The following is a 135,850-nucleotide window of genomic DNA, read 5'->3' on the forward strand; positions in this document are numbered from 1 at the left end:
TGGGTCTGCTTCAACACACAGATACATGGACCCTTGAAGTCTGACTTCTGACATTAAGGATATCCACAATAATTCTCATCAAGCAAGAGTTTTTAAATGAATCTTACCAAATGCTATTTGTAGCCATTGTTTAAAAAAAAGCAGTAAAGGGCCAGAAATGTCTTAAAGCATTCTAACCTTGGGGATCCCTGGGTGGCTCAGCAGTTTAGCACCTGCCTTTGGCCCAGAACACGATCCTGGAGTCCCGGGATCGAGTCCTGTGTCGGGCTCCCTGCATGGAGCCTGCTTCTTCTTTTGCCTGTGTCTCTGCCTCTCTCTCTCTATGTTTATCATGAATGAATAAATAAAATGTTTTGAAAAAATTAAAAAAAAACATTCTAATCTCCCCAAAATTTAATGAATTGGGTAGACTATTGTAGAGTGGTTAGCAATGAGCCTTTAAAATGAAGATTTGAGTTTTCTTTTTTTTTTTTTAAGGTTTTATTTATTCATGAGAGATACAGAGAGAGAGGCAGAGACATAGGAAGAGGGAGAAGCAGGCTCCCTCGGGGGAGCCCAATGTAGGACTTGATCCTGGACCCCAGAATTGTGCCCTGAGCTGAAGACAGACGCTCAACTGCTGAGCCACCCAGGTGTCCCAACAGTTTGGGTTTTCAAAGAGATTCTTAATGTTCTGCTCACTGACAATAATAAGATGTCCATTAAGACAACTTCTAGTTATTGAAAATAAAGCCATGTCATCAAGTGTATGGGATAATGCTCTCTATTCCATTTTCCACAACCAAAAACATATGCCAGGTAAATTGAGGAAAATGCCAGACTGAAATGTGAGAAGAAACCAGCTAAAAGGAAAAGCTGTTGAGGGCATCCCTTTTTACATAGGCTGACCACAAGCCAGGGGTCAAGCCCTGTGAGAAGCTTTAGGGATGCAAAATGAATAAAGACCAATTCCCACTCTGGAGAAACTTGAAGCCTCTTGGAGAACATGGATCTAGAAGGCAATTATTATTATGTAATATGTAATAATACATACCAGAACAGAGATGGGAGTAGACAGGGTACAAAGGACTGACCAGTTTGGCCTGGAGCATCAAAAAAGGCACCATTACACCAAATCTTGAAGAATAAGTGGATTTTTTCAGGAAAAGAAAGAGGTAGAAGGAACAAGGGGAACATTTAAAGAAATAGGAATTGAGAATTATGATCACCTTCTTGAGGGAAGAAACTCCTTGGCAAAAAGTGGGGGACATACAACCAGTGGGCAACATCATGGCTGACACCCACACATGGTTTCCCTTGACTTCAGTTGGGCTCTCCTTAAAATGTCTGAAAACTAAGGATGGCCTTTTGTAACCTAAACAGAACAAAAGATTTGGGGGGAAAAGAATGATACAGGAGCTTGTGCCTAAAGGAAATTTTTTTTTCAGGGGGTGAGAAAGATGTGAAAAGAAGCCCGTGAATTCAAATGGCATACCACAGAAACTCACCGCAGGCGAAGTCGGAAGCTTCCTGTTCAGCCTTTACAAGACTGTGCATGTAGGCTAATGACCCTGTCCAAGGGCATTGAAGTACAAACCAATGCAAAGGGTGTTTTCCCCCACTATGACTGTTTGCACAGGGTCCATGATGTGGGGGCCTTCTAAAGACACTCACGGCAGCCTCTGAGGCAGGTTTTCTGGATCATCAGATGCCAGAGCCAAGGCCAGCCTTCTGATCTCATGACCTGTGCAGACCAGTGGGCACCTACACTTAGAAGAGCCCCTCCCTCGCTTTGTTTCATACTCAACTGTCACATTCTTAAAATTCTTTTTTTTTTTTTAAGATTTTATTTGTTTATTTGACAGAGAGAAGAGAGAGAGCACAAGCAGGGGGAGGCGGTGGGGGAAGGAAAGGGAGAAGCAGGCTGCCCACTGAGCAGAGAGCCCACTGCAGGGCTCCATCCCAGGACCCTGGGATCACAACCTGAGCTGAAGGCAGACATTTAACCGATTGAGCCACCCAGATGCCCCAACCTTCTTGAAATTCTAAATAATTTGGTTTTTGAACTTGTGCTTTGAAAATGAAGTCTAAAAAACAACAGAGCCTAGAGTAAACCAAGGAGACACACGCGATAAATGTCTGTCATGCCCTGACATCCCCTTCACATGGGGCATCCACCCTGTGCCATGACCACAGGTTCTCATTCCCATGCACCCACTGAGAGTTCAGTGAGACTCAAAGCCAGGACACGGGAAATGTGCTCCATCTGTGACTGACAGCTCTGAGAATCATGCTTTCCATTTGGACTAGAACCTTCTTCCAACCCAAAGAAAACAATGATGTTCTAAGAAAAACAGAAGACCATATTCCTTCTTACTCCTGTTCTATTGTATGAGCCAACCAACTTTGCTGGATTAATGGACCTAGAAGGAAAAGGAAAGATATGGCTGATTGTCAGGGAGGAAGAAATATTCTTCTGTCCAAGATTATTCTGGTTGGACTAAGAATTTAACTGACATAAGACAGATCAACAGAAGAAAAAAAAAAAGTTGATTACATGCACACCAAGGCCCAGGAATGAAATGGAGATGAAAGAAGTGGCCCCGACAGTTTTTATACTTTTTAGGCAGAGACAATAAATCTGTAAAGAATTGACAGGACAAAGGAAACAACTTTTAGAGCTTCAGGTGGTAAAGAATTCTCAGCAGAATTCAGGCTGGACTTAGCAATTAATAGAAGTTACAAGAGTATAGGTGGCCTTCTGGGCACTAACTTCCCCATCTCTAGTGACAGGATGTCTCTCCCTCCTGCTCCAGGGAAGGCACCTCTCACATGGGAGACTTACTTCCTGCTGTCAGGAGGACAGGAGGGTCTGAATGTCCTCCCACTAGCAGTCTCTCATGTATTTGTATTTAAAATAATCTCTATGACCCAGTGGCTTCTCTAGGGGCGGTCTGACAGGGCTCCCCCATAATTTATAACTCCTTTCCTAACGTCCCTCCTTACCCATCAGTGAGCCTGAGCTGAGCAATGTTGGTAGAACATGTGCATATCAAGAAGGGAAATAAGTTAAGTCAGTTTCATGAGGTGTTCCAGTTGTTCTGGTAAAACAAAATATGTGTGCCTGTACAAAATATGTATTATTCTAGGTGATTCCACATACAAATTAAAGGCTTTTATATTTTCACTGAAAACTGGCATTGCACAATACAAAGATGAATAGTAAAGTTCATGCTAATAATTTAAACTTTTAATTATCCCTTTCCTGGAGTGACATTAAATAGCAAATTAAAAAATCATAATGAGTTGAGAAAGACTGGAAAATGGGAAAAAGCTTCATATTTCAATACCTTAAATAGCACTTTTTTCTGTTTTTTGAATAAGAGACATCACATTTTCCTTTTGTAATGGGACCCACAAATTATGTAATCAGCTCTGATGTGAACTCAGCTTTCAGTATATACAGATACAGAAAAAATTGTAGATGTAATTGTCTGATAAATATGTAGGTATTTTCATATATGTGTGTGTTCATGTGTTTATCTATGTGTGTGCACATATATATGGGTGTGTATACAGGAGTTTATTGTGTGTTTATCTATGTGTGTATGTATGCGTATGTGTATTTATGTGTGTACACCTATGTGCATGTATGTGTGTACCCATGTGTATCTGTGTGTATATGTGCATCTACATGTGTATCGATATGTGTATATATGTCTGCATGTGTGTGTGTGTACACATACATGGATATTCATATATTTCTTAGAACTCTGCTCAACAAAAGACCTAGGAGCAAGAATGCTCCAAAAACAATGAACTCATCTAGCTCCTAGATCTGGTTTCTAAATACCATTTTCCACTAAAAGAACCCAGAACTCGGGCAGCCTGGGTGGCTCAGCGGTTTAGCACCACCTTCGACTCAGGTCGTGATCCTGGGGTCCAGGAATGAGTCCCACATCGGGCTCCCTGCGTGGAGCCTGCTTCTCCCTCTGCCTGTGTCTCTGCCTCTCTCTCTCTCTGTCTCTCATGAATAAATAAATAAAATCTTTAAAAAAAAAAAAAAAAAAGAACCCAGAACTCTTAAAGAAATGGCAGATGAGAGAGCAAGGAAAGTACAATGAACTTTGCACGTGTTGTGCCAAAAATTAATGATGGAGTATGTCAAAAGGGTGTAGAAGAAAGACACCTCAAAGAGGCTCTCACTGACTAAATCTCAAACAGCCCACTGAATAAAACTGCAATTCATCAGTCCATTCTGGTATGAATAAATGAGTAATTCAAAAATTTGATGATAGACATGCTATTCGCATATTCTCCAAAGTATCTCTTCATTAAGATTAGTCTTATTAGTTACAAAGAGAGTAGGATGTCTGTATGATGGACCTGGCTGCCAGGCACCATGGCAACCAAGTGGTCAGAGTAGCAGCAGCTCACCAGCCACAGAACAAACTGGAAGCCTGTGCCATCTGATAGGATCTAGTGAAAAGAACACTTCTGTGATAATCCTGCCAAAGATGCACAAGCTGAATCTCATAGAAGGACACAGATACACCGAGGGACATTCTACAAAATCACACCCATAATCTCAAAAGTATCAAGGTTATGAACACAAGGGAAGACTGTGGAACATCCTCAGCTTGAAGGATATTAGGAGATACGATGACTACAGTGGTGATTCTGGACTGGGTCTCTGTGCTCTAAAGAGCATAATGGGGACAAGGGGTGAAATTTAGATGGTATTTGAGAATCACAGAATGGTAACTCACGGTTGTTGATTCCCTGACTTAGAAGGCTCTCTAGTGGCGATGTAGAAGAATGTCCTTGTTTGCAGGAACTATGGGTAAAAGGACTTTGTGGTGATGGGACATCACGTTGGCAACTTACTTTCAGAAGATTCTCTAAAAAACAAGGTTCTTGAATTATCATTGCAATTGATATTTTATGCAATTGATATCATTGCAATTGAAATTTTATGTAAATTTGAGATTGTTTCAAAAGAAAAATGAAAACGAGGTAAAAGATTATCTGTTCTCAAATGAACAAAACTAAAAAAGTCTTGTGCCTTTGGAGGCCTCCTCTAATACTATCTCAACACCCTGAACCCACTCTGCTTTTACATAAATCCTGTGTTAAGGAGAGTACGTAGGAAAGAGAAAAGTGTGGGAATACTGCCACCTACTGGCGTAGGGCAAATATATTTAGGGTAATGGGGATGCCAGAGAGGAGACAATCCTGAGGTGTCCTCTGCGCTGGGAGGAATAGAGCTTTTAATGGGGATTGACCTTTAGAGCTGTCAGAGAGCAGGGAAAACTGGTCATTTAACATGAGGCTTGCCCAAGAATTCTTTTTTTTTTTAATTTTTTTATTTATTTATGATAGTCACAGAGAGAGAGAGAGAGAGAGAGAGAAAGGCAGAGACACAGGCAGAGGGAGAAGCAGGCTCCACGCATCGGGAGCCCGACGTGGGACTCCATCCAGCGTCTCCAGGATCGCGCCCTGGGCCAAAGGCAGGCGCCAAACCGCTGCGCCACCCAGGGATCCCCTTGCCCAAGAATTCAATCAAACACTCGGAGCTGGTGGAGATGGCTGTTTGGGCTTCAGATGAGCCCAGAGCATACTCTAGAATGAGGAGTTTAAGAGAAAGGGATACATTTACGGGGTACGAAAAAACACAAAATTTTTCCATCCCCAACCCCATCCCCAGCAGCCTTGGAGAAGACAAACTCCCTGGGAAAGAGAAGAAATGACAGTACTGGCCCAGGGACGTGTGGGTGGTTCAGCGGTTTAGCGCCTGCCTTTCACCCAGGGTGTGATCCTGGGGTCCCAGGATCAAGTCCCACATCGGGCTCCCTGCATGGAGCCTGCTTCTCCCTCTGCCTGTGTCTCTGCCTCTCTGTCTCTGTGTCTCTCATGAATAAATAAATGAATAAATAAATAAATAAATAAATAAATAAATAAATAAATAAATAAGATTTTTTTTTTAATTAAAAGAGAGAGAGAGAGAGAGAGAGAGTACTGGCTCAGACAAGGTGTCAGGCCAGGACCCAAGGAGAGAGAAAACAGCTAGCAAGATCTAAGCCAGCTCACAGAGCAGCCTTGTGGGAGTTGAGAGGTTCAGCTTCACACCAGGGCAGGAGAAGGCTGGATCTCAGCCCACACTCCTCCTGGCCCAATCCTTGCAGGGCATACACAGCTTACCTATCTTACACAGAGGCCCTGGCCACTGGTAAATCTCCCTGCACAGTGGAGTGAACATTTAATCACCTAAAAATTATTTGTTAGTTTTTTGAAATTCCATTTCTACAAAACTAAACATAGTATCACTATATGATCTGGCAACCACTTTCCTTGATATTTACCCAAATGGGTTGAAAACTTATACTCACACAAAAACCTATTATAGCAACTTTGTTCATGACTGCCAAAATCTACAAGCAACCAAGATAAATTGTGGTCTATCCACACAATGTAATATTATTCAGCACTTAGAAAGAAATGATCATTCAAGACTTGAAAAGACATGGAGGAACCTTAAATGCATATTACTAAATGAAAGAAGCCAATGGGAAAAGGTTACATTCTGTATGATGCCAAGCATATGATATTCTGGGAAAGGAAAAACTATGGAGACAGTGAAAAAAAATCAGCAGTTGCCAAAGGCTTGTGGGGATGGAAATATGACAAGTGGAGCATGGAGGACTCTCAAACCAATGAATCTATTTTGTATGATATGATAATGGTGTATGCACGTCATCATATATTTATCAAAACCCAGGTGATTATGATTTGTCAATATAAGTTCATTGAATATAACAAATGTATCTTTCTGGTGAGGAATGTTAGTAGTGAGGGAGGCTATATAAGGCCCGGGGGCGGGATCCCTGGGTGGCGCAGCGGTTTGGCGCCAGCCTTTGGCCCAGGGCGCGATCCTGGAGACTCGGGATCGAATCCCACGTCGGGCTCCCGGTACATGGAGCCTGCTTCTCCCTCTGCCTATGTCTCTGCCTCTCTCTCTCTCTCTCTCTCTCTCTGTGACTATGATAAACAAATTAAAAAAAAAAAAAAGGCCCGGGGGCAAATGGGAAATCTCTGTACTTTCTGCTCTGTTTTGCTATTAATCTAAAACTGCTCCAAAACATAAAGCTTAGGGGCACCTGTGTGGCTCAGTTGGTTAAGCATCCAACTTTTGTTCTCAGTTCATGTCTTAATCTCAGGGTCATGAGTTCAAGCCCTGAGTCCAAGCCCCTGTCCAGCATGGAGCCTTCCTTAAAAAAAAAAAAAAAAAAAAAAAAAAAAGATGAGGTATATGTATACAGTGGAATATTACTCAGCCATAAAAAAGAATGAGATCTTGCCATTTACAGCAATGTGGATGGAACTAGAGAGTATAACACTAAGTGAAGTAAGTCAGAGAAAGACAAATACCATATGGTTTCACTCACATGTGGAGTTTCAGAAACAAAACAAATGAACAAAGGAAAAAAAGAGAGACAAACTAAGAAACAGACTGTTAACTATAGAGAACACATTGATGGTTATCAGAGGGGAGGTGTGGGGGAGGGATGGGTGAACTATGTGAAGGGGGAATTAAGAGGACATTTATCCTGATAAGCAGTGAATAATGTATAGAATTGTTGAATCGCTGTATTATACCCCTGAAGCTCATATAACACTGTATGTGAAGCATATGAACCATACTGGAATTAAAAATTAAAATAATTAAAGTAATTAATTAAAAAAATACACACTATGGCTAAGCCAGAACTTGACCAAAATATACCACTTTTTTCTGAAAAAATTTCAACATCCCCCTCCAAAAAAAATATATCAATTTGTTTACAAGGACATGTAAGGAATCTTACGCCTTTACTATTTGATGGCTAAGTCTAAGACAGAAAGAAAAGAAAGGAAGGGAGGAGCAGGGTGAAGGGGGAGAGATTAAAGCCTTTCCCATCTGCTGTCTTTGCAGTGATAGGTATATTCACTTTTGCTTATTCCAGGCCTTCTCACAGAAAGGCTTAGCCAAATAAAAATATGTTTTTAAGGGAAAAAAGGCTTTGTCATCTTCCTTCAGCTCAGATCATGATCTAGGGTCCTGGGATTGAGCCCCGTGTCATGTCGGGTTCCCTGCTCAGCGGGGAGTCTGCTTGCTGCCTCCCCTGCCCATCCCTGCCTCCGCTTGTGTTCACACACTCTCTATCGCTCAAATAAAAAATTATTTTTTAATGCTTTGTAAACAATTACAGATTTTGGTGCAGGTGAGGAAATGAACATAATCCTTGAAACATGCATACAGAAAAGTAAATCAAACACATCAGCAGAATTACTTTATTAAATCGGGAGATGAGAGTTTTTTCCTAAATGAAGCAGCTCTGTTCCCCTGACTTAGAAGGTACATGTAAAAGGCATCCTTTCAGAATACCATGCAGTTCTATGGAATGAACACAAAAGCTAGCACAGGTTCCCAGAGCTGGCAGTTGAGCCGGGCCGGGGATTTCTGTCTCTGTCCGAGTCTGCATCCTCCGTGCCTTGGCTGACGTGGCTGAGTCAGGCCACGGGGAAATTGGGAAGCCACGTTGAACTGTATTGCATGTCACACACCAGACACTGTTCTAAGAACCTCACATGTATTAAGGAATCTGAAATTCATAACATCCCATTATCAACAGCTGAGGACACTGGGACACAGAAAGGTCAAATAAACCTGGTCACAGCAGCAGAGCTAAACTGTATGTCCCAGCCTGCCTCCCAGGGAGGGACGGGGCAGTCACCAATGAAACAGGAGCAGGAGCATATGCACCATCACCAGGCCTGGCCCATTAAAACCTCAAACTCACCATTGTCGTGCTTGCTGACACCACCAGCTCAATGGAGATGACAAGAACTACCTTGCATGACACTTACTGAGATGGCAAAGCCGTAAGACCTAAAGAGCCTGGATCTTGGAAGCTCTTCTTGGAGGAAAGCCCCTGCTAACCAGAAACCTTCATTGTGGACTTTGCATGAGTAAAAAAAGTCTATTGTCCTTGAGCCATTGCATATTAAGGGTTTGTTATCAAAGCAGGAATTTGTTACCCAAGTTAAGTCAAAAATTCAGACCTATTAGTGGGTACTGCCCCAGCCAAAAAAAAAAAAAAAAAAAGCTATGTGAAAGTAGGTAACACATTGTCTTAGTGAGTGGTAAGAAAATGGGAATCAGAAGCTGAGGAGATGGAAAGCCATGTAACACAGTGGCAAATCATGCAGCAAAGCCATTTCCTGCAGTAACATGGAGGGCAAGGCCATGGTAGCTCTAGATATGTTTGCAAAGAACCAAACTGATGCTGCAATGTTGGCTCTTATCTTCCCCTTTTGCAAGGTATTGCTGGTGCGCTCAGGAAAGAACTGGTCTATCTGCAAGCAGAAATGAAAGGGGGGAAAAAAGAAATGAAGAGGATGTAGTTTGGAAATTTGGGACTTCAAAGTCTGGAAAGCTGGGGTTTTCTTCTTCTTTTTAAAGATTTATTTATTTATTCATGAGACACAGAGAGAGAGAGAGAAGCAGAGACATAGGCAGAGGGAGAAGCAGCAGGATCCCTGCCAGGAGCTTGAGCAGGACTTGATCCCGGATCCTGGGATCACACCCTGAGCTGAAGGCAGAAGCTCAACTGCTGAGCCACCCAGGCATCCCAAGCTATTTCTAAATCTCAAACAGTAAGACACATAAGACTGGAAAAGGCTCTGAGCAACGAAGGCTCCAGACTCAACCCCAAAGCAAAGATGAAGGATATGGGCTTTCCATGTGAGCCTGTTGTTTTAACTGACTCAATGTAGCTGCTATTAGGGCATCTGGGTGGCTCAGTTAAGCATCTGCCTTCAGCTCAGGTCATGATCCTGGGGTCCTGGGTCAAGTACCATGTCCGGCTCCCCACTCAGTGGGAAGACTGCTTCTCCCTCTCACACTGCTGCTTCCCCTGTGTGTGCTCTCGGTCTCTCTTTTAAAATATTAAAAAAAAAAAAAGTAGCACTATTACATTGATGGGGTGAAGAAGCAAGGATATAAATCAATCTTCAGAGGTCTGTCTAGTAAAAAATTGTAGAAGTGGGTCCTGGCACATGAATTGGCAACAAGTAGAAACGAAGTGTTTAAGGGGATCGTATCGCCAAGGAAACAATAGAGTCAAACTAAAAAGTCAGCATTTGAGTTTTAAAATAACTTTCAGACCTCCCAAACTTGCATGGACAGAAACCAGGCCAGGAAAGCTATACGTCCTCTGAGTAGAAGGAATTGCCCATCACCTACCCCCAATGAATCATGGAGGATGCACAACTGAGAACCTCCAGAGGGTAGAACCAGTTGTCAGAATACCGCACAGGGAGCAAACCCAGGTCTAATCCGGAAACTGCTCTCACCCATCACAATGCTACCATGGACCAGTGGGTGCTGAGTTATCTTCCCCCCCCCTTCTCAACAAGACTTGTTACTGTCATTTTCTGTGCATGCACCTCCATGTACATCAGGTTGGGATGGGACAGTCGGGCAGACACCGTGACTTTTTGGTTCATAGGTCACCAGACCATGAGGGGCCACAAACAAACCTAGTGGACAGGACTGTGTATCTCTTGGAGTTGGGACTTTGGGGATAGATGTTCTGACAATGAGAAACACTGACTGAGAAAGGTGACCCATAGACAAGATCGCACCAGTGTCCCTTACCGTTTGGAACATGACTCAATTCTAGCCAGTGAAATGTAAGCAGAAGTGATGTGTGCCAGACCATACAAGCTCCCCAGGAGCAAATCCCCCATGCTCTCTCCACTTCTGCTAGCTCAATGCCAACAAGAACAGGAACCCTGGATGCCACATATCGAAGGTGGTGGGGCATGGTGGAAGCATGGGTATGTCAAACACTAATAGGAGAGTGATCGCCTAGAGGAAGCACCTGGAGCCTTATATAGAATAGAAATAAACATTTATAGCTTATTCAAGCAGGGGTTCTCAGTACAGCAACCAGAAAAACAGTGATGTAGCCAGACTGTAAACTCAGGCAACCTAGTTCCACAATCTGTGCTATGCTACTCCCTGTGAAGAAACAGGAGATATTATTACGAGCCATTTTCTTTTTCTTTTTTCTCTAATAAAAAAATTGTAATGTCTAATCTGTAGTAGTCTCTAAATCTAGTGGGTGCCAGGGTTTATTGTATCTTACTTTCCGTAAGGGTTATTTCCCCCCAGATCTCTCCTCTGTTTTCAAGACTCTTTGCCAGAAATTTAACAGTTCACTGAGAATTTCACAAGTCAATGGCATGCAAGATGTCTCTGAAAAGGCAATAAAGAAATAACATACTCCAAATCAATAACAGATTAGTCACACAATTACTCCAGGCCAAAGGAGATAAAAGGAATAAAGTCCGAATTTAGTTAAGGTGTAATTTAATACAAGTTGGTACTCAGGAGACAGCTTAGCCAACTGAACACTCCTTTTTGATATTGCTTAAATGCTGGTGGGGATAAGAAACTAAAAGACTCGTTTGTTTTTTTTCTTCCTGGCATCCTTCTCAAGCCCCAGTGAAAGATGGAGTCACTATGAGCAACACCAGCAAGTCTTCTATTGGAATACTTAATAATAAGCTGGACGGTTGCCTTTTGTAAGTGACATGACCATTTCGTATAATCAGTATTCATTTATCCACCACAATTTTAGTCAATACACAGATAAATCCATAAAATGCTGGGAGTTGGCAGGTAAGATGCTCTCTCCAAATCTATCCTTCTAAATTAAAGGGATGGGACCTGAAACATGCATGCTGACCATATCACACAGCTGCTGAGTGAAAGCACCAGGACCAGAACCCAGCCCTGCCAGTGTGGAATTCATGGTTTCTTCCTGTGACGGGTACAAATGCCGGCAGCAGGGAGAGTAGCAAGCATGAGGGCTTCAGTCACAGCATCTCTGTGGGTTTTGGGAGGTGAACTGAACCTTGCAAACATGTATTTACAATGAAGATTGAATTAATGACACCATTTAATATAAATATTTGAGTATGGGCCTAGAACAGTGTACTCAGTCCCAAAGACACAAATGAACAAGCTTTTGTCCCGGGCCTTCCCAGAGCTCGTGTTTGAGTGGGGACTGACACAAACACAGATTTGCCTCTGTGTTGAGAGGCACCAAACGTGACAATGGCACACTGAACATAAAAGACTAGCAGAAAGCAGGGATTCAGAGGCACTCCTTTGCCTTCCTTTTCACAATTTAAATTGAGAGGTCTTATTTTTTTGTAAAATGTTCCGGAAGAATCTTGAGAATAGCACCCATTACCATTTTTTCAAGATTTTAAGGATTTTATTTATTCATGAGACAGAGGCAGAGATGCAAACAGAGGGAGAAGCAGGCTCCCTGCGGGGACCCTGATGCAGGACTCGATCCCAGGACCCCGGGTTCATGACCTGAGCCAAAGGCAGACACTCAACCACTGAGCCACCCAGGTGCCTCAGCACCCATTACCATTATAAGCATGAGTGGAAGAGCATGCAGCATGACTTCACCAAACACGGGTGCACCTTACTTCCCTTTCTAAAACTGTTATATGTATAGTCCAGGGGAAGATGTATGAGGTGAGCTCATACTTCTGAGTGGATAAAGTATCACCAGCCCAGAACTTTTTGGAAAAAAAGAAGTAAACAGCCTTTTATCACAAGATGTGCTACCTATAGTTAAGGCAATTTTCTTTATATATATATATATATATATATATATATTTATTTATATTTTATTCATTTATTTGAGAGAGAGAGCACACACACAGGGGGAGGGGCCAAGGGAGAAGGAGTGAGAATCTCAAGCAGACTCCCCACTGAGCATGGAGCCCAGCATGGCCCTCAAACCTACAACTCCAACATCATGACCTGAGCCGAAACCAAGAGTTGGACACCTAACCAACCAAGCCACCCAGGCACTCAAAGGCAATAGTTTACATCTGGTTAGTGTTTGAAGATGTTATAACGGGCAGCCCCAGTGGCGCAGCGGTTTGGCGTCGCCTGCAGCCCAGGGTGTGATCCTGGAGACCCTCGATCGAGTCCCACGTCAGGCTCTCTGTATGATGCCTGCTTCTCCCTCTGCCTGTGTCTCTGCCTCTCTCTCTGCCTCTATGAATGAATAAATAAAATCTTTAAAAAAAAAAAAAGATGTTATAACTTTATAATTTAGTACATAAAATACTATGCTATTACATTATCAGATGTTACTACAGATATGAAGAGGCTTCATATGCCTTCTGAGTTTTAATAGTAAAATAATTTCAACTACCTATTTATTATCCCTTTCCAATAGAAAAGCAGTAAAAATGACAAAGCATTACAGGAATATTAATGTTTGCACACACATGCATAATACAAGACCTCTTTTGATAGTTGATTCTTTTATTAACAATCAAAAAACTTCACACTTAAAATAGGAAAATAAATGTTTCTCTAATGGATAATTAAATGAAAACTATCCAGGACCTTATAGGATTTTTACTGTATCCCAGGTTTGATGTGTACCTTGGAAGACAGGACATCAGCTTGCCCAGTCATTAAATATGACTGAAAATGAGAAACAGTGATTTATAAAACATTTCCCCAATAGCTTTCCCAAATAGTAGCTCCCCTGAAATTAAAACAGGAAATAAAAGTTGTATTTAGATGTAGTTTTAGATATGAGTAACACCACACATCAATCCTAATTTTATCATTTTAATGTTACTTTTTCAGAAACTCCAATCTCATTTTAGTATCATGTATTTGAGGAGTACAATAAAACTGTAATTTCTCAACATCAAAGTTTAATTATTACACAACAGTTCAAGCAGCAGATTCTATTTTGGACAGTATTTGTCCTGGGTCTTGTTTTCAGCACTAATCACGCTATGGTGTTTGAAGCAAAGCTAACAAAGAGCAGGCACTGCTGATTCAGTCACAAAAACCCCTCTTGGATGAACAGTGCTTGGTTCATTTCAGAAGAAATGGCTTTTATTTTTTCTCTTTCTTTTCTATTATGAAAAACCGGGCTAAACAAAACCTTGAAGTCTCATTCTCCACTCGTTGATTAAAATCTTTATCTGTAAATTATCTTAGTCTCTTAAAATCTATCCAATGGGGAGGAAAAAACAAAACCTTAGGGAAGAACAGTGTGTTTTCCCTTGTTCCCTCAACATAAAATCAAAGCAAAAATAGAGCCCCATAGAAATTTCAACATTGATTTTTTTTTTAAATCGTAAAGCTTAATAAAAGTCAAAGAGCTTTATATGAATCTGTAATCTACGTACGTGCTAGTTCAATACAAACCATGATCTAGCAGATTACTTGTATTCAAAAGCCCGCCTTTCAAAAACGTTCTACTTTGGTAAGTGGTCTGTTTAAACAGAGTTCTCTACCATGTTTATACATATATATCTGCATACATACGAACATATGTGCCCGTGTGTGTATATATATACATATGTATATATACAACAGATATCTGTGTGTATATATGTAAGCAGTAATCACATGACCCTCATTTGCCCTCCATGAAAGTCACTTTACCGTGGTATAGGTAAGGATGGCAATCCTAGTCTCCAAAGTGTCTTCAATCCACAAGCACACACACAGTTATCACTAATATCATCAACACTACTGACAATTCAGAAAGCCTAAATACTTTCTAATTGAATTTTGAAAGAAAAGTGCCTTAAATTTAATTTTTTTTAAACTTCAGTCTTCAATATTGAAACTGCTAAGTTACTCCATTTTCCTGTGCAAAAAAAAAAAAAAAATAGAATAAACTTGGGAGAAAAATAATATACTAACTTGGGAAAACATCTTGTTACTAAATAGGTTTAAGAGGAAACCTATATAGAAAAATTATTTTAATAGAAATTAAAATCTAGGCAGCCCAAGTGGCTTAGCGGTTTGGCACCACCTTCAGCCCCGGACGTGATCCTAGAGACCCGGGATTGAGACCCATGTCGGGCTCCCTGCATGGAGCCTCCTTCTCCCTCTGCCTGTGTCTCTGCCTTTCTCTCTCAATCTCTCTCTCTCTCTCTGTCTCTCATGAATAAATAAAATATTTTTTAAAATTAAAAAAAAATAAGGTAAAATCTATGTAGGTTGCTCACCACAGCATTATTTGAATAACAATTAGAAACCAATGAAATATTCAATAACAGAACTGTAAAATAAATTAGGAAGTGTCCAATTGATAAATTATACAGCCACCAAAAATAAGGAAAATGATGAAACATGGAACATGTGACAATGTTAAGCCAAATTAGAAAAGGATCCTGCGGGGATCCCTGGGTGGCTCAGTGGTTTGGCGCCTGCCTTTGGCCCAGGGCACGATCCTGGAGACCCAGGATCGAGTCCTGTGTCGGGCTCCCGTTGTGGAGCCTGCTTCTCCCTCTGCCTGTGTCTCTGCCTCTCTCTCTCTGTGTCTATCATAAATAAATAAATAAATCTTTAAAAAGAAAAGAAAAGAAAAGGATCCTGCTAGAGTTAAACAATTCCAACTGCAAACACAAAACAGCAACACAATCTGACATGCTGCATCACTGGATTATGGGTATTGTTTTCCTCTATTTAAAGGACTATACAGTATAAAGCTACTATCATGACTGCACATTTTTTAAAAGAAAACAAGATCAATAATGATAGAATAATTCAAAGACAAGTGTTTGAAAAGCGGTGTTCCCGGACAATTCCTCCCCATTTTGCCACTCTGGAAAGGCAGCACCCCACCCAGGCTGCTGCTGTGCAGAGTGGTACTCGTGAACAGGGCAGGGAAGGGGGCAGGTGCCTGGCCAGAATGGTCTCTGGCCTCATTCCCAACGTTCATTTTATCAATAAGGCCCAGATTTGTCCGCCTTAAGCCTATACCCAACACACACATCTATGTTTGATGACAAAATTTCACATGAAAGTCTTTTTATTTCTCCCAACAGAAACATTCAAAGGCAGAACCATTTCCTTTTCATAATAAAGCAATTCTCAATTAGCAATCAAGTTATATTTTTTTTAAGCCAAAATGGTGTTAACCCTATGGAAAATGTGACCAAAAATAATTAAAGGCCCATGGGTGATATCTACAAGTACTACTACTAGACAGAAGACTACTTACAAAAAGAGCAATTTTCATTAGAAAAACTGAACATTTCCCTTGGGAAACAAATTTAATCTTTTATCGTTAAACAAGTGGGGCAAAGGACCAGATTTTCTACAAGTGCAATAGAACTGAGGCAAAAGGCTTCCCTGGAGGCCTGAAGAGGACAAGGATGAGATCTTTTTGATGGTTTTATGATGGCAATTATAACCTGCTAGCTATCTGAACTCTATGAAAAAGATGTTCAATGAAAAGACTATATCACACAAACCACTTACTTTTTTCAGTTGCCCAACAACAAAATTTGAAAACAAGAAATCCATAGCATTGAATCATGTTCATAAAACGCTTGAACAAGCTACATTAAGAAATGCTACAATAGAGCAGCTTACTGGTTTACTATGGTACTCTGCACTACTACAAAAATAGTTGTGAAAACCTTATTTTGCTCAATGTAATGATAATGTTTTACTTTTTGCAAGCCATGTATCTCTCGGTTACATTCTCCCAGTTGATTACATTCCAAATAGCTTTTAGATAATCCGGTCTGACATTTTTATACTGAAGGTAATAAGCATGCTCCCACACATCGATCCCCAGTAGTGGAATAAGACCTATTGGAGAGAAGGGGGGAAAAAAGCAAAACCTGTGAATTTCAATCTAAAACCTGACTGCATATTCTCAATTTAAACTTTATCCTATGCACACAAAATTACCCTTCACAACCTTGCCATCCATTTTCTGTTTCTTTTACAAATAGGAAGTTTGCCTAAGAACAAATACCCTATAAAAAACTTTCAAACTTTACTCTTTGGAAGAAAATATGATAAATAGTAAGAAGTCTAAAATAGACTTCGGAAAATTATGTACGGTATTTTAACGGCTGTTCTTAAAATACCAACAAGTCCATCCACAAGCCAATTCTTGGGGAGATCAGTAAGGTTACCATGTTTATGGGGGTGGTTGAGGAACTTCTGAAGCTGTCAAGAGGGTTTTAGGAGAACCACTCTGCTCCCAAGGCTAATATTGTTAGTCTCAAAGAATACAGAGCATTTATGAGACACTAAGAATGAATAAGTTAACAAGGAAAACTGAAAAGGAAAAAAAAAAAAGAGACACTGTTCTCAGAAATTAAATACTGCGAAGAAAGAATTACTTATACAACACTCATTTTCAAAAACTCTCAAACTAAATGATAGCTCTCCTGTCCAACAAGTCCCAACCAGTAGGTCATCAGTGGGGAGCTAGTCACTAATCATGTATTATAAATAATTAAGGTAACAAACTTCATAAATGATTTTTCCCCTAAATAAACTGCCATGACTTTTTCACTGATTTTCATTCCAATGGGCTTTCCTCAAGTGGAAGAGAAACAGGTGTGGCCAGGGTTTACCTGGAAATCACAGCCTTTTCTGTCACGCCTTAAAAGATAGACCTGACTATAGCATTCTCTAGTATCTCACTTTCCCCAAAAGAGCCATTTAGATTCTGGCTAAATCTGAACATATCCAGGGAAGTGAAGCATGTAAGAAAGTCTGCTGACATGTATGAAAAATGTTGGAAAATGTAGCTGAGGGACTCCTGGGTGGCTCAGCAGTTGAGTATCTATCTGTCTTTGGCTCAGCATGTGACCCCAGGGTCCTGAGATCAAGTCCCACATCGGCTCCCTGTGAGGCACCTGCTTCTCCCTCTCCCTGTATCTCTGCCTTCTCTGTCTCTCATGAATAAATAAATAACATCTTTAGAAAAGAAAAGAAAAGAAAAGAAAAGAAAAGAAAAGAGAGGAGAGGAGAGGAGAGGAGAGGAGAGGAGAGGAGAGGAGAGGAGAGGAGAGGAGAGGAGAGGAGAGGAGAGGAGAAGAGAGAGAAGAGAGGAGAGGAGAGGAGAGGAGAGGAGAGGAGAGGAGAGGAGAGGAGAGGAGAGGAGAGGAGAGGAGAAGAGAAGAGAAGAGAAGAGAAGAGAAGAGAAGAGAAGAGAAGAGAAGAGAAGAGAAGAGAAGAGAAGAGAAGAGAAGAGAGGAGAGGAGAGAAAAGGTGGCTGAGAACTGGTGACTGAGGTTGAGACGTCACCACAGGTCTATTACACTGCAGATCAAAGTTCTAACTAACTGCTGGCTGCCTTATGACTATCTCCTAAAGACATTCTAATTCAACCTGGCTCAACATGGAAAAGGGTTTGGTGAACCCAGCCTGCAGCTTCTAATCCAAATATTTTCCTATACCAAAACCAAAACCCCCAAAAAGCAAGTCTGGAAATCTGAGCTCCAGTGCCAAGTTTGACCACAGGGAGTCGCCAGACGGGCTGAGAGTCCAAGGTCTAGGTCAGACTCAGCTTACAGGTCTTTTCCTCCTTTGTGGTGTTTATCTAATTTCAGTGCATGTAATTATGTAAGCTGATAGGAATTCTCTGTTAAATGAAGTAGAGTTTATGTTCAAAACATTTTTTGTTAACGTAGCTGTAAAATTACATGTACTAATTTTACAAAATATCAAGGGCTTTTAAAGCATTTTTGCTTGACTCAGTATTATCAGCTTATTATCAGCTGTTAAGACTTACTCACATGAGTACGTGTTCTTAATAGCTTCAATCATTGCTAGCATTCCTTATTTCAAGGTAAATGCTTTACAGTGAACCACCTCCCACTAACCAAATGTGAAACCATTTTCAAATCTAACCTGTTGTTCCTTGCAGGGGATCCTGGTTAAAACAAGCAGCAATCTGCAAGCGTCCCTGCTCCTTATTGAAACCAAGCCAACCCCAACCTGAGCCTTGGACACCGACGGATACAGTGGTCAACTTCTCCTTAAATTTGTCGAAGGAACCAAAATCACGTTTGATGGCTTCCAGCAATTCCCCTATTTAGAAGAATCCAAAAACACCCACAAATGAACAGATTGCAACAACTGCAATAAAAAAAAGTCATTACATATTTAAAATAAGCTTGTCATATGGCACAAGATACAACTAGGCAACATATGAAGACATAACCTAACCCTGTGAGCCCAGATAGCACCAAGTTGCTCTTGCCCTGACACCAGCGTCATAAGGTCTCATTTTAATACATGTGTTTGTTACTGAATCACGTTAGAGAGATTTCTTCCCTCACTGTGCTATTTCCATCAGAAAAGAAATAATATTTTCCATTAGCTTTCTTTTTTCCCTTCAACAGAAAATTTTACTTTGACTTCTACCCTACCTGTTACTCTGTCTCAATCTAGGAATAAAATTTTATGGTTGATATTTGGTTCTTCCCCAAGGTGGCCTAGATCTTTTCTTTCACAATTACATAATTTTAAAAAGAATGATTTTGTCTTTTATTACTGAACAAAGGGTACACTATAAGAGCTAGTCCTTTTATTCTGTAGCAATGTAGAATATAATTCTAGATTGACTACATCAACCAAATCAAATGGGCCAAAAATATCACTTCTCTGATTCCAATGGTTTCAAAGTAGTTATCTATTTTAAGCACAAATAGAATAAAGTGGTACAGGGGATCCCTGGGTGGCTCAGCGGTTCGGCGCCTGCCTTTGGCCCGGGGTGCGATCCTGGAGTCCCGGGATTGAGTTCCGCGTCGGGCTCCTGGCATGGAGCCTGCTTCTCCCTCTGCCTGTGTCTCTGCCTCTCTCTCTCTCTCTGTCTATCATGAATAAATAAATAAAATCTTAAAAAAAAAAAAAAAAAGAATAAAGTGGTACAGATAACCCAAAGTGTCAGAGTACCAAGATCTTTGGCTGAATATGGGCACATCTGACATTCTACTAACTGTCAAAAGTACTAAGTCACCATCTGCAGACCTAATGCATAAAAAGACATGTCCAGCTTCCCATAGTTACTCTCCCGTTCATCTTTACTTACAAATGAAATTGCTTATTGCAAGTACCAAAGATGCCTTCCACAAAACAAAAACAAACTCACCCACAGAAACTGAAGTTGCCCAGAGACAGGGAGAGCTCTACTTATGCCCCATACCTTCCCTGGAGTGAGGAAGAGAATTCAAGTTGTCTGGGCCTCCACACGTCGCACAAGAGATCAAGTAAACGAACCGCAGTGAACAAGACCATTGGCTCTGTAGTCCCCTCATTAATCTGCAGGTGTCCTGCAAAACCTCATTTTCTCGGACAACTGACTTTTTATCAGGAAGAGTAATAATAGCAAAAGGCACTATTCTAAGCATTTTAACGCTTGATAACTTATGTAATTTTCAAAACAGCTCTATTATTATGCCCGTATCATAGAGATGAAGAAAGTATGTACAGAAGGATTAAGTATCTTACCCACTCCTGGGTTCCTCAATTCTTCTAAAAACTGTTTACCAGTCTTATTCTAACGTAAACACAGTACATTTCAACCAGAAGTTGATACCATATCTGACACCGTGTGTGTGTATTAAGGTGATGACATAACTCCCTGAACACACTCTCCATTCCTACACATGTCCCTTTCCAAGTTACAATTTCATTGTACTCCTTGCTATGAAAAATATGCCACTATGATACCTCAGAATTAACATAAGAAAAGCACCAGTCATTCCTATTGTGCACAACATTTAGCTAAGACTACATCAATATCTACCAACCTTTTGGTTCTCCACCACCCTTAGGGCTCAGGTTTGTCCAGAAGATGGAATGATTGATATGACCTCCTCCATTGAACTTGAGCCCAGGCTGAAGAGCTATCTGAGCTGTAATGTCACCTGTAAAGAGGTAAACAGACTTTTTATAATTCTTACTTTTCAATCCTTCTATACACCATTTTTTTTTCTGTAAAATGTCATATAATAGGACTAGCTTATCTACAACATTCCTATAGGTCCTAAAATTCCACAATTCTGGGATTCTACAAAAAAAAATTTTTTTTCCTTAAAATTCTTTGTCCTGGGATGCCTGGGTGGCTCAGTGGTTAAGCATCTGCCTTCGGCTCAGGGTGTGAACCTGAAGTTCCAGGATCGAGTCCCACATCAGGCTCCCTGCATGGAGCCTGCTTCTCCTTCTGCCTGTGTGTCTCTGCCTCTCTCTTTCTGTGTCTCTCGTGAATAAATAAATAAAATCCTTAAAAAAAAAATTATTTGTCCCAGTGGATTTTCAGTTCAATTAATAACACGCTGAACAACTAATGAGAGGCCCAGTAGGGGGTACAAAGCATGCAGAAAATTCTTTCCTGAGCTTCAAAGAACTCAAAGTTTTCTACAATATTAAAGATTTCAGCAACAGGGATGACTGGGTGGCTCAGTGGTTGAGCATCTGCCTTTGGCTCAGGGCATGATCCCGGGTTTAGGGATTGAGTCCCACATCAGGCTCCCTGCAAGGAGCTTGCTGCTCTTTCTATGTCTCTGCCCCTCTCTCTCTCTCTCTCTCTCTCTCTCTCTCTCATGAATAAATAAATAAACCTTTAACAAAAAACAAAAAAAAGGAAGATTTCAGCAACGATGAGAACAGACACAAAACAGTGACACACTGACATGTGTGGTTCCATAAACAGACTAAATGATAAATTTTCAGGGGTGCTTGTGTGGCTCAGTCAGTAGAGCATGAGACTCTTGGTCTCCAGGTGCTGAGTCCGAGCCCCATAAGGGAGGTGGAGTTTACTAAAAATAAATAAAAGTTTTTAAAAATAGATTTTCAGCTCTCATTTTCTACAATTCATCAGAAAATAGTTCAACATTACAATAACCAAAAAATTCATCATATTCAAAACTGAAACTCTAGATTTTCAAACCCAAACTTACTCTCCAAATGGCCTTCCCCATCCCACGAAGTGCCAGCTGTTTTCTCAGGACATTTCTGATAACTTAGTCATTTCTTACTCCTTTTCTCTCACACACCACATTCAATCCAACATACCCACCGGCAAAGCCAGCTCTACCTTCAAAAAAGACTCAGCACCTGATCCCATCTTCCTACCTCTGGTGCAGACCAGCAACATTACCTACCTGCATCCATGCCACCATCCCACACTGGTCTCCTGCTTCCACATGTGCCCCTTACACTGTTCTCAACACAGTGACCAGAGGGCTCCTCTAGACCCCAAAGTGACTATGGCATTCCTCTAGTCAAACCCCTCCAAAGGCTGCTCCTCTCACTCAGAGTGATCCCCTACAATCGGCTTCAAAGATGCACGTCATCTGGTCATCTGACCCTCTGCAGGGCCTCGCTGCCCCAGCTCCAGGCACAATGGCCTCCCTTGCACTTACAAGACAGCAGCTCAGTCTGCTCCCAGTTTAGTTTCCACTGACTGTTGTTGCCTGTACTAGGATACTCTTCCTGCAGATAGCCTCATGACTCGTTCCCACATTTCTCCGTCAAGTCTCCACTGACATGTCAACTTCGTCAGCGAAGCCTTCTCAAACCACAATATACAATGGGCTATTCCCCGCCACTTCCCCTATTCCTTTTTCTTGATAGGACTTAAAACCCCTGGCATACTATTTACTTGTTCATCTGTCTCCCCACTAGAACCAAAGTTCCAATTATAACAAGGACTTCTGGGCATTCTGAGTTCCAAGGGCCAATATACTGCCTCTGACATATCAGGCACTCGACAATGTTTGCTAGCTAGATAAATGAATATATTAAGTGTAATTTTTATGGAAAAAAATTCTGACAGCTATACACAAAGTCACATTTGAAGACTTTTTTTTTTTCTATCTTGTAGGCAAAATATTCTTTTCCAAGTCTTCAAGAAACTAACCTTAACTATTAACAAAAATGGCAATTCCCTTGTTCAATCAAGTCCCAAATGTTCATTATTCACAAAATACTAAGGGGCAAAGTGAAAGACACAAAGTACCACTGAGAGCTCAGTGCTTAGGGAGTTTACATAATAGAAGTTCTCTAATCTGCTCTTAGGGCATACCTCAGAGAAGTGAGGGCCAAGTGATCTCAGAATACACAGACCCTCTGTGAGAGCGGTTTTAAGATGCCACCTTCTTGTTATGTTTACAAAACAATTTTCTTGGGCAGTCCCAGTGGCTCAGTGGTTTAGCCTGATCCTGGAGACCCTGGATTGTGTCCTACGTGGGGCTCCCTGCATGGAGCCTGCTTCTCCCTCTGCCTGTGTCTCTGCCTCTCTCTCTATGTCTCTCATGAATAAATAAATAAAATCTTTAAAAAAAAAAAAAATTTTCTTGCTGACCACTGTCTCTCTTAGTAATTATTCTAAGGAAGTCACTCTAAAAGTTTCATATTGGTTTTTAATAAGTCAACAGTAATTAATACTTCCCAATTGTAAAGAAACATGCTTATTGAAAATTGCTTAATGATCTCAATCTCTTAAAGTTTACTTCGTCATTTTTAAATTTTAATATAAAATTGAGGGGGCACCTGGCTGGTTCAGTTGGTACAGCATATGACTCTTGATCTCGGGTTGTAAGTTTGAGCCCCACAACAGATGTACAGCTTATATTTCAAAAAAATAATATTAATAATAAGAGAAATTTGGGCAGGGCCTTACTATTTGCTTTTAAAAATATTTTTCTTGGGACTCCTGGGTGGCTCAGAGGTTGACCATCTGTCTTTGGCTCAGGGTGGGATCTAGTCCTGCATCAGGCTCCCCACAGGGAGCTTACTTCTCCCTTGGCCTAGGTCTCTGTCTCTGTGTCTCTCATGAATAAATAAAATCTTTAAAAAATAATAAAAACTTTTCTTAAGTTCAACATTTTCTTTGGTTTCAATTTTTTTCCTGTTAAATACAATAAAAGTTAAATACTTTTGTGTGAAACTTATTTATATACTTGTCATGAGATTGATGACGTTATTTCACTTAATACTTTTGCCCCAAATTTTCAAACATGAAAATCTAATTCTTCAATAGTCTTTAAAATATATATATATTTTTAAATAAAAGAAAACTCTGCAGGTACTCATGATAGTCAACAAAACACAACATAATGCAAAGTTGTTTTTTTTTTTTTGTCAGCAGCTTTCATGAAACAAGTAAAGGTATGATTGCACAATGGCTGAAATGAAGTTGTTTTTAAAATATTGAAGAGAATGGCTTGCCTTGTCAGATGTTGTCATCCAGGAAACAATTTCACAACTGGGATATTCCCACCTTGTCATCATTACCACATCTTTACCAAATTTGTTATTCTCTAAAACCCTTTTCCCGTTCAAATCACCCCACCTTTTTCCCAGTACTCAAGGTTTCTGTCACAAATCTTCCAGAATGTGGCAACTTCCTTTTGTTTTTGTTTAGCCAATTACCACATACAATCAGGCTGAAATACTGCATTTTCCCACTAGATGCCCCCAGTCAACAAGATGTCACCGTCTGAAATTTACTCAACAAATTTCAGGGGCTCTAAAGTCAATAAAAAGAAAGGGAAAGCACTTTTTAAAAAAAAACTATGCAGCTTATTAAGCAATACGTAGAGTGAATTATTTTTCTAGTACTTTCTGATTTCTCAGTGCACTGATTTTTTTCAATGCCACTGATTAACAGGCTGAGAAGTGTAACACGGTTCTGTATGGAGACATGAAAACACAGATTCTGGAACACACGCCCGCAGGCACACAAAAGTCCACACGTTACTGTTCTGTCACCTGAGCTCTTTAGGGGAAACAAACAAAAAAAAGTGTAAGTGTCTATTATATGGTAATACTGAATTCTACGTATTAGTAGATAGGCACAGGCCTGTTCCAATTTCCCACAAAGTGAGTGCTGTCCTCGTGAGTGCTGGCGCCAGGTCAACCCGGGGGCAGGCGACGCGGCCCCGCCGACCCGCCCGCCCGCCCGCCCGCGGCCCGGCACCCACCCTTCTCCAGCGCCTCCAGATACTTCTCCTCGATGGTGTTCAGGTTGTTCACGTAGGCGGCGTGGTGCTTGCTGTGGTGCAGCTGCATGATCTGGGCGTTGATGTGAGGCTCCAGGGCGCCATAATCGTACGGCAGGTCGGGGAGGCTGTGCTTCTGCCGGGACCCCAGACACCCCAGCGCCGGCACCAGCGTCCTGCTCGTGCTGGAACCGGAGCAGACACACACCGATTCGTTCACGCGTCCACGCAGACCCAGCGCCGCCGGGGCCTTTCCCCCGCCCGCGAGCCCGCCCGCCCGCGCGCCCTCCCGGTTCCCTGAGGCGTGACACCTGCCCCTCAGGCAGCGCCGCCGCCGCGTCCCCGCGACGCCGGGACCCCGCAGGGGCACTGGAGCCGGGGCTCGCAGGGAGCGGGCCGGATGGAGGCGGCCGCCCGTGCCCCTCGCCCTCGGAGCCCTGACCCGTGTGCGCGGCGCCGCGCGGCCCCGACGCCTCACCTGAGCGCCGCCCGGGACAACATGGTGAGCGCGCCTGCCAGTCCGCGTTCGGAGACGGAGGGTCGCGCCGACCGCCCGGCGTCCACTGACGCACGTCTCCGGCGGCGCCGCAAGGACACCGCCGTCCTCCACGGGCTCCGCCCCCTGCTCCCGCCGCTCCCACGCCGGGGGGTGCACGGCCCCGGGGTCCGCCCTGCCAGAGCCAGCCCGCGCCCTTGGCCCAGGGAACCCGACAAGGGGGGACTTGAGGTACCTGCCCCAGGGGGTCCGGGGACCGGCGGCGCCCACCCGCCCGTTTCTGGGCGTGTAACCATAGGGAAGGCCGCGCTCTACCCCCCACCCTGGTGGAAGATGGTACGGCCCGCGGCCCCGCCCCCCCGGGGCCTGTGGCCCCGCCCCTCCGCCGGCACGGCCCCGCCCCTTGGCTCTCGCTGCCGCAGGGCAGCCGCGGAGTCGGGCGACCTCCCACGAGCGGAGGCTGCGGCTTCGCGGAGCCGCTGGGGTGCGCCCTAGCGGGCTGCTGAGGTCTCTCCGGAACCTGGGTTCCTCAGGGTGCCAGTGAGGTGCCTCAGGCTCCTGGGCATGAGTAAGGTGTAAGAGCCAGTGCCTCTCCAACCGCTGCGCGGAGTGACCTTTCTTTCCGAGTGAATTTGACCTTGGGACAGGAGCCAGGCCCGCGGCGGCCTGATGATAGTGTTACTGGACGCCTACAGTGCTGTGCCAGGGACTACGCTGCAGGGCTTAGATGCATTTATCTCTACGTCGCTCCTAGGGTAGGTACCGTTGATTCCAGACCACACGAATGAGCTCACTGAAGTTAAAGCAGGTTGCCTTGGTCACACCGTTAATAAGTAAAAGACTGGACTAGAAATGAAAGTTCCTACTTTCTTGATCACTAAGCCTTACCAGTCAGGACCTAGTGTTTGTTCTGAGTGACTTCCATAAACCAAAAGCTCGGGAGAATATTTAAAAGTACAACTGAGGATTCTTTGCTACTCTGTCTTATGAGTAGCATCTAATGAGCTGCATCTAATGCTTTCCCAACAATTAGAAGAACAATCCTGAACTGTGTGAATCCTCCCTGTATAGAAGTTAGGAGAGCCTTGCACTATTATTGGCAGAGTTGGGTCCTTATTGATTAGAATAATTTAAGAGGAAGTAGAGAGTAGGTGCTGAATAGTTTCAGCTACTCTCTTCCACGCCCATCTCCACCCCCTTCCCTCCCCAGGGATGACTAGGATTTGGGTTGGGGAATAGCTAAGGGGAACCACTGAGCTGGCTTCTCGGCCAGAGGGCTGGGGCTTGCTGACAGTTGGGAAACTAACCAAGAATGTATGACTGGGTAAAGGAGGAAAATCAGGTTGAGGAAAGGTCAGACATGTGCCTCAAAAGGTTGGTTACAGGAAATCAAGCATTTTAGCAGAACTGAGTGAGACAAGGTAGTTTTTCAGTCAAGGTACTCTGTCATTGATATGGTGAAGGGCAAGCTAGTTAGAAAGCTGTTGTGTGAATCCTAGCTGAGGTCCTAAGAACCAGTTTTAGGGTATTATATATGAGAACTGGAAAAAAAAAAAAAAAAGGAGGACATTTTAAAGGATGAAATGACAGAATTCGGGGATCCCTGGGTGGCGCAGCGGTTTTGCGCCTGCCTTTGGCCCAGGACGCGATCCTGGAGACCCTGGATCGAATCCCACGTCGGGCTCCCGGTACATGGAGCCTGCTTCTCCCTCTGCCTGTGTCTCTGCATCTCTCTCTCTCTCTCTGTGTGACTATCATAAATAAATAAAAATTAAAAAAAAAAAAAAAAAAAGAAATGACAGAATTCAGCAGCAGATCAGTCACTGATAAAAAGGCTTATTCTAGTGAGAACAAAATATCACTGTAAGGAGATTGAGCCCAGTTAGGCGGCATGGGATGTACTCCTAGTTTGTACAGATGATGATATTTTAATACTTAAATTGACTCCCTCAGGAGACACCCTTTTGAACAAGCAACAATTGCGAGTTAGTGACAGTAACAGTCTGGTAGAAGTGTCTCTAACATCATATCTGTAACAGCTACATCCCTCCAGAAGACAACCCCGACTGTGAGAGTATCTGGATTGAGACCAAGGATTTGGGGAATGCTGGAGTTAAGGAGATTTTTTTTTTTTTTTTTTTTTTTGGAGATTTTTTACCTTCTTTGTTGGCCACACCCAATGAACAGGTCTCTTTTTCTTTTTTGCTAGCCACTATATGAAGTACTCATTCAGTATTGGCCCAAGAGTTAAATGCAGTTGACTGGGGTCTGTCCCAAAGTCTTCCAGCCAGCTCAGGGTCTCATCTGCGACATCTGGCATCATAATTGTGCATTTCCCTTGCATAAACTTCCCAAGGCCACTTCACAGCCATCTTCAGACCTAACACAGTTAAACCAACATATTGGCTGGAGGAGGCAAAATATGGGTTGGGATGAAATCCTTTTGAGCCAGTTATTAATTGCATTCATGTTCTAGTGACTGAGTGTCTCAAACACAGAAGAGCATATTCATTCCCTCACATAAAAGCGATCTGAAGTAGGTAGTCCAAGGCTGGGATGACAGTGCCATGAAATTATCAAGGACCCAGGCTCCTCTGTCCTCAGAGTTTCTTCATGATCCACAATAGCTTCTAGAGCACCAGCCATCTCACCTCCTTCCCATGAAGAGGGGAGGACAAAAAGTTAGGCCCCAGTTGTCTCCCTTTTAAGGATTCTTTGTGGTGGATTCACTCAGCAGATTCCACTCAGAAATGAGGCACACTCAAAGAACACATTAAATACCAGAAAAGGAAAGAGGGAACTTGGTTCATAATGAAAGTGTTTTATTGAACAAGACATATAGGGAGTTAATTGTATCTATAAAGGAAGAAGGGAACCAGTGTTACTGAGCAGCCCCTCATATGTGCTAGGTACTAGCTCAAATGCTCTATATCACCTCTTAATTTTACACATCTCTCTGCAGTGGCTTATCATTCTTCCTTTGCATGAAGACAGTAGACTTGCCCATGGTCACACACACAGCTTGTAGGTAGTAGAGCTGAGCTTTGAATGTAGGGTGCTTCCTCTGTTAACACTGACGTAACCCTGTGCTTTTAAACAGCTGCCACTCCCTCTCCCACATTCCTTGCACCAATAAAATTGAGCTCAATCTTATCTTGTTTGTGTATAGCTCAAGTATTGAAACTCCCCCATGTTTCTTTTTTTTTAAGAGTTTATTTTTGTTTAATTGACAGAGAAAAAGCACAAGCAGGGGAGCAGCAGGCAGAGGGAGACAGAGAAGCAGGCAACCCACTGAGTAGGGAGATGCCACCTGAGCTGAAGGCAGATGCTTAACCAATTGAGCCACCCAGGCAACCCTCCCCTCCCATGTCTCTTCCTGACATGTTCCTATCTTCTCAGCTCCTGACTGATCTCCAGACTCATCCTTTGCATATGATTCAAGTCATAATTCTTGGACCTGAAACTTGATATTGCTCCTCTGTTTTCATGCTGGGTTGTGTCTTCAATCACATTAGCTTCTTAGCCTCAGTGAAAACCCAGCTTCCTAGAGCTGCCTTTGGCACTGGGTCGCCTGACTCTTCCCAGCCTTGTGGGCCATAAACCTGAGACTCCAGAATGGAGGAGGGTAAAAAGAAAGATCACTCTATATTTAGAGTCCAACAGATCCCTCCATAAAGGCTATGCAATATCTATCCTTTAAGGGGAATGGATAACCCACCATCATAACTACTCCCATGTGTATTAGAGTTGCCCCGAGAAACAGAATTGATATGATTTGTATATATGGAGAAAAAGAGATGTATTAAGAAACAGAATTGAGGGACAACTGCATGGTTCAGTTGGTTAAGTGCCCGACTCTTGATTTCTGCTCAGGTCATGCATAATCTCAGGGTCATGAGATTGAGCCTGGCATTGGGATCCATGCTCAGCACAGAGCCTGCTTGGGATTCTCTCTCTCCCTCTCCCTGTCCCCCCCCCACCACCATGTGCTCTCGCTCTCTCTCCAACATAAATAAATAAATCTTAAAAGAAAAAGAAACAGAATCGATATTTGTATATACACAGATAAAGAGATGTATTTATTAAAGGAAATGACTCATGGATTATGGAGGCTGGCAAGTCCAAAATCTACAGTGTAAACTGACAGGCTAGAGACTCAGGACAGCCAATGGTATGAATCCAGTGCAAAGGCAATCTAAGGGAGACTTCCTCCTGCTTGAGGAGGTCAGTTTTTGCTCAGCTGATTGAATGAGACCCACCCACATTATGGAAGGCAATCTGCTTTACCACAAATTCACCAATTTAAATGTTAATTTCATTCAAAAACACCCTCCAAACTGACACATAAAATTAACCATCACCTAGGTGAAAAAAAAAAAAAAAAAAAACCAGCATGGCCAATGCATTCTGTGTGAGAAGTGGCTTGGTCTATTAATACCCCAAGATTATTGTGGAGTAAAATTGAATTCATGGGCACAGTTCTAAGAATGATTCTCAAGAGCTATTCAAGATGAATACACTCACATCCCTGAGAGCAATGACCTCAGGCTGGTTACATCTCCTGGCCAGCGTGTGCCAGGGGTTACACCCCACACCAAGGAACCAGAGTAGGTGTGCAGGAGGCTTGGCCTCATACACCACAGAGAGGTTCATGCCAGGACTTGATCCACTGGGAATAGTATGAACTTTGGATCCATCTCAGGCATGTCCCAGAACACTAGCCATCCTGGTCTACATTCCCCTGTTCTGGTGCTAGCTTATATCTTCACTGGCCCATTTGTGGAGAAATAGAATGAAATCATGTGAAATAAGCCTAGAAGTGCTTTCACCCTAAGAATATTAATTTAGTTTAAGGAACTAGTCAGCTATATATTGGTACAAGATATTCTGGTTGACTAGCTGATCAATCACTCTTTTATGGGGTTTGAAGAGTATCCTCTCAGCAATGTATAAACCAGAACTCTCTAATCTCAACATTGACCCTGAACATTCAACTCTTCCTTGAGCAGACATCTCTTAGTTTTGTCCCAGACCAGCCTAGTACTTAATCCAGTTGTTACGGACTATATTGTGTTCCCACAAACTTGTATGTTGAAGGCCTAACCCCTAGTACCTTAGAATGTACCTGTATTTGGAGATAAGGCCTTTAAAAGGTGTTTAAATTAAAATGACAGTTTCACACCAGTGTGTCAGGTGTCCTTATAAGAAGAGATAAAGTCACACACAGGCTGAGAGGTGACCTTCTGCAAACCAAGGAGAGAGACTTGAGGAGACATCAAGCCTGCTGACAGCTTGATCTCAGACTTCCAGTCTCCAGAACTGTAAGAATATAGATTTCTGTTGCATAAGCCACACAGTCTATGGTATTTTGCTTTACAACTCAAGCAAACTAATACAGCAGTTCACAGCTTTCCGTAATCCAATCTGGTTATTAAACTGTCAGCCACTGTTGAGTTTATAATCACAATCACTGGAGCTTCTTCTGGCCTGGGACTCCCCCACTACACTCTGCTCCACTCTCCTCCTTGCTCTCTTTCTTTAGAGGGCTTGCTGGCACTCACCTGCAGGAAGGGAAAGGAGACTTTGTATCCTGGAGGGATGGCCTTTGTGAACTGGCTCTTGCTTTGGTGTCATCTGACCCCATGTGTCAGTTCCAGCCAGTCAGGGGCTGAGAGAGAAGAGGTGTGTTCTATCTTGGTCTGGTTCAACTTCATTTTAATGGCCACAATATGTCCAAGCATTTTTGTACAGGTGACATATCTGGCTCAGCTTCACCCCCACCTGGCTCTCTGTCAGGTAGACCCCCTGCCCTGCCCAGGTGCGGCCATGCCTCTGTTTGGCTCCCCTGTCACTTTTCCGGGTGAATGTTCCTTTGATCAACATGTAGCCACCAGGGCAGCCTGGTACATGCTTCCTTGCCATACTCCCTTTAAGACTGGTTGGTGCCTTCCACCTTCAGAAATATCCTGACAAAAAGTGGGTACCAGTGTCCAAGTTCACCCCCGATGTTCAGGGTGCATAGGTTACATGACCCCCTTTCTCCTAGGGCATACGTGGAGAGCAAAATCGGAAAGGATCAAGCCCAACACTCGGTTAAAACCCAGAACAGCTCTTCCTTTCAATCACCCTTCTGTATTTCCCAGTGGAAAAAGCTGCCAAACCTGCACAGCCTGTCCACAACATAAGCTTTTCCACCTCTGATCCAGGCTTTAGGGAATTCATAATCCTGCTTTTGATAGCAGCTGACTCCATTACTTGGAGTTGGAGAGTGCATGGGAAAGAATTTCAACTGGTGCTTTAACCTTCTTCTGTTATTATTTAAACAATAATATACCTACTATTGTCTGGATGCTAAGTTTGTTAGGAGTTGTGTATAGAACCAGCCATGGTCCTTATCCCCAGGAGCTTTGTCCCAGACCTGGGGAGCCTGTCACTCAGAAAGGATAGTGGCATCTGAGAGTGTTGATGGAAGGCCATCCAAACACTGGAGTCTGGGGTTGAGGCCAGAACTCAGAGAGCAGGGTCTCTCAACCCGGCACTGTTGACATTTTGGACCAATGACTTTGTTACGGGAGTTGCCCTGAGTATTATAGGATATTTATCCACCCCCCTGCCACCACCCATTAGATGCCAGTAGCACTCACCCACCTCCAGTTTTGACAACCAAAAATGTCTCAAACTTTGTCAAATGTCCCCTGGGGGCCAAATCATCTCCAATTGAGGACCACTGTCGTAGAGCTAAAACTATTACAAAAATGTCAAACCAAGTGAGTTAGTCAACAAAGGATGCCAGACCATGGAAGGCTAGTCGAGAAGCCCATGCTTTTCTATCATACCATGCTGTTTCAGGCAGAATAAATATAGTAGAAGCTTTTATACATAGCCACCTCAACAGCTTTCCAGATTAACAGTCATATTTCCATTTCTTTGTAGGGCATGGTGACAGATGCCCATAGTGCCTGAATGCTCAGAGCCAGACCACTCACTCTGGCCCCAACAGCTGAGGTGGATGCCTACCAAGAGTTTGTATATGTTCCCCAAACAGATTTATGCCTAGTTTTATTTATTGACCAGTTATTGAAATTATGTGATTTAATCAAGTACTATGTAAATTGATAAGATGTGAGAAAGGAAGTTATTTTAATGAATACTTTCTAAGGTTTCGATAAAGGTGAGCCACTAAAAATAATCACTGTTTGATTAGATGTGCTTAAAGCAAATAATAGAAGATTGGGAAGATCACTGAACAGTGAAAAGATCAGGTTACTTTGCAGGTGTCTTCAAGTTCCCATTCCACTCTGGAGAACTGCAAACATAGACAATGCATTATTAGTGTGGTCATGGGAAGCTTCAACAATTTTCTGGTTCTTCATCTGAAAAGTATTGAATGGATATGCATTTGCATGTTTTAAGTTACAATGCAGTGCTTAAGATTAAGTACGTGACATTTTTTTCTGACTCCAACTTTTTTGACCACATGGAATAAGATGTCTCTTAATGCTAAATAAAGAACAAATATCCCTTGGTTCGCACTTTGGAAGTTGTGTTTAAATAACTGGTCTTTGGACATAACATCTATTTTTGTTAAAATTTGACTTTCTGCTGGCCTACTTTTCTTTCAGGTTCAGTATAAAGCAGAGATTTTTTTTTTCTTATGCTTCCCTGGAACACAATGCAGTCTCTTAGCTTTTTGACTAAGTTCAGGCCGAGAAATCCTCAGTGACAGGTGGTCTCCAAAACCACAACAGTCAGTATCAAAATAGCCAGACAAGACAATAGTAGTCAAGGAAGATTCCCCCACAAGCCCCTCCCTCCCCACACCACTAACATGAACCATAACCCCACACCTCCTCTCTCTTGCAGCTCAATCCCTGGAAAGTTGGAAAACAAGGTTAGCATGCTAAGAAAGGAGGAGCAGAACTAGGCAGGAAGGCCCAAAACTGGAAGAGCCAACAAGTTACTGCCTCCTTCTCCCACTGCAGGCTGCTGGCTAGAAGCCTGCACTAAAGGACAAGTCTCAACTTTTAGTCCACGTCAGAGATTTCTACATAGGACCAGGCATTTAAGACTGAGCTTGTGTTTCAACTTAAAGTGATTATATGATTTTTTAAATCACCTACATTTTTTTAAAAAAAAGGTCCTGGAACCAGCATTTTGGTCCAAGAGCAAAGAAAAAACCGAGTTCAGCTTCCAATGTAATGACACAGTGGAGTCATTATACCATCACCTCCCACAGGTCATTGCTACCCAATGTGACAGTGACACATCAAGACTACGTCTACTAGAGGGGCATCTGGGTGGTTCAGTTAGCTAAGCGTTCAACTCTTGGTTTCTGCCCAGATCATGATCTCAGGGTCCTGGGATCGAGCCCTGTGTGGGGAGTCCACTTGAGGATTCTCTCTCTCCCTCTACCTCAGGCCCTCCCCACTACTCTCTCAATTAAAAAAGAAAAGAAAAAAAGACTATATTTACCAGAAATTGTCTCAGATTTCTCATCTTTGAGTAGCACTTCAGATTTCATGAGTTTATCCCATGGGTTCTTTCAGTAGATTTTAGAGGCGAGCCTATTCCCATACCACCACCTTGTCCAGGGGCACCCACCTCTAATCAGAAATATGACTTTAAATCTAGAAAATAGTGTGAAAAGTTACAACTTAGTTTCCTCAAGACATGTTATGGCATTCTGAATTGTTTTCAAATGTTTCTTGAAATTCTTTTAGAAAAGTTGAGGTGCCTAGTTGCTCAATTAAGTGCCTGACTCTGGATTTCAGCTCAGGTCATGATCTCAGTGTTGTGAGAGATCAAGCCTGGGCAGCCTCAGTGACACAGCGGTTTAGCGCCGCCTGCAGCCCAGGGCGTGATCCTGGAGACCCTGGATCGTCCCACGTTGGGCTCTCTGCATGGAGCCTGCTTCTCTCTCTATTTCTCTCTCTTTGCATCTCTATGAATAAATAAATAAAAATCTTATTAAAAAAAAAAAAGAGAGATCAAGCCTGGACTAAGGTGGCAGGGGAGGGGGGCCTCCATGCTCAGTGGGGAGTCTACTTGAGATTCTGTCCCTCTGCCCCTCCTATTGCCCCTCCCCTTCCCTCTCTAAAAAAATAAAAAATAAAAAATAAAATATTTAGCAGTAGTTTGAATTTAACCAATTTTCTATTTTTATTTTTTTTAAGATTTTATTTATTTATTAAAGACAGAGAGAGAGGGATCCCTGGGTGGCGCAGCGGTTTGGCGCCTGCCTTTGGCCCAGGGCACAATCCTGGAGACCCAGGATCGAATCCCACATCGGGCTCCCGGTTCATGGAGCCTGCTTCTCCCTCTGCCTGTGTCTCTGCCTCTCTCTCTCTGTCCGTGACTATCATAAAAAAAAAAAAAAAAAAAAAAATTAAAAAAAAAAAAAGATAGAGAGAGAGAGAGGACACAAGCAAGGGGGGAGTGGCAGAAGGAGAGGGAGAGGCAAGCTTCCCACTGAGCAGGGAGCCCAATGCAGAGTTTGATCCTAGGACCCCAGGATCATGACCTGAGCTGAAGGCAGACGTTAGACACCCAGGCACCCCTAATTTTTTCTATTTTAATTTTCTTCTATGCACTATTCAGTGTTCATCATAGTAAGTGTACTTTTAATTTCTTCTCTTACCCATGCCCCACCTCAGCTGTGGTAATTTCTTCTCTGGCATCAAAGGAAAATACAACAGTATTTAACTTAATTTTAAATATTTGATATAACAATTTCTTAGTATGTCAACTGCTATATTACTTCTGAGGTTACTGCTGTGCCTCCTAATAACTGTCATTGTCAGTGAATGTATATGTGTGTCCTTATTATTGCAAGTGTCAAATCTTGTAATACTTGATGGTATTGGGTATTGGGAAGGTTCATTTTAATAATGAATTTTATGTATAAAAGTCATTTTTTAACAATTTTATTTATCTGAGAGAGAGAGAGCATGACCAGGGATGGGCAGAGGGAGAGGGAGAAGAAGACTCCCCACCCAGCATGGTGTCCTACATGGTGCTCCATCCCAGGACCCTCAGATCATGAACAAAGGTCATGAGCCAAAGTCAAACACTTAACCGACTGAACCACCCAAGCACCCCTGTGCAAAAGTAATTATTAAGAACACCTTAAAAAAAAACCTAAAAAGCTAAATACATTTGAAGATAGTTTAAAGTTAATGAGAATGTTAAATATTATGTAGATAACTTTAGGAAGACCATGATATTCTTTTGAGTCAATAAATACTTATAAGGATTTGAATGATATTAAGCAGAAAAGATGTATTCAGCTCTTTTAAAGTTTTTGTGAGGGCACCTGGGTGGCTCAGTGGTTGAGCATTTACCTTTGGTTCAGGTCATGATTCCGGGGTCCTGGGATTGAATCCCATATCAGGGTCCCCACGGGGAGTCTGCTTCTCCTTCTGCCTTTGTCTCTGCCTCTCTCTCTGTCTCTCATGAATAAATGAATAAAATCTTAAAATTTGTAAAAAAGTTTTTGTGTAATGAATATACATTTATGCAACTGATAGAATTTCAGTGAACACAAAATCCAAGAAGATGTTTACTACATGCTATATTTATCTATTGAAAATCATCTGAACAGTGCGCCTTGATCCCATGAGTGATGTTGTCGCCCCAGTTGAATATGACAGTAACTGAAGCTGTTACACAATCTCTTGTCTAGCACAAGGCTAGGGATGGTCTAAATGACAACTAAGTGAGCACTTGTTTCCAGCTTTCCAAAGGCCAAGGCTGAAGCCACATATACAGGGGGTTTGGGAAAAATACCTAGGCCAAAGCCACACCACGGTTTATGCTTTAAAAATCTATTAAATAAGAGTGTCTGGGCAGCTTAGTCAGTTAAGTGTCTGGCTTTGATTCAGGTCATGATCTCAGGGTCCTGGGATCAAGCCCTGAGTTGGGCTCCCTGCTCAGTAGGGAGCCTGTTTCTCCCTCTTGCTCTGTTCTCTCTCTCTCAAGTAATTAAATAAAATCTTTAAAAACTTATTAAATATTTATTATCTTTATAATGCCTTATAGTAAGATTCCTATACAAAACAAGAACATTTATCTGCTGTGATTTATTCTGTATATTTTACTCATTCCCCATTTTCAATGTCTGAGGCCCACGAACATGTCCTGGCCCTTGCCAGTCCCTTCTTCTAGGGCCTGGATCCCCGTCTCTGCATCTGGGCTCCTGCTTGGGCTCCCACTTGGATTATAATGAGCAGTGCTGCTACAGCTCTAAGATCACCTTCTACCCGTAGGACCCTCACTGCTGAGCCCTGCTCAGAGAATGGACCTCTGGAAACATTTGTCTGCCTAAACACACCTATGTTTTCCGTGCCTTCTGGATATGGCCTTATACAGCTTGGTTGTCCTTTTTAAGAAAGACCCTGTGGCCACTGCAGCTGCTTTCAGACTGCCTCCTACCCAAATCTGCCCTCATTATCATCTGGCTGTTCCTCTCTCTGGGGCAGAAGCACTACTCAGACTTATTGGACAGTTTGGCTATATTAGGCACTTATTTTCTAAGGAATGAGAACCAAATCCCCTCCACTGTGCCTAAACTTTCTCCTAATGACAGGGGTCTTGTTCTTCAGCTCAAGGGTCTACAGGCATAAAAAAGGATGTCCCAAAGAGGGACCCTTACTTTTATAATATCAGGCTGAGGAGAGTAAACATAGTTTAAAGTCACATTCTCTGCAGTAGTTGTACCTTTACTTTGCCAAAGGTTTCTCTTTTGGCATATATTCCTGAGGGAAGCCTGTTGTGTATGTTTAAGGGAGTAATCAGCTTAACTTTATCTAAGTTGAGGCGCTCTCTCTCTCTCTCTCTCTCTCTCTCTCTCTCTCTCCTTTTTTAAAGATTTTATTTACTTATTTATTTGAGAGAGAGAGAGAGAGAGAGAGAGGGAGGGAGGGAGGGAGGGAGAGCGAGCAGGGAGGAGTAGTAGAAGGAGGAGAAGCAGGCTCCCCACTGAGCAGCAGGGAGCCAGACGTGGGGCTCTATCCCAGGAACCTGGGACCATGATTTGAGCCAAAGTTAGGTGCTTCACCGACTGAGCCACCCAGGTGCCCTAGGCTTTAGCTCTTCTTATCGGTACTGTTACTGAACCTCTCTGGGCCTCAGCCGTCTGCCAAAGGGGACTAATACAGGATCTCACTTCCCTGGAAGTCCGCTTGTGAGAACTAATGACACAATGTATGTAAAACATTCAGCTAAGTGCATCATTTTCCTTCTCCCTTTCTTTCTATAACTTTCCCAATATGCCTTTTCCTGTCCAGAAACCCAGGACCTCAGATACCCTGAATCCCTCAGGGTGTGACACATGTCATATAGAATTTTCCCTCCTCTGGAGGGATGAGCCCAGCTTTGTTCTGGAACATTGGGCTTCTCCAGACTGTGCACCACCTGCTGGGGAGTCAGCCTCTAAGAGTCTACGTTGACTTGGATTTGATCAAGGGCTTAGAGGCACAGCCTTTAGATTGTTTCCTTTTATTTCATCACAAGGTGGTGCTCTTTCCCAGACTACTATAAAGCACTTCCTGTGTTGCCATTTGTTGAAAAGGGTAACAAATAACTCTGGAGTGCCTGGGTTGTGAGATGCTCCTGGCCAGGTGTTGTCTCCCCAATGAACCACATCCTGGCTCACCCATGCTTTTGATCAGTAACCCGTGGGGTAGGGGTGGAGATGTTGGCTGGAGAGAGTGGTCACTGTCCCAAGATTTTCTCTCTTGCTGGGCTGCCTCTTCCCTGGTCCTTTGGTTATAGGGAGCAGGCTTTTTTGGGGGGAGAGAGGGCATGTTTTGTCTGTGCCTGTTGGTATTTCCAGATTGCTTGCTTCTGAGGTATAAGAAGCAAAAAGAAAGCCCACGGAATGCGGGGCAACCTTTGTGTTGTCCTCTGGTCCTTATGCCCCTAGGCAGTGTGCTTTTCTCGTGTTTGTTTTCATAGGTTAACGTGCAGGATTTTGTGTTGTGCTTCGTGAGAGAAACATGGAGTGGTATGTCTGCTCCATTATCCCAACAGTGGAAATCTCCCAGAATTGCTGTGTGGAAGATGGTTTTGATGAGTGGCAGAGGAGGCTGTTGGAGTTTTCCATGAGAAAAGATAAAGATCTGGCTGTGGCCAGTAGCCCTAAACACAGATGAGTGAGACAGAGAAAAGAGGTTAAAAAAGGCAGGAAAGAGCAATGAAAATAAATTATGTTGTTGCTAACAGATGTCTGTAGCAGGTGGTCAGCATGGTGACTGGGACAACCGCTTTTCTCTGGCAGAAGTACAGATTTTCAATGATCAGGAGTGAGTCAGGCACATGGTTTTTGGATGGACTGTCTCCTGTTCTTTAACTTGTGGGGAATAGAAGGCTGTCCTTTTTAAAAATTAGAAGAGGTGGGGCACCTGGGTGGCTCAGTGTTTGTGCGTCTGCCTTCAACCCAGAGTCCTGGGATCGAAGTTCTGCATCAGGCTCCCTATGGGAGCCTTAATCTTAAAAAATAATAATTTAAAAAAGAAGAGGTTTCATTTATTTAAGAGAGACACAGAGAGAGGCAGAGACAGGCAGAGGAAGAAGCAGGCTCCCTGCAGGGAGCCCCATGTGGGACTCATCCAGGAACTCTGGGACTCAACACTGAGCCACCCAGGTGTCCCTCTTCCCATTTTCTTTCTTTTCTTTTCTTTTCTTTTCTTTTCTTTTCTTTTCTTTTCTTTTCTTTTCTTTTTTTAAGATTTTGTTTATTTATTCATGAGAGACACACACAGAGAGAGGCCGAGACATAGACCGAAGGAGAGGCAGGCTCCTCGCTGGGGGCCCGATGTGGGACTCAATCCCGGAACTCCAGGATCACGCCCTGAGCCAAAGGCAGACACTCAGCTGCTGAGCCACCCAGGCGTCCCTCTTCCCATTTTCTTTAACTTGTTTATCATGTAAATACTCTCTTTCCTTAACCAGGTAAGTCAGAACGTGTTTGGTGATGTTTTAACAGGCACCCTGATGGACAGTGATTTAAAATATAAGTACAGGGCAGCCCCGGTGGCGTAGCAGTTTGGTGCCACATGCAGCCTGGGGTGTGATCCTGGAGACTTGGGATCAAGTCCCACATTGGGCTCCCTGCATGGAGCCGCTTCTCCCTCTGCCTGTGTCTCTGCCTCTCTCTCTCTCTGTGTGTCTATGAATAAATAAATAAAATCTTTAAAAAAATAAAATATAAGTACATTTCTATTTTCATAAAAAGCCCAACAGTTGACAGTACCTGGGTTCATCTGGAAGCTTAACAATGTCATCCAGGATCCAAGGACTTTTCACTCCCTACTCTGTATTCTCAGCAGGCTGGTCTTTCTTTTCTTTCTTTTCTTTCTTTCTTCTTTCTTTCTTCTTTCTTTCTTTCTTTCTTTCTTTCTTTCTTTCTTTCTTCTTTCTTTCTTCTTTCTTTCTTTCTTTCTTTCTTTCTTTTTTTAAAGATTTTGTTTGTTTATTCATGAGAGACACAGAGAGAGAGAGAGCAGACATAGGCAGAGGGAGAAGCAGGCCCCATGCAGGGAGCCTGACATGGGACTCTGATCCTGGATTCTGGGATCATGCCCTGAGCCAAAGGCAGATGCTCAACTGCTGAGCCACCCAGGCGTCCCTGGTCTCTGTTTTCCCATTTGATACTTCCTGATCAGGAGATGGTTCTTATAGGTGCAAGCATCACAATCACAGTCTCTCCCAGACTGTTAAGAGGAAGGGAGGGGGGGGGAAAGCACATCTCTCTTATCAGAAAGAAAAGCCTTTCTTTGTAGTCCCAGGAGATTTCCTCTGGTCCTGGGCAAAACTGGTCAATTGGCCAATTCTGCCCACTGGAAGACGAGGTGTCATGATTTGGGTCAAGAAGATCTTAATTCCTTAATCAGCTAAGGTTCTCATCAGGTGAATCCTGCCCATACGAGGTATTTGAAATATAGAGGGGGCACTTTCAGGTGTCACACAGAGAGATACTATTGGCGTTTAGTGGGTTTGTATTGGGATGCATAATGTTCTAAAATGCACAGAATACTTTTACACACACACACACAAATTCATTCTACCCAGAATATCAGTAGCACTCCTGTTAAGAAACATTGGCTCATACTGGCCATAATTCATTCCCTGGGCTGAAGATATTATGACTCAAACAACCATCAGGAAACCATCAGCAAGAAGAGGAACATGGCTCCCAGCAGTGTGTGCCATGGTACCCTGGTGGAAGCTGGAAGGAGTACAGTGATGCTTAGTCATGTTGGCACACTGAATCCTTTTCAGAAAGCAGTTATTTGCACTGAATGGTAACAAGGACAGAGATCATGATAGGGAAATTATCTTGGTCTGCCTTTTTTAAATTTTATTTTAATTTATTTTATTTTATAATAAAGGGATTTTCCAGGAACTAGACAAGCCTGTTTCCAAGAACAAGTGATTCTAAGTTCCCCACACCTCTATTATCTCTGCTCCCTGCCCCCACCAAGGATTCAGAATGATTGAAACTTCACTGTATAGCCACTGTTAAGGGATAAAATTTCATTTGTTCTTAGTACAGTGTGACAGGTATTTAATCAATGTTTCATGGGTATATAACAAATACACTGATTCAAAACAGTACAAGAAGGGGCACCTGGGTGGCTTAGTCGGTTAAGCATATGCCTTCGCTCAGGTCATGATCCCGGAGTCCTGGGATTGAGCCCTGCATTGGGCTCCCTGCTCAGTGGGGAGTCTGCTTCTTCCACCCCCTTACCCTGCCTCGTGCTGTCACTGCCTCGTGCTGTCACTCTCTCAAATAAATAAATAAAATCCTAAAAAAAAAAAAAAAAAAAAAAAAAAACAACCTGGCAGCTCCGGTGGTGCAGCGATTTGGCACCACCTGCAGCCTAGGGTGTGATCCTGGAGACCTGGGATCGAGTCCCACGTCGGGTTCCCTGCATGGAGCCTGCTTCTTCCTCTGCCTGTGTCTCTGCCTCTGTGTGTGTGTCTCTCATGAATAAATAAATAAAATCTTAAAAAAAAAAAAAACAACCAAACAAGGAAACAAAGCCTGGAAATTGTTCAGAATTATATTCAAGGAGATTGGTGCAGTGAAATAGCATTTTTAAAATAGTACTGGTAGAAATTATTATATAAATATAATATTTTTTAAAAAAATTGTTTAAAGAGTACCAATGGAGTTCTTTGTGGTCTGCAAAGACTAAACATCATTAGCTTTACAGTTAAAAAATGTAAACTAAACCTGAAAAAATAGATACATTTGGTTAGTATATTGCATTGAGGTTCAAAGAAAAACTTTATAAGAAAGTACTTGTAAAACCCACTAGGTTAAAAAGAGAAAATTGTCTAGAAAGCTTTGTTTAACAGCCATATATGTAAAACTACAAATCTCTATGACTGACACATAATCGGCTAAAGAATGCCTCTAAAGCTAATTACTAATGTGTAACAGGAGATAACCTGGTAAGGAAGAGTCGAAAGAGCAAGGCAGACAGAAAGAATGGACCAAGCAAAAGTTAATGACTCATGGAAAAACTTGACATGCTCAGGGTCATGGTCATGCCATCTCTGAGCTCAGAAGAACTCTGTGAATCACTGCCAACTTCTTTAAATGCCAATTCTGCCCATCTCCAGGTTCCCTGGACTTCTTATATGCCAACGACAAAGGCTAGACTTACTGTGAATGCCTTTTTTTTTTTTCTTCTTCCTCTCTTTTTTCCTATTCACATTTTATTAGATGATGCCTAAGTCAAAGTAGTAGCATTATTGGTTATAGGCTAACTACTAGGTTGACGGGAAAGAAGTGGCCAATTTACTTCACTCAACAGCATGTGCTATTTAAAACAGCCAAACATGGGAAGCCTGGGTGGCTCAGTGGATAAGTGCTTGCCTTTGGCCCAGGGTGTGATCCTGGAGTCCTGAGATTGAGTCCCACATCAGGCTCCTTGCATGGAGCCTGCCTCTCTCTCTACCTATGTCTCTGTGTCTCTCATGAATAAATATTTAAAAATAAATAAATAAAAAAGTCAAATGTAAGTAACTTTCAGCACACTTTGGTAACTCTTTTGAAATTGCAGCTTAAAGTTGGGTGGATATTGATATTGAGGACTGTGCTAGACCTAACTCAGGTGCTCAATAAATATTTATTGCTTACAGTTTCATTAAATTTTGGGGAGAATATTTTTGCTAGTGCCATAACTTTTTTTTTTTTTTACTATTTTCTGTAAATTGGAGGTTTTCCCACTATTACAGATTCTAAATTTGTTCATATTGTTCAGATGGTGACCACCAGATGACTCCACTATACAAATATATTCTCTTCACAATTAGATAATAACCTGAGAAATGTTATTTTGGTTTCAAATGTATGCTCCCATTTCCCAACAATCTGTCATCTAAAGGTTTTAAAGTCCATAAATGATCCTTGACTTATTTAAGATTTGCATACTAGTTATTTGCTAATTACATTATTTATTCTACATTTATTTGCTAGCATTCTATTGTAAAGAAGAGGTTTTCCTTATTAAACCAGGAGTAAACCACAATTCTCTTTTTCAATAAACAAACAAAAGGGAGGGCAAATACTATGTTACCGTGAATAGCTCATTATCAGAGTGATTTGATGTAACAGTCATTTCCAATGATGGAAAATTGTTCTCCACCCTGTCTTTCATCAAGTTTAACTGTAGGGTCATAGATTTTCATCTATTCAGTATTTACAATTAATTGTTGCCATTTCCTTTTTATGTTAAAATTGCGCTGAATGTGGCCTGTGGCAGATGCTTCAAGTTGGTTCCTGTGTCCTTTAAAAATTTACTTTTTGAAGACTGGATATACAAATGGATATGACCAGACTATAGATAAAAATAGAATTTTGGGGGCGCCTGGGTGGCTCAGTCAGTTAAGCGTGGGGCTTTGGATCAGTTCATGATCCCAGGGTCCTGGGATGGAGCCCCATGTGGGGCTCCCTGCTCAGCAGGAAGCTTGCTTCTGCTCTACTCATGCTTTCTCTCTCTCAAATAAATAAAATCTTTAAAAATATGTAATTCTGACCCACAACCTGCAGCAACCTGCCCCTTATGTACACTAATGAGTGAGGAAGCCAGCTAGCTTCCTGTAATACTAACTTGGAGAGGAAGTCAGATTGCCATTGCAAGTAAGAATTCAGGCAGATAAACAAGAACTTAGTTCTAAGTTCTAAAGAACTTTTCTTTTCTCCTTAGCCCAAATGGCCAGGACTTGATTAAAATTTCACAGTTTCTCTAATTTTCATCCCCACTTCCACCACAGATTTAATCAGAGAAAGTCAAATCTGCACTCCTGGTCAATCACATAGGATGCCCTGCTCCTAGTCACCTTCAGCTTTTCCATGCCTATTGCTTCCAACAGGGCCCACCTGAAGCCATTCCTTTTTTCCTCTGTGAAGCTTTCCCACTCCCATGCCTACCTTTGAGTCTCTGCCAAAATGCAAGTGATGGTGGCTGACTCTCGTATCATGGCAGGCTCCGAATAAATAGCCTTTGCTTTTCTCTTTTGGCTGGTCTTCATTTATTTCCACACTATTGAAGTATAATTTACATACACATGGGAGTTAATTCATATTAAGTACATGAAAGTAATATATATAACTTATATGAGGTAAAGTTGACATTAAGTGGACCCATTTTAGTGGTGTAGTGATGACTGTTGATATATATATATATATATACATATACATATATACACACATATATATGTGGGTAAGCACCATCTTAATCATGATGTAGAATATTTTCATAACCCCCCAAAGTTCCTTATTTTCCTTTCCAGTCGTGTCATGCTCCCCTCTCCCCACCAGCCAATGATTGATTTGACTTCTATTCCTATAGATCAGTTTTGCCTGTTTTCCTAAGTCCTGTTGACATATCTTTATTAGCTTAAGCACTTTCTCTGCATTTAGGCACAAAATGTCTGACTCATCCTGTACTTTCTCTGCCCCAGACTGGAATCAGCCAATTTTCCAAAGAGCTTTGGATCTATTTATTATGGAATGGAATTTAGAAACCAGATCTGGATGGCAAGTATGCTCATTGTTCCTGAAGGTGACCAACCACCCTGGGTTGCCTCTGACAGTTCCAGGTTTAACACTGAAATTGCAGCATCCTGGGAAACCCTCTGGGACAGTTTGTCACCCCAGTGCTATTTCAGTGGACAGGACTAGGAAATTTATTTTTAAAATCATTTGCTCAAATTGATACTTATAATTTAAATGTATTACAGGCTTTTTCTGAACTCCCTTGGTCTTTATATTTGTTTTTTTTTTTTAATTTTTATTTATTTATTCATGATAGTCACAGAGAGAGAGAGAGAGAGAGAGAGGCAGAGACACAGGCAGAGGGAGAAGCAGGCTCCATGCACCGGGGGCCCGATGTGGGATTCGATCCCGGGTCTCCAGGATCGCGCCCTGGGCCAAAGGCAGGCGCCAAACCGCTGCGCCACCCAGGGATCCCGGTCTTTATATTTGAACCTCATTTTCTCCTCCCCTTAAAAGTTAGAATTATTAGTTGTTATCCTATTATATATCTACATATATATACATATATAGTTTAAAAACCACAGCAATAGTATTGCCATTAATTGTAAACATTGAGAAAAACCTAAGATTCCTTTGCAGTCCTTTTTCATCTTTAGAATATATCTCACCATAGATGTCACCTGAGTACTATGTTCAAAAGCCCTGGAGGAATAATTCTTTTCTATGGGTAACAATATTAGTTACCAATTTGACTCACAGTTAAGTTTGTTTGTTTCAATATGCTTCCAACATTGGATTTATTTTGTTTCCTTTATTTACTTTTTGGCTATGTAAAAGTCTAGAAGTTCAAAATTAGATGTCTTGCTTCTACTTCTTTCCCCTGCATGCTTTCCACAATCCTCTGTAGGTAACCGTTTGTTTCTGGGATATCCTTCCAATTTTCCATATAACCTGGGACTCATTCCAAAGCAACCCAATTCTTTTCTTATGGCTGCTTTGTATTCCATTGTACCGTTTTATCATGTCCAACTAGCTCCCTATTAATGGATACTCGGGTTATTTCCAAACTTTTGTTATGAAAATGACACTGCAACAAATAACCTTGCCTACATGTTGTTTCTATTTGTGGTAGTGTATTTTCAGAATAAGGTTAGGGTCAGAAGTAGAATTGCAAGATACAAGAATAGATGCAAATGTAATTTTGGTACTCCATAGGGCTTGAACCATTTTTCCCCACTGACACCAAGAAATTTATGAGCACTGCTTCTCCAGGGCCTTGTAATTTTAATGTGACTTCCATTATAAGTGAGGACAAACCGCCTTTTATGTTTAAGGACTACTGCTATTCTTTTCTGTGAATTGTCTGCTCACGTTCTTTCCCAAAAATTCTCTTCGGATCTTGGTCTTCTTCTTTTTTTTTTTTTTTTTTTTTTTTCCCGTTTTTAAGATTCCCTGTGATGTAAGTTGCAAATATTTTCTCCATTATCACTTGCTGGGAACATACCAGATGTGTATCTGGAGTCCACTTTAATCTTATCCGTATAAATCACCTCATTTCAGGACAGCTCCTCCAGGGGTAAACACTCTTAGCCAAGCCGGATAAGGGAAGATCAGAAGAATTACCTGAACCCTCGTAGGAAGTGTAAGAGACTGTTTCACGTTTAGCAGGTAACACCATCGTTCTTATGCAATGGCCCGGGTGACACAAGGTCTTGCATAAGGGAGTATATCCAAATTATAAATCGTGTTTTATAGGGTTCATTAAAAACTCCAGGGCTCGCCTTCCCCGCGCTTCTGGGTTTGCGGGGTGCTAGAGCAGCTGACCCGGGCACAACCCCCACCCGCTAGACAATAGCCCCGCCGTCTAGCCGCGAGATGTCAAGGCGCGGACGCCCCGAGCGCCCGGCGGGGCGCCGCGCTCCACGGGAAGGCCGGTTTCCAAGTCCTCCAACGGCAAGGCTAAGCCAAGCCTCCGCGGCCCGTCCTCCCACCCACGGCCTAGCTCCTGGGGTTGCACCTGGCCCGCCAGCGCGCGGAAGCATCACCGGCGGGCGCTGCACCACACCGCGGCCAATCGCGCGCCGCCCGGCCCGGATTCCTCCGCCGGAGGCCGCGCCGCAGCCGCAGGTGGCCCGGCGAGCGCGTCCGCCCCGCGCCGCCAATCGCGACCCCCGCCGCCCTTCCCGTGATGCCCCGCGGCTGACCTCCGACCTCGCCGCCCACCCCTCCCCGCGGCCCGCTCCCCCCCGCCCGCCGGCGCCCCCGCCCCCGCCGCCCCCGCCGCCCCCGCCGCCGCCGCCGAGTTCGCAGCGCTCCGAGGCCGCGCCGCGTGCCAGCAAGCGCAGCTCCTCGCTCCTCGCTTAGCGCTTGGGGGCTCGGGCGGACGCCGCGCCCTGGCCTTTCCTCCCTGCGGCGGGGCCCAGCGACGGGCCGTGGCCGCGGCCGCGCCCGCGAGGCGACTCGGTGAGTGGGCCGCCGCGAACATGGCGGGGCGGCGACCGGGGCGGGCGGAGGCTGCGGCGGGGCGGGGCGGGGCGCGGCGGCGGGAGGAGCGGGAAGGGGGTGGGGCCTCGGGGCCTCGCGTCCTCCCTCAGCGCCATTTTGTGGCAGCGAGACCCGCAAATAAAGGGGAGCGCCGGGGCTGCGGCGAGAGGAGGAGCGCGGGGGCCGGGGCGGTGCGGTGTGGCGGCCTGGGCGGCGAGCGGGCGGCGGAGCCTCGGCCTATGTGACTGGCGGCGCCGGCGCGGCCTCCGTCCGGAGAGGTAGGTGCGGGCCGCCGGCGGGAGCGGCCGCGAGGACCTCCGGGTCCCGAGGGCTGAGGCGCGGCCGCCCGGGAAGGGGCGGGCAGAGCGCGCGGGGCGAGCCGGGGCGAGCCGGGGCGAGCCGGGGCTCCCGGGCCCGCCGGCCTCCCGTTAGCGGCGCCTGCTTCCCGCCGCGGGGACACTTCCGCCTCCCCGAGGCCATTTTGCCTCCGCTCTGCGTCCCGGGGGCGACCGTGGAGGCCGCCCCCTCGGTGCGCGGCGCGTCCCCCCCTCGGTGTCGCCCCCTCCCGCCGCTCTCCGCCGGAGCCCGGGGGTCGGCGGCACCGACGGGCTCGAGGACCACCCTGCACGTCGCGCAGTAGCCTGTGACTGCAGCTGCGTCCTCCCGGAGACTTCCATTTTTAAATGATTGCATGCATTCTGAACAGAGAAAGCAGTCTGTCAATTCAGTAGAAGGGAGGCTTGGGGGAAATTTCTTAAGTCTCGTCTCGAGTCTCTCTCAGGCTGTTATTACCTGTTTTTTGTGTTTTGTTTTGTTTTTCTTTTTTTTTCCTCCGAAACACCACATTGCATCGGTCAGAGGATCCATGGGAAAAAATGTCCCAAATTCTTGTTTTGATCTCAAAAGACTGTGTTAAAAATCCTCAATAATGGTGTTTCTAAAGTAAAAAGACGGTTCTTTGGCCCTGAGTGGCAGCGGGTTTCCGTGAGTGTATTTACAGCCGTGAGCTGTGTCCGCCTGGTTGTGGGTCTCCTAGAATTTAGTTAATTCCATCACTGAGGAGGAGAAGTACAAGTCACAGATTTATCAAGAGTTCTCGTTTTTTAATTCTTCAGTTCTGACCATTGAGTTTCCTACGATAGGTGCATGTATTGTCGACATTCAAACATCCGGTAAGAAAAAAAAAAACAAAAACAGAAAACAACGATGTGGGGAAATATTTTCAAGGTACCTACATTTTTCTTAACTCCTGTCGTTCAGTAGCATCGAATGAGGCAAGCCGGGGAGGGAAATTGCGGTCCGCCAGGTGGCATGTGATGAGGATGAAGTTAAATTTTAAGGGCTTGGGTGGGTGTGGGTGTATTTTGGGAGTTACAAAATGTAAGATGTTAGATCTTAACCTTACTCTAAACAAATGGCTATAGCCAAGTGGTCAGTATTTTCATCTCTCAGGGGTAGAACTGAAGCATAAATTTCTAAGACCCGTAGGAGGAAGGTAATAATTAGAAGTGTGTCCCAGGCACTGCTGTTTGACTTCAGCTCATCAGAACTTAACGTCTGGATTTCCTGATTCAATTTTGAGGATGCCTGCTCAAAATATTAGAAAGGTTAGAAATGAGTTACTGTATATGACATAGAAAATCTGTAGTAGCTGTACGATGTAGATAGAGACAAGAGCTGTAATAATTGTATTTGTGCAGGACGTTAAAGCTTTCAAAAGTCCCTTCTATGCTTGTATGTATGTAGTATAGAATTCCTGTACTTGGCAGTCTTTTCATATAATTTATGTTACCTTTAAAAAAAATTTTTTTTTTAAGAATACAAAATTTTACTCTTAAAATTTTTATGTTGATGGGTCTTTTACCAAAACAAGATCTAGGTACTGTTTGGTTTTATGCTCGTTCGTATTTTTTTTTTATCTTCTATTTGTTTACCTCTAAACGTTTTCTGATATTCAGCTTCTCGGAAAAACTTTTCAGTATTCCCATAACCGTATATCCCATTGGATTATTAAGCTGGTCCATCAGGTTAGAAGTGGGTCTATAAATAAATATTCTCCACTCTTGAAAATGTAGTTGGTGAAATTTAGTTTAATTTTTTTAGTGCACATTAAAATTATCTTTTGATGTTGATATTTTCTATTTTTTTTTTAATTTTTATTTATTTATGATAGTCACAGAGAGAGAGAGAGAGGCGCAGAGACACAGGCAGAGGGAGAAGCAGGCTCCATGCACCGGGAGCCCGATATGGGATTCGATACTGGGTCTCCAGGATCGTGCCCCGGGCCAAAGGCAGGCACCAAACCGCTGCGCCACCCAGGGATCCCTGATGTTGATATTTTCTATGAAAAATCTTTTTGTGTAACATTTTTGTGGCACTTGAGCATTGAGATTTGCAACACTGTGAGGCTGGTAAAATTGGTTTCTCTCTCTTTCTCTCTCACTGATTTGGAGACTGCAGTTCAGAGTTAAGTGACTTGCTCAAGATCCGTGACTGATCAGAGTTAGGAAGAAGTGGTCATCCAGCTCCTAACTATGGTACCCTTTTTACTAGAGCCAGGGTTGTATGCTGTCAGGTTATTAGTTTCTTGAGTTCAGTTATGATTAGTTTCTCAAACTAATGTTTCTCAAATTGTACATGGTTTCTCAAATTGTGTTGGCTGGTGTTCGCCTAAGAGAGAACTGCATTGCATAATTTAGGATCGTAATGCTAAAAGCCAGTGAAGTACTGGGATCTGGGATGCTAGGCACCTAGCCAACCAAAACTGAACTCTCCATCATAAAGTGTTTCTCAGTGTAAAGGCATCAAGAGTATGTGGTGGTTCTTGAGGTCTGGATTTTAAGAAATTATCCCTGGATTAATCCATGTGAATAACCGAAACGTTTACATAATTTTAAGATTGGTTGTAACCAATCTTAAACATTCTAAAAGGCAGCCAAATTGACCAAGTTTGTTTTTTCTCTTTTGCTTTTCTGTGTTGTTTCGTGAAGCTTATTCATTGTTGAGGATGGGAGAGTGGAAGAATAATCCATCTTCATCAGTTACCAACTTTTGAGAGGTGCCGCATTTGGAATCCTAACCCCCAGTTTATTGATTAATACCTGTTTTGACCAGAGTTAATCACCTAGTGACTCATAATCATGTTCATCATCTGGAAAATGGAGGCTAATTTCAACTTTGAAAAGTTGTGATTATTAGGTGTGTGACTCACATCCATGAGTATATATTCATCTATCTACCCCCCCCCCCCCCAAGATTCAAGATTCAGCTCCAGATATTTTAGTTATTCCATTTTTCTGATACAAAAATAGATGGTTCCAAGAACCTGGGATATATATTACCTTTATTAATCTAGAATTGTCTTAGATGACTATTATGCTTGCCAGTTGTAATTTAAAAATTTTCTTGGGGAATAATAATTTTCTTAGTATATTCATGCAATGTGAAAGTTAAGTTTGAGAACCAAGTTCTATTTTGGCTAAATAGTTGAATGTTGATACTTTTAAATTTAAACTTGTTCTAGGGCAGTGGCCGTAACGCAGCGCCGCCTGCAGCCCGGGGTGTGATCCTGGAGACCCCAGATCAAGTCACACATCAGGCTCCCTGCATGGAGCCTGCTTCTCCCTCTGCCTGTGTCTCTGCCTCTCTCTCTGAATAAATAAATAAATATTAAAAAAAAAAAAAAAAGACTTGTTCTAATTTGCCTTTTGCCAGGCTGCTTAACTCTTGTGGCCTATTATGGACTCTGAAGGAAAGATTGACATTTTTTTTTTTTTTAAGATTGACATTAAAAAAAAAATTTATTCATGAGAGACACAGGGAGAGAGGCAGAGACATAGGCAGAGGGAGAAGCAGGCTTCATGCAGGAAGCCCAATGTGGGACTGGATCCCAGGACTCCAGGATCATGCCCTGAACCAAAGGCAGATGGTCAAACCCTGAGCCTCCCAGGCGTCCCAAGATTGACTTTTCAATAGCTAAAAATTAGGAATTTTTTTTCAAAATGCTTATGCTTTGAATTCCCAAATCATATATCCTGTAACATTGGAATGATACATGACTCTGAGAGTCAACACGAAACACAGGCCTTTATACAAAAACTGCATTTGTCTTTGACATATGTCACAAATTAATAAACTTATATTTTTGAAGAAAATATACACATTCTTTAAGTGATGTGTAATTAAAATTTGTCCACCATCAGACTTTTTAGAAAAGAACATAAACCAGTGTTAAAAAATTTAAAAACTTCCCGTTTAGAGTTTTAAAAATTGGAGATCACCAAGAATTCTGCAATGGGACTTAGAAATAGAAACAAAGACAGGAGCATGTTTTCATTGTTCTCAACCTCTGAATTATCCCTTCAGTTTCTTGGAGAAGTAGTGATTGAGTTTTTGTTTTTGTTTTTTTTTGAAGGGGAGAAGGAAACATAATTGCTTATTTTGTGCTAGTCACCATGCTAAAGATTAATGTTTATCTTTAGAAGTAGGTTAATAATTTGGAACCTTGGTGGTTGGTGATCATCCTTTTTGGGATGAGGAAACAGGCTCAAATTCTGCAGCATTTTTTTTGTTTTCAAAGTTTGCCACCCTCTTACGGAAAAGTAGGGTTATTAGAACTTCTTTAATGTTTCTCCTAGTCCTTTAAGTGCCCTTTAAAAACAGTGTAGCTTATTTGTTGCTAATTAAGCTTGGCAATTAATTTTACTTTAATGGAATAATATGAATATGTATTAAGAATGAACAAATAAACCTGGGGAAAGTGTCATGTTGCAGAGGCATTTAAAGCTGGAATTTATATTGAGTAACATCCATAATGCTTACGTTTTATAACTAAAATTCTGAGTAGCTGTAGTGCCCATTAGTTAACAGGTAGACTGCCTATCCACAGTGATAAATTTAACTGTTTTTAAACTGTCACTAAGCAGGCTTATCACGATATCTGTTACATTAGGTTTCACGTTTATTCTCAGAATTTTACAGTGGGTCATTTTGGTTATTTTAGGGAAAAATTAGATTGGCTTATTTAGCTATTATGATTTCAGTATTAATTGAAGCGAATTCATTTGTTCATACTTCCATTCAGCATACGTTTGAGTGCCTACTGTGGCATCGGCAGTGAATGAAAAGTTCTCATGGAGCCTATTCTATAATTGAGAGAAACAGATAAGTATGTACAATATCAGATCATGATAAGAACAGTGCAGAAGGGCAGCCCAGGTGGCTCAGTGGTTTAACGCTACCTTCGGCCCAGGGCATGATCCTGGAGTCCTGGGATCGAGTCCCACGTGGGGCTCCCTCCATGGAAGCCTGCTTCTCCCTCTGCCTGTGTCTCTGCCTCTCTTTCTCTGTATCTCTCATGAATAAATAAAGGAAAAAAAGAAAAACGATGCAGAAAAATAAAGCTTGATGTGAGATCACAGCAGGGATTGGCATGCACTATTTTGAGTGAGATGGGGAGCCTTTAGAAGGATTTAATCAGATTAGTGGCATGTATAGGTATACCTATACTAGTTAAATATGGCTAAAATCAATGTTTGCCTATTATGTCTTGCTCAGAGAAAGGGAAATTCCAAGGAAATGCCAGGCTTGATTTCTGGGTTCCAATAGGTTGCAGTCAAGTAGAGTGAATATACTTTAAACATACTAAAATAGAAGTAGACCTCTGTGGGGATAAACATGGTGAAGTTTTGTTTTCCAGATGATTGGAATCACTGGTATCGTGTTAGAGTCACCAAGCAGCTGTCTGTTAACTTCCAACAGAGTATAAACTGGGCAACAAGAGGTCTAAAGTAAACAGGGACCAATTTAAAGGAAAAAAAAAAATAGAAAAATATACAGACCTTAAATCATAAAGATATGGTTATATCTTCATAGATACTGGTCAAAGATTTGATCAACTTCAATAATTCAGAAAAAAATGACATTACTCAGGTTTTTGCTTGCTGCATCCAATGATAAGATTATTAAAGAGGGAAGAATTAAGCCAGTAATATATGATCGATTTATGATTTTTTTTTACCTAAAATGTGCTGAATTCTGTAACACATTGTATCTGGTCTGAAAATGAGGTTTTAATGGCAGTCCATGATTTAGTATATCTGATTTATAGAGTGGGAATTCTATGCAACAAAAAAATGGCATTGGAAGATTATGTCCTTCTGAGGAATTTCAAATAATATGAAGTCAAGTGGCTTTTAAAAGTTCAGTTTTACACTATAAATTCTTTGGCTAATTTTTTGAAAATTGAGATATAATTGACACGTAACAGTTTCAGGTACACATTATCGGATATTTGTGTATATTATGAAATGCTCACCACAAGTAAGCCTAGTTACCATCTGTTACCACATAATTAGAAAAATATTTTTCCTTTTTTCCTTGTGAAGACCTTCAAGATTTATTCTCTTAGCAACTTTCAAACATGCAATACAGTATAATTAGTTACCTTGCTGCACATCTCCATGACTTCTTTCTGTTTGGTTAAGTGTTTAATAGCTTGGGGTGTAAGAAGTATGGGTAAATAAAATAAATATAAAGGAAGTGTAAAATATAAGGGGAAAATTCATGACAGTGCTGTTGAAAATAAAACCTAGGAAAAAATTTAAATTAGCTTGTCACCTTATTTGAATATTAGGAAGTAACAGAAGTGTTTTCAAAAAGCATAAGAAGGGGATCCCTGGGTGGCTCAGCGGTTTGGCGCCTGCCTTTGGCCCAGGGCGCGATCCTGGAGTCCCGGGATCGAGTCCCCCGTCAGGCTCCTGGCATGGAGCCTGCTTCTCCTTCCTCCTGTTGTCTCCGCCTCTCTCTCTCTCTCTCTCTCATAAATAAATAAAAATAAATCTTAAAAAAAATAAGAAAGTTAATGAGAGTTCTATTGTAATCTATGGCTTGCAATAGAGTGAAATAAATTTTGTAAAAATGTATAAAACAAAAATTTATTAAAGCCAATTTGAGATACATATCCTGGGGCATGAAATTATACCTTAATAAAAAATTCCTATTTAAATATATATCCCGTATTAAGCATTGTACAATAGCGAATTATCACGATTATAGAATCTATCTACTGGGTTGCCTGGGTGGTTCAGTTGGTTAAGCATCTATCTTCAGCTCAGGTCATGATCCCATCCTGGGATTGGGTCCTGCATTGAGCCCATACAGGGCTCATTGCTCAGTAGGGAGTCTGCTTCTCCCTCACTGCCACTCCCCCTGCTTGTGCTTTCTCTATCAAATGATTACAATAAAATCTTTAAAAAAAAGATTCTGTCTACCTTATTGTAACAACGCTGTAAAAGGAAAGGCTTAGCAACTGGTACTACACTTCATACGCTTTCAGCGAGATGCCTGGGATACTGCCTGAGGTCAGTGTCTGACTTTAGCACAACGATGTCACTTCTGTAAGATCTCTCTCATGGGGGAGCTGTAAGAATGCATAGAAAAGTTGTATTTCTATCAATCCTTTATGGGAAGATCAATAGGAACGATATACTTTTTTACAAAGGATTTTTTTTTTTTTTTTGGTAACTTAAAAGCAGTAGTAATATAAGAAGTTAACAAAGGAGAAGGTGGATACAGAGTACATGGGAACACGGTAATATTTTTGTAACGTTTCTGTAATCTAAAATTATTGCTAGGTAATCTAATGGTTTAGTCAAAACTGAGTTCCCAAATAAATTTGGAAAAGTCAGTATTTCTTGTTGCTACCTTAACTGGAAGAACATCAATTGAATCTGTTCTCTGCCCCTTTTTTCTAGGATTCAAGATGACCAACGAGGAACCTCTTCCCAAAAAGGTATGTTTTTTTCCCACAGGTTTTTTAAGTCCTTTGAGGGGGCAGCAATTAATAGAGTTGAAAGGACATCTTTATTTGCTTATTTTTCACTCTGCCTTATAACACTACTAGCATTGTGGGTGTATAATGTACCAGACATTGTATCTTGTACGCAATGTATTTTTAGAATATTTTCAGTTTTTTTGGAAAACTTGCATTATAATTATCTCTGTGGTCTACTCTTAATCTTTACTATACAAATACTTCCACCTACATAACAAAATTTTTTCACAAGTTCACAAGTTACTACTTTTTTTTTTTTTTGGTACTTTTTAAATGCCTTTGTAAGGTAAAACCACTTTATTTTTCAACAAAAGGTTACAGGTAGTACTTAGATTCTTTCTACCTTTTCTTCTGAAGTTGTTTTCTAGTCTCATTTTCCCCCTCTTCTCTTTCCCTAACTTAATTCAGTTTAGTTACTATTGTACACACAGTTACAAAATAACATGGTTTCTAAAAGTAATTCATAATTCTTTTTTTTTTTAAGATTATTTATTTATTCATGAGAGACACAGAGGCAGAGAGAGAAGCAGGCTTCATGCTGGGAGCCTGATGTGGGACTTGATCCTGGGACTCCAGGATCACACCCTGGGCTGAAGGCAGATGCTTAACCACTGAGCCACCCAGGCATCCCACAATTTATAATTCAAAAGGGAAAGCAGGGTATGAGCTTATTAACCAGTGAATATTTAAATCAACAATTTAGATGATAAAGGATTATGGAAATTTGTCTTAAGTTTTGAAGTCAAATTGTTCATGAAATACGGAATTGTACTGTGTTTTAATCATCAAAATTAACTGTGTGCTTTTTGTTAGACTTCTAATACATATATATTTTTTGGTACAATGATTTTTCCCTCTTCTATAATAGTATGCTATGTTACTGGTTTGAAACATTTTTCTTATGGAGGAAACTGATAAAGCATTAATTTTATATTAATGCAGAAGAGGTACCTCACCTTTACAATCTTTATTTGGTATAGAGAAACACTTAATATTTCTTAATTCATAAAGCAGTTTCAGCTAGCTAGAGTATTGTTTAATTTTTTTAAACTTCTTATTCTGAAATAATTACTAATACACCAGAAGTTGCAAAGCAATGTCAGGGAGGTTTTGTGCACTCTTCATCCAGCTTTCTTCAGTGTTAATCTTGCATAACCATCAGAAATCTTGCATAACAGTATGAAAACCAGGAACTTGACATTCGTACAATACACAGAGCTTATACATGTATTGTGTGTGTAGTTGTGTAGTTTCATCACAATGTAACTTACTATAAGCACTACCACAAACAAAATAGTTAACTGAACCACTACCACAAGCTTCCATTTTGTCATTTTATAGCCCCATCCATCCCAAACCCTTGGCAACTGCAAATTGGTTCTCCATTTCAGTAATTATGCTATTTCACAAATGTACAAATGAAATCATGCAGTATATATAACTTTCTGAGATATTTTTTTCCCACCCAGTATAATTTCCTGGAGGCTTATCCAAGTTGATCCATAGGCTGTTTCTTTTTAATGGTGTGAATATAGTATTCCAGGGGAAGGGATGTGTCATAGTTTAATCATTCACCTGTTAAAGGACATTTGGGTGGTTTGCAGTTTGGGGGCTGATACAAATAAAGCTGTGAACATTCATAGACCGATTTCTGTTGGAAAGTAAAGTTTTATTTCTTTGAGATGTATGCTGGGTTGGTTGTGTGGCACATCCATTTTTAGTTTCAAAAGGAATTGCCAAACGATTCTCCAGAATAGCTGGACCGGCATTCTCACCAGCAAAATGTGAAAGTTTGGTTTCTCTACATCTTCCTCCAGCATTTGGTGTTACTACTATTTTTTAAGCCATTCTAATAAGTGTGTAGTGATAGTTTATTAGAGTTTTAATTTGTATTTCCTTAAGAATGATGCCTGTATTAAACAGTTTACCTTTTAAAAACAATAATACAAGTTTTTAAAAAACCAATAATATGTACTGAGCCATTTAATCTGAGCCTCTGGAGAGATTTTCTATGTTTCACCACAGAGCTCCTTTCGGAAGGATTTTATGTGTCTCCAGTAATAAGGGTGTTTCTAATAACAGAAAGGAGCAATTGGTGGATTAAAATGTTAAGATCCTATCTTTATGAAGAATATAAAAGTCATTGGCATTTAATATTTTAAAGCTTTAGGAAGAACAAGTCCGTTCATATTTTAATTTTCTTTATATAGGTTCGACTGAGTGAAACAGACTTCAAAGTTATGGCACGAGATGAGTTAATTCTAAGGTAAAATGTTCTTTTATCAAAAATATAAAATACTTTGTATAGAACATTGGGGTTCTAGGCTATAATTAATTATTTTCAAGTTAGATATATTTTATTTTTATTTTTATTTATTTATTTTTAAAGATTTTACTTATTCTTGAAAGACACACACACACACACACACACAGAGGCAGAGACACAGGCAGAGGGAGAAGCAGGCACCATGCAGGGAGCCTGATACGGGACTCGATCCCGGGACTCCAGGATCACGCCCTGGGCTGAAGGCAGTCACTAAGCTGCTGAGCCACTCAGGGATCCCCTATTTTCATTATTATTTTTTAAAGATTTTATTTATTTATTCATGATAGTCACAGAGAGAGAGAGAGGGGCAGAGACACAGGCAGAGGGAGAAGCAGGCTCCATGCAGGGAGCCCGACGTGGGATTCGATCCCGGGTCTCCAGGATCGCGCCCTGGGCCAAAGGCAGGCGCCAAACCGCTGCGCACCCGGGGATCCCCAGATATATATTTTTTTAGATTATTTATTTATTTATTCATGAGAGACACGGGGGTGGGCGGGGGGCAGAGACCCAGGTAGAGGGAGAAGTAGGCTCTGTTCAGGGAGCCTGACGCAGGACTCGATCCTGGGTCTCCAGGATCACGCTCTTGGCCAAAGGCGGTGCTAAACTGCTGAGCCACCTGGGCTACCCAATTGTTTTGTTTTTAACGTTAATGTATCCTGAAGTCATTTAATGTACTGTTTGTACATACTTTCTATAGTCTGTTTCTTTCTCTTTCCCTTCCTTCCTTCCTTCCTTCCTTCCTTCCTTCCTTCCTTCCTTCCTTCCTTCCTTCCTTCCTTCTTCTTTCTCTCTCTCCTTTCTTTTTTTCTTTCTTTCTTTTTTTATTCATTCATTCATTCATTCATTCATTTTATTTATTTTTGAGAGACACAGAGAGAGATAGGCAGAGGGAGAAGAAGCAGGCTTCATGCAGGGAGCCCGATGTGGGACTCGATCCCAGGACTGCGGGATCATGCCCTGAGCTGAAGGCAGATGCTCAACTGCTGAGCCACCCAGGCATCCCTGGTCTGTTTCTTCATTATGTAAACATTGAGGAAAGCATAACACTTTAGAGAACTGTAGTACTAGCTTGGATAACTTCTAGATTGCTAGGTAATGTTTTTCTTGCAGAGGGAAGATCTCAGAATTTTAACTTGTAGCATTTGTACTTCATTTGTAGAACCTGCTACAGGAAAGACCCTCTTCTCAGAAAGCGTTCAATTTAACATATATAGACTTTTTTTGAGGTCATTATTTAATCCTTTTCTGTTTAACATGTGAGAAAGTTAATAGTCCTAAAGGATGATGTGTTTAGTTTCGGAAGAAATTATTATTATTTTTAGATTTTTAAAATTTATTTATTCATGAGAGACACAGAGAGCTAGAGACATAGAGGTAGAAGCAGGCTCCCAGCAGGGAGCCTAACGTGGGACTCGATCCCAGGACCCTGGGATCACGCTCTGAGCCAGAGGCAGATGCTCAACTGCTGAGCCACCCAGGGGTCCCTGGAAGAAATTATTTACTGATAAGCAAAGTTACTCTTTTCTCATTAGCTATGACCTTGGTCAGTTCCTATAACTTTATATTCATTTTCCCATCTGCAAGTTAAAGGAGTTGAATTATTTTCAAAGGTTATTCCAAGTTCTGAATTTTTGTGGTTGTCTTATAAATGTTTTTGAAGAGCCGATCGTCAAGAATAGCATTAAGGGTATTTCTTTTTTTAATATAAAATGAAATCAACACGTTTTGTGCTGTGTAACTTAAATGTGTTCTGTATTTTATTACTTTGGGTGATGAATTTTTTTATATGATAACTTAGGTACAAAGAAAGTATTTTTCAAAAAAAAATATTTTTCAGGGCAACCTTTGCCAAATCATTGAACTTTTTTTCTATAGAAATATCAAGGGACTTTTACTTGAATAACTAAGTAAATTTAACAGGCTGGAAGCAGGGGAGCAAAAAGTGTTTTATGAGATAGGCATGCACAGATGACCTGTTCCATTGTTAACTAGAGTCTGATAATTTCTCACCTTCCTTAGCTACTCATCTTGTGGACAAACTTTTTATCTTCTTCATGCAAAGGACAGTTTTTTCGTTGCAAACATCTATTTTCCTGAACATGAAATTTAAATCCTTAGTAGTCTAAAGCACTCTTGTCCTCTCCTGCTGAAGTACACCCTTGCTTGTGATAATACTGCCACTCAACTGTTGATATTCTCTTAGTACCTCTGGTTAGTATGTGTAGTCTTTTTCTTGATTTATTCATAGGGGGAAAAATCAGTAATATAATCTTAATAGAAATTCATGTCAGGGATCCCTGGGTGGCGCAGCGGTTTGGCGTCTGCCTTTGGCCCAGGGCGCGATCCTGGAGACCCGGGATCGAATCCCACATCGGGCTCCTGGTGCGTGGAGCCTGCTTCTTTCTCCCTCTGCTTGTGTCTCTGCCTCTCTCTCTCTCTCTGTGACTATCATAAAGAAAGAAAGAGAGAGAGAGAGAGAGAGAGAGAGAGAGAAAAAGAAAGAAAGAAAAGAAAGAGAAAGAAAGAAAGAAAGAAAAAGAAATTCATGTCAGCAATTTCTTATGTTGTTACTTTTAAGGTTTATATTGTTGAGGTCGGTTTAACCTCTAAGGAATTATCATGTCTGACTTTTAAGTTAGTTTTTCCTCATTAATTCTCTTGGTGATTTTAAATTAAGTGCTACTTAATTTAACCATGCTGTGTGTTCTGTCATCTTGATAAAGGATGTTTCTGGTTAAACCTTTATATTTTTCTGTTCCTCTAATTTTTAAGACTTATTTGTTTTTTAGAGTGCATGCAAGCAAGAGCAAGCATTAGTAGGGAGAGAGGCAAAGGGAGAGAGAGAATCCCAAGTAGACTCCCTGCTGAGCAGAGCCTGGCACAGGGCTCGATCCCAGGACCCATGAGGTTCTGACCTGAGCTGAATCAAGAATCAGATGCGTAACTGAGCCATCCAGGCCCCCTCTAAAATTGATTGTTCTTATATAGGCTGCATAAAAGGCCTTTATTCATCCCCAAACACTGAGTGGTGAAACTCCTGTTTGTGTCCTAGGTTGTAGACACCATAAAAATAAGCACCCTTTGACTGAACAGGAGTGTTTTTGGAAAATATGGATTTGTTTAGTATGGAATTTTTTTTGTTCATTATGCAGTAATATTAATATATCTCCTAGCAAACCTGTCAAAGTTTTTGAGGTTTTATAGAAAGATTTTCTAAAATCAAAGGTCTGATTGACCTTTAACACAGGTTTGTACTGTGTGGGTCCACTTATGTGCAGATTTTGTACAGTATAGTACTTTAAATGTTTTTTTTTTGTTGTTTTCTTAATATTTCCTTTTTCTAGCTATTTCAAGAATATAGCACATAATACATATACAAAACAGCGTTAACTAAGTGTTTATACTATCGGTAAGGCTTCCATCCAGTCAACAGTAGGCTATTGGTAATTGAGCTTTTTGGGGAGTCAAAAGTTACACATGGATTTTTGACTCTGCAGGGTTTGTCACCCCTAAATCCCTACCCTGCATTGGTCAAAGATCAACTAAATTTTGATAAGCTGTAACTGAAGAGCAGCTTAAAAACAAAGCTCTTTGGTAATCAGGATAGCAGACAGGGTAGGTTACTTTTTGTTAGTTGCTTAAACATAAGACTCAGGACCTGTTTTCAACAATAATTGCCAAGCTAGCATAGCCTATATTTTGAAGGTAGAGGAATATAACAAGGAAGAAAAGTTCCCTCATACTCCGATAGTCTGTCATTTATGCAGATTGTTTCTGCCAAGTAGGGATGTTTTAAAGAATAGTCCTGGAAAATAGTATATTCTCTTTTCCTTTTTTTTTACAGGCAAAAATAAATACTACTTTGAACTGCTGCTTTGGTTGTATGTTATTTTCCGAAAAGAGCTAAGATAAGGAACCTTCAGTTCCTTATAATTAGGCACATTTCTTACGTGAACAGCATTTCTTAGGTGAACAGCACATTTCTTAGGTGAACCTATATGACTGAAAGTAGTAAGTTTTTTATTTAGTTTAAGGCAAATGAACTGACTCAAAGGAACATACTTGGTGTATTCTCAGCAGAGAACTTTTTTCTGTATTTTCTTTTACCTAGTTAATGTAAATTGAGAAGGAATAATGAAGTGACTAATTTTATTATTGGTTAAAAATTACGTAGTGAAATTCTTGGCATTACTTAAATTTATAAATTTATGGGTGTGATTTTCTAGTATATTTAATAAAAGGAATATCAACATGACAACTAATACATGGACTTACTTTTGTACTAGGTGGAAACAATATGAAGCATATGTCCAAGCTTTGGAGGGCAAGTACACAGATCTTAATTGTAAGTTTGAGTTTTAGCTTCCTGAAGATTATGTGAATATCTCCTTTTAGATTTTTGTAATAGACACAAGATAATTGGTTTTTCTAAGCAATTGTAATTTTTAAGTTTTTATTTAAGTAATCTCTACATCTGATGTGGGGCTCAAATTCATGACCCCGAGATCAAGAGTTGCACACTGTCTTCCAGCTGAGCCATCCAGGTGCCCCTAAGCCATTGTAATTTTCATTCAAGCATTTTGTTAAAGAACTTTCTCAAGCACTCACTGTATTGCTGCTACGAAATAGATGAATGAACCATGATCCTTCTTCTTGAGGAATTCCTACCCAGTCACTTGGAGAAGACCCGACATATAATAGCATGGCCGTTTTAGTAGAATTACATATAAGTGTCTGAGAGTAGGGAAATTCACAATTACTTGAAACTTTCCTTGATGTGTCCCTGATTCCTTCCACAGAAGAATTGGAAGTGAAGCATGAATTACTAGTCTTAGAAAGGAGGTACATAAGAAGTAGCACCTAATAAACTTGTAAGAGCTTGAAGTGTAACAGTAGGATATAGTACAGATTTACAGGGTTTTCAAAACCTGAAAAATAATACCAACAAAGTGTATTAATTTTAAGACCATTTTAGTTTTGTCGCTTTTCATTGTTAGGAATAACATACTATTTGTTAGTATACAAAGCAATTTTGTTTTCCAGGTCCAGAAAGCTTGATACCCTGAAATTTCAATTACTATATGACTGTATAATAATTCTTAGGTATTAATATTGTGAAAGCTTCTTTTTTTTTTTTTTTTTTTTTTAAGATTTCATTTATTTTAGAGAGATAGCACATGCATGCACTGCATGTGCGGGAGTTAGGGGGAGGCACAGAAGGAGATGGAGAGAATCTCAAGTAGATACTGAGCAGAGCACCATGAGGGTCTCAGTCTCATGACCCTGAGATCATGACTTGAGCCGAAACCAAGAGTCAGATATGCTCAACTGACTTAGCCACCCAGTGCCCCAATATTGTGAAAGCTTTAAGTGATAATTGTGCAGTTATTGGCATGTTTACATTGGATAGGTTAAAAATAGTATAGTCAGGACTTCGTGGATATGCTATAAGATGCAGATAATGAAGTTGCCCATGTTCTGTTGGAGGTAAATTGGACAATAATAACAATTCCATGTAGTATTAGGTAGTATTAGTACACCACTACCTTCTAAAAAGTGCACTCATGATCAAGAACAAATTTCTTTGTTAGTAAAGTAGTTAGGATAGAAACTAAAGACTTGGTGAATTTTTTTGCCCTTGTTTTTATTATCCTTAAAGGCAGTCAGAACTTTATTTTGAGTAGGTCCACTTGATCTTGCAATTATGTTTCATAATATTTCGAAAAATTTTTTTTTAATCATCAGCTAATGATGTAACTGGGTTAAGAGAGTCTGAAGAAAAACTAAAGCAACAACAACAAGAGTCTGCTCGCAGAGAAAACATCCTTGTAATGCGACTAGCAACCAAGGAGCAAGAGATGCAAGAGTGTACTGTAAGTATTTCAAATGTTTTGAGTCTTTTTGAGGAATTGGTTTTTAGTCTACACTATTAGGTATATTAATATTTAGCTAATTTTATAAACTTAATTATAAATGAACATTTTGTTAGGGAGACAGGCTTTGAGCTATAAATACACTAAAATTTTAGTAGATCACCCCATTGTTGAATTTAAATTATTATTATTATTTTTTTTTTTTGGTCAAGACTTTGTTAAAAGTTTTGAGTCATTCTCTGGAATTTCCATGATATGAGAATCAGTATGTTGATCCCATTATTTTTTTTGATACCTGAGGGCATGAGGAGCATTTGCTTCTAACTAATAAGCAAACTCTGTCCTCTGCTCTCCTTACCTCTCTGTGTATAAAACTTCTTTGTTAGTATCAGCAATCTCTTCCATATCTGCTTTTAATGTTACAGCTTTCATTTGTAGTATTTGCCATGTCTGAAATCCAGTGGCATGTTTGATCATTTACCTCTAGTTGAATTTAGATTCAGTTACATGCTGTCTTCAATAGTCATAGCCATTCCATCTTAGTGTTTTGTATATATGTTATGTGAAGTAGAGGTAGTTCGGTTTGTGTTGTTCTAATTTGGAAAAATCTGAACTTAAACATTTTTTTTTTTAAATATAAAGTAATCTCTATATCCAACATGGGGTTCAAATTCACAATCCCAATGTGTGTGTGTGTGTGTGTGTGTGTGTGTGTGTGTATATATATATGTATTTTTTTTAAGATTTTATTTATCCATTTATGAGAGGCACACACAGAGAGAGGCAGAGACACAGGCAGAGGGAGAAGCAGGCTCCATGCAGAGAGCCCGATGTGGGACTTGATCCTGGGACTCCAGGATCATGCCCTGGGCCAAAGGCGGACGCCAAACCGCTGAGCCACCCAGGAATCCCTATATATTTTTTTTCTTAAAGATTTTATTTATTTGTTCATGAGACACAGAGAGAGGTCAGAGACACAGGCAGAGGGAGAAACAGGCTCCATGCAGGGAGCCCGACATGGTACTCGATCCCGGGGCTCCAGGATCACGCCCTGGGCCAAAGGCAGGCGCTAAACCGCTGAGCCACCCAGGGATCCCTAACAACCCTGATATTGAATTGCTTGCTCTTCTCATTGAGCCAGCCAGATGCCCTGAAAATCTGAAATCTTCTTGAATTCTTTTGTGTAATCTCCATTGATTTGATAACATTGTTTATTAAATCTAATGTAGAAGGCAATATTCTGGTCATTGGAGACTCTTCTATCGGGTGCAGTCCTATTCCTAATTGTTTTCTCACCAAAACATTTTTAAGGCTCAATCACAGTACTGTTATTTCTTAAAATTTCTTTTCTTAATAATCCCACACCTTCTCTTTCTGTAATTTCAACTCTTGACCACCCCAGCCTTTGGTTATTTTATTTGGACACATGGTTCCAAGAAGTCTTTCCAGTAGTTTGAATATAATTTTCTTTTAATTATAACACCCACCCCATCCCTTCAGAAAATTTTTCTCCTTAGATTTTCATATTTAATGGAGTGGGCACTATGTCTCTAAAGTACCCATTCTCAAAACTCTTTAATTCTTTTTTCCTTTTTCTGATATTAAGGATTCTAGATTGTACCTAGTTTTAGGTTTGTACTTAAATGGCACTCTGTAAGATGTTTGTCACATGCAAAGGATGACTCTTATCTTCAAAGTGCTGTTAGTAGAGTGTGAATGGACGGTGCCAACAGTAATATCTTACTATACCATTATGTCTTGAATTTTTTCTTCGTGCGTCCTACCATTGCCATTGCTATCCTATTTCATGTACTTTTTTTTTTTTTTTTAAACAGTGCTTAGAAGCCATGCGGTAGGTGGCAGTGCCATAACCGTATGTCTGTCATCAGGACTTGAGGGCCTCTTCCATCCTTGATGAGGGGAGCGCTCCTTTCATATAACACATAATTGTACTTTTTACACTTACCTGGACAATATATATATACTGTTGACTCATTTCTATTTTATATATACACTGGTAGTTTTGATCCATATCATGCCTGATCAGAGACTTTGGTGTGATGCTTTATCACCCTTTTGTCTTTGTGTCCCAGGTTTCAAAGGCTGTTTCAACTAGAACCTAGCCACTTCCAGTCATATTTTTTTTTCAAAGATTTTATTTATTTGATAGAGAAAGAGCATACACAGAGGGAGAAAGAGAAGCAGACTTCTCTGCTGACCAAGGAGCCTGACCCTGGGCTCCATCCCAGGACCCTAGGATCATGACCTGAACCGAAGGCAGATGCTTAACCAACTGAGCCACCCAGGCACCCCTCCAGTCTTTTTCTTTTTCTTTTTTTTTTTTTCTTTTTTTGCAGCTTTCCCCTGCATAGGTCAGCTGAACAACTCATTTTCAGTTACAGAGTAAGGTTTTGCAGAAAGTGCAGCAAGAGCAACAATACAAAGAAAGTGCAAGATTATATGTGCAGATGAGAGCAGTTTACTTTGTAAACCTAAATAGTAACTATGTCGCTGTTGGAAAGGCATGTTTTCTTTAGGGATCACAGGATGTGGTATATACTATATGACATGCTTTATCCTTGTTCAGTTATTCTAGCAACTGGTCTTATATTGAATAAACAGTTATACTTTTTTGTTTAAAATGAATTACTTTAAAAAATCTCCTTAAACTAAATAAATTACTTCTGTTTGCTCGGTGAAATAGTAAATGTATTGTCAATCCAGATATTTACATTTTTTACTAAATTTATGATACAAATGAGCAGTTGGTTGTTAACTTTAGTCCTATTTAAGCTGTAGTGTGCAGCAGGATTTTGAATCAAATCTACTTTGGGTGTGAAGAAAGTAATGCATTTAATTCTAATAAACTGTATTTCATATTTTAGAAATGTATTTTTAGTGTGCTAGTAAATAGTACAACTGAAGTCGAAATTGAAGGTTTCATATGTAAGTAGAGGGGTTCTGGTGTGGTGGAAAAAGCCCTAGACTGGGAGTCAGGAGGCTTATTAAGAGCTAGATTCTAGTGTCAGTTTTGGCAGTGAGCCAACTGTATCTTTGGATAGTTAGCTTATTTAATTTCAAAAATAAGGAGTTTGGATGTGGTCAGTCACCTTCTACCTATACAATTTTGTCATTCAAATCTACTCAAGGTAGAAATATATTTTTTGGCTTAAGGTGCTATTTATGAAGCTGTAATGCCAACTCATGTAAATATAAGCACTATATATTTTTAAATTTGGAAATACAGATAAGTAATTTAAGTTATAATCTTGTACTTGGTTTATTTTTAGTAGACTTATATATAGAATAATTTCCATAGATACAAATTGGAAAGTGTGAACCACTGTACTTTTTTTTTTAAGATTTATTTATTTAAAAAAAAGATTTATTTATTTGAGAGAGCGTGAGTACACAGTGGGGTGGGGCAGAGGAAGAGAGAAACTTCCCGTGGGCTCATTTTATGACCCTGAGATCATTCTTAGCCGAAACCAAGAGTCAGATGCTTAACCAACTGCGCCACCCAGGTTCCCCTCACTATACTCTTATGTAATATTTGACACATGGCTTTTTTCTAGTGGGTGTCAAAATTCTTAGTAAATATAGCACTGATTTTTTTTTTTTTTTTAAGTATCATTTTGGTTGCAAAGTAGGATGTAGCCTTTTTAAGGATTCCAGATATGGAAATGCAATCAAAGCTTTAATTCCTACATGGATTACCTTAAATAGTTGTTTATAATTTGTACTTTTTCTAGAGGATGTTAAGGTCAAAGGGGGAAGGACAAGTTGATAAATTCTATGAACAAAAGGGACTTTATCCCATATTCCTATGACTGTTTTCTTCGATTTGGTAGTAATTGTTTGTTTTGCTTTGTACAGACTCAAATCCAGTACCTCAAGCAAGTCCAGCAGCCTAGCGTTGCCCAACTGAGATCAACAATGGTAGACCCAGCGATCAACTTGTTTTTCCTAAAAATGAAAGGTGAACTGGAACAGACTAAAGACAAACTGGAACAAGCCCAAAATGAACTGAGTGCCTGGAAGTTTACGCCTGATAGGTAAACAAATCATACTCCCCAGTCAAGACTTCCCTGACAGTCCCACTACGAGAAAGCTGTGGTGGGACAGCCAAGTACTCGTTTCCACACCAAGACTCAGACTTTTTGAGCCAAAAAAAGCCACATTCTTATACTATCCAGCTTGTAATGGTTAATGTAAAACTTACCAGATGAACCTTGTGTTTCAGCTTTTTTTTCTTCCCCCTCCCCTTGCTTCAGAGGCCTGATGGCGTCGGACTATTCCGAAGAAGTGGCCACCTCCGAAAAATTCCCCTTCTAGAACATGTAGACACTTGAGAAATGTTTCTGTTTGAAGAAAATAGAGGGAGAAACAGAAGTCTTAAGTCTGTGGCACACTGTGTCTTCAGACAGTTTGGAGGAATGAAAACCTAGAGATTTAAAATCATGAATTGAACATGTAAAATTCCAGTAAAATGTAAAAATGGAATACGCATCGCTCTTAACCTTGAGCATAGTGACTTAGAGACACTGTATCTCAGGTTTGCCAATAAGACTGTGGACTTCGTGATTGTTGTTGAACTTCTGGGTCAAAACTCAAATGAGGTGAATTTTGCCTTTAAAGAGTTTATTTGCTAAGAACCAATTTAATAGTCACGAGAGAATCAAATAATAGATGTCAGTACAAGTAGTTCATATATTTAACCATTTAGTTTGGGGCTCTATATTACTTGATTGAGCCTTAAATCAATGTGGTTTTAATCAATGGTTTGTTCTTTGAATGGTTGCTAATGCTGTAGATAATCTTACTGAGGACTGTACAAACAAACATAAAGGTGTGGTATCAAACTTCAGGTTGAAACTGTTTGAAGCATTATAAACATTCATTTCACTACTAGATTGTATAAGGATATTGGCTGTGATGAGACTCACTGCGTTAATTTTTTCAGTAGTGAAATTAAATCCCCATTCCATTCAACAGGCACATGTTGAAAGAGCATTGTCGTTGGTGTTAATGGGGGAATGTGTTTCCTTCATTGTATTTGGGCCTTTTGTATTGCACTCTTGATATTAAATTAAATGTGCCTTGAAATAGTTGTTTTTTTTTTTTAAGTTCAAGGAATATTATGATGATTTTGTTGTACTTTTAACATTTTGATTTTGGGGGGCTGTGGAGAGCAGATTGATTTTGGAAAAATTGTTGCTGTGCTCTTCAAAGTGAAGGAAAAGGCTCTGTGTCTCATTTTTAAAGACCTACGTTTTTCCAGCTGGTATCATAAAAGACAAGGAGGTTTGACACTTGTTACTTTTTGACACCTTGTCCCAGGATATTGCAGTAGAAATTAATGTGGGACAGCTTCACAGGGTGCCTGCCAGAAGATTGGGGAAATAATGTATTGAACTGTGGGCTGGCCTAAGTGAGACATTCTGTGAATTGGAAAAAAAAAAAAAAAAGTATAGTGATCATTTCTAGCAAATTCATTTGATCATTTAGATAAATGAGGCATTATTTTCTTCATGCTTCCATCCAATCCTGGAGGTGAATTTTTTTCGTCAGATCATTCTATAAGTCACCAATGCGAATTTTCACTTGGTGATAATGGAGTCTAAGATGAGTGGAAGATATATGTTCCAGATTGTCCCAACGTTTAAGTGCAGTTTTAACAAGGGTGACTTAAGTTCTCTTAACCATTCAAATCAATTGTAAGTATCTTATGTTTGTGCTTTAGGGAACTGATTGTGGGGCAGAGGGTGGGTTGAAGAAGTGGTTTGTGTGACTTTACAGCAAGAGATCCGCTTCTAAAATTCTCACTATTTGTGGGGTTGGAGGGTAAGTAACCAAATCTGTTTGAAATTAGCTTATTGTGCCACATTAAGGCATTTGTATATATTTCATGCCATTTAAGATCACAGTAGAAATGGCCTCCGTATTTTTAGTAGGTCGAGAAATAATTCATAAAATGTATTATTAACATGTACGCAAATTTATTAGCCAGCATCTTTCTTTGCTGCTTAGTTTAAGAGTCACTGTGAGGTCTGTGGGTTTTTTCTTCCTTCTGTTAAAAAAGTTTTTTAATAAGATAATACATATTCCTGTATAACATTGGAACAACACAAAGAAAGGTGGAGACAAAAAGTGAGAGTCACTCCTGGATGTGACCCTGCCCTTCTCCATCCCTCTTCCCCATTCTGTTATCCAAGAGCAGTAACCACTGTTAAATTTCTTGGGTATCATCAAGATAATTTCTATGCATATACAATCATTATATATATGTATATTACACATATATATATATATCAATTTTAAACAAATGTGAATGTACATAACATAGATGATTGCAGCTTGGCATCTGTTCTCTCTCATACACACACACACTTACCCTTTGCACATTTTTTTCATTTTTAAAGTACATTTAGATTATTTCATTTTTTATTGGTTACGTAATATTTTCATTGTGTAAATAAATCATTAATTTATTTTAATCACCTGTAAATGGATTTTTGTTCTGTAAATAATAGGCTATGAATGGTACTATAAATACATCATTAACCTGAAACAGTGCTCGATCAGTACTGTGTTTGGAATAATTCAAATAGAATGGGTTGTGGGCCCCTTTCCATTTTCCTATTCTAATTTTGAAAGAGAAAGATTGTCTGAATTATCTTCTCTGCTTAGTTAAAATATTCCACACATGTAACAGTGCATATATTTTAGAATATTTAAGAAAGATCTATTTTAGTTATTTTGACAGTTAATGTTTTGCATTTAATCTTTGAGGTAATTGTGTGTACACCTCTCAGATATCCTGGCCCCCTTCCTCTCGTGATCATGAAGCAATGTATAGCATGTGTTCTTTTTTATAAATCTTTCTCTCAAAATGTTTTCTTTCATATTTTCTTTGGAATTATTTGATTTTAGGAATGGGCTGGGGGGAATTGTAATTAAAATTATTCCAAAGACAGTTACTTGTAATTGAACTCTTAATCATTTTGGGGGATGCAATGAACACATAAATTTTACATGATATGGTAAAATGACAAAATGTTTAAAGAACAGGTTTAAGACTTGTTTCAATAATCACTAATTTTAGAAGTGATAGGATTATCTTAGAGCAGGCTTTTATAAAAACGTATGACTACAAATGAAACATTTTTTGTATTGATACTTCATATGAAATTAAGTTAGGTCACAAATTAATGTATTGGTTTTACAGTATTTTTTTCTAACCTCTACTAAATTCACTTAGGAGGATTTTCAGGTTAGTTGGAAAACACTGATGCTGTAGACTTTGAAAGAAAACAGAATTGTGGGAGCATGGGCAATAAAGCGGGAGGAGTGCCACTCCCTGACAGTGGTACCTATCTCTTAACTTCTCATTGGATTTCTAAACTCCCATTCATTGGAGGCCAGAAGCTGAGGGTGCTAATGGAAAATGACAGGTGGGAAAGGGGTATCTGGAGCTATGGTAGCAATAAACAAGAACACCAGCTAATAAAGTTGCCATATAGAGAATAAAACCCTTAAGTGTTTTTACCTGAGACTGCTTTGAGCAGCAGTAACCCAGGTCTTACTTTGTGCCACAGATAAATTTAAATTACAAACTTGTTTGAGTTACATTAGGGTAGAATATGTACTATGGGTAAAACAAAAAACAAAAACAACAGCACTGAGTCAAGGAATGAGAATCATTTATAAAATGCTCTCCTTTTAAGACTGAAGGCTTACAATAGGTTCAGATGCATTCTGAAGTAATACATCAGGCAAGTGAAAGCCCCAATAAATGGAGGAAAGAACAGAAAGTGTCAGCAAAAAATTTTTTTGACTGGTTAGATCTTTCTGAATGTTAACACCATCATGAGGATATCAGACTGTCCCTGGTGGAGTGTGCAACTCGATCTTGGGGTCGTGAGTTCAAGGACCACTTTGGATATAGAACCTACTTAAATACACTTTAAAAAAATACCAGGCTGTCCCTATTCAAGTATCAGGTAACCTCACAATTATGTGCTTAAATCAGATCCCTTTAAAAGTGATCATTTCTCTTATTATTGAGGCTAAAGAAGTTGTTTTATTGAGAACTGTTGTTAAGACTGATTACATTTTTGCACTTGCTGTGTATGTGTGTGTACACACTTTAGAAGATTGCACTAATACTTGGTAACTAATTTGTGGAAAGTTTGGTGCTCCCAATATCTGCTCCCGTGCAGATACTTAAATATTTGCATTATTTGTAATAACCCAAATCTCACTTTTCTAAAGATAATCTTTTGTAACATGAATAAAATCTTAACCACGTATTGATATTAAATTTTTCAAAACTTGTTACCATTACGACAGCTTAAAGCTTAAAAAAGTTAAATTAGGGACTTAACTAAAAAAAAAGTTAAATTAGAGCTTAGTGGATAGAAATAGTCTAAAGGCTCTTTTTTAAAAGGATCTTTAGGGATGCCTGGCTGGCTCAGTCAGTAGAGCATGCCACTCTTGATCTTAGGGTTATGAGTTCAAACCCCATGTTGAATGTATAGATTGCTTAAAAAAAAAATCTATTAAAAGTTTCTAAAAACAATTACTGAGTATATGCCTCACTGCAATAAACATCCTTCTGAGAACTGCCTATGAATAGGCACTCTTATAAAATGCTGCTTTAGCAAAAATAAATATATTCTATGTTATCACATTTACCTTTTTAAGAACTTTTCTGTTCCATGAAACTGAGTACCTTAGTGTTTTATTAATACTGGTATATATGAGGCTTGCCTTAATTAACTGGCTTGTTTCCATTTCAAATAATAATTAGGGGTGAAAATAGAGATCAGAATCCTTATTAGTGTAATAGAAAATGTGGCCATTTGGGTACTTTTTGTTTAGGGTTTATTTTTGCTGCTGTATTGGCAAAATACTGAAATGCAGAAGATGGACGTGTTCCAGGACAGAAGATGGTAATTATAGGGGAGGCATCTGCCGTGACAGTTATATTCTGTACGTGTTACATCTATTGCTGTAATAATTGCAAGCAAACAAGGTTATAGACACTTGTCTTCATTTTGTGATGGATGGCTCTTTCCTTTGCAGCCAAACAGGCAAAAAGTTAATGGCGAAGTGTCGAATGCTTATCCAGGAGAATCAAGAGCTTGGAAGGCAGCTGTCCCAGGGACGTATTGCACAACTTGAAGCAGAGTTGGCTTTACAGAAGAAATATAGTGAGGAGCTTAAAAGCAGTCAGGATGGTAAGGGGTTTTTTGAAAAGTTTGATTAACTTTGCACTGGCTTTTAAAAAGTTGCCAGGCATGAATATTACAGATTAGATTCTGTATGTACTAATTTGTGCTGATGATTCTATAAAATTATTAATGGAACATTTCTAGTTGAGTCAGCAAAGCCATTTTAGTGCCCCCCCTCACCCCCCCCCCCGCGACTTTCTTGTTTATTGTGCAAATTTCATAAGTTTTTGGATTTTTGGGGGAGGTGCAATTTGGTGAAAGAAGGCACTGCATACATATACACATTTATATTCAGTATTTAAAAGGGATTATCTCCATTTAATCACTTTCCAAGTGTAAATCTTGGCAGTATTTGGCTATTTCTTGTGGTCTAGAAATCAGAATTGATTGTACCTGTTAAGGTCCTATTGAGTGAATAAGATGTGATATTTATTTATTATTTAAGATTTTATTTATTTATTCATGGAAGACACAGAGAGAGAAGCAGAGACACAGGCAGAGAGAGAAGCAGGCTCCATGCAGGGAACCCGACGTGGGCCTTGATCCCGGGTCTCCAGGATCACATCCTGGGCTGAAGGCAGCTCTAAACCGCTGAGCCACCAGGGCTGCCTCAAGATGTGATATTTAAATTTGTTCAAGATAAACTGAATTTAATTGTCAGCTGCTTCCTCCGCCCACCCCACCCGCCTTTTCTTGGGCAAGTGTAACTGAATTTGAGGAAGATGATTAGTAACTAAAATACCTGAACTCTGGAAATTAAATTGAAAATGAATATATTTGACAATTGTAAAGATCGGTTAGAATACCTTTTAAAGTACCTTTTCAAAGTGATAGTTGTTAGCTCTTACTATATGTAAACATAGTGACTAGGAGATTTTTGTATAGTAATGAAGGACTTTCCTTTCCCAAGCTTTTTTAGGAGTAAGTGGATATGTGAATTTTATCAATTTTCAAGAGTTATTTTTTCTGATTTTTGCTTTTGTTCTAGCATAGGCCTCTTCGGAGCATTAGAGGACCCACTGCTCCCTAGGGCTAAACTTGCTGTGGAGCTGAGATAGACAGTAGCTAGGGGGGTAAGGAGGAAGGGGACTGGCCATGTGGGCCCACAGGTAAACAGATGTGGAGTTGGATTTGGGATATAATCAGTTGTATAATATGGCTAGATTTGAATCAGTTTTAACTTGTTTGCTTTATAAAACTATTTTAAGCATGTCTCCCCCCCCCCCAAAAAAAAGAACCAAACTCATTCTTAAATGGCTATTTTTAAATTTGAAGGAAAATTTTAAGATATATATATATTTTTTTAGAATTGTGTTCACGTAAACATTTATTGACTATCTGACTTTGTGATAGGCATTAATAAAGTCTGTTATAAATCTTTTAAAAATAAATGTTATAAGAATATTAAAGTAGGTTTGACTCTCCTTTGCACAGAACTGAATGACTTCATCATTCAACTTGACGAAGAAGTAGAGGGTATGCAGAGCACCATTCTAGTTCTTCAGCAACAACTGAAAGAGACGCGCCAGCAGTTGGCTCAGTACCAACAGCAGCAGTCTCAAGCTCCAGCCCCAAGTACCAGCAGGACTACATCTTCTGAGCCTGTAGGACAGGCGGAGGCCACAGGTAAAGACTGCAGTCGGCTGGCCAACGGACCAAGTAATGGCAGTTCCTCCCGGCAGAGGACGTCTGGGTCTGGATTTCACAGGGAGGGGGACACAGCCGAAGATGACTTTCCTTCTTCTCCAGGGAATGGTAATAAGGCCTCCAACAGCTCAGAGGAGAGAACTGGCAGAGGAGGTAGTAGTTACGTAAATCAACTCAGTGCGGGGTATGAAAGTGTAGACTCTCCCACGGGCAGTGAAAACTCTCTCACACACCACTCAAATGACACAGACTCCAATCATGACCCTCAAGAGGAGAAAACAGTGAGTGGGAAAGGTAACCGAACTGCGGGTTCCCGCCACGTTCAGAATGGCTTGGACTCAAATGTAAATGTACAGGGTTCAGTTTTGTAATATTTTTTCCAGCAAATTTTTATACAGTGTCATTTAATTTGGGAGAGGATACTGTCCAGAAAATTAACGCATACTTTTGTCACAATTTGCCTTTTTTTGTGGGTGTGGTTTTTTTCTTTCCCTTTTTCTCCCCCCTCTCTTTCTTTGCTTCAATACCTCTGCCACTTTGGAAATTGTAACAGTTAATTACCTTGAATGTTGCTAACAGGACATTTTGTGTAGGGTCAAGTTATTTTTATATGAGTTAATGTGAAGTTGTAAATGGAAATCTTTCCTTAAAGTATAACACAATGATGTCTGTATAAATCTGTGTCTATCCTAGAACCTGTGCTGTGTAAGGGCATTCTTACTCATGCTGTTATTATACTTATGCACCATTCAGACTTGTTAGAGTAGATGTGGGTTTATGACTGCCAAGTTTGCCCAGTACAGTAGTTTTATCACTAAAAGTTGGACTTGCTGATGGAGTCCTATAGTAGTTTCAGTGTTAGATACAGTTTTTTCCACCATACATCCGTGCATTTTCTCTTTAGGTGACTGAATGTTTAAGAAATTTGTGTGCATAGTTACTCAGTTTTTATGAACTGTTGTATCCTGTTAATGCATATTGCTCTGTGACTCCAATATATCTTACCTGTACTGACCAAACCTAAATAAAGATTTTTATTGTAACCGCTTGCATTAGTTTTTTTTATTTGTATCTCTGTGTTTAGCATGTCATTTATTTTTATTGAATTGATGAATTTTTACTCATCATCCTTCAGCATACCACAGTGGTGAAGCTTAAGTTCATGCATCAATCTTGATTGTGCACTTAGTTTTTTTAGAAATGTATGCTTTGGGGTGTCAGGTCAGCTCGGTTGGTGGAGCGTGCAACTGTTGATCACAGAGTTGTGTGTTACAGCCCCACACTGGATGTAGAGATTAAAAAAATCTCTAAAAACTGTTTTGCAAGATCAACATGGAATTTAGGACTATAAATTTTTTTTCTGATTTGTAAAAAATCATAAAATATTCAAATATTCAGAAAAGAAGAAAATATGTAAGTATTTGTCAGGTTTTAGTTGAAAAGTACAGTTTGTTTTTGTGAAATGATTTCACGTAATAGGGATATCTGTATAGTCAGTGATGTTCATTTTAAAACATCGGCTAGGGATCCCTAGGTGGCGCAGCGGTTTGGCGCCTGCCTTCGGCCTAGGGCGCTATCCTGGAGACCCGGGATCGAATCCCACATCGGGCTCCCAGTGCATGGAGCCTGCTTCTCCCTCTGCCTGTGTCTCTGCCTCTCTCTCTCTCTCTCTCTCTGTGACTATCATAAATAAAAAAAATAAAAAATAAAAAATAAAATAAAAAGTCACAAAAAAAAAAATAAAAAAAAAATAAAACATCGGCTACATTCAGGTCACAATCTCAGGGTGGGTGAGATCAAGCCCTACGTCGGGTTCCGTGCTCAGTGCACAGTCTGCTTAGAGTTTGTCTCTCCCTCCGGTCCTCTACCCCCCTTCCACCCCCCATTTTCGCTTGCTCTCTCTAAAATAAATCTTTAAAATAAATAATAAACATTGGCCACTGCTATTGATTTATATTAATAACATGCCTGCTGATGTTACATGGTTAAGGCTTAATGGGGTGTTAGAGTGAAGGGGAGTATGTTTTTAAGATTCAAAAGCTTGCTTTGTTGTCTTATTTTAAACATTAAGTATCAGTGTATGGTATGGAATGGTTTTAGAATTCGTAGCTTTTCATATGTGTGGTTGGGATGAAATGTTATTTCTGCTGAAAGCAAAATATTTTTTGGTTTTAGGTATTCCATCATAATCAAGGAACCTCAGAAGTGGAATTAACGACACTTGAAACAGGTACACTTATTTGAAAATAGCTCCTGGCATACAGGTGTTATATCTTGTCTTCATTGCTTTGTTTAGTCTCTTGTAGTCTCAAGTAAATAGATCCTACACAATTTTAAATACATTTACTTAGTATAATTTACATTTTGTTGTATATTACAATACTAAATATTCTGTTTATGAAGTACTTTTGACACTAGTTTTTCTTATGTCCTTTTTTAACTTGGCCCCATTTTAACAAAAATGGAATTTCTCTTTTGATCTGTAATCTTTGGTGTACAATAGGAAATTAACTTTTCAACTAGTGATAGAATTTCATGACTAAATTTAATATAGACCTGTGGTACATCATTACCGATTTTCAAGTTTCTGGTGGATCTGTGTTAGTTGATGAGTAACTAGGGCAGAGAGAACTTTGGTTTGTGCAAAGTCTATATTCTTCCTTTTTGGAACTGGAAACTTTTTGTTGGTACGTCTAAGATAAGAGAGGTTGTAAGTCATAATCCAGGATGAGCAAGTGGCTTCTGGAGCTAATGGATCTGAATTCTGGCTTTACTGCTTACCTGTTTCATGGCTTGGGCAAACTGCTTTCTCCCTCTGTGGCTCCATTTTCCCCTGTAAAAAGTGTGTTCCCTTTAAGTGGAACAAGTAGGAGTGCTGAAGATTTTTTTTTTTATTTTTTTTATTTTATTTTATTTTTTTTTATTTTTTTTATTTATTTATGATAGTCACAGAGAGAGAGAGAGGCAGAGACACAGGCAGAGGGAGAAGCAGGCTCCATGCACCGGGAGCCTGACGTGGGATTCGATCCCGGGTCTCCAGGATCGCGCCCTGGGCCAAAGGCAGGCGCTAAACCACTGCGCCACCCAGGGATCCCAAGATTTTTTTTTTTAATATTTTATTTATTCATGAGAGAGAGAGAGAGAGAGACATAGGTAGAGGGAGAAGCAGGCTCCACACAGGGAGCCCGATGTGGGACCGGACCCAGGGACTCCGGGATCATGCCCTGGGCCAAAGGCAGGCGCTAAACTGCTGAGCCACCCAGATGTCCCAGTGCTGAAGATTCTTTATAGATGACTCCTGAGAACAGAATCCTGCCATTTGGCAGAAACTTGAGTACTGCCAAAAAAGGTTAATTGTAAGGGCAGTCAACTTGAATAAAACCCCAAAAGTAAGATAATTGTGATGTCTCTCCTTTAGCATCATTCCAGGGAGATTTGTACTATGAGGATAGTAGGAAATGCCTTAATATTTTTGATGTCTGTTGAGTACTTAACTGACCGATGTGTTTGTTAATTCATGAGAGACACAGAGAGACAGAGGCAGGGGCGGAAGCAAGCTCCCTGTGGGGAGCCCGATGCGGGACTGGATCCCGGGACCCCGGGATCACAACCTGAGCCAAAGGCAGATGCTCAGCCCTTGAGCCACCCAGGCGTCCCAACACATTTTATATATATGTTTTTACTCTCACCTCCATGAGAAGAGGCACTTGTTGACCATTTTACAGAACAAAGGAATTTAAAAGGCTTAAGTGATCACCCAAAGGTTGATAAGTGTTGCGTCTGCCCTCTAGGGTGCTGTCATCAAAGCTTCCTGGACATAACCCCCCTCAGACCTGGCAGCAGAAGCGTGTCTGATTCCAAGAACCCAGGCTTGGCGCTGTGTCCTCTTGACTCATCCTCTGGAGTAGGAGGAAGAACTGTGCTGGAGCTGAGCGTGACATCTCAGAAGCAGTCCGAATGGTTGCTGTGCCAAATATGTAGGAGCTAGAGACAACCAAATGAACCAACAATGCAGTGATGGGGTAAAATATAAATTATAAAGATTCTGAATATATCATTGAAGATGCTGGTTAAAGTAAGAGGGTTAAGAATAGTCTGAGAAGTGGTTAGTTTGACTTTTGAAGGCAATACCAGTCTGTGAACAAGAGGATTGAGAACATTTCATGAAGGTCTGGCATTATTGGAGGGGGGTTTGCCCGTTGCCATCTCTTCACATAAGGTTCAATGGATGCAGCTGCTGGGAAGGTTGTAAGGAGAACAGAAGTATAACCGTGCTTGATACAGAGGTCTCACTAGATGTTCCTTCTCTTGGCCTCTCAGTTATATTTGATGCAACTGACCACTCTAGTTTCTGGGACACTTCTGCAAACAAAATGCAAAGCCATTCTGTCTCACAGTTTTCTCTCAGATATTCCTTATTTCTCATTAGTAGCAGTTTGTCCTTTAGACCAGTCATTGCCCCCTCCTCTGTTGACGCTTTCTTGGGAGTTCATTTATCCCCAGGATCTTACAACCCTGAATAATGTCATTACCTTTGATCTGGAGCCATCACGGGGGAGTTGTGCCAAGAACCGAGCTACCCCTATTGTCAGGAGTGCACCGCAAACCAGCTGTGGCCAATCCATAGTGTTGAGTCATTGTTCTTTTAGACCAACCAGGGAGTTTGCTACATGGAAGGTTGGGGGATTCTACCTTCTGGCTTAAATCTGGCTTGCACTCTTGCAACCCTATTTGTGGAACTTAATGAAGAACAGTTGTGAGGCCCCTTCAGGAGAAACTGGCCCAGTAGCTGCTGTAGCAGTGGCCCTTCACTTGCACTTGGAGATTATGGTGGCTACCCACTCATTCCTTACCAGCCTGGGTAGCATATGCTTATAGATTTAGATAATTTTTTGTTTGCTTTTTAGGATTTTATTTATTTATTCATGACAGACAGAGAGAGGCAGAGACCTAGACACGGAGCTGTAGGACTCGATCCTGGTACTCCGGGATCATGCCCTGAGCCAAAGGCAGATGCTCAACCACTGAGCCACCCAGGAGTCCCTCGATACAGTTTTTAAAATGATACTCTTCTTTTGCCTATTTGTTATTCTTAGTTCCTATCTGGCCCATTCAAAGCTCTGAAGAGAGCTTGGTGAACAACTATAATGAGGACTCCCCAGGTGCTGTGTGCCCCCTCAACAAAAGCAAGCAATTATCCTCTCAGTTTTTGCTCTTGGTTCTTGATAGACCCTCCAGGTAGGAAACTATTGAATGCATTCCTTGCATCCAGAAGAACATACTCATATTTGTTAGGCATTGGGCATAAAGAATATATTAGTATTCATTCATATTTAATGCCTGTAATGTATTAGGACCTGTGCATAAAGCAATATAACAAGACGAACTTGCAAAGCTTATGTAGTTGAGTACAGGAGACCGATGAAACCAGGAATTTTAACATCTTGTAAGAAAAGTTAGGTAGATGATGCCAAGGGGCACCAAATGCAGGAGATAGGAAGGCTTCCTGGAAGAAGTGATAATCTAAGTGGAGTGCTTGCTACCCAGCAAAAGACAAGTTGCACTGCTAATTGAGATTTTGTATGTATGTATGTATTTATTTATTTATTTAAAAACAGAGAGACAGGCAGAGGGAGAAGCAGGCTCCATGCAGGGAGCCCGACGTGGGACTCGATCCTGGGACTCCAGGATCACGTCCTGGGCCAAAGGCAGCAATAAACTGCTGAGCCACCTGGGCTGCCCCTAATTGAGATTTTGAACAGAAAGGAAATAATAAAGCCTGGAAGAGGTGGATTTAATGAGTTTGGTTTAGATGAGTTAAACTTGGTGTGTTGAGAAATTTTAATGGAGAAGGCATCTGCTCAGGAGACTAGATTAGAGATTTCAGAGTGGTCAGCATGTCATGGTAACTGAAGCCATGGGAGTGACTGGTATTACTCAGAGTGCTGGTGCAGAGTAACAACCTTGAATATATAATAAGGGGCAAAGTAAGCCCACAAAGGAGACTAAGTAGCCTAAGATGTAAGGGGACACAAATAGAACAGAGCATGAAGCCAAGGCACAAAGTTCCATACATTCCTTGGACTCTCGTATTTTTCGGACAGGGAACACATTGCAGACAGATTTGCTGCTGAATTCTTAGGGAGGACTGCTGATTCCATCACTACTCCAGACTCTTAAGGATTTCTCCCAAAGAAAACACTGTTATACAAGCATTTCCTACCTGTGTGGCCAGTGCTCTAGCTTTCTTCTCTGGTTCCTTTGGCCCATCCATATTCCTCTGCAAAGTCTTTTTTTTTTTTTTTTTTTTTTTAATTTATTTATGATAGTCACAGAGAGAGAGAGAGGCAGAGACACAGGCAGAGGGAGAAGCAGGCTCCATGCACCGGGATCCCGATGTGGGAATCGATCCCGGGTCTCCAGGATCGCGCCCTGGGCCAAAGGCAGGCGCCAAACCGCTGCGCCACCCAGGGATCCCTCCTCTGCAAAGTCTTAATGCAGATTCCGAGGACCTAATGAGTTTTCAGTCTACTTCAGGAGGATTCTCCAGGCTTGGCAACCATTTCCCTTGCACATTGTGACACAATTCTCTTGCCCCAGTGTTCTCAACAAGCTGCCCTGCCCACCTAGAAACCCCTTTCCTTCCTGCCATATTCAAAAATCTTAACTTCCTCACAGGAATTCCATGTGGATATATCAGGATGCTCTCAGTGGCATGTGACACAATAGCTTGTCTAATTCAAGCTGGCTTAAACAAGAAGGGATATTTGTCTCACATAGTTGGAAAATCAGAGGTTGAATTTAGAGACTGAATTTAGTGTTCACTTCAGAGATGCCCTCAAAGGTTGTACTCTTTCCATATTAGCTCTGCTATCCTCAGTGTGTTGGTCTTGGCAAGGGTCATGCTGTCTCTCCTCATGCTCAAAAGATGGATGCAACAGTTTCAGGCCTCACACCAAGACACCGTCCAAATGTAAGAAGGATCCATCCTTCTTTCTAGATCCTAGGTGGGATCTTTGGTTTCCACAGCCAATCTAGCAAGCTTCCCTTCACACTTCGAAGGCCAAGATTGGGTCACGTGAGTGTTCTGAAAGCATTGCCCAGGGCTAAGGTTAATTATATAGAGTAAAATGGATAGTGGGAATCAATCACTATAACTCGATTATGGGAAAGAGGTGAAAAAGTATCAAGTCTAAATAACCATAATATTCTGTCACCAATTACTCCACCCAGGTGTTTACCCTTGCCAATATTGACCATCAGTGATTGTTAAATGTTAATTATTTAAAATTTCTAAGGAGTTTTAAATTTTTTCTGAGCTTTATTTATTTGAGAGAGCGTATGGGTGGTGTAAGCAGGGGGGAGGGATGGAGGGAGAGAGAATCTCAAGCAGATGCAGTGCTGGCAAGGAGCCCAACCCGGGTCTCCATCTCACAACCCTGAGATAACGACCTGAGCCGAAACAAGTGTCAAATGCTTAACCCACTGAGCAACCCAGTCACCCCTAAATATTTTTATTTTATTTTATTATTTTTTTTAATTTATTTTTTATTGGCGTTCAATTTACTAACATACAGAATAACCCCCAGTGCCCATCACCCATTCACTCCCACCCCCCGCCCTTCTCCCCTTCCACCACCCCTAGTTCGTTTCCCAGAGTTAGCAGTCTTTACGTTCTGTCTCCCTTTCTGTTATTTCCCACACATTTCTTCTCCCTTCCCTTATATTCCCTTTCACTATTATTTATATTCCCCAAATGAATGAGAACATATAATGTTTGTCCTTCACCGACTGACTTACTTCACTCAGCTCACCCCTAAATATTTTAAGTAATCTCTACCCTTAATGTGGGACTTGATCTGAATAGCCCCAGACCAAGAGTTGCATGCTCTGCCAGCTGAGCCTCCCCAATTATTATTCAAATAAGAATTGTTTCCGTATCTGTGGCTGACTCTAATCTTTGTATGGGGGTCTTATGCAGCCCTTGGGGATGGTTAAAGCTTTTGGAGAGAATGTCCTGAAAATTCATTAATATTTATTAATGCATTAAGCAGCCGCTACTGTGGGTCTGACACTGGCCTGAGAGCTAGAGAGAAGACAAAGCAAGAGCTCTCTCTCGAAGACTAGTCCGCGCTGTGGGGGCGTGTCCAGGAGAAACACCCAGACCTGAGCCTGGAAAGTGACTGGGTGGGGGGAAGGAGGTGGGTATTAAGGTTCTAGATAGCTCTGAAAAATTGAGCTTCCCCCGATGAGACAGCGAGAGTAAGCCGTAAACACTTTGAAACACAAGAGTGGCCCAACGTATTCCATGCACCCACTTCCTGCAGATTCTCCAGACTGCTCCCTGGAGGAAATCCTTTTGGTCTGTGGGATTAAGACCCTTCACATTTTCCTCACCCATTCGGCGCTGGAGCTGATGAGCCACCCTCACAGGAGAGCACGGAGAAGGGTTTGCCCAGAGAACCAAGTTAACCCCTGATGAATGGAGGAGCTTTCCAAGCCACCAGAGCAGGACGCAACCGCCTGCAGGCCTTCAGCTGGCAGGATTCGCACCCACATCCTCCCCACTGGGATTTGAGTCCTGGGCTCAACGTGGGGTACTATCTTGTCACCCCCACTTTTCACTGACTCGAAAGAAGTTCAAAAAGACTTGTCTTCCCCTCCGCCCCCCAAACCAAAAACGTCGGGACAAACTACAGCCCTAGGGTTTTCGGATAAAGGCTGGGTGATGGCGGGCGACTCCCGGTGCGCGGCCCGCTGACGGCCCTCCCAGCCCCCGCGCGCCCCGCCGTCGCGCCTGCGCACTGGCGCCCGCGGGGCCGGAGGCGGGGCAGCCCGCGGCTCCGCCCCCTGGCGCGGCCCTTCGGCTGCTTGGCAAGACTGCCTCGCTCGCTCTCATTGCCGGGCAGCAGCAGCGCGAGGTGTTCGTGCGGCAGGATGAGTGCAGGCTCTGATCCCGTGGTCATCGTCTCGGCGGCGCGGACCCCCATAGGTAAGTGGCCGGCGGCGGCTCGGCCGCGCGGACCCCGGAGCCCCGGGGATCCCCCGGAGCCCCTCGGAACCCCGCACCTCGCGCCTCCTCGGGCCTGCCGGCCGGCAGCCCCGCCCCGTCCTCGCCCGGTGAGGCCCACCGCGCGTCGCGTGCTCTGATTGGGTCCCCGGGTAGAACCATCGCGCCGCCCTGCCGTGCTATTGGCTGGCGGAGATAGGCGCTGTCTTTCGAGTCCTCTGGTTGGCCAGCTCCGGGAGGAACCATGTCGGCCCTGTGGCGGCAGGGGCGGGGTCGCGGGGTGGCCTGAGCCGGGCGGGGGTGGTGAACGGAGGATTCCTGAGACTTGCCTCCCGTGGCTTAGCGCCGTGGAGATTTCAAAGCCCTTGGGCTGTCGACCCCTTTTGTTGGGGGGAGCGTGGGCCGCCCCCATCTGCTGGCGCTGGGGAAATGGAGGGGTGGGTTTCCCGCGGGTCCGCTCGGTCGCGGGCCAGCCGCGCGGGGCGCGCATCTCATCGCCCCTGCCTGCCCTTCTGCCCTAGGCTCCTTCAATGGTGCCCTAGCCACCGTCCCTGCCCATGACCTGGGCTCATCTGTCATCAAAGAAGTCCTGAGGAGGGCCGCTGTGGCTCCCGAAGAGGTGTCGGAGGTCATATTTGGACACGTTTTGGCGGCAGGTAACTCCTCAGGGACCGCGGAGGTTTATTGGAAGCCACTCATCATACCCCCCTTTCACCCCCCTCTCCCCCACCCCGCCACCCAGCTGCCGAAATCTAAGTTCCTACCTCCAGAGATCTGCTCGCGGGGGTTCCCTCTGTTGGATTTCTTCAGGCTCCCCCGTGCCAAGCCCCTTCACAGGCATTTCCTGGTGAGCCCGGGCTAGACCACCGCCCTCCACCGTCTTTTCACTCCTTAGTACCAGGCTCAGCCTCACCCACCAGAGACTGTACACGGCCCTCCCTATGCCCCTAAAGTGCCACATGTTCAACAAACATGTATGAATTCCTCGTTTGTGCCCTGCACCGTGCTAGGTGCTGGGGCCAGGGCTCCAACCACCCAGGTAAGGGCTCACTTCCCACCTGGGAAGGGAGGCCGCACTTCCTGCTCCTCACAGGGCTCTGGCTCCCTGGGTGGGGACACTGAGTCATCAGAGCGCTCCAGCCTCACTTCTGGTTCCCACTGAGTTTACAGACCTGCGATCACTGAAAGTTCCTGGTTAGTTATTAATAGATTCATGCTCACTCAGTAGCATAAATTCTCATTATTCCTAGTGGTACTGGGTAATGCTCACTTACAACTGACTTCTGTCTTTACCCTGAGACCTGGCCCATTGTTTGGTGAAGTCACTTGATGGTTTTCTAGTTCCTCTTCCTGATTCTCAAATTGTCCTTACGGGCTGTAAAGTTGGAGCCTAATGCTTTCTCATGAAAGGGCTTTATTTATTTATTTTAAAGATTTTTATTTCTTCATGAGAGACGCAGAGAGAGAGAGAATGAGAGAGAGAGAGAGACAGGCTCCATGCAGGGAGCCAGATGCGAAACTCAGTCCTGGGACCCCAGGACCATGCCCTGGGCCGAAGGCAGGTGCTAAACCACTGGGCTACCCAGGGATTCCCCTCTCAAGGGCTTTAAAATACACGAGTAACATCCTCAGACTGGCCACCTTCAGTCCACATCCTCCTTCCTTCCCAGACCTACCCACAATTCAGACTTACTCAGTTGCCATAGGGTGCTCTATGCTGGTTTCCCTGTTATCTCTAACACATCTGTCCTTGATAGTACCTCTACATAATTTAATGGAAATAATAGCTGTGTTCATTGAGGGCCTAATAAGCGCTGGGCTTTTAAAGCACTGTGCTTAGTGCTTTCATTGCTTTACTGAGTCCTATCCATAACTCCACTGACTTGTATTATCTCCATTTTGCAAATGAATAAATGAGATTTTGAGAGGTCAAGTCACTTCTTTTTTTTAATTTTTTTTAAGATTTTGTTTATTCATGAGAAACACAGAGAGAGAGAGAGAGAGAGAAGCGCAGAGACACAGGCAGAGGGAGAGCAGGCTCCATGCAGGGAGCCTGATGTGGGACTCGATCCTGGGTCTCCAGGATCAGGCCCTGGTCCGAAGGCAGACACTCAACCGCTGAGCCACCCAGGGATCCCCCAGGTCAAGTCACTTCTCCAGGGGCACAGTTTGAAGTGCAGCTAGCATTTGAACCCTCATCTGTTCTAGTCCTTAAAGCCAGGTACCTTTCACAGTCCTGTAAAAATATTAACCAAGCACCTGCTATGCACCACTAGGGATAAGCAGTGTTCATAAAGGGTAGAATTCATCATTCTTGTGGAGCTCATATACTGCTAAATGCTAGACTATATTATCTAATTATGTGTAGGACTCATTTCTTACCTTGAAGATGGGGGTTATAAATAAACACATAATATTTTTATGAAGGAGTTATTTATTTAAATGTATATGTAATTAATTGTAGCTTCAAAAACGAGCCTGAAGTGATTGTCTTTTTTATTAACTACCATGCTATGTGTTTCATTTAAGATTTATTTATTTGAGAGAAAGTATCTGCATGAGTGGGAGGAGAGGCAGAGAGAGAGGGAAAATGTTAAGCAGACTCCCCACTGAGCTTGGAGCCGGACTTGAGGTTCAGGTTCAGGACCCTGAGATCATGTATGACATGAGCCAGAATCAAGAGCCGGCCACCTAACCGACTGAGCCACCCAGGCATCTTTGATTCTTTTTAAAAAATTTTTATTTAATTTTAAGATTTTATTTATTTATTCATGAGAGACACAGAGAGAGATTGAGGCAGAGACACAGGCAGAGGGAGAAGCAGGCTCCCTGCAGGGAGCCCAGCATGGGACTCGATTGTGGGACTCGATCCTGGGACTCCGGGATCACACCCTGGGCCGAAGGCCGGTGCTCAATTGCTGAGCCACCCAGGTGTCCCGGCATCCTTGATTCTGTCTTTTTAATAATTTTTCCTATACCTGTCTTCAGTCTCAGTCTCAAGGCTACCAGTCTAATCCCAGATAAGGAACATTATGATGAAGATAATCTTTAAATTTTTGTCTGTGACCCATTTGCTAGTGTTTTGCTAACAAACTCATTGAGGAAGGATGCTAGGTATGGGTAGATCTGAAATTTGCAACAGATTAACCACTGTATAAACATTGATCCTTTGATAACAGACAGTGGGGACTGAGAACATTTGGAACTTTCAACTCCCTTCCCTTCTCTGCTACGATTATGTGCGTGGTCTATTTCTTGCTGAGAGGTCTCTGTGTTCCCTGTCAGGTTGTGGGCAAAATCCTGTTCGACAGGCCAGTATGGGTGCAGGAATCCCTTACGCCGTTCCAGCGTGGAGCTGCCAAATGGTCTGTGGGTCAGGCCTAAAAGCTGTGTGTCTTGCAGCACAGTCAATAGGGATCGGAGACTCCAGCATTGTGGTGGCAGGAGGCATGGAAAGTATGAGCAAGGTGAGGCTTCTGGAGGTAAGGCTGTCACTGACCGCTCCCTAATAAACTCCTGTCCATACCATAGCAGAGTAAACTGATGCGTCTTAGAGCTGAAACCAAACAGTAAACAAATAAACAATGGATTCCACCTCCATCTCTACCTGGATAGGATACTTTTTTTTCTAAAATGTTATCAGCATAAAAAAGCATAAAACATTTCCTGAATTAAACTTACTACATTAGTTGGTTCATCTTAAATTTCTTTCTCCTTGTGGGAAAAAGTCAAAAACAGATGTTTTCACTTACTGTCCTGCACTTGACAAGGAGGACCCCAGGGACCAAATTTGGTCGACCCTTTTGAAAGCATTTGGAATGTGGAAAAGAGGACCAGTGAGTGGTACCTTCTCTAATAGGCTTGCCAGGTGGGATTTGTTTCACCAAGGTCCATCCCTCGAATTGGCATGGCAGTGAAAAGGAGAAAGTATAGCCCTTGCTTCCTCCAGGCAGTTGCAGGTCTGACCTGAAGGTCCGCTAGACAGAGGCTGATTCTGCTCAGTGGCCCAGGAGGAGGTAAGGTGAAGGCATCAAACAGGGTCAGCGTAACCCTGACGGGACTGTGCTAGTGTCTGTGTCGCACTTTGCAAGATGCTTTTGTACATACAGTCACAACAGCCCTTTGAAGGTAGGTGGTATCATTCCCAATTTACAGGTCAGGAAACTGAGGCCCAGAGCCAAGGTTCTGACTCCAGGTCTTTCCATTCTATTAGAGCTGCTATAGAGTTGGTAGGAGTTAAAAAGATCCCCCCACCCAGAAATCCCGAGTTAATTAGGCAACCTGGTTATTCTCACTATAGGCATTACATCTTTTGTTTTTTTAAAAGATTTTATTTATTTCTTCATGAGAGAGACAGACACATAAGGAGAGGGAGAAGCATGCTCCCTGTGGGGAGCCTGATGCGAGACTCTGTCCCAGGACCCTGAGATCATGCCCTGAGCTAAAGGCAGACACTCAACCACTGAGCTATCCACGCGTCCCAGCATTACATCTTTCATAAATAAATGACACATTGTTAGCATCCTTTATGCCTTTGGATGAGATCCTCATTTAACAAATAGCTAGTTGCCTCTTTGGAAAGAATAAATGAAGTTTTTAAGGAAATAGGACACAAAATGGGTTGATGTGGTGGTAAATGGAAATAGCTAGGTAGGAGAGGATCAGCTTCTCAGGAGCAGACAGGATAGAATAGACTGCTGATTCTAGGGGTCTTCAGGCCCTAGGCCCTGGGTGAGGAAGAGGACAGGTCCCAGGGGCAACTAGGTGAAGACTGAGCAACACCAGGTAGTGTTGAGTGGGATTTTGAGGAAAAGACTAGTTACACCCAGTCCTAAGTCCATTTGTATTTCTTGTTTCCAGGCTCCTCACTTGGTTCACTTGAGGGCAGGAGTCAAGATCGGGGAAATGCCATTGGCCGACAGCATCCTCTGTGACGGGCTCACTGATGCATTCCACAACTATCACATGGGCATAACAGGTAAGGCCGACGCCACTGGAAACAGTAACTGCACGAAGTTTAAAAAAGATCATGTAATTGCTAACTTTACAGATGCTTTCCTCCTGGAGGGTGGGCACCACGTCCTGATGACTCTGCATCACTGCTGGTGAGGCTCAGTCCACCTGGATAAGCCAACCTGGGGAGATAGCCTGTCTCCCCAGTGTTGACTCCTTGACCATCGTGGAATGTTAGAGGCAGGTGGTGTTTCAGAGCTCTGAGCAATGTCCCATTTTACTGTTGGAAGAAACCAGGGCCCCTGAACAGAGGTTTTGTGGCCCAGGCAACATCAGAGGCGAACAGGTGCTTCTGGTGCCTTGCACTGCCTTCTTTGCCTGGCACGACCCAGTCTTTGTAGGTTGTCTGCGGTTCAGGTGTCCTGGCAGGGCAGCCAGAAGATCAAATGAGCTCCTGTCTTTTCCTGCATTTAGAATGTAAAGCTTAAGAACAAAAGGAACATTTAACTTTAGAGTTAAAGGAATAAGCCCTGAGAGGTTCCACCCTTGTTTATTTATTTATTTATTATTTATTTTTAAAAATTCTTTTCTTTTTTTTTTTTTTTTTTTTAATGATTTCATTTATTTATTCATGAAAGACACAGACAGACAGAGAGAGAGAGAGAGGCAGAGGCAGAGGCAGAGGGAGAAGCAGGCTCCATGCCGGGAGCCTGATGCGGGACTCAATCCAGGACTCCAGGATCACACCCTGAGCCGAAGGCAGGCACCAAACCGCTGAGCCACCCAGGAATCCCCTCCACCCTTGTTTAAATGCATATGGTAGTGACTCTGGGTCTAGGTGAAGGTATAATAAATCTGATGGAAGTCATATGAAAAAGTGGGGGAAAGAGCAAGATTCTAAGCAGAGGGAACGGCATGTGTCAAGGCAAAGGCGGAGAGGCATACAGGCATGGGGAGCAGTGAGAAGCTGAAGTGTCTTGGCCACCAAGAGCGAGACCAGCAGCGAGGATGGCTGGAAAGGGTGGCCAAGCCACGGGAGGCTCTGTATGCCGTGCCGGGCTCTTACTTGTCATCCTGTCCCAACCGGAGATCCTCAAAGTGTCATACTCCAGCCAACTGTCTCAACATCACCATAGGCTGTCCTTGAAAATCTAGCTCCCAAGCCCCTTTCCGCAGGGTCACAGGCTGAATTGTGATCTTCCGAAGGTCATACATTGAAGCCCTAACCCCCAGAACCTCAGAATAGGACTGTATTGGTAGTTGGGGCATTTGAAGGAGTAATTAAGTTAAAACAAGGCCTTTACTGTGGCCCTTAATGCTGTCTAACTGGTGGCCTTGTAAGAAGAGGATGAAATATGGGAGATGTCAGCCCAGGACAAAGACTAGGCAGACACAGCGAGAAAGCGGTTGGAAGTGAGGCCTCAGGAGAAAACAGACCTGCTCAAGCCTTAATTGTGAACTTCTGTTCTCCATAATTATGGGAACATAAATTTCTGTTGCTTAAAAAAAAAAAAAAGCCTCAGGCCATATTGTAGTAACAAGCAGCTGTTTTCAGGTATTGGCCAACAAGCACGTAAGACTGAGATTCTTTTTTTTTCCCCTTCCCCTGCTAGGGCCTTTATTCACAAGGGCCTTCCAGAACCTTCCAAATTCCCAGCACCCCACAGCCCTGCCGCCCGCAGGCTCCTTTTGGGGGACTATTTGGAATAGTCCAAATTAGCAACCACCCTCTACCCCCCTTCTTTCAGGCTCCAGACAAAGGCTGTGACTCTGGGGAAGGTCCTGCATCTTTTCCACAATGATGCAGGTATCTCTAGTGGGCTGGGCCTCAGGAGTAGGTTGGGAGGGACGGTTGCCAGGATCTACCATTTCCTACTGGCTACTGTCCTTCTCTTGTTGGTATTTCCTCTGCTCCTGGATGGCTTGTTCTAACAAGGGTAGATGCATTCTTTCCACATAAGTCAATACCTGGGCTGTTCCCCACGGAGCCTCTGTCTGATGCCTATCAGATCTTCACTCCTCTCAGCCTTGGGAAATCTTCCTTTCTAGAATAATATGGAGGAACATGTTGTTCTTCCCTTTCAGGTGCTTGAGACCCTGGGGACAAGGTACAGGGAGTCCACCTGGGCTTGGAATGGCTACATCCCTGGGATCACTCCAGATTGAATTATGTCACAGAGCCATAGCCTGCTGAATGTTCTCAGTGTGCCCCTTTCAGGGTCTCGGCCCAGGGGAAATAAGAGACCCAAGTTTGGGCAGCATCCGAAATGGTGGAGAGGGATGCTTGAAGATTCCTATCAGGGCACTGGGGCCTCGGGTTCCCTCCTCCTGCCCTGCACGATCCTATGGCAAGGGAGGGGCAGTTAGCAGAGGGCCTTGCTTCCCCTTCCGGGCAATTTCTTGCCCTTCTTCTGGGGTCCCCTCTCTGGGGGCTGTTCTAGGCATCCCCTGGATAAGAGAGGGGGACTCTCCCATACAAGTACCGTCTCTACCTCAAATGTGGTCAGTCACAAGACAGATTTTTTTTTTTTTAAGTAAGAGGCTTAAACTCTTGACTGTGAGATCAGGACCTGAGCTGAGATCAGGAGTCAGATGTGGAACTGACTAAGCTACCCAGACACCCCAAGATTCTTGGAAGAAGGGGAAAATCCCACCCTCACTTACTTTCTACCTGGGAGGATGGTGTCTATTGAGCTAGGGATGCAGAGGTCAGAGTTTGAAGCTGCTGAGATGCCTGGAGTTTGTGGGGCAGAGTATTGGAGAGAAGGGAGCTAGAAAAGGAGCTCCGGAAATCTCCATAAGTGTTCCCTCAACTCTTGGGTCAGATACTCAGCTATGCATGTGCAGGACCACACCCTACAAGGTCTAGTAGAAATAGCTGCTGGGGAGCTGCGACTTGATTACTTGGAAACAGGAGTGTTCTGATCATTCAGAGTAGAAACTTTACTGAACCCGCTGGACACTCCATTGACCTCTCAGAAAGGCCACTGTTTACGGCCAGGGCCACTGTAGCCCCACAGTAAGGAATACTCTAGACCCAAACTAATAAGTTTAAAAAATAAGCTTCAAAAGGATCTAGAAGATCTGCCAGTATGTTAATGGGAATGAAACTCAGTGTACTTGCTAAAGATAATAAAATCCAGATGTTCAATAGTATAGCAAATGTAATGTCCAGCATGCAATAAGAAATTTCTAGACACTCACAGAAGTAGGAAAATGTAGCCTATAACCAGGAGAAAAAATGGTCAATAGAATCTGATCCTCAATGGCAGATAATTGGAATCAGGAAACAAAGATTTTATTTTATTTTTTTGTTTTGTTTTCTTTTGTTTTGTTTTGTTTTGTTTTGTTTTTGGAAACAAAGATTTTAAAGATGCTACTTTACCTGTGTTTAAGGATAAAGGAGGGGACGCCTGAGTGGCTCAGCGGTTGAGCGTCTGCCTTGGGCTCAGGGTGTGATCCTGGGATCTGAGACTGAGTCCCACATCAGGCTCCTTGCAGGGAGCCTGCTTCTCCCTCTGCCTGTGTCTCTGCCTCTCTCTCTCTGTGTCTCTCATAAATAAATAAATAAAATCTTAAAAAAAAAAGATATAAAGGAAAACATGGGGAGAATCTCAGTAGTAAAAGGGGAAATACACACAAGTACCAGATGAAAATTAGAACTGCAAAGCCCACGATCTGAGATGAGAACCCCACTGGATAGCCCTCACGGAAAACTGGAGACAGAAGACAGGCTTGGTTGATTTATAGTAGCAGATACGACCTGAAGAACACAGAGAAAAAAGATGGAAGAAAAAATGAACAGAGCCTCAATGACCTGGTCCAGAGCAAAATAAACTGAACTGACATGCGTGGAATAGGAGTCTTGGAAGAAAGAGAAAGGAAGCAGAAAAAAATATTGAAGAAATAATAGCAGAAAATGTCCAGATTTTGTGAAAAACACAATTCATTTACCAAGAAAGATAAAAGTTGCTCTCTGGCAAACTTAATAAAGCTACTGAAAAAGAAAAGATAAAAAAAATATGGAAATCAACCAGAGAAAAACTATTATCTTATGGGCATGGGAACAACAATATGAATGCTGGATAACTCATCAGAAACAGTGGAAGCTGCTGGACTAAAGTGCTGGAAGAAAGTCGTCCACCCAGAATTCTGCAACAAGTGAAAATAGCCTTTAAGAATTGAGAGTGAAATAAAGACCTTTCTTAGGTGAGGAAAAATGAATTTATTGCCAACACCCCTCCTTTCAGAAATGCTGAAGGACGTTCTTGAAACTAGAGGGAAATTTTAAAAATATTTTATTTATTTATTCATGAGAGACAGAGAGAGAGGGGGGGGCGGCGGGGCAGAGACCCAGGCAGAGGGAGAAGCAGGCTCCATGCAGGGAGCCTGATGTGGGACTCTATCCTGGGTCTCCAGGATCCCGCTCCAGGCTGAAGGTGGCACTAAACCGCTGAGCCACTGGGGCTGCCTGAAACCAGAGGGAATTGAAAGCAGATGGAAATTCAGATCTACAGGAATGAATGAGGAGCACCACAAATTTTAACTCTGCTGGTAAATGTAAAAGGGTTCTTTTTTTTTTCCTGTTAGTTTTTTTTTTTTTTTTTTTTCTGTTGAAAGCAAAAAGTTTAACACTGTATCGTAAGGTTTACAACATATGCTATTGTGTGAGAACTAAGGATGGAAGAAAGTGGGCATATACTGTCTCAACGTTCTTAAATTTAACACAGAGCACTACAGTATTAACTCGAAGTAAACAGGTTAAGGACGCATAATGTAATACCTAGATTGTCACTAAAGACTGTGCAAAGACTTATGGCCGCAGGGTGGTCCCATCATAACTGTAGCAGACTTTCTCTTAGGAATTGACAAGTTGATGCTAACATTTATATGGAAACACAGAGGACCTAGAATAGCCAAACAAAGGAAAAATAGGACTTACATTATCCAATTCAAACACTGAGTATAAAGCTGTGATAACCAAGACAGTGTGGTTGTGGCATAAGGACAGGTAGGTGGGCCAGTGGAATGGAGTAGAGTTCAGAAATGGATATAGACTTGTGCTGATTTTCAACGAAGGTACCAGTGTAATGAGATGAGGGAAGGGAAACCTTTTCCAGTGAGTGGTCCTGGAACAAGTTACTCATGTGGGAAAGATGACCCTCAACTCCTACCTCATACCATAATTACACACATGGAAAAGATGACCCTCAATTCCTACTTTTCACCATAGTTACACATGTGGAAATGATGACCCTCAACTCCTATCTCACACCATAGTTACCCATATAGAAAAGAGAACCCTCAACTTTTATACCACCAGAGTTACATGGGAAAGATGACCTTCAATTCCTACCTCATACTAAACAGATAGTCACTTGTGATGAATCACGTACCTAAAATTAAAACCAAAGAAGTCGACATAGAATAGCTTCTGAACCAAAGAGCAATAAGTAAAGACAATACTAAGAAGGCAATAACCTCAGAAGAAAAACTAGATAAATTAGATTTCTAAAAATGAAAACTTATGGGCAGCCCCAGTGGCGTAGTGGTTTCCTGTAGCCTAGGGCGTGATCCTGGAGACCCTGGATCAAGTCCCACATCGGGCTCTCTGCATGGTGCCTGCTTGTCCCTCTGCCTGTGTCTCTGCCTCTCTCTCTCTCTCTCTCTCTCTCTCTGTGTCTCTATGAATTAAAAAAAAAAAAAAGAAAAGAAAACTTATCATCAAAGGCACTATTAAGAAAATAAGCCGAAAGAAAGAAAGAAAGAAAAGAAAGAAAGAAAGAAAGAAAGAAAGAAAGAAAGAAAGAAAGAAAGAAAGAAAGAAAGAAAATAAGCCACCAACTGGGAGAAAATATTCATGATACATATAAGAATTTCTATAATAAGAATAAAAAAGACAACCCAATTGAAAAATGATCTAAAGATCCTGCACGTATTTCACAAAGGAAGATATATGAATGGCCAATAAGCACAAAAATGGGGCTCATCGTCACTTCAGGAAATGTAAATTAAAACCACAGTAAGAGGGATTCCTGGGTGGCTCAGTGGTTTGGCACCTGCCTTTGGCCCGGGGCATGATCCTGGAGTCCCGGGATCGAGTCCCACATCGGGCTCCCTGCATGGAGCCTGCTTCTTCCTTTGCCTGTGTCTCTGCCTCTCTTTCTCTGTCTCTCATGAATAAATAAATAAAATCTTAAAAAAAAAAAAAAAAGAAATCTCCTGAAAGAGCGTGGGCCATTAAAAAAAACAAAAACAAAAACAACAACAACAACAAAAACACAGTAAGATACTACTCTACACCTACCAGAATGATTAAGATTAAAATAATTGACATCACCAAATATTGGCAAGGATGTAGAGCAACTAGAATTCTTCCTACATTGCAGGCATAAAGTGGTACAATGTACTTTGGAAAAGATTGGGCAATTTCTCTACCAAAGTCACGTGAAGACATGATCACTAAAAGCTTTGCACAAGCAAGTTCACAGTAGCTTTATTCGTAAGAGTCAAGATGTAGAAATGGTTGAGGTATCCACCAAAGGAGAATACATAATAAAAAAGTTGTACCATGGAATACCACTCAGCAAGAAAAAAGGAACAAACAGTAATCAATTTAACAATATGGGTAAATATGGGGTGCCTGGGTGGCCCAGTCAGTTAAGTGTCTGCCTTCAGCTCAGGTCGTGATCTCAGGGTCTTGGGATCAAGTCGCACATCATTAGGCTCCCTGCTCAGTGGAGAGTCTGCTTTTCCCTCTGCCACTCCCCCTCTTGTGATCTCTCTCATTGCCTCTCCCTCCCAAATAAATTAAATCTTTAAAAAAGAACCAATATGGGTAAATATGATAAACAGAATACTGAGCAAAAGACACTGAGTTGCATTTCTAATTTATGGTGAAAGAAATCAGAACATTATTTGCTTCAAAGAGGGCGAGATGGGGAAGGGGCTTGTGAGAACTTTCTGGGGTGATGGAAATACTACATATATGGGATATGTAGTTGCATGCATTTGTCAGAACTCATTGAATTATACACTTAATATTTTTGTATTTCACTCTGTATAAGTTTTACCTAAAAAAAGAAAAGAATTGTAAACAAATATTGAGCTCTAGTTATTAGGTTTGCTTTTCCCAGTGATGTGGGCCAGCATGTTCTGAAACTATCTTGTATAAATTCTAGATCTGAGCAAAGGAGTGGATATATTGAGGATAGTGGGAACCAGGCTTCTCACAATTATAGAAGGGAGTTCAAGTATGGCAAAGGGAAATGTGCACTAGTGGCGTTAGATTGCACCCAGAGACATCAGTGTGAATGCAAGGTATCCCGCGAGGGTGTATACAATTGCAAATTGTATGTGTATGTAAGTTCCTAGTGAACAGGCACAGAAACATTGACATGCCAGTAATAGTGAGCAGTCCTGACACCCAGATCTTTCTTTCTAAATACGTTCTCTTGGCAGCCTGGGTGGCTCAGCGGTTTAGTGCCGACTTCCACCTAGGGCGTGATCCTGGAGACCTGGGATTGAGTCCCACATCGGGCTCCATGTGTGGAGCCTGCTTCTCCCTCTGCCTCTCTCTCCCACTCTTTCTTTGTCTCTCATGAATAAATAAATAAAATCTTAAAAAAAAAAAAAAAAAAAAACCTTCTCCACTAAAGAGAACTAAGGTTCCTTTGAGAAGTGGCTCATTCCAGGGTAGGGCAAAGTGCTACAAAAATCAGGCTCCTCCCTGGCACTGCCTGTGGATGGGGCAGCCCCCTCCCGCTCGACATCACAGCCACTCTCAGACCTCTAGTAAAGCCCAAGATCATTAGAAAGGGCCAGGAAGTTCACCCAGGACCAGTCAGACCAATGTGTCAAATTTAAGCACGGCTGGCAGAAACCCAGAGGCACTGACAGGAGGGTGCACAGAAGATTCAGCGACCAGAACTTGATGCCCAGCACTGGTTATGGGAGTAGCAAGATGACAAAGCACATGCTGCCCAGTGGCTTCCAGAAGTTCCTAGTCAGGGAGCTTGAAGTGCTACTGATGTGCAACACATCTTCCTGCATGGAGACGGCTCATAGTGTTTCCTCAAGGACCACCAAGCCACCGTGGCAGGAGCAGCCCTGCTGGCCATCAGAGTTACCAATCCCAATGCCAGGCTGCACAGCAAAGAAAATGAACAGCTTATGTGCATATCATATTTGTGTTAATAAATCCATAAAACTATAAGAAAAAGTGCTTAGAGCACATGGGGACATGTCAGAAGGACACAGGAGCCAACTTAAAGGACTCCAACTGCCCAAATCTTGAACAATTTGAACATCACAATAAAAATGACAGTAATGGGTTATAGAACTTACTAAATGAAGTGAAAATATTTGAGTCCATACTGATGTCAGTACGATAAATGGAGAGAGGGAAAAGCCCTGTACAGTAGATGGCAGTTACTATATGCCAAGGAAGGTTGGAGTTGGAAAATCATGAATGCTGATGAGTAGCAGGGGGAATAGGGAAAAGGCATTTCGTCATGTCAAAAATACTCCCCATAACTTCCTGATCAAATATAAATTATAAATGGAAAAGTAGTAACTTTATGGTGTAGCGATGCTTTCACCAAGTGATCAGAGTTCACACACCTGGGATAAACTAATATCACAGGTATCATGATAAGATTCACTGAGATCATGTCAGTAGGATACCTGCTTTTCTGCAAAATCTTAATCTAATCTTGAGAAATCTCGAGCCTAAATTGGAGACATTTGATAAAAGAACTAGCCCCCGCTCTTCAAAAATATTGAGGTTAAGAAACACAAAGATAGTGTGAGGAAGTGTTCTCAATAAAAAGACACTAAAGAGATGGATGGTGAGGTGCAGGGCATGATCCTGTGCTGAACATACAAATTAGCCACAAAGGACATCACTGGGACAGGAGGTGGGTGAAACTTGTATATGGACCAAAAATTAGATAACAGGATTGTACCAGTTTCCTGATTTTGATAACTGTGCTTATGTAAGAGAATGGCTATCTGGGGGACATATACAGAGAAATTAAAATTTAGGGAATAAAGAAGCATGATTGTAACTTTTCTCAGATGGTTCAGAGAGAGAATGATAAAGTAAATGGGGCAAAAATATAAACTGTTGGCGAATCTGCATAAAGGAAATTTCTGAAAATTTAGTTACCTAGGAAGGAAGCAGAGAGGAAAAGTGACTTCTTAAAAGAGTCACTGCAGGATTCCCAAATCCATCACCAGGGGGAGGCCAGATGGCCACAGACCAAGGTCTCCTCCCATCTGTGAGGGCTTGTCTGGGGCAAGCGGTGCTTGCTTACAGGGGCAGAACTTGAGCTACCAAAAGCCAGTTTCTGAAAATATCTTTTGCTTTATCATTATTATTATTATTTTCTTTCACAGCTGAAAATGTAGCCAAAAAATGGCAAGTGAGTAGAGAAGATCAGGACAAGTGTGCAGTTCTGTCCCAGAACAGGACAGAGAGTGCACAGAAAGCTGGCTACTTTGACAAAGAGATTGTACCGGTTTTTGTATCTTCTAGAAAAGGTGAGTCTATAGATCATAATGGTTTGAACATTTGCATGCCTATTTATAGGTAGGAGTAATACTTCAAAGAATAATATAGAGGAAAGTTTGTACATTGTATCTTAGTTATGTCTTTCAGGTTGCAAAGAAAAGCTTCATCTTGGATACCTCTGAAAATGGCGGGTGGAGGGGGTGTGTTTATGGGGTGTGGAAGGGTGAAGAACATGGGATGCTATGTCAGCACTGGGCACTCCTGGTTCCAGTGTGCACATGGCTCTGGAGATACAGCAGGTTTTGTCTAAGAAACTGGAGCATTGGCTCAAGGTTGTCAGGAGGCAACAGCTGACTTGCCCCTCCAGGCTGAATCTCCTCAGAAATGAATATCCATTCCTTCCTGTTTTTGTATACATTTCCTATTTCTTGAGGGTCTATCTTTTTGGGTCCTTTGCTGTTATCTAATATGGATGCTGTTACTGATACCTGTTGTTACCGATAACTGACAATGCATATGTCCAGCCCTTATGAATCCGGCAGTTGTAACCAGCCAAGCCCCACACCCTAGCAACCTTTCTCACAAAGACTTGCTTTCCTCAGAAAGCACTGTGGATGTGGAAAACACTCAAAGTGTCTGAGGACAGGGCTTATAGGCCTGTTTGAATATGCAGCTTTTTAGTGTGTACTTTATTGTTGGAATCAAAGTATTTCTAAATGAACCTTCTTTCCAAATATGAACCCTCACGCATTGTGTCTGAGGACTCCACCATTCTAGCACAGACTGCCGTCACTGTACTAATCTTGAGTAATTGATTCTCCTGTTAGGTCTTACTGAAGTGAAAACAGATGAGTTTCCTCGCCATGGGAGCAACATAGAAGCCGTATCTAAGTTAAAGCCTTACTTTCTTACGGATGGAACAGGAACAGTCACCCCAGCTAATGCTTCAGGTTAGAATTCCCAAGGGCAGTTGGGGGAAATACAGTCTTCTTCTAGGTCTACTAAATCAATGCCTTTTTCGTTATTTATGTAAAAATTATGCTAAAGCCTTCATTTGGAGGGAAAATGTAGTTTCTACTTCATCATTACTTAGCATCGTCTTATTTTCGGCTTAACCTATATACGAAAGAAGTGATTGGACTTCCCCACATCCAACTAGACATACAGATGAAAAATCAAAATAGGGAACCGTGGAGTTTCATCTTCTGCCTCAATGCTTTTCCAAAACCAGAAACTCCTCATACCTTCTGTGAGAGCACGAGGCTATTTCTTCCATTTCTTTTTATCACTCTTCCCCTCCCCTGTTATTTTTTAATCTTTCTACTTTCCTTGGTTAGAATGTTCTGTGGTCAATTATGTCCTATTACCTAACTTAACATTTCTAATTACACTGTAAAAGAGGAATTAGGGCAAACGATTTTGCCAAGATGTATTAAGAATAATTGAACATGTAATAAGAGAAAGTAGACACAGGTTAGAGCTCAAGTTAACGAGCATTTAAAAAATGAAGATGTTCCTATTGCTTACAGGAATAAATGATGGTGCTGCTGCTGTGGTTCTTATGAAGAAGTCAGAGGCTGCTAATCGAGGGCTCACACCATTAGCACAGATAGTTTCCTGGTCACAAGTAGGTGTGGAACCTTCCATCATGGGGACAGGACCAATTCCAGCAATAAAGCAAGCTGTGAGTTTAATTCTGAATATTAGTACCTATTCTTTGCTCTGTAGAATGAATCTCTTTGGGCCAGGCCAATACCATGTAATTCCCTTTTCAGTTCTGCGTTCTTACACCTTGGCTCAGATCCTCTCTACTCCAAAATACCAAGGTTGAGTTGGCTTTTTTATTCCTGTCACATTTCACCTGCTTTCCCTTTTGTGAGTCTTCCCATTAGCTTTCAATGAACTTATTCATGTAGTTTTATCTCTAGTCTACTTCTCTGCCACAAAGAACAGCCAAGAACATTTATCATGTACTTTTCAGGGGAACTGCTAAATCACCTAGATCATCTCACCACATGTACGTTACGGCTTCAGAACTTTTTTTTGGAACCCAGATGTTTTATCCTTAACATTTTAGAATTGGTGTAGCCAAGGCAAAATGTGGTATCACCAGACTCATGTAAAAACCTGTGAGATCCTCAAGTATCTAGAATAGATTTCATCTAAGTTTTTAGGACTCTAATCCATTAATCTTTCCTTTAGGTTGCAAAAGCAGGCTGGTCCCTGGAGGATGTGGACATATTTGAGATCAACGAAGCCTTTGCAGCCCTCTCTGTTGCAATAACTAAAGAACTTGGATTAAACCCAGAGAAGGTAAACCTGAGCAAGCAGTCCTGAGGACAGCTTGCAATGCAAATCTGATTATAAATAGCAAAACCCAGGTACAGGCCATACTATTAGAGGCAGACACTGGGAAGCTCCTTCTGGGACTCAGGAGTTACTCTGTTTCCTAAGGCAAAACCCCTGGACTGTTTTTCTACTTTTGACATAAACAGAGCATTTTGACTAAACTAGTAAGGTAGGGTGGGTGTCTCAGTTCCTAAGCACTTAAAATCAAAGTAGAATTTGAAAGGATAGTTCCTGGTGGAACATTAGAAAGGGAAGGGTAATTCGGGATTTTTACCTGATGTCCACAAAATAAATGATATATATCTTTTCCCTCTTAGGTCAACATTCAAGGAGGGGCTATAGCCTTGGGCCATCCTCTTGGAGCATCTGGCTGTCGGATTCTTGTTACCCTGTTACACACAATGGAGCGAAAGGGTGGACACCGTGGTGTTGCTGCCCTGTGCATAGGGGGTGGGATGGGCATAGCAATGTGTGTTCAGAGAGGATGAAATTGCTTAACAATTACCTGTGTTGGAACTCAACTGGAACCTAATCTCTTTTTAAGCTAATATGGTACTAAGTTACAGTGTATGAAACCACAGGACCAAAAGGATGGAAACTTATCTTTCATAAGAACCCAAGGCTTGACAGCTTGTTATTTTTAATGTGTAATACTAGAGGAACAAGAGAATTGCATCCAACATTGTTATAAATAAAAGAAAGCACATCAGTCATCAAGGGCTCCCGAGTGAACGGCATCTTCATAACCTCCATGTTTGTCATCTTTGCTCTCTGGGTGTAATTTGATGAGATCATCAATTCGAAGAATGGTAATTGCAGCTTCTGTTGCAAACTTCAAACTCTTCACTTTCACTATGGTTGGTTCAAACACCCCTGCTTGCTTGTTGTCTCGAGGTTTACCATTGATCAAATCAAGACCAATCCTGCAATTTAGGAAAAAAACTAAGTGGCTTCTTAGATAACATATACCTATCCCATTCCAGCTCTTTGAATCCAGCCATTCCACTCAAATGTGAATCCTGGGAAACCTTGGGACCTTACAGTAGAGCCTTTAAGACTATAGTAGTTAGCAGTACTGAAAAGAATTATAGAAAGATTATTAGATGATCCCAAAGATGTTTCTAAACATCACTGAAAGAGACTGCTTAAGAAGATTCAGATCACCCCAAAATAATCCCCCCTCTGCCTCTGTGAGATATCTGTGTAGGTGCAGGGACTACCCAGAGAAGCAGGGAGGCTGAGACCAGAAGTGCTAACTAACACATGCTAACATGAGGTAAGCACTAGCCATCACCTTTCTTAAATTTAAAACAAAGCTAAACTACCATATAGGATACACAGATGACAGGGAAAAAGACAAGGCAACTATAAGCTTACCATTTTAGATTTTTGCGTTCTGGGTTAACTTGAGCCTCATTATGGAAAGCTCTTAACTTTGCCACCAGATCTGTGGAGTCTTGAGCAGCGTTAACTGCCAGTGTATTAGGAATAACAAGGAGAGATCTTGCAAATTCCGCAATAGCAAGCTGTTCCCGAGACCCCTGAGAACAAACAATGAACAGTCTTCACAAAGCAGCACTGGTCTCAGACAAGGTAGACTAACCAAATGCTAAAGATGGGGTCCCATGCCCTTCTTGAAAAACAAAGAAACCACATTTCTATATATTCTTACCATGCTGGTTGCATAGTTCTCAAGGTATATGGAAAGGGCTGCTTCTACAGCACCCCCACCTGGGACCACGGATTTGGACTCCAAAACTCTCTTCACCACGCAGAGAGCATCATGTAAAGAGCGCTCCATCTCGTCACACATGAAATCATTTGCCCCACGTAAGATAATTGATGCAGACGTACGAGCCTTAGTGCTATTTAAAATAAAGTAGAATTCTTATGTCAATATTTTATAACATTAGTCTACATAGAAATTCACTGCAAGCACCTTGAGTCCTGCTCACATGGTTCACTCAGACAGAGCAGCAGTGTCTGGGCAGTGCAGATGAGATGAAATGGTTACTCCATCTCTATCTACCATGGCCTAACATTGTTCTCTCCCATGCGTATAACTGCTCCTATCACTGAAAGACTAGAGCAGCAAATCAATGGGAAGGTGATCTATTTCTACTCATTAATAAAATCTGTACAGCTTTGTAATTTAGAAAGCAGCTTACTTTTTGATCAAGATCAGTTCATCATCACAAATTCTCTCCTGTACCACCTCTTCTGCTTGTCCCAACATGGAAGCTTCAAAAGTTTCTTCTCCTTCCAAATTGGCCAGGGTTGACAGAACAGTTGCTGTTAAGATAATGACAAACACCTATAAACACTGTTTTCCCATGAATGTTTTCATATCCTGACTTACATTTAGAAACATTTGATAAAAGCAATGTATAGATACAATCGAAGGTTTACAGTTAAGCATGAGACAAACCACTGAGTCCTTTTATCCTAACGTGAAACTATGTCTTTTTGATGTAAAAAAATTCAGTAAGTTAAAAAACTTTCCCAGTAACATGAAAAATGGCTCTATCTGTAGCACAAAGCATTGGGAGAATAATAAAAATAAAAAACTTATGTTTTTGAAGCTGCTTAGTGAGGACATTCCAATGTAAAGACACACGTTTGTGTAAATGGTATAGTGAGTGACACACCACAACCGGGAGCCAGCAGAGGCCCTACCTCCAGAAGCTTTAGCGATGCGTTTAAGGTCCCTTTTTAAAACTCTTCTAACTGCCATGGCGCCTGTCTCCACAAAATACTTCAAACACATGTCGTCAATTCCACCAGTGGTTAGAATAACGTTGGCACCAGTTGCCAGGATCTTCTGGATCCGCTCCTTGGTGATATCAGATTCTCTACAGAGATGAAGTATTTGGGTAATAACCCAAAGTTATCTTCTATGTTGTTAATCTAGTTCTTCCATTAAGTACTTTCCACAAAATAATTGCACATTAAATTATATCAAACATTCTTTCCCTTCTGTGACCAAAATTTAAATTGATTTACAGAAAAAGCAAAGAAATTTAAAATTACTACTTAGGTTCCCCCCCAATCCCAATGGGAGTTCCTAACCAAGAACTGCGGTTAGTCGAAGTCCTACAAACACACAAAAACTGCTTAAGGGCCGGGAAGATCAAGTACAGGAACTCATGGTAAAGTAGGATTTAGATTAAAGGAGAAAAATAAGCCTGAGAGATTGATTAGCTAAAAAAAACAAGTAAAAAATTAATCAGACCAAACAAGCAGAGAGTAGGCCATAGGCAGAGAGAACATTACTGAAGCAACCGGGGGAAGAGTTTGGTAAGTCCTAGTACTGGGTGTTGCTGGACCACAGTGAAAAAAGATATATAAGAAATTAAAAACACCTACTGCAGAGCAATGAAAAACCTACATAAAGCTCTGGACTTGGAAGTTATGAGGATGAAGTGGCTTCTGTGGGGAAAACAGTCTGGGAGGGGACAAGAGTGAACCCAGGTGACCAGCGTGGCTTCCTCTACAACAGTCTGGGCAAGAGAATGAAAAGTAGACGAAGCTGAGATTTAATTTGAAGACAAATAGAAAAGAGAAAGGTATAACTATAAAGAGGCATTAAAGATATTTCCTAGTTTTCTCTGAAGATCCTCATCACTAAAATAGCACAAGTCGATTTATGGGTACCACCTGAAGTTCAGTTTTATTTTTTTAAGATTTTATTTATTTACTCATGAGAGACAGAGAAAGAGAGGCAGAGACACAGGCAGAGGGAGAAGCAGACTCTATGCAGGGAGCCTGATGTGGGTCTTGATCCCGGGTTTCCAGGATCACACCCTGGGCTGAAAGCGGCACTAAACCACTGAGCCACCCAGGCTGCCCTGAAGTTCAGTTTTAAATATTGATTTTGAGATGCATAAGGAGTATTCACAGGTGTCTGGAGTGCAAAGAAACAGAATTGGAAGTGTCCAGCACTGAGATATTATCTGATGTCCTAGGAGTGAGGAGGAGTTACTCTGGCATACAGATATAGATGGGGCTGTATCACAAAGCCCATCCCCGCCTCTTCCAAGTGTTTCAAGAAGGAAGTAACGAACAGCTTGATAAAGGACAAGCGAAGGTTGTTAAGTGTCTAGTGAATTTTACACTAGGGACCACTAGTGCCCTTTGCAAATGGTCCCTCCAGTGAAGAACAGAGATGAAAAGGAAATGAGAAAGGAAAATACCAGGAAACTGATTTTGTGAAATTAAAAACAAAGCAAAATAAAACAAAAACCCAGGACGTCCAGCTGTGAAGAGATGGGGAAAGACGGAGTAACTGGAGCAGGAGGCTTTTATTTCTGGGTATGAGAGCTACAAAGTGGCTGCAAGTGGAATCTAGAAAAGGAATGAGAAACAGAATTAGTAATTGAAGATGCAGTTTGATAATACTCTAGAGCCTGACCTTTGGTGGAAGAAAGGACACTTTGTTTATTGGAATGAAAAAAAGCACACATGCAGATCCAAAAGGAAAAAGCATGCCTGACTCCTGGCAAAGATTTCTTATAGGTTTGGTTACTACTGTTTTTTACATCCACATTTAAAAAAATCCAGTTGCATCATCATCATCCTCTGCTACCTGGCAACTGGTTTACTTGCTGTTTTCTAGAAAGTATAATGTGCTTTTTTAAAAGAAGATTTTATCGTATTTCTTTGAGAGCGCGCAACCATGAGAGGGGGCGGTGGCAGAGGCACAGGCCGACTTCCTGCTGAGCAGAGTCCATGAACTCCCTTTTAGAACCAAGACCATGCCATTACGAACCTCAGCCCAAGTCAGACAAGTCAGACGCTTAACCCACTGAGCCACCCCAGTGCCCCGCTCCTTTTGGGTGTACTTCTTTACTGTTACCTGCTTTAACAAGCATAATTTATAAACACCTTTTCCAAAAGTCAAAAATAATATCTAAACATACCTCTGCCTAATCTGGTCGAGTTTCTCAGGGTCTGTAATAACCACCTGTACACCAAGCTTCATTTTTGTTTTCTGCAGGCTGAAGTCAAGGCAAGCAATTTTTGCATTAACTATCCTCTTGGGCATGCCTATAATTGAACACATTGAATACCTTTATAAGAACTGTAACAATGTCACATCTTATAAAATACACCTATTCTTAAGCACAAAAGTAGCAAAAGATATTAAATTATCTTTAAAGACAAAAACTTACATTTTTATTATATTTAACTCTACAAACAAATTTTTAGGGCCATTACCACACGTAATGGTAATTTTAACTTGCATTGCACTTCTCCTAAGTTTTATGTACTAAGTTACACAAGGGAAACCGGAAACCTGGATATACGATTTCCTTTACTCTGGGCTTTACTGAAGAAAAGTAGGTGCAAGTCTTGGATAGCCCACCTGAAAGATGTATAGTAAGTAAGTAGTCCACAAAAAGCAAATTTTCACTTTTAGTACTAAATCCTAAGCCTTACCTTGGGATCCCACCACACAGTTGAGTGCATAGCCACTGATAAGCAAACTCTCTGTCTGACTTCTCCCATGGGCTTTCAGAATGTTAACAGAATTGACTGGATAGCGAGGCTGGCCTCTTACGTCTGTATACTTAACCGCAAGTACAGCATCTACTACCATATTGGCAAAGAAATCACCATTTCTAAGACAAGGGTTAAGGGGAACATGGAGAGACATGGAATGAACAGGTGCACACAAAAATCAAGAGTAATCCAAGGCACTTCCTTTTAGCAATTCATCAAAGAAACAAGCATTAATAATAAAACTCCATCAAAACGCAGGAGTTATCACTACTTGAAATTCATAGTACTATTACACACTTTATTATCATCTCTCCCCCTAGAAAATCAAGGAAGGGAGCAATTTTAATACAGTATCACACGGCATAAAAACTAACCAAGATTTTATCACAAGGATACATTCCAATGATTTTGGAAGACATCGACGTCTTAGCAGCATTGATTAGGCAATCTCTTCCAAGTTCATCTGTGTTAATAATCAGATTTTCACTGATGTATCGCACTGCCTCCCTGTTTGAAGTGTGTGGGAGAAAACATTTGTAAATGCACTACTCAAACTTTGTTTTACCAAAGTGTCAAAATATCTTAGGCACCAATTTTCTGTTTGGCCATTTCATATAGGAGGAGGACACAAATAAATCCTCCCTCTTCAGATCATGGCAATTTTAATCTATCCCATAAGCATAGCCACCAAAATCTATTATTGGGAGAAAATGTGGTAGTCAAATGGGAAAAAAGATGCTAGCCTTATTCTTACTCCAGATATTATTACTAAAATAGCACTTTTTCAAAATAAAATTTAGTCATTAACATTTAAAGAACACAGACTATTTACAACTATAACATCACATAATGTAAAATTTCCTCTGAATGCAAACAATCTTACTTGCAAGCAAGTCGATAGCCACTAATAACTGATGTGGGATGAATTTTCTGTTTGACTAGTTCATCTGCATTTTTAAGAAGTTCTGCTGCAATAATAACCTGTTGAGAAAATATTCACTGCTTTTAGTCTGACAATATGTGCAACACATATGTAAAAACAGCACTAAAATGACTACCTACAATTAATCAGAGTGCCAATGATGGTGAATAACTGGTTATTGGGAACCTGAAAAAAAGTCTACTACTCCGATAATCTTTATTACTTTAAATTTTTACTTGGTTTACTTTTTTACTTTAAAAATCATTCTTCTGGGGACTGCTGGGTGGCTCAGCAGTTTAGCGCCGCCTTCAGCCCAGGGCGTGATCCTGGAGACCGGGGATCGAGTCCCACACTGAGCTCCCCGCATGGAGCCTGCTTCTCCCTCTGCCTATGTCTCTGCCTCTCTCATGAATAAATAAATAAAATCTTTAAAAAAATCATTCTTCTAAGGACATTAAAGAATCAAAAATTCAGTCTGGCTCTTCTAGGGAAAATTAAAATCACTTTATTTTAAAAATCATATTACTGTAAACAAGTTACTTAAACTATTTTCATTATTTTAGAAAAGGTAGATTCCATTCCATTCTTTCATGGTTTGAAGTTCAATCTACAAATATAAACATTTTCCCTGCAAATCACTGCCTGTTTTTTTTTTTTTTTTTTTTTTACAGCAAATTATTTGTTCCTTATCATTCTGAACTTAGGAGTTTGCCTATCAGGATTTAATATAAAAACACCTTAAAAAAAAAGCCCAGTAACATTTCTCCCCTAACTTAAGAATTTAGGAACTTCTAAGTTTCAGGTAGTAAGGAGAAAACAAAACAAAATTTTTAAAGTAGGCTCCACACTCAATGTAGAGTCCAATGTGGGGCTTGAACTCACAACCCTGGGATCAAGATCTGAGCCTGAGATCGAGAGTTGGACGATTAACTGACTGAGCTACCCAGACATCCTGGAAACAGAACATAAAACAAACAAAAGCCCTGTATGTGATGTATAAATATTGTTGTAGCTGAAAAACTCACAAACCATTTGAAAACTCACATTTAAAATGACTGTACTATATTACCTCTTAAGCTTCTCTCCTTTAAATCCTACAAACTAGCAGTAAATATTGATTTTAAATTCTGTTTCTAAATCACTATCCCAACTTAAATTTTCTCCCTCTCAAGTATGTACCTCATCTGACTGAGAAACAAACGACTTACTTCTGGCTGCACTTTGTCAAGGTTCAGTTTTAGGAAAACAACTAATCTAGGGGCTCCTGGGTGGCTCACTGGTTAAGTGTCATCCTTTGGCTCAGGGCCTGATCCCGGGTCCCGGAATAGAGTCCCACATAGAGCTCCCTATAAGGAGCCTGCTTCTCTCTCTCTGTCTTCTCATAAATGAATAAATAAAATCTTAAAAAAAAAAAAAAAAAAAAGGAAAACAACTAATCTATAGCGATCTAGCAGGTGACAAACTACCTACCACTGAGGTAGTTCCATCTCCCACTTCTTTGTCTTGCAGATCTGCCAGCTCACAAAGAACTTTAGCTGCAGGATGTTCCACCTCCAGTAACTTCAGGATGGTGGCACCATCGTTAGTAATGGTTACATCCTAAGGAATTTGCAGGGAAGAAAAAAAGACAACACAATCAACTACAAACAGAGAACCTCCTCTAAATGAACACAAGCCCACCAGCCCCTTAACAACACCTTTCGATATCAGCATTGTGATAAAAACAATTCATGGCGCTAAATATTTAAGCACTGTTATTTTTTGTTAAAGTCACAAACACAACATGTAGGTGTACTTACACCAATATCATCAACCAACATTTTATCCAAGCCAACTGGACCAAGAGAGCTTTTTACAATATTGGCAATAGAAGCCGCAGCCATAACTGCAGGAAAAAGAAAAAAAAAAAATTAAATCCACTGCTCCAAATGACGGCCATTTCATTTCGGCCTAAAGAAAGTGACAGCCACAGCCTTTGCATTTTCCAAATATACAAATCAATCCGAAATACTTAAAAGGGTAAGATGGGCAGGCATCCATGACTTCAAAGCGAACACGCTTGCAAAAGAGGCTTAACTGCAGCAAACGTGTGAATCCGTATCGTTTGCCAGGATGAACTCGTCCTAAGTACCACTCACGCGAACGTTCAACCGAAATTTCGCCGGTCAACCGTACGGTAAGAACCTGTCAGCGATGCGTGCAAAGAACTGGGTCTGGACGCGGGCACCGGCGGCTACCACCGCAGGCTCGAACCAGCAGGTTCTACAACGGGCAAGACATCCGGGTCGCGGCCATTCGCTCATCAGGAGAGCGAGCAGTTAAAGCTCGTCTTTTCCTGGGTAATGGCCCTAAAACGAGGCCCAAACATGGAGTTAGGCGCTCCTGCAGGTTAGAATCGGAGGCGCAGGGCGCCCGGCCCAAAGGGGACTCGAGGCGTGACGGCACGTGTCACTGCAGGGCTGGGCGGCCCAGGGCCCGGGGATCCGCTGCCGACCACAATCGGCAGGGCTGTGCCCCCAAACGTGCGGGGCTCTCCGCAACGCCTTGCGGACGGCGAGAGGGCGCTGCCGCCCCGCCCCGCCCCGCCCCGCCCCGGGGAGCCCCGCGAGGCGCATCCCGGACCCTCCAGGACGGAAGGGGCGCGGTGGCGGCCCGAGCCGAGCGGGCTGGGGGCGGGGGCCCGCCCGGCACAGGCCTCGTTCGCGCTTACCGTTCTGGGAGCGGATCGCCTCCCCGGTGCTGCGGTCTCCGAACACGGACAAAGGCCCCTCCATCTTGGCGGCGGGGTGCACGTCGAGGTTCACGCTGACCGCGGGCAACCAGCGTCTGGATCCCTAGGCCCGGCGGCGGCCACTGCAGCGCGGCGGCGGCGGCTACGGCGTGGAACGGGGCCGAGCGAGGCCGCGGGGGCTGCTGGGAACACCGCTGCCGCGGCCGGGCCGCGGGGCAGGGCGGGAAGGAAAGAAAGGGCGGGGGGAGCGAGAGTGCGAAGGAGCCGGAAGTGAGGGGGCGGGAGAAGGCGGGAGCAGCACTTTCGCCCAATTAGAGAGCGAATGAGCAGGGCGCGAAGGCAGGAGAACGGAAGTCAGGATCGCGCACTGGAGGAGGAAGGAGGTGCACGGTTGAGGCTTCTCTTCCCCTCCTGCGGGAACGGGTTGCGCGTGCGCGCTTGCACCTTCTAGTGCTTTCTAGAAAAAGTGGACGGTGGGGCGGAGCTTGCAGTTGGGGTGTGACGAGAGGGCGGGCCTCTCCCGGTTCGGCTGCACTCCTGAGCGAGTTCGGCAGGTTCCCTAAGGGTGTTCAGAGAGGACGTGGCGAGTCGGGGCTGACTTCCGAGCCCACGAGCATACGCTTGGGGGCCTGAACCTGGGTGGGACGGGCCAAGTGCTTTCTACGGGGAAAATGGCCACCACGGTTTCTGGAGAGAAACTGCATCTTGCGCTGCGCCGGTTCCTCCCGTTGCCCAGCGGGGCCGTGTGTGGATCTGACCGCGGTCGGCAGACGCTCTGCGACCGCAGGACCAAATAAGGCAACGTGAAGTTACGGGTGCCTCGCGCCTGCCGGTCCGGCGAGACGCCGCCCGCGACCTAGGGAGCTGCGCCCCGCCCCCCGCGCGGTGCTGCGAGGTGGTTGGCGGGCTCCAGCGTAGCGTGCGCCTCTGCGTGGGCAGTGATTGGAGGAGCCGAGGTGACTGATCGCTCCGTCGGCCACTCGGCGACCCGGCTCGCCAGTTCCGGGCGGAGGCGTCGGTGACCCCGGGGAACCCCGGGGAACCAGTTCTCCCTGAGTCAACATGGCTGCGGCCGGCGAGCGGCTGGGACGCCGGTGAGGGGAGGACGTGAGGCTTTTCCGAGGCGTAGCCCGCGATCCCTCAGCGATGGCGCTCCGCTCGCGGTTCTGGGAGTGCCTGTCGGTTTGCAGAAACCCCGGGAATTCCCATTTCTCTCAGACGACTCCTCGGGGGCTGCACAGTAAGTGTGCACATGCAAGTCGTGTTTTGTAGTCCACCCCGCCGAGCAGCTTACGGGCCGACAGCGCTGTGACGACAGTACTAGGACCTGTGATGACTGCGTCCCGTGACCAGACTTCCCTCCCTCCCTCCCGGGGAGCGAGGATTCGGGGAGTGGACGGGGATAGCGGTTGGGCCTTATTCCCGTTTTGTCCGTGTGTGTCAGTTTTTAAGATACGCGTGGTGGTTCCCGTTCTTAGGGTGTGGGGTCGCAGCGCTGTCAACGAGTGCCGAGCCCGCGGCGAAGCCTGAAGTGGACCCTGTGGAAAACGCAGCCGTCGCCCCAGAGTTCACCAACCGGAACCCCCGCAACCTGGAGCTCCTAGGTGTGGCCAGGAAAGAGCGGGGTTGGGGGACAACCTGGCCCTCCCGGGAGTTCTGGCACAGGTAACTGCGGCGGCCGGTTAGCCGACCGACGGAGCAGTGCACGCTGCCCTGCAAAGCGTTCCTCAGCTCAGTCCACAGGCCGGATACTTGTGGCGATTCTCTTCTCGGGAAACCGCCGTTTGGTGGTGGAGGAGGGTTCAGTGGCCGGGGGCGGGGACACAAACCAACAATAATGGAAGTAAATAAATGAATGTCAGGGAGAAAATTTAAAGAGGATGATGTGAGGTTGGGGAGCCTGGGTGCCTGCTAAGGCCCCTTCTGAAAGATAAGGTAACCTGCCTAGAAGAGCACTCCCAGCAGAAGAAACGGCTGGGGTGGGTGGGAATGGGAATCCTTTCCTAAGGACTATATAAAATTGTAACAGGAAGTTAGAGTCATAACTATGATATATTCATTCCACAAACATTAGGCCTATGGCACTTCATAGGCATTGTGCTAGATGCAGGAGATGCAAAGAAAGTAGATTTCATCCTTGTTAGCAAAAATTTTAGGTTTTGTTTTGGAAGATGGAATAGGGATAATAAAATTTTACGATTGCTGTGATGCGTTTTTACTTAGTGTTCATAGGAGGAGTCAAAGAAAGGGAGTAGGTAGGTCACTTTTGAAATAATTTGGATCTTAAGTCTAAAATTCTTTTGAAACCCAACCGTTTCAACTTAATATTTGGACCATCTAAATAGAGATGTATTTTCCCACTTTTTTTAATTTCCTATCTGCTATATTCACATTATCATCAGTATGGAATTTTGGCATATTATAGTGGGAAGTGACCTCAGAGAAGATGAGTCCTGTGCCTTTGTTGGACAAAGGTTCAACAAATGGTTTAACATACAGATCAGCAAACGATGGCCAATGGGCCAAAGTTGGCTTGCAAACTAAAAATTTCTTTTTTAAAGTGTGAAAACAAATTTCAAAAAATAATATTTTGTGACGTGAAAATTATATAAAATTCAGATTTCATTATCCACAAAGAAATTTTTTTTTTAATTTTTATTTATTTATGATAGAGAGAGAGAGAGAGGCAGAGACACAAGCAGAGGGAGAAGCAGGCTCCATGCACCGGGAGCCCGACATGGGATTTGATCCTGGGTCCCCAGGATCGCGCCCCAGGCCAAAGGCAGGCGCTAAACCGCTGCACCACCCAGGGTTCCCCACAAAGAAAATTTTATTGTAACATACCACCACTCATTCTCACCTGGCTGTTCTAGTGTTAACTGTGGCTGAGTTGAGCAGTTGCAAGAGACCCTACGGCTTATAAAGCTTAAAGTATTTACTATCTGAGACTTTAGGGAAAAGGATTGTTGACCCTTGATTAAGAAATTGTGATTTTTCACTAGGGCTTCCAGCAAAACCAGGTGTAGAACCCACATTTCTCAATCTAGTGCTTTTTCTGCTGTTTCACACTAAGAATCCTAGTGTGATCTCTAATTTTAGTGTTTTCTTTAACGTGAGCTTAATTTTTAAACGTGTAATATAAACATATGCTATAAAATCCAAAGGGGGGATAGTTTGTGTATCCTTTTAGAGAGAATTTGTGTATACCGGTATAAACTTATAGTTTTAAATTACAAATCTTAGCACACCATGTACACTGTTATTCATCTGAATCCTCTCCGCTCCCTTCAAAATACATCTTGGAAATCCTTTATGGTGTTTAGGAACATTAATTCTGGGGCCAAAACCCTGGACTGAAGTCCTAGCTCCATTACTTACCATTAGTTGTGATCTTGTTAAAGTTTCTAAACCTTTCTGTGTCAGTTTCTGTGGCCTTAAAAAAAAAAAAAAAAAAGATTATGGGCAGCCCTGATGGCTCAGCGGTTTAGCACCGCCTTCAGCCCAGGGCCTGATCCTGGAGATGCAGGATTGAGTCCTGCATTGGGCTTCTTGCATGGAGCCTGCTTCTCCCTCTGTGTCTCTGCCTCTCTCTCTTTCTGTGTCTCTCATGAATAAATAAATAAAATCTTTAAAAAAAGAGATTATTTTGAAACATGAGCTATCCCAGTAAACAAGACCGTGCCTGACATAGTAGGCACTCAATAAATGGTCAGCAGCATTCTTTCTGGTAACTATAGAATACCACTGCATGGATGTTTTAGTTAGCTAGCTCCATACTGATGATTACCTTAGTGATCCAAACCATGTTGCAATGAATTGCGTATGCATCTCATCAGTGACCTGAGTGTATTTTTCATGGGCCTAAGTATTAATATTTTGTTTCTGGGAATAGTCTGTTCAAATCATTTGCCTACTAAGTTAGTGGGGGTTTTTTATTGAGAGGAGGCTTTTTACAAATGGAAATTAGTCCTTTGTATAATATGTGTTTTAAGTATTTTTTGTTTCTTGCTTGCCTTTTGACTTCAGTTTACTGTTTTTTAAACTGTAGAAAACTTTTTTCTTTATAAAAGCTGGATGATATGGTTTGATGTCCTATTTAAATAGGCTTACCCTGAGATTATTAAAAAAAAATCCTGCTTGCTAGTATTCCTGTTTCAGTTTTTAATTTAAACCTTTGATTGCTCTTTTATTTATTTTGGTGTTAGCTGGAAAGTAGAAGCGTAGAATAAGTATATCCTTCCTCATTGGAAAGTCATAACTTATAGCTCTGCCTCCTCGAATCCTTTTTTGAAGTAGATGTTATATAATAATTCTCACATCTGGGATCCCTGGGTGGCGCAGCGGTTTAGCGCCTGCCTTTGGCCCAGGGCGCGATCCTGGAGACCTGGGATCGAGTCCCATGTCGGGCTCCCGGTGCATGGAGCCTGCTTCTCCCTCTGCCTATGTCTCTGCCTCTCTCTCTCTCTCTCTCTCTCTCTCTCTATCATAAATAAATAAAAATTAAAAAAAAATAATTCTCACATCTCAGAAATATCAAATTACTCCTGGATATTTGAGGTTAAGTGGAAGTGTTTGATTTATTGAGGATATTGTCATAAAGACAGGAAAAATACTTTTCCCAAGTAAAATCCAGGTTAACTGTGTTGAAGTAAACAAATTGAACATAGCGTTCTAGAGAAATATGGAGGCGTTTATTCACCTGAGGCCTTTTATCTTTAAGATTGTTTTGATTTGATTCTGTTCTCATCTCATTTAGGTTGCGAGTTATAAAGACTCAGCATCACGTAGAAGCACTCGTTGAGCATCGCAACGGCAAGGTCGTGGTTTCAGCATCTACTCGGGAATGGGCTATTAAAAAGCACCTTTATAGCACCAGAAATGTGGTGGCCTGTGAGAGTATAGGACGAGTGCTGGCAGAGCGATGCTTAGAGGCAGGGATCAACTTCATGGTCTACCAACCCACTCCTTGGGAGGCAGCCTCAGACTCGGTATTTTGGTTTTTGTACTTATTTAAAAGGTATTAATTCTTGACAACAGGTGCTTACGTAGTAACAATAGTTGCATTTATCAAGTTCTTTCCATGTAGCACATGTTGAGGTGGGAATGAGGTTGACATGCCTGACCTCATTCCATCCTCATTGCCCAGAGGGTCAAGATTAGTATTCCCAAGTCACCTGAGGCAGGCTTGTCCAGAGTCAGTCCAGGGTCACTGATTCTATCGCTGCAATGACCACCACTTTGCTTCCCCGTTCAGGTTAACATCTTGTCTGTATGATGAAACACTAGTAATCTTTGACATCTACAGTTTCTTATCTGTGTCATTATTAAGATCACTTTCTGGAAAACCAGTGTGGGCTTGGAAGTTAGCAAGGAACAAATCGGCTGTTTTATTTCTCTTGGGAAGTGAACTGTTTATTATCAGCTTACTTGTGCTGACTTAATCTTTTCCCTTTTATGGATCTTCAAAACCAGATGAAACGACTACAGAATGCCATGACAGAAGGCGGTGTGGTGCTGCAGGAGCCTCGGAGAATCTATGAATGAAATAGCATTGTTCCAAACGGGGAACTAGGAAGCTGTGAGGTGCTACGTCCTTCAGAAGAGAGCATCTGGAAGAAGGGCCAGCTGGGAGGTTTTGTACAATCCCGTAACAGTGTGGAACATTACTGTAGTTAAGGTCACTCCCTCCTCCCCTTAGGTCTGTTTTCGGGGTTGGGTGGCGGTGGTTAAATCGAAAGCTAAATTCTTCCCCTCTCTTGGACAGGAGAGAATTATCTGGGAAAAGCGGTTGCCAATTATAATTAACTTTCAAAGGACAAGTTAAATGTTTATAAGTTAATGAATAAAGGCATATTATGAGCACTTTGTGGTTACGTGAAGTTTTCTTTGCCTTTGAGCTCACTGTGGCAAGAGTATACATAGGAAGTTTGTGCAAACTAATTGTTACCACGTCCAGCTCATAGTGGGTGATCTCAAAAAATGGTATTTGTTGCTGCTTAGGGTTTGGGCCTTTTCTTAAAATAGGAAATGCTCTATCCATCAATTTACTATTAACAGTCTTAGTGCTATGAAGATAAAAGGGGCAGAGTGGGACCTTAGTTGGGCTCCTGAACTCTGACATGCAAAACGAGTTGTGAAAGAAGAAAGGAATGCAGTGAAAAACTGTAAGTGGAAGTGGAAAGGAGCAGGATTGGTGTTGCTAAATTTGCTTTGAAGTCAGGGTTTGTGGAATTGGAGGTGAAGCTTGAAATCATGTTAATCTAAGATGAAACTGGGCTAGGTGGGAATCATGGCAGCTCTCTACAGGAGTCGATTAAATCAAAGTAACTATTTTTGGCTATTTAAGACCGGTGTGAAGAGAAGACCTGTAAGTAGTTAAGGTGGCTTCTAGAGTACTTCCCAATTTTAAACATGTATCCCAATTATGTATTCATACAGAAGTGAAGTAACATTACTATTTATAATCTGAGTGTTGGATATTTTTAAAAGATATGTATGTACCATTTTTTCAAAGTATGCTTGGTTCTGAGAGGCCTTCAGGATGCAGTGACTCAGTGGCCCCTTTGTGATCAGTAACTACCCCAAGTGGGGACATTTAAAAATGTATAATATAGGTCTAATATTTTCTTCCCTCATCTTAAAAGACTGGAGCATCTCACTTTGAAGACTGTGGTTGTAGAAGGCTTCTCAAAATAGGTCTGGTGTTCAGAGGAGGACGTAAAGACCAAAAACTGGACTAGTATTTTTGGAATCCGCAGTGACAAAAACAGGGTTCACCTGGAAGTGACCTAGGGTTTTTCCTGCAAGGAATAGGATTGTCCTAGATCATCTCTGCACCAAAGATTCTCCAAGTTTGATAGGCAGTTCCTGAGGGCCTTTGTGGCAAGTTTGAGAGACTGTGTTCTAAATGATGAGCCAGAAAAAGTGAAGAAAATGATAGGATGGGGTGGCGGAGATTCAGGCACAGCTCACTATGGGCCACGTGCAAGGACGCGCTGATATAAACGGGACAAGGTGCGGCCCCCTGCCCCCGCGCTGCCCCAGCTGCGGTGATTACCTACTCACCGAAGTTCCTTCAGGTGCCCTCCGGGCATTATTTTCACCTACCACCCCTCTCAGTACCCTGGGTCTACCTAGGTGACTCACCTTCGGGCCACCGCAGAGCCATCTTTGCGGCGCCCGCCGGAGGGCTGGGCTCTGGCTGCGAAGGCGGGGGCTCCGGCAGCCCCGCGGGTTGGCGAGGTGTGTGTGTGTGTGGGGGGGGGTGGAAACACCTGGGGGCGGGCAGGTGGGGGCACGCGGCCAATCAGGAGCGAGTCCCTTAAGGCGGCGGCGCGGCGGAAGCGCGTGAAGAGCGTGGCAGCACGTGGCCGCACCGGCGCCCTGGGCCGAGCTGCTTGGCCATGGACGTGGGCGCCGACGAGTTCGAGCAGAGCCTCCCTCTGCTGCAGGAGCTGGTCCTGGGCGCCGACTTCGTGGGTGAGGCGCGGGAGGCGGCGGAGGCCGCGGCTCGGGTGGGCCGGGTGGGGGAGGGGCGCGGCCCAGCGGGGACGGGCGCGGGGACGGGCGCGGGGACGGGCACCAGGCCGCGGGAGGCGCCCAGAGGGCCTCGGAGGGCGGGGGGATTCCTTCCCCTGCCTGGGCCCCCGGGCCCCGGGCCCCAGTGCGGCCCCAGCAGAACAGAGCCCGTGGGGTGAGTGGCCCGCCTTGTCCTTGCTTTGGCTTTCTGCTTCTCGTCTTGACTCCGCCTGGCCTCTGAGCCCCGACGGTGAGCCGGATACGTTTGCCACCTGCAGCCTTTACGGCAGGAAGAGCTGGCAATGGTCTGCGTCCGGGGACCTTTGTCTTCCTTTATTTTTCTTTTTTGGCCTGCAGGTCTGGACATCGAGTTCACGGGCCTTCGCTCCAACCTGTCCCGGCCCCAACAGATCAGGTAAAGCCAGAGCTGCCTTCCAGCTGAGCTAGGGAGGTGTGCTCACCTGCGCCCTGCTGCCTGTGACTCTGGCACCTCCCTGCTCTTTGGCAGCAGTCACCGTGTGGGCAGTGAGGGGGCAGGACAGCACTTTGAGGGGTAGAGGGCCTGGGGACCCGGCCTTTGCCCCCAGTAGTAACAGGGTGCTGAGCCAGCAGGTGCCTCCGGCCCTCTCCCTGCCTGGGCACTGAGATGCCTGTGTTTTTCCACAGTCTTTTTGACTTGCCCTCGGAGTGGTATCTGAAGACCCGCCACAGTGTTCAGCAGTTCACCATCTGTCAGATTGGTGAGTGTGCTCTTCAGCTGTTTGTAAGGAGTTAATAAAGGAGGTGTTTGTATCATCTCCGTAATTCCCACTGGTTACAAACGGCCTGGACTCCTTTCAGAGAGCCTGGCTATTGTTTCACGTGATTGTTTCGTTTTGGGCTGTGTTGTGCCTGCAGGGGCCAACGCTGTGGAACAAGCAGAAACTGAATTTAGCAGCTTCGTTGCCATGCCTTACGGTTAATCAACGTTAAGGAGGCTTTACCATCATTCAAGGGAAGACCTGTAGGAATTTTGTTAACAGAAAACTTATAGAAACAAGGTTGTGTTATAAACATCTTGTCTGCAGCCTGGTTTGTTTTTTTTTTTTTTTTTCCAATAATGGGGCTTAGAGATATTTCAATATCAGCATAAACAGACCTCCATTTTTAACTATGTGACTCCCTAGTCTTACAAAGTGAATGCATCAATTGACTCAGTCTCCTGATGATGCATATTAGGATACTCTGTGTGTGATAGAACAAGCTGTATTAATTATCTTGGTTTGTATATATGTGTTCGGTATACCCCCAGCAGATTTTACTGACGCCTGTTTTTTCTGTGAATGATGCACATCTGTGTGTGTGCTCTATCCTTGTTCTCTGCTATTGTTCTATTGTGGTGTTTTTCATAATTATAAGACCTCTGTGAAAAGTATACAAAACAAATAAGTAGGTTTCTGTTGTCTTCCTCTACTTTGAAGCCTTCTTCATTTTGTGCAGGGTCTGTTTAACAGTATGGACAGTTTAAAGCCATTAAGTGTATAAATCTCTGATTTTAAAACTAGAAAAAATGTCAATATTCTGTGCATGAAAAACCCCTTGATGTTCTATTGTAGTATTTTCGGTATGAGTTACAGCTTGACAGTTCTCCTGTTTCCAGTCTAAGAGATGATCTTATTCTAAAGCATACACAATATCCCTAGGTGCAAAGTACTGGTCAAAATGTTGCCTTTCTGAAGCTCACTTCAGATAGGTTTTCTTTGGTATTCATTTCCTCTGTGCTCGTTCTTCTAGGATTGTCCGTGTTTTCCAGTATTGAAGGAGAATCAAACAAGTAAGTATGAAGACCTTTTGCAAAGCACCCGGCACTTGCCCACTAATCTTCTTCACCTGCTGCCCTCCACCTCCTGCCTCAGGGTCTGAACCACTTGGGCCCCGGATGTTCCGCAGTCTTCTTGCCCTTCTACCTGCTTCTGTGCCCTCTTACCCCACTGTCCTCTGCGGCTTCTGGCTCTTCCAAGTCTCTCTTGGCCCAGCATCTTTTCTGGGGCCTTTCCCAGCACTGAGCCCCCGCCCCGCCCCCCGCCCGTTTCTGCACCTGTGCCTCAGGGGAGCCGTTAACATGGTGTCCTAGTGAGGGTGACCTGGTTCCTGGGCACCGTCAGAGAGCGTGCCACACGGTAGGCTCGGGATGGGGAGTAGACCCTTCCCAGGGGGCAGGATCTCTGCCTTTTCCCTCTGGACCCAGAGCCAGGCAGGAGTACTAGGAACAGCCAACATTCAAACACTCCTCGAATGAAAGGAGGAGCCTGCTCCAAGTCTGCACTGTGAGTTAGAATTTTTTAAGATTTTTTATCCATGAGAGACACACAGAGAGGCAGAGACACAGGCAGGAGGAGAAACAGGCTCCCTGTGGGGAACCTGATGCGAGACTCAATCCCAGGATCCAGGATCATGACCTGAGTCAAAGGCAAATGCTCAACCACTGAGCCACCCAGGTGTCCCTTGTGAGCTAGAATTTTAAAGACCGTTTTGGCTTTTCCTTATGTTTATTTTTTTCTCATAGGTATGTAGCCCATTCATGTAACTTCTTTCTCTTCCCTACGACATTTGGGATTTTGGATTCCGAATTCTCTTTCCAGGCTTCTAGTGTTCAGTTTCTGAATCAGTATGGCTTCGACTATAACAAGGTATGGCAGCAGAGGAGGGCAAGGGGAAGGTTGGAAAAGTTCTTTGGTCCAGGTGGGCGGAGTCCCATTTGCCTTCCATGTGACCTGGACGAGGATGGTTTCTTTCCCCTCTGCTCCTGTGTGTAGAGGCTGCCTCCACTTGTCTCCTTGTCCCCTGTCTAGTTTCTCAAAAATGGGATCCCCTATATGAATGAAGAGCAGGAGAAGAAAATCAAACACAACATCCTGACTGGGAACTGGAGAGTTCGCAGGTAGAGCCTGTTTCTCCAGGTGCTTTGGGGGTAGGGGTGGGGGCGGGGGTGTCTCTTGTCTCTGTCACCGGCGTTCTTCTGTGTTTCCTGTGGGTTAGCGTGCTGGCGCCGGGGTACGGTGACCTCACGCCAGCACCTTTAGCTGAGTGGCTTTGGCAGCACACAATCAGCCAGACACCGCAGCTCCGAGTCCTGGCGGTCCTGTTCTCTCATCTCAGATGAGAGCTGTCTTACTGCATTGAGGACGATCTTTAATGTCTAAAAGTGAAGGGGGGAAAAGAGAAAACACAGACTCTTAACTCTACGTCCTCAAATGAAAAAGCAGGAACTTCATTCCAGTGCTGCAGGGGGAGAAGCAGGTTGTATTGGACTCACTCTGGGATGTTACACTGGCCTTCAGTGTGACCTTGGGGAGTAAATCACAGGTGACCATGCCAGTCACGTACCTTCGCCTGGACATCCTGCCCCATGTTCCTGAATTTGTGCACCCCTGAAGGCGGGGTCTCAGCCTTTTCTCTTTACCCCTCGAGGCCACTTGTCCTACTTAAAACCCAATACTGCTGTAGACAGGGCCAGGAGTGATGGCGTGATAGCATCGTGTGGTCACCTGGGCCCCAGGAAGACATGCTGGCAGAGTTGGATGGAGCTGAACTAGTCCTTTCAGCTCTTTGAGCTTTCGATTCTTTACCTTTATCAGGACAGGGTTAAAGTACCCTGATTTTTAGCTCTGGAATGTTGTAACTTGAATACTGGGTCCAGAAAACCATGTATTAGTAGAGGTTTTTTTTTGTTTTGTTTTAAGTAGGCTCTATGCCTGATGTGGGGCTTGAACTCAACCCCAAGATCAAGAGTCTTGTATTCCACTGAATGAGCCAGCCAAGTGCCCGTGGAAGTTTTTGTTTTTTTCTGAAATTCTTATTCTTGGCTTTTCATATAAAAATGTAGCTTTTTTTAATTTAAGATTTTGAGAGAGAGCACACGAGCAAGGGGAGGAGCAGAGGGAGGGGGAGACACAGGCTCCCCACTGAGCAGGGAGCCTGATGTGGGACTTGGTCCCAGGATTCTGGGATCATGACCTGAGCTGAAGGCAGATGCTTCACCGACCGAGCTACCCAGGCACCCGAAAATGTAGCTTTTTGTAAGAGAAGAACTATTTGAATTTTTAACGTTCTGTTATTTTCAAATGTTGGAGAAAAGTCTTTCCTCATCTCAAAATAACATCGTGTTCTTACGTTTCTAACATAGGAGAAGACGTGCTTACCAAAGTTCCTGTCTTTTCCTTATTTCACCAGATGGTGCTTTTTCACCCCAAACGCTGAATTAAGCAGACAGGCCTCACAGTAGTGCTTAGTGCTGGCTAGCTCCCATGCAGGAGAAAGGGATGGGACCTTCTCCTGCGAATGTATGGGAGAGTATGGGCCGAGTGGTTGGCGCTTTCTTGTAGAACAAGACTCAGAAAATATAGTCTTATTTGGATCTATTTTTTTGCTGAGTTGGCAGTGTTAAGACTGGAGTCCTCCAAAACTGCTGTCACATTAACTCTGCTTTTAAGGTTCTGGTGGTTTTCTGCAGCATCCCACTCTCATGTGCCCACTTTCAGTTCTCTGGATAAAGACCAGATCAAGGTGGTGATTGATGAGGTGACACGGTGGCTGGATTTGGCTGAGGAGGGCGACTGGATGACTCTCCCCGGTATCGCTGGTAGGCTGTCCCCCAGCCTGGGGTGTTGGGGCTGGTGACTGTTGGGTGCAGGGGTTGGGGGGAGCATACACTCTGCTCCCTGTGGGGAGTGTATGTTCTGGGCACCGGCTCAGCAGGTGAATTGTCGTTGGGGTTAAAGCTCTGACCTCAACTCAGAAGCTTGAGGTTTTCTGACCCATTTGGAGTTGTTTGTGTGTGTGTGTGTGTGTTTTAATTTTATTTACTTGAGAGAGGGCACATAAGTGGAGGGGGTGCAGGAGAGGCAGAGGGAGATGGAGAAGCAGGCTCCCCACTGAGCAGGGAGCCTGATAAGGGGCCTCGATCCGAGGATCATGACCCAAGCTGAAGGCAGACATTTAACTGACTGAGCCCCCCAGGCGCCCCTATTTTGAGTTTTCAGACTGAAGTCCAGCTCTGTTTAGAGTCGTCTTTTTCATCCCAATCCTGAGAGTCCTGTGGGGCTCTCTTGTTCATCTCTGCATTTTCTTCCCCTCATGGCACAGTGTAGAATCACAATGAACATACCCTGGATTAGTGGTTCTCAGGCCTGGCCTGTGACACCTCCTCCCAACCCCAGGGTCTCCAACCCTTTCCCTGGGCGTCCACAAGTTCGAAAGTATTTCAGAATCTCACTGGCCGTTGTCACTGTGCCTTTGCAGGAATAGTAGCCAGTGAAGCGCTGGTGGGTAACCCTGCCAGCACCTCGGCACAGTGCTGACTGTGGTTATTTCAATTTGGGTATTTTCAGCCATTTTGTCAAGTGAGAAAAGCAAACCTGTCACTTGCAGAAAAAGAACTCACAGAATTTGCTAGTGATAAAATTTGAGCTTTCAATCAGAAACTAAAATTCTGGGAAACTTGGCTCTGCCACCAGGAGTTTGACAGCTTGCCAATACCGAGACCTTTCTGATGGTCGGTGGCCACATGTGCAAGTGTCTCTTGTTGATAGCGTTTAACGAAATGTGTGAACTTCAGGAGACTCGAGTACCTCCACAAACCAGTATCTTTCACGTAACCAATGCATGAGATTACAAAACCATGGGCAGCGATATAATGGGTTTATTACATTTGTAAAGATTTTATTTATGTGAGAGAGCACGAGTGGGGAGAAGGGGAAACCGGGATCCCAGGACCCCGGGATCATAACCTGAGCCGAAGGCAGATGCTTAACCGACTGAGCCCTTGGGCTTGTTATTTTATTTAATTTATTTATTTTTCTGGGCTTGTTATTTTAAAAGAGAACTCTTTATGTTGTTTACCGCACGCTGTTCTAACGTGCTAAGTGTCAAAAGCTATCACCTACGCCCGCTTACCCCCCCCGCCGGCCACAAAGGCCCATCGGGGTACTCCATCTCAGAGTGGCCCTGAAGTAAACTTCAAGAATGGATGTGGATGTGAATGCTGTGCTGTCCTGTCATGGGGCTCCTGGGCTTAGGCACACCTCCGCGCTGCCTCTCCGTTGGCTCTATGCATCTCTCAACTCCTCCTGAGGAAGCTAGACTGCCGTCTGTGATGGTTCTATGCGAGCCTCATGTCTCCTTGCCACAGGCTTCCAGGCCTTTGAGGTCCAGTTGGTGCTGAGGCAGGCCCTCCCTGACATCTGGACGGTCCTGAGAGACCAGGGGGTGAGTTCCTACCTGCGAGCAGGCTGTCTCAGTGGCCCCATTTTCTCTCATCCCACCAAATCTGGCCTCTGAAAGGCTTTCTTTCTTTCGTCTTTTCCCCTTCTCCTCGTGAGATGAACCACTTCTTTGGCTTTGTTCCCAGGAACCCAGGATTCAGAGAACTTGTCTCTACTTTTGTCTCAGATTATAGTAAAAAAAGTGAGTAAACAACACCGCTGGTATCTTGAGAACACCTCCTGTGATCGAGAGAGCTGTTGGAAGGAGAAGATTCTTCTCTCTGCGAGGGGCTTCTCGGTGTTTTTCCAGATGCTGGTGAAAGCCCAGAAGGTAGGCAAGAAAAATCTCTTCTCTTGCTCTCTAGCAGTCCTTTGTATTCCTTGAGATAAGTGGTTCGTTCTTGTCCATAACTGGCTTTCTGGATCTAGCCTTGCTTCCCCTAAACTGATGAGTTAAGCTGGGACAGAGGGTCCGCATAAAACACTGTGGTTCTTTTCCGCTGTTACATACACGGCTGCTTCACTACTAGCTGACCTAGAACTGCTGGGGGAACCTTGTTTCATTCAGAGCCCCAGCGTGGACCCTGTCCCACATCCTCCTACACCCTGCTTGTCCTGGCCGTGGAGCGGTTGCGTCGAGTGTCATGAGGGTGGGGTGAAAGATCACAGTGGGTTCTAAAGCCACCCCTTCTGTGAGAGGGTGTTCACCTAGGATGTCTGTTCTTACACCTCTTCTGTGCACCTGTCGATTCGTCCAAGTAGCCCCTAGTGGGCCACAACATGATGATGGACCTGCTGCATCTCCACGAGAAGTTCTTCAGGCCGCTCCCAGGTATGGGTACACCTTCCGTTCCCTTCCCGGGCTTCTCTCGACCCTTGCAAGGGGCTTGGGTCCAGAGTGCTCCTGCAGTAGCCCTGACATGCACTGCTCCCCACGACTTGGTGGGCTTCTGCAGAGTTCCAGCACATCTGTCCTTGTTGCCATCCTCCCAGAGGGGAAGCCAGGTGACTGATTTTTCTGGCAGGAAAGCTTACATTTGACTTGATCCTCTGATCCCCATTATGGAAATTGTCCCTTATTCTCATATATAACCTTGCAAAATCAGAAATGGGAGCAGGAGGGAAGCTGCCTTCAATCTCAGCTATAATCCTAACACTTGGCTTTTTCCTCTGAGTTCTCACAAATTAGGTCGCACTACATAGTTGATGGTATGTTTGGCTGTTTGGCTCTCCCCACCACCACCCCACTTACCCAAAGCATGTATGTCATTCACTCAATAAATGCCAATTCGGTGGCTGTGTGGCCTTGTTTTATGGCTGGACCGTGCTTTTCTATGACTGATGCCCTTGCTTGGATATACAACCGTGTAGTGCTGCTGTTAAAGCACGGACTTGAGAGCCATGCTTGGGTCCTCATTCCACCCCTGTTACCTGTGTGAGCTCCAGCAAGCTACTTTCTCCATTTCCTTGCCCATAAAATTGAGGGTAAAAATAGAACCAACATCCTGATACAGGGATTAAATGAAGTCCTGTACACTATCTAGACAAGGAGGGCAAGATGGTGCTAAGATTTCCCCAAGAAATGTATTGATAAAACACCTTACTTTGAGCATACTAAGAAAATTGGGGGAGGAGTAGGGGTAAAATTAATAAGCATTCACCAGAAGAGCTAAGACAAGATTTCTAGGAGAACAAGAGCTGGGTAAGGAAAGGTCGGGGAACATGGCCTGGCCCTGTGAGAGCGCGAGGAGGTGTGGGCTGGAGATGAGTCATGAGTTGAGCCGTCCTCCTACGTTGTAGGAAATCACAGGTAGATGCCTAAAACTGGAGAAATTGGCAGCAGCATGGTGCTGCCCGTTGAGAGATCTGGGAACAAACACCCAGAGAAAAGGAATGGAAAGTGTGTGGGGAGTGGGAAGAGGAGAGCAAGGCTTGGTGTTGGTTGGTTTCGCAACAAACCTCTTTAAACTATATGCAGGTAGGCCTTTGATCTGAATATACCAATCAGTAGCTTAATTTATCAGGGCACTTATAATTTTTAGTTGACTTTTCTTGAATCTTCTCTGAACAGTCCCTTACAAATGACAATTTCATATCTGCCTTTCCAATAGCATTTCTTTCTCCTTTTTTTTTTTTCCCCCGTTGGCTAAAACCTTGCAAACTACATTAATGTTGACCATAGAAAATATCCTGAATTTAATAGTCATTGGCTTTCACCACCACGAATGGTGATGGCAGGTTGGTTTGAGATCTGTCAATTCTTAATGATTAAGAGCAGGGATGTTTTTAATTCTCGTTTTGTTTGCTTTATTTGTTAGCGTTGGTGACAAGCTAGATTGGAGAATCTTCTTCCCCATTTTTACCAACGTACCCTCTTTTGTCTGGTCTTTCCCTTTAGAAAGCTATGATCAATTTAAGTTGAATATCCACAACCTATTTCCCATTCTCATTGACACCAAGAATGTGACCAAGGACATCTGGAAGGTAATGAATGGGACTGCTTTGGGTTAAGGAGTGCTTTGTCCCAGTCACACTTCACTTTGTCTCTTTCTAAAAGTTTTTCCTGGAACCCTTCTCTATTTTACCACCAATATTGGCTTCATTTGTATTTTATTTTATTTTTTCATTTGTATTTTAGCGTTGGGTTATCCTATTAGCTTCCGAGTTTTTTTTTTTTTTTTTTTTTTTCCTTCAAGTTCTCATGTTTTGAATGAGTTCTCTTTAGCTTGTCTGATCTAAATAAGCATGTCATGGAACAGCTTGTTCTAGAGCTTGATATGAGTGATGAGTATTTGCAGCCAACTTCAAGAGCATCAGGATGGAGGAGGTTCTGAAAAATCTTTACTGAGCCATAAGGTCATGAGTTTTCCACCCTGAGCACATTAGTCACCTGGGAAACCAAGTCCTGACACCTGGGTCCCACCGCCAGCTTCCTGTGGTTTAGAGGGATGGGCGAGTGTTTTAAAAGCTCCCAGATGGCTTCTGTTGTGCAGTTAGGGCGTGAACTACACCTGGAGAAGGGACCCACCAGCTAGCTTAAATGTTTCTTAGAAATTAAACTGAAGAACAGAGAAGAGGAGTCAGATCAGCATTTTTTTTTTTTTTTTTAAGATTTTATTTATTCATGAGAGATACCCAGAGAGACCGGCAGAGACCTAGGCAGAGGGCGAAGCAGGCTGTCTGCAGGGAGCCCGATGCAGAACTCTGTTCTAGGATCCTGGGATTACGATCTGAGCCGAAGGCAGACATTCAACCACTGAGCCACCCAGGTGTCCCTCAGATCAACATTTAAAAGCCTCAAGCTGGTCACTTAAGATGAATTACTCAATAAGGGAGCCACAGAAATGGCACTGGGTTACTTGGTACATCTTTGCCTGGAGCTGTGTTCACTACTTGCACCTCACCAGTTCCTAGCTCTTAACACGCTAATGTGATGTTGTCTGTGTCCATGTGGTGGAGTCCTAGGGTGAAGCAGAGAGGATGTGGGCTGATCTGAGGGGACCGTGTGTACCCTTTGCCACACAAGAGTTGATGAGCTCTAAGGCAACCTGGAGTTCCCCAAGGCTTGCTAGTTCTCAAAGCACCTGGTGTTCTACATGTATGTCCTTGGCCATGGCTGGGAGCCTTGGAGGCATACATTTATGGAACCTCTTAAACACTTGTCTTTGAAGGAAGGTAGTAGTTGTTGCCGTTCTTCTAGTTTAGGTCTTTGGGTACTTTCTAGGAAACCCAAGATTAGTAGGTGCCCAGATATCAAAGAATAAGGAGATTTAAGTTTGAATAGAAAGAGGGGCTTATAGGGATTATTTTCTAGGTTCTTTAATGGCCATTTGGTAATCCTCAAAGTAGATAACAAAAGCACAAGTTTTATCTCCCTGATTTGTTTTCCATAATTTTAGGAACTGAATTTTCCAAGAGTTTCAAACCTTTCAGAAGTTTATGAAGTCCTAAACAGGTAAGGAATTTTTTTTTTTTTTTTTTTTTTTTTTTTTTTTTTTTTTAAAAAAAAGCAGTGCAGGGATTCTCAGTCCAGGGCAGGGGGAATTTTATTCTCCAGGACATGGCTGCAGTGTTGAGACTTTGGATTGGTATCTGCTGAGTAGAGGCACAGGACAGCCCCCCACAGCAGAGGATTCTCCAGCCCGAAATGTTCTAGTGCTGAGGTTAACCCTGTCTAGAGGGCCAGGAATCCAGTAAAATACCTACGGCTGATGATGGATTATGTGATTTTTTTTTTTTTTTTTTTTTTTTAAGATTTTTAAAAATTTATTTATGAGAGACAGAGAGGCAGAGACACAGGTAGAGGGAGAAGCAGGCTCCACGCAGAGAGCCTGATGTGGAACACGATCTTGGGACCCTGGGATCCTGACCTGAGCTGAAGGCAGACACTCAACCACTGAGCCACCCAGGCATCCCAAAATATTGATACTTCCTTTTTTTAAAAAAAAAGATTTTATATATTTATTCATGAGAAAGACACAGAGCGAGAGGCAGAGATACAGGCAGAGGGAGAAGCAGGCTCCATGCAGGGAGCCCGATGCAGGACTTGATCCCAGGACCCCAGGATCATGCCCTGAGCCAAAGGCAGACGCTCAACTGCTGAGCCACCCAAGTGTCCCTACGTGGTGGTTTCTGTTGGCCACGGTTTAATTTCTTTTGATTGGTTTCTGATTACTGGAGATAATCTCCATGAGATCAGGCTCGTCTCCTTTCATCTGATGGTGGTTCTCCTGGGCCCACAGCAGAGCTGGTAGATGTGCCCCCAAGCATTTGAGTGAATGAACGACCTCAGTACTAGGGACGACCCTGATCTTTCTGTAGGAGAAGCAGCTCCCACCTCCCTTCCTGGCCTTGACCCACTGTGGCCTGGGTGCAAGTTGGTGGGGACACAGGGCCTGGGAACCCAAGGGTGTAGGGGCAGCTCACCTCCTTCTGCCCCAGCTGGGAGGACTAGCACCCAGAGCAGCGGTGGGGAGAGTGCCACATTGCGGCAGCTGAAAGTGGCACCTTTTTGAGAGGTGATCAGATCTGTGCCTCTGTTGGTGGCTGTCTTCTGACCACCCCTTGCTGTGCCATGCCTGGGCACTGGGTCCTCCAGCGGCGCCCCTGGTCTAGTTACAGGAAGACAGTAAGAGGCCCTATGCGGGGAGTCTCCGCTCCCTCCCTGCCCTCCAGTGTTGTCTTTTTAAGAGTCTCTCCTGCCAGCCTGCACATGTGAGTGCCGCCTGTATGCAGGGCGGGGTGAGGGGGTGCTCTACATAGCCTTGGCCCACGGAGGTTGGGTTCTCTTCCTTCATGAACCTTGTTCTTGCCAGCTTGCTGGGTGCAGGCTCTGCCATGGTCGCAGCCGAGGGGCCGATGTGTGTGAGGTGCATTGTGTATGACCCACCCTCTGGTGCCTGGCACTCCCAGCCTCTCCCCTCCCAGGCCTTCCCTAAGATCCTTTCCCAGATTTCTGGTGGGTTTTTAATTTTTTTAATCCATTCTTCCTGGGGTCTTGTTCTTCCACCCACCCCTTTAGTTCCTTCAGGGCGGCTCCCCAGCCCTCCTCTTGCTCATGACCATGTCCCTGGGTGACTGAATCCACTTCCTTAGCTTCCACTGCCACCACCTGTGACTGTTGAGACCCCCAGGGCCCCTTGGCTTGCCCCCTGTCTGGTGGCCCTTCCTACCCGCATGGCCACAAACCACTTTTAACCTGCTCTGTTCTTGGCCCTCAAGCCCACCTCTGTGCCTGAGGCAACCCCTGCTAGGTCCTCTGGCCCCAGGCCCATGTGCATGTGGGAGGCTCTACTGGAAATGCCTAGGCTTTGAACTGAGACTCCTCAGGTTCAAGGTCTGGCTTTGCCACCCAGTGGCTTGTGAGCAACCTCTAGAGAATGACTGAATCTCTCTGGGCCTCTGTCTTCCCGCCTGTGACCCGAGTAAGTGGCCACGGGAAACCCACAGGTGGCAGTAGAGGTGAACAGCTCACATGCAGGGAAGGACTAGGGTCCCTGCCTGTGCAGTGTTGGTGTTGGCGGCTGGCATGGTAGCCAGTGGCCCTAAACCAAATGGGCACACACCTGAGACAGAAGCTGGCAGTTCTGAGGTGCTTGGCACTGACCCATGTTGAGAGGCTTTGTTGGAAAACCAAGGGAAGTTTTCCTCGTGGAGTGCCCCCACCTGTGCCTGAGCCGGGCCAGGCCAGCCACTCCTAGTCGGCTGACGCCCTGAGCATGCCCGGAGGCTTTCTCGTGTGCCCTTCCTCTGTATGCCTAGCATCCCTGCCTTCGCCCCGTCCTCTCTCGTTGCAGGCATGCAACCTGTGGGGCATCTCAGGGCCTGTCTGGCTCGTTTCCCATCGACACTGGTGTGATCTTTTAAAACATGAATCACCTGGGCTGTGTTTCTGGGCTGTCTTCCCCATGTTTCTGAAAGGGCTTTCCATACCCCCTCACCTCTCCTCCCCGATCATCCGAGCTCTTTTCCTGGCCCCTGCCCTTCCCATGGGGGCTTTGGCCACACTTAATGCCTCAGTGGCACTGTTTGGGCCTCGCTGCCTTTGCCTGTTCTCCATGTTCAACTTGCCGGACACCTCTTTGTGCCTCCAACCGTATGAGTTCCTGTGGTTCAGGACTCCTGGGGTGCTGCTGCGGTAGTGGGACCAGCTCCCAACCTGCCCTTTAGACCACAGGGTAGTTCCAGGCAGAGCTGATGCCAAGTGTATCAGGCTCGGTGCATGGCAGTTGCTCAGAGTGAGTGACCCAGCTGCAGCCTCTGGCACATCTGCCCGATTGCCTGGTTACCAAGACCCTACCTCCCCCCCCCACTCCTGGGTTTGTGCCTTTTTGTTCTTTTTAGAAAGGCACCCCAGTCTCTAGGACCCTTTTATTTTTATTGACTTAACGTGGTGTGGAGAGCCCAAGAAGGGCTTATTTGCAGTGACTGTTCCTTACGCTGCTTTTCTCTACTAGTGACTTGAATCCTACCAAAAATTCTGGGCCAGTGGTTATTCATGCAAGCAAGTGTGAAAAATACGGTATGTTCCTGTGAGTGTATGCTGCTCCATGGTTGGCAAAGTATTGAGGTGCCAGGGATGAGGCCTCGCCTCTCCTGATCAGGGGCAGGTGTGTGGGAAGGTCACATGGGGTGCTCTATGTCTCCCCTCTGCCTTATGAAGGAGCCATCCTGGAAGGGATCGTAACTCCTGGGGGTCCTCTGCCCCCTTTGACATGTGGCTGGCTTGCTGGGCGGCGGGAGCCCACGGTGAAGACAGGCGGGGAGAAGCACACACACCTTTCTGGAGGAATGATGGGTGCTGGTGGTGTGTGCTTGGCCGGTGCAGGTGTGGAGCTGGGTGGGGAAGAGATTCCTCGTCCAGGCCGTGTTCTGATGGTGGCTCCATGCGCTCGCACGCTCTCTCTCTCTCTCTCTTCAGTTGAGACCAAGTACCCCCATGAGGCCGCCTATGACGCCTTCCTCTGTGGATCAGGTGAGAGTTGCTTTCCTCTGCAAGGGGGCTCCTGCTTTACTTGTGGTAATCTCCCACCATCCTGAGGGTCTCCGTTTATTTCCAGGTGGGTTGCACGTAACGGACACAAAGCAGGAGTTGGCATATTTTGAGGAGGTGATCCGGTTGAGCCTGGACGTGTGTTACATCTCTAGCTTTTCTCCCCCCCCCCCCACCAGTTCTTCTGAAAGTGGCACACTTGCTCCTATGGAGAGTACACAGGTGAGCGTTCCTTCCTTTCGTCCTGTTCCCGGAACAGTGGCCGCATTCTGAGCCCTCGCTGTAAGCTAAGACCTCCTGGCTCCTCTGGCTCTCCCAAAGACGGGGGGAGGCAGTATCATTGGGCAGGGATGGTCCCTGACTGGGCAGCAGCTCCCCCACCCCCCCACCCTACCCGGTGGAGGATGGCCTTCCCTGCTGGTCCTGGGCCCTCGTCTCCACTTTGGGATCGTTCACGTGCCAGGAGGCCAAGGGAGGGAGGTCAGCTGCAGGTCCCCGCACCTGCCTCAGTGCTTCCCAGTGTAGTATGCTGGCTTTATTACCCACCTGGTTCTCCTAACTGCATAAATCACAGGTAGGAGGACGGAGTGTTCTGGTCAATGAATGGCACCTCCTTGGGGCCTGTACAGGCTGGGGAGAAGGGGAGCTGCTTGGAATAAGGGCTGTAGGGAAGAGCTTCTTAACCCCAAGTTGGCATCGTAAATGCATTTCCCCATGGCAGCAGCATTCTTGATTCCTATGGCACCAGGCTCCTAGGCACCGATGCCACACTTGAAATATGTGTTCTGTAGCCCCGTCCTTGGTGTATGCATTTGATAAGTAGGAATTGGGCCTGGTGGAGGAGCTAATCAAAATTGTAGCAGGGTCTTTGAGGCTGACTTGAAACCTTTTCTGACTAAGAAAACTAATAATCATGGACTAATTTAACTTTGGTACTGCCTGCATTTGCCCATTTTAGTAATGGCTGTTATGCGTAGAAATACTCTATGACCTGTTGACGTGAGGCTGATAGCTTGAATAAGAAGTCTGTCCCCACCCCCTCCCCTTACTCTTTCCTTTGACAGCATCTGAGTGCTGACTGGGGAGGTACATGCATGCAAGACAGTGAAGGCTGCTAATGGCAGGGGAGCCCCATCGTGCCCTGCACCTGGGTGCCTTACAGCCTTTTGCTCTGAACCTCATGACTTAAAAACCCTCCTAGGTTTAGAGAAGTTCTATAGTGGCCTGGGGCCTGCCTGGCTCCAAGGCTTGTGCTTCTCCACGGACCTGTGCTCAGATGTGTGGTTGTGTCTGGATGGAGGTAGGGCATAGTAGAATGACGGCTGAGGGGCGGCCATTAGGAATCAAGGGTGATGTCCTGTCAAGTGCACCTCTGGACCATGGCCTCTCACTAATTCTCTGAGCCCATTGCTAACTTTTGTCAAGGAATTCTTACCAAAAGTGTCACCAACAGGCAGTGACCACCTGGAAGCCCTGCTTTGATTTGGGCCCTGGAGAGAACTTTGTGAGATTGGTTGGTGGGGGAAGCACGGTGATTTGGAGGGAGGAGGGGGAAGAGTGATCCGAGGCGGCCCCTTCCTCTGTTCCATCAGCGGACTCTTAGCTGTGGCTGAGGACCTGTGCTTGATCGCTGCTCTGCCTGAATGCTCTGGGGTTTTCTCTGTCCCTACAGTGCTGGTCCCATGCCTGAGCCCTCCTTTTCTCTCTACCTTGACGTGCTGGCTCCCTATGTGAACCAGGTGAATCTTATCCGAGCTGGGGTCCCTAAGATTGTGAGTAGCCTTTCTTTTGTTCCTTTCCCCTACTCAGAGGCATGTGCTGGGAAGCAGCCTGGTTTCCTGGGGGATATCTCAGAGGTGGTCTGATGACGACCAAAAACCAGAGTGAAGAGGGTGCTTCCACCCCGATAGGCTTGTTCTTTCCTTGTCTTCCTGCGCAAACCAATGCGGATGTGTACATTCCTTCCGTCCCCCTCCCAGTCCACACAGGACATCTTGTAGCCTCAGGATTTTCAAACCAGGTAGTTTGTCAGTGGGAATTTCAGAAAATCTCTGTTCTTCTCCCTGTCTTCTAGAACTTTTCTGGTCCAGATTGCCCCAGTATCCGGCCTCCCATCCTCCTCCTGCGTGTCCGTAGGTGGCCTGGGGTCAGCGAGCAGCAAGTCTATCGTGAGTTTCAGAATGTCTGCAAGTTTGATGTGCGGCGCCTCTCACGGAGCCAGTTCCTGCTCTTGACCAATAAGTTTAAGGAGTAGGTGCCTTGGCCTCCAGCCTGTCCTTGGGCCCCACAGCCCCTGTCTCCTAGTGGTCTCTTGGGGCAGCAGGTCTGATACTTGCATGCCTGACCTGAGAACTCCTCTTGGCAGCGCTCGGAGCATCCTGAAGGAGTACAGGGCCCACCCCACCCTGCAAGTCTCCCTGTACCGATACTGGAGACACTCCCCGAACATCAACTGCTTGTTACAGTAAGTGACCAGGACCAAGGCCGCCTTTCGGACTAAGACTACAATGTTGGTGGGCTCTGCATGGAGTGGAGTTCACTAGCTAGTGTGTGTTATGAAGGGGTCATTGACAAGTATGGTGACCTGAGCGTCGTTCGGTAATACCGGGCAAGCATTTACTAAACATCTGCTGTATTGGGTACTATTGTGGGTTCTAGGTTGCATCAGCCAATAAAACAAAATCCCTGTTCTCTTGGAACTCACCCTCCAGCGGGAGGTAACTGTGAACAAGTGAATTATAGAATAGATCAGGTGACAAGTGTGTGGCAAAAACAAGAGCAGGTCAGAAGGTGGGAGTAGGGGGCTAGAGGGGGGCTGCCGGTGAGGGAGTAGATGGGAACCCCATTAAAGTCTTAAAGGATGTGAGGGAATGAGCCCGGCAGAGCTCTGGGGGAGACTGCCTGGGTGTGGGGCCGAGGCTCTTGGGTGGGGAAATGTCTGGTGTGCCAAGGGGCAATGAGGAGACCACGGAGAGGGGCTGGAGAGGTTTGTGGGCCTGGTGGGCCCGGGCTGTTGGGAGGAGCTGTGGGCGGCCAGGTGAGGTGCTCTGTGTGAGGCAGGCTGCAGAGGGCCAGGGAGGTGGTCGGGAAACCAGGCAGGCATCCTGTCCAGTTGGGCTTGGACTGCGTTGGTGGCAGAGTGGGGTGCTGAGGCGGGATCATGGGCAGCCTGGAGCAGGGTCGAGTTTGGGTTTTCGGCCTGCGTGACACAGATGGAATTGCTCTATGAGTGTTTTGGCTGCTGGTTAAGAGCCTTATCTGTAGAAAACCACATGCTTGGAGAAAAATGTTTGGCTATCTTTTCCATCTGTCAACCTTTGATGTAAATCACCAGGAAAATGACTTGTCTGCATGTGTCTTGGGCCATTCTGCCCTGGAGTCAGAAGTTCATGTGGGGAGAAGGATGGGAAGATGGGGATGTTTGGGTGAGCGGGGCCGGGCCTGCGCGTCTGTCCTCTGGACCTGCCTGTCCTCACACGGCTGTCGGTGGAGCCGCTGACCTGCTCTCTGTCTTGCAGGGTCTGTGGTGTGGTCGCTACCTGGGCTCTCCTGGCGCTTCTCCTCGGAAGACCTGGCCCCTGAGTGCAGCCTGCAGCCCCTGTCCTATCTCTGCACCAACCTGGGACAGCCAAGCCAGCCGGGTTTTTTTTTTTTTTTTCTTTGTGGGTTTTGTTTGTATAAATCATATTTTACATGTAGACCGATCTGTGAGGTCCTTATGAGAAGCTTTGTTCTGAATGTGAAATACTGTAATGATCATCAACGATAAAGAAATCCTTAGATGTGGCACTTTGGTGGCCAGAACTTTTTCTTTCTGTAAATGGGGAGATGTTCCCACCCCTGGGAATTTAGGCTAGACCCCACCCCACCCCCAGAGGGTCTCCTGCACAGACCATGAGCACGGGAGCTGGACAGCAGGTGAACCAAAGACTACGTTATTTCTGGGAGAGAAAGTTTTGGCCGATAGGCCATTTCCCAGTTGGGAACCTCTACCAGCCTGAGTTTAGTAAAGAGGCAAAAAAAAAAAAAAAAAAAAAATGAAGCTAAGTGTCCATATGTATTTGTGATGTTTTTTTGAAGATTTGAGAGAGAGATTGGAAGCACGAGTGGAGTGGAGGGCTGAGGGGGAGGAGAGGGAGAAGCAGGCTCCCTGCTGAGCAGGGAACTGGATGTGGGGCTCTATCCCAGGACTCTGGGGTCATGACCTCAGCCAAAGGCAGATGGCCACCCAGGTGCCCCTCCCCTTTTCTCTTGTGGGCTTTTTGGGGCTCCGTCTCATTAGACGAGCTCCACATGCAGTAAGCAAACGTGAGAAGTGAAAAACACACTTACCTGAGTGTACCAAGTGACCATTTTGGCTTTCCAAGATTGGGGCAGGGCCTGACCACCAGAAGCTAGTTTGTGTAGTTCTGGAGTGAGGACCACCCTGAAGTGACTTTGAGACTGGAGTCTTGTGACTCCTACCTGCTGTGTGCACCTTCATTGGGGCGTCTGTGCTGGCGGTAGTGGTCTGTACCGGACCGTGGGGACGCTGGCTGCACTGCCTGTCTGCTGCCTCTTCTAGTGGTTGGGGGGGTGGCTGGGCCTTGATCATGTTTGGGTTCCATTTACGAGTTCTCCGGAGCCTCTCAATTGATTGTGTGCTGTTCAGAAGTGCCGAGTGCAAGGAGAACCCCGGGGTGTTGGGTGGGCTCGGGGTCCCAGTCATGGGGCCTCCCCCTCCCCGTGCTTTCTCGTTATCTTGTCTAGGTCTTCAGAGCTGTGCTTTTCATGTAGTTCTTTCTGCCATCATTAAATGAAAAATCCAAAGCAAAATGTAAACCAGCTGCCCCCCCTTCCCCCCTTCCCTCTGTCTGCCTCCTCCCTCTGTGGCTTGGACCCTTCTCCTTTCAGCTGCATCTCCCTTCCTTGTAAACTGGCTCACAGGCCATAGTGGCCACGTTGGCAGCCTGCCCCCAGCTGCCTGCCCTCCCTGGGACCTCCTGGTCCACTAACGCTATGCAGAGCCTCCCCTCTCCCTGCCTCTCCTGCTCCGAGTCCTCCTATGGATTCTGCGGCCAGGTTCCCCTGATCTTCCTGCTTGCTCCTGCCCTGTAGGCTGTGTTGAGCACCCTTCCTCTTCTGCTTGCCTCTGAGCCTCCCTGGCATCTCCTTTCCGTTCTGGATCTTTGCTGTTCTGATGGCCCCATCAGGGGTCGTCGGGCTTCTCCTGCCTCTATTAGGACACTTAGCACAGTGTGGCCAGGTCCTGGGCTGTCCCCTCACAGGTGGGCTCTCTGCTGTCAGGTCCACGGAACCTGCGGGTCCCTCTGTGTCTGTGTGAGCTGATGTTCCCTGTGCTGGAGCCTCTGAGCTACTTGGAATGCAGTTTGAATTCTTGGGTGCTGCTCATTGAGGCATCTTAATGATGAGTATCCTCCTGCACAATTGACGTGGTTCTGCCTCTGCAGTTGAGAAGGATGCACGGTCGCTCCACATGACCTTGGCCTAGAATGTCCTCGTGACCCTCTGGCTCCTGACATGACTCCAGTCCTTGCTCTTTGGCTGTTTGAATCTTACGTGTAACTGATGAGATGTTTTAGCATAAGAAAAATCATGAGTGGAAATAGCAATCTTAAAATTGTCATCTTAAAATTAGCCTTTTTAGATCTTTCAGGTACCTTTTCTCTGAGAGAGAAAAGTTCATGTCCTTGGGGCACCTGTGTGACTAAGTCGGTTAAGCACCTGACTCTTGATGTCAGCTCAGGTCTCGATCCTCAGGGTCGTGAGTTCAAGTCCCACATTGGGCTCCACCCTGGGCATGGAAGCTACTTAAAAAAATTCATGTCCTTCATGATCAACTTTAGAATACTTCCTA

General features: G+C 43.4%; 6 protein-coding genes, 1 long non-coding RNA gene, 2 other non-coding genes and 1 pseudogene across 23 annotated transcripts; 5 read left to right on the forward strand and 5 right to left on the reverse strand.

Moving 5' to 3' along the window:
- Window positions 1-13,683: 13,683 nt before the first annotated feature.
- Window positions 13,684-25,494, reverse strand: SOD2 (superoxide dismutase 2). Its single transcript, XM_072830070.1, has 5 exons — window positions 25,334-25,494; window positions 24,838-25,040; window positions 20,662-20,778; window positions 18,758-18,937; window positions 13,684-16,696 (listed from the first exon to the last, which is right to left on the reverse strand). The coding sequence occupies exons 1-5, from the start codon at window positions 25,354-25,356 to the stop codon at window positions 16,551-16,553; spliced, it is 669 nt and encodes a 222-aa protein (XP_072686171.1). The 5' UTR covers window positions 25,357-25,494; the 3' UTR covers window positions 13,684-16,550.
- A 300-nt stretch (window positions 25,495-25,794) lies between these two features.
- On the forward strand, window positions 25,795-34,283 carry LOC140616915 (uncharacterized). Its single transcript, XR_012017236.1, has 3 exons — window positions 25,795-26,106; window positions 32,285-32,356; window positions 33,215-34,283. It is a non-coding gene; the product is annotated as an uncharacterized lncRNA (long non-coding RNA).
- Window positions 34,284-46,715: 12,432 nt separating this feature from the next.
- WTAP (WT1 associated protein) lies at window positions 46,716-74,803 on the forward strand. Of its 7 annotated transcripts, none has more exons than XM_072829690.1 (8): window positions 46,716-46,823; window positions 54,599-54,636; window positions 56,889-56,944; window positions 61,291-61,349; window positions 62,750-62,877; window positions 66,754-66,932; window positions 71,965-72,119; window positions 73,548-74,803. In XM_072829690.1, exons 2-8 carry the CDS (start codon window positions 54,607-54,609, stop codon window positions 74,129-74,131), a joined length of 1,191 nt encoding a protein of 396 aa, XP_072685791.1. In that variant the 5' UTR covers window positions 46,716-46,823; window positions 54,599-54,606; the 3' UTR covers window positions 74,132-74,803. The 7 variants fall into 7 exon arrangements, with proteins under 7 accessions (XP_072685791.1, XP_072685757.1, XP_072685815.1 ...); XM_072829656.1 differs by lacking the exon at window positions 46,716-46,823 and adding an exon at window positions 46,948-47,122; XM_072829699.1 differs by lacking the exon at window positions 46,716-46,823 and adding an exon at window positions 47,483-48,016.
- LOC140609033 (U6atac minor spliceosomal RNA) lies at window positions 64,704-64,820 on the reverse strand (annotated as a pseudogene).
- Window positions 74,804-82,593: 7,790 nt separating the features above from the next.
- ACAT2 (acetyl-CoA acetyltransferase 2) lies at window positions 82,594-100,299 on the forward strand. The gene is made up of 9 exons (XM_072829646.1): window positions 82,594-82,752; window positions 83,292-83,426; window positions 86,056-86,237; window positions 87,631-87,748; window positions 97,123-97,266; window positions 98,065-98,187; window positions 98,767-98,921; window positions 99,440-99,550; window positions 99,904-100,299. Exons 1-9 carry the CDS (start codon window positions 82,698-82,700, stop codon window positions 100,072-100,074), a joined length of 1,194 nt encoding a protein of 397 aa, XP_072685747.1. The 5' UTR covers window positions 82,594-82,697; the 3' UTR covers window positions 100,075-100,299.
- TCP1 (t-complex 1) lies at window positions 100,210-108,943 on the reverse strand. The gene is made up of 12 exons (XM_072829631.1): window positions 108,721-108,943; window positions 107,810-107,895; window positions 107,481-107,609; window positions 105,972-106,069; window positions 105,485-105,595; window positions 105,026-105,207; window positions 104,506-104,632; window positions 102,263-102,438; window positions 101,755-101,878; window positions 101,259-101,451; window positions 100,964-101,127; window positions 100,210-100,509 (listed from the first exon to the last, which is right to left on the reverse strand). The coding sequence occupies exons 1-12, from the start codon at window positions 108,782-108,784 to the stop codon at window positions 100,293-100,295; spliced, it is 1,671 nt and encodes a 556-aa protein (XP_072685732.1). The 5' UTR covers window positions 108,785-108,943; the 3' UTR covers window positions 100,210-100,292.
- LOC140608978 (small nucleolar RNA SNORA20) lies at window positions 101,564-101,693 on the reverse strand. The gene has a single exon (XR_012010979.1). It is a non-coding gene; the product is annotated as a small nucleolar RNA SNORA20 (small nucleolar RNA).
- On the reverse strand, window positions 105,680-105,819 carry LOC140608986 (small nucleolar RNA SNORA29). Its single transcript, XR_012010985.1, has one exon. It is a non-coding gene; the product is annotated as a small nucleolar RNA SNORA29 (small nucleolar RNA).
- An 818-nt stretch (window positions 108,944-109,761) lies between the features above and the next one.
- On the forward strand, window positions 109,762-114,603 carry MRPL18 (mitochondrial ribosomal protein L18). 2 transcript variants are annotated; one of them, XM_072829737.1, is made up of 4 exons: window positions 109,762-109,981; window positions 110,220-110,406; window positions 113,498-113,558; window positions 114,214-114,603. In XM_072829737.1, the coding sequence occupies exons 1-4, from the start codon at window positions 109,888-109,890 to the stop codon at window positions 114,283-114,285; spliced, it is 414 nt and encodes a 137-aa protein (XP_072685838.1). In that variant the 5' UTR covers window positions 109,762-109,887; the 3' UTR covers window positions 114,286-114,603. The 2 variants fall into 2 exon arrangements, with proteins under 2 accessions (XP_072685838.1, XP_072685827.1); XM_072829726.1 differs by having other exon boundaries at window positions 109,767-109,981; window positions 113,498-113,729.
- A 1,483-nt stretch (window positions 114,604-116,086) lies between these two features.
- On the forward strand, window positions 116,087-133,779 carry PNLDC1 (PARN like ribonuclease domain containing exonuclease 1). Of its 8 annotated transcripts, none has more exons than XR_012032676.1 (19): window positions 116,087-116,220; window positions 116,617-116,674; window positions 116,926-116,999; window positions 118,033-118,072; window positions 118,805-118,928; window positions 119,091-119,179; window positions 120,732-120,880; window positions 122,429-122,505; window positions 122,689-122,832; window positions 123,264-123,333; window positions 124,900-124,985; window positions 126,401-126,456; window positions 129,458-129,522; window positions 129,922-129,975; window positions 130,173-130,215; window positions 131,666-131,765; window positions 132,068-132,161; window positions 132,359-132,457; window positions 133,512-133,779. XR_012032676.1 is itself a non-coding variant. In XM_072829750.1 (19 exons), the coding sequence occupies exons 1-19, from the start codon at window positions 116,145-116,147 to the stop codon at window positions 133,573-133,575; spliced, it is 1,644 nt and encodes a 547-aa protein (XP_072685851.1). In that variant the 5' UTR covers window positions 116,087-116,144; the 3' UTR covers window positions 133,576-133,779. The 8 variants fall into 8 exon arrangements, 5 of the variants coding, with proteins under 5 accessions (XP_072685851.1, XP_072685860.1, XP_072685870.1 ...); XR_012032678.1 differs by having other exon boundaries at window positions 131,666-131,732; XM_072829750.1 differs by having other exon boundaries at window positions 132,068-132,243.
- The last annotated feature ends 2,071 nt before the right edge of the window (window positions 133,780-135,850 follow it).

The sequence above is a fragment of the Canis lupus genome, chromosome 1 (assembly GCF_048164855.1).
Source record: "Canis lupus baileyi chromosome 1, mCanLup2.hap1, whole genome shotgun sequence".
Taxonomy (NCBI): Eukaryota; Metazoa; Chordata; class Mammalia; order Carnivora; family Canidae; genus Canis; species Canis lupus.

Excerpts from the sequence above, each read along its gene's own strand:
- WTAP (XM_072829690.1), top strand. The coding sequence starts at position 54,607 with ATGACCAACGAGGAACCTCTTCCCAAAAAG. Across the intron at positions 54,637-56,888 it reads AGGAACCTCTTCCCAAAAAG|GTTCGACTGAGTGAAACAGA; the intron begins GTATGTTTTTTT and ends TTCTTTATATAG. Across the intron at positions 66,933-71,964 it reads TGGAAGTTTACGCCTGATAG|CCAAACAGGCAAAAAGTTAA; the intron begins GTAAACAAATCA and ends TTTCCTTTGCAG.
- ACAT2 (XM_072829646.1), top strand. The coding sequence starts at position 82,698 with ATGAGTGCAGGCTCTGATCCCGTGGTCATCGTCTCGGCGGCGCGGACC. Across the intron at positions 83,427-86,055 it reads TGGACACGTTTTGGCGGCAG|GTTGTGGGCAAAATCCTGTT; the intron begins GTAACTCCTCAG and ends GTTCCCTGTCAG. Across the intron at positions 98,188-98,766 it reads CACCCCAGCTAATGCTTCAG|GAATAAATGATGGTGCTGCT; the intron begins GTTAGAATTCCC and ends TATTGCTTACAG.
- PNLDC1 (XM_072829750.1), top strand. The coding sequence starts at position 116,145 with ATGGACGTGGGCGCCGACGAGTTCGAGCAGAGCCTCCCTCTGCTGCAG. Across the intron at positions 116,221-116,616 it reads CCTGGGCGCCGACTTCGTGG|GTCTGGACATCGAGTTCACG; the intron begins GTGAGGCGCGGG and ends TTTGGCCTGCAG. Across the intron at positions 120,881-122,428 it reads GACTCTCCCCGGTATCGCTG|GCTTCCAGGCCTTTGAGGTC; the intron begins GTAGGCTGTCCC and ends TCCTTGCCACAG.
- TCP1 (XM_072829631.1), bottom strand. The coding sequence starts at position 108,784 with ATGGAGGGGCCTTTGTCCGTGTTCGGAGACCGCAGCACCGGGGAGGCG. Across the intron at positions 107,896-108,720 it reads GGCGATCCGCTCCCAGAACG|TTATGGCTGCGGCTTCTATT; the intron begins GTAAGCGCGAAC and ends TTTTTCCTGCAG. Across the intron at positions 102,439-104,505 it reads CTCGACCAGATTAGGCAGAG|AGAATCTGATATCACCAAGG; the intron begins GTATGTTTAGAT and ends TCATCTCTGTAG.
- SOD2 (XM_072830070.1), bottom strand. The coding sequence starts at position 25,356 with ATGTTGTCCCGGGCGGCGCTCAG. Across the intron at positions 20,779-24,837 it reads TCTGGAGGCGCTGGAGAAGG|GTGACATTACAGCTCAGATA; the intron begins GTGGGTGCCGGG and ends ACCTCTTTACAG. Across the intron at positions 16,697-18,757 it reads TCCCCTGCAAGGAACAACAG|GTCTTATTCCACTACTGGGG; the intron begins GTTAGATTTGAA and ends TCTCTCCAATAG.
- MRPL18 (XM_072829726.1), top strand. The coding sequence starts at position 109,888 with ATGGCGCTCCGCTCGCGGTTCTGGGAGTGCCTGTCGGTTTGCAGAAAC. Across the intron at positions 109,982-110,219 it reads GACTCCTCGGGGGCTGCACA|GGTGTGGGGTCGCAGCGCTG; the intron begins GTAAGTGTGCAC and ends TCCCGTTCTTAG. Across the intron at positions 110,407-113,497 it reads TCCCGGGAGTTCTGGCACAG|GTTGCGAGTTATAAAGACTC; the intron begins GTAACTGCGGCG and ends CATCTCATTTAG.